This window comes from Lithobates pipiens, unplaced genomic scaffold (genome assembly GCF_037356315.1).
Source record: "Lithobates pipiens isolate NorthernLeopardFrog02 unplaced genomic scaffold, aLitPip1_a1.2 Scaffold_23, whole genome shotgun sequence".
Lineage (NCBI taxonomy): Eukaryota > Metazoa > Chordata > Amphibia > Anura > Ranidae > Lithobates > Lithobates pipiens.
Window position 1 is genome coordinate 325825042 of NW_027507785.1, and position 144179 is coordinate 325969220.

At 45.4% G+C, this 144179-nt stretch overlaps 2 protein-coding genes and 1 long non-coding RNA gene across 3 annotated transcripts; all 3 read left to right on the forward strand.

Annotated features, from left to right (window-relative positions):
- The first annotated feature begins 9241 nt into the window (after positions 1–9241).
- Positions 9242–97533, forward strand: LOC143927151 (uncharacterized). Its single transcript, XM_077451100.1, has 20 exons — positions 9242–9295; positions 60212–60296; positions 66722–66754; positions 72344–72426; positions 72886–72930; positions 73534–73902; positions 74686–74730; positions 75766–75810; positions 76102–76167; positions 76912–76956; positions 77416–77640; positions 78352–78654; positions 79180–79224; positions 79420–79512; positions 82159–82257; positions 83434–83781; positions 84055–84177; positions 90958–91019; positions 97116–97264; positions 97439–97533. The coding sequence occupies exons 1-20, from the start codon at positions 9242–9244 to the stop codon at positions 97531–97533; spliced, it is 2412 nt and encodes an 803-aa protein (XP_077307226.1).
- A 2020-nt stretch (positions 97534–99553) lies between these two features.
- On the forward strand, positions 99554–102611 carry LOC143927058 (uncharacterized). The gene is made up of 3 exons (XR_013262234.1): positions 99554–99645; positions 101978–102038; positions 102149–102611. It is a non-coding gene; the product is annotated as an uncharacterized LOC143927058 (long non-coding RNA).
- A 20999-nt stretch (positions 102612–123610) lies between these two features.
- On the forward strand, positions 123611–137369 carry CDC20 (cell division cycle 20). The gene is given in 12 exon segments (XM_077450663.1): positions 123611–123751; positions 125849–126066; positions 130502–130647; positions 130825–130921; positions 131616–131744; positions 131820–132016; positions 133461–133555; positions 133861–134035; positions 134038–134091; positions 134811–134936; positions 135011–135128; positions 136965–137369. Coding segments are annotated over 11 exon segments (1524 nt in total). The 5' UTR covers positions 123611–123751; positions 125849–125858; the 3' UTR covers positions 137144–137369.
- Positions 137370–144179: the final 6810 nt, after the last annotated feature.

A 144179-nucleotide genomic window follows, 5' to 3' on the forward strand; every position in this document is an offset into this window, starting at 1 on the left:
GAACGGATCTCCTAAAAGAGACACCCAGAGCCATTTGTGTTCTGTGCTAAGCAAGCTTTTAAGTGTGGAACATTTTTATTTTGGAAATTTGCCCATCTCGATGAACATTGTCATTGGGACAAATATGTTGGAAAACCTGAAATCTTCAGTGAGCACTTTCTGCTCACCATACATGACTCAAATTTCGGTCAATTACTGCTGAATCAGATAAAATATGAGCCGCGGGTGGCCCTGTCCTCACAACCTGGCTTGACTTGTCTAGCCTTAGCCCTTGTACACACGGTCGGACATTCCGAAGGAAAATGTCCGATCGGACTGTGTTGTCGGATAATCCGACCGTGTGTGGGCTCCATCGGACTGTTTCCATCAGAATATCTGACTGATAAAGTTTTAGAGCTGGGCTATAAAATTTTCCGACAACACGATCCGATTCGACTTTGTCCGATCGTTTGTAGAGAATTCCGATCAGACAAAGTGCCACGCATGCTCAGATCACATTACGAGACCAAAGCTATTGGCTACTAGCCTGAACGTAGTCCCGTCGTAACGAAATATCGTCATCACGTTACGAACGATCGGATTTTCCGACAACTTTGTCCGACCGTGTGTATGCAACACCAGTTTTGGACAAAATCCGTCGGACAAAATCCGACGGATTTTGTTGTCGGAATGTCCGACCGTGTGTACAAGGGCTAAGAGGGGATTTCTCCTCACTTTCCAAAGATTTTCTGTTATGTTTCGGGAGACAGAAATCACATCAGGTGTCTAGGTGTCACCATGGGTCTCTGGGAGAAGAAGACATAGAGACCAATAAACCCCAACACATGATTTACCCTTTTTTCACTCTACTAAATATGGGTGCTTTAGTTGACACCACTGTTTCCATCAAAGAAATATCTGATCCCTTTATGTCCTTGTGATTCACAGTCACTTGACAGGAAATTAATGTAAATCTGAAACATTGTTTGGACACAAGGGTGTATAATGAAATGGGTGCAAAATAGTACCCTCTGTCATTCACCCACTCACAAATCCAATGTATGTAGGGCTCTGTGGCAAAAGCAAGCCTAGTCAGAAAAAAGATGGTACCAGAGAGAAGGTACAGTCAATGGTACCACATCAACGAGCCTCAGGGGTGTAGTAAAGGACAAAAATTATTGAACAACGTATTTATAAAATTACAAAAACTTTATTGTACACAAAGTCAAAAAATCTCCACCTAAAATAGACAACATTGTCTGAGCCCGAAGCAAGTGCGTCTAGACGCCACAACACCGGTGTAATGTTCTATACATGCAGAGCTGTATATAAAAAAAAGGATAAATCTGTATACTGTATTGCCTGATCATTAAGCCTATAATGGCTTGTTGGACATTCCATTCTAAAACTGGGCCCATTATTATGGAGCAGATCCATCTAAAATCCTCCACTCCTCTGGGAATGCTTTCTACAAGATTTCAGAGTTTGTCTGTTGGAATTTGTGCCCACTTGTGAGGTCAGGTACTGATGATGAGAAGACCTGAATCATAATCAGTAATCCAAATCATCCCAAAGGTGTTCAGGAGGAGGGTTGAGGTCAGGGCTCTGTGTAGGACCAGGGCTGGTGTTTAACTATTTTGTGCCCTAGGCAAGGCTAACACCACGGGGTGTCGTAAACCTTGGCCATGGCCGGGGTGTCATTAGTCTTGCCTAGGGCCACGCATGTGACTACAACAGGATCAGAGAGCGGACTCACCGGGGGCAGCAGCTACCTTCATAGACATGGTGCCCACCTCCTCCCCGCTCCCCAGCTGTTCTTGTGCCCGCCTCCTCCGCTATGCCCACCTCCTTCCGCCATCGCCCTCCTCACAGGCTGAGCTGCTGCTGACCTCCTCTGCAGCAGCCATGATGGATGTCCTCCACGGTGGCTGCTTTCTCTGCAGAGTCAGTCAGCGCCCCAGCCCTGTGTAGGGCCTGTCGTGTTCCCCGGCCAGGCTAATGGGGAAGTCAGTGGCCGTGACTGTGCCCCTTAGGCAGTAGTGCGCCCTAGGCTTTGGTCATAAGGTCAGCAGTGGAGGCTCTGAACATAGCTGCTGTGAATCTGCTCTCTGATCCTGTTGTAGTCACATGCATGGCCCACGGCAAGACTAACGACACCCCTCCTGGCCACCCCCCCCCCCCCCCCATGGTGGTGGCATTAGTCTTGCCTAGGGTGCAAAATATTTAAACACCGGCCCTGGTCCTACAAAAAGCCCTGACCTCAACCCTTCTGAACACCTTGGGATGATTTGGATAACTGATTACGATTCAGGTCTTATCATCAGTACCTGACCTCACAATTGGGCACAAATTCCAACAGGCAAACTGAAATCTTGTAGAAAGCCTTCTCAGAAGATTGGAGGATGTTAGATGGAGCAACTCCATAATAATCGGCACAGTTTTAGAATGGAATGTCCAACAAGCCCTTATAGGCGTAATGGTCAGGCAATACAGTATGCAAATTTATCCTTTTCTTATACAGCTCAGCACATATAGAACATTACACTGGTGTTACTATCTTCCTGGTGGTACTAGCACATACTGTATCATCTAATGCCCCATACATGCGACTGTCCGACAACAAAACCGTGGAATTTTTCTCGAAGGTTGTTGACTCCAACTTGTCTTGCATACACATGGTCAAACAAATGTTGGCCAACAATTACGAACGTAGTGACGTACCAGATGTGCGGCGAGCCGATAAAAATGAGGTTCTATAGTCATGTGATATCTCCATTACAAATGCTAGTTTTACAAGACCGAGCGCTTCCGGCTCGTACTTGACTCCAAGCATGCCTGAACTTTTGTGCGACGGACTTGTGTACACACGATCGGAACGTCCGACAACAAACTTTTGTTGGCGGAAAATTTGAGAACCTGCTAGCCAACATTTGTTGGCGGAAAGTCCGACAAAAATGTTCGATGGAGCGTACACACGGTCAGACTTTAAGCCAACAAGCTCACATGCAACATTTCCCGTCGGAAACTCAGATCGTGTGTACCCGGCATAAAACTTTTTATCTTTAACCACTTCCCGACCAGCGCACGACGATGTACGTCGACAGAATGGCACGGGCAGGCATATTGGCGTACAGGTACATCCAATATTCAATGCCGCCCTGCCATCGGGAGCGTGCCGCCGGCAGCGCGCTCCCGCGCTGGTCGGGACCCCCGTGAGTCTGGTCGCGGGACCCGCGGACTCGATCGCCGCGGGCATCCCCGCGATCGTCTCACGAAGCGGCAGAATGGTGGAAATACCGTGTAAACAGCATTTCTCCATTCTGCCTAGCAACTAGTGACGCTGATCTCTGCTCCATGTGATTGGAGCAGAGATCAGTGTTCACTAAATGAAAGCCCAACCCCCCCACAGTTAGTAACACACCCCTAGGAACACTTAACCCCTACACTGCCACCCCCTGGTTAACCCTTTCACTGCCAGTGTCATTTACACAGGAATCAGTGCATTTATATAGCAGTGATTACTGTATAAATGACAATGGTCCCAAAAATGTGTCAAAAATGTCCGATGGGTCCCCCACAATGTCGCAGCCACAATAAAAATCGCTGATCGCCGCCATTACTAGTAAAAAAAAAAAAATTATTAATAAAAATGCTATACAACTATCCCTATTTTGTAAACGCTATAACTTTTGTGCAAACCAATCAATAATCGCTTATTGCGATTTTTTTACCAAAAATATGTAGAAGAATACGTATCGGCCTAAACTGAGGGAAAAAAATGTTTTTTTATATATTTTTGGGGGATATTTATTAAAACAAAAAGTAAAAAATAATGCGTTTTTTTCAAAATTGTCGCTCTATTTTTGTTAATAGCGCAAAAAATAAAAACCGCAGAGGTGATCAAATACCACCAAAAGAAAGCTCTATTTGTGGGGAAAAAAAAGGGCATCAATTTTGTTTGGGAGCCGCGTCGCACGACTGCGCAATTGTCGGTTAAAGCGACGCAGTGCCGAATCGCAAAAAGTGGTCTGGTCTTTGACCAGCAAAATGGTCCGGTCTACAAGTGGTTAAGCCATTCAGTTTTGGCAGAAGACTTCTGCACTGATATTTTTTCTCATACTCATTAATATTTTCCTCTTTTCACAGGCTGGAAGATATACCCTTAGATCTTAGACCAACCAGCCAAGTCTGAATACTCTGGAGCAGCCTTTCTCAACCTTTTCAACACCGAGGAACCCTTGACATAGTTCTCCGGTCTCAGGGAACCCCTGCTAAAAATTGGAAATCTACAACTCATGATACATTTAGTGTGATGGTCAGTGGGAAGAATGGTCCTTACACTTGTGGTCATTGGGAAGAATTACCTCCTTACAGATAGCTAAAAAGATCAATGGTGTCGGTGGGAACTTATCTGAGAGGCAGACATTGCCCAATGCTGGAGGAACCCCTACAACCTCTGGAGGAACCCTGGTTGAGAATCACTGCTCTGGAGAAATCTGAATGTTTAAACTTTATCCCGGGACACACGCAAAGGGAAACGGTTATCCTGTCACGCCTCCGCTCTGCAGGGATCACCGATAAGAAGTCATGTTGTGGATCTGCTTATAATACTGTTATCCCTGCTGGGGGTCTGGCACACCGGACATATTTATCAAGCAGAAATTGCCCTGAACTTCACTTCTCAGATCAATCCTTGAAGTGGAAATAGACTAGTGTATTACAGATGGACCATGTCTACTGCCGCATTCTGAAATCCAGAGCACTGCTACTAACAACTCAAGTATAGAAACTAGAGCTACACGATTAATCGTTAAGAATCGAAAATTGCGATTCTTTTTCCCTTCCCGATCTTCAAAGCAGCATGTCACGATTCTTTCTAACAAGTGCAGAGAGTTCTCACAGCTGGAAAAAAAAAAAAAAACAGGCAGCCTGCCAAGTTTTATCACAACACCGCGAATAAGTAGCAGCAAAGGGGTTTATTTGCTAAATGCGCAGTCACTGCAGATCTGAGGGTAAGTCCTGAAATGAGGGGAAGCTCTGCTGATTTTATAATCCAATCATGTGCAAGCTAAATTGCTGTTTTTTTTTTTTTTCCTTGCATGTCCCGCTCAGATCTACAGCGACTGCGCTTCCAAGTGTACTCGCAGTGCAAAGTAGATTTGCCTTTAGTAAATAACCCCCCAAAGTAGCTTTTTGTTCTTTTATGAAAGGAATGAACTCCGGAGTGTAAATGAAGGACGTTCAACCAGGGGCGGACTGACAACTCATGGGGCCACCAGGCAATAGGAGATTATGGGGCCCCCAGACAATCAGAGATTATGGGGCCACACAGTATACACAAACACACACACAGTATACACACACACAGTATACACAGACATGTACACACAATATACACAGACATGTTTCTATTGGCTGAGAAGGTACTGGAGAGGTGGGGCAGCTATAATCTCTGGATTTTTAGACCAAAATGATGTCGGTAAGGGACATTTCAGAGACAGATGTAAAAGATTTTTACATGCTGTCCCTGGTTTTACTGAGGTTGGCAACCCTGATGGGGCCCCCTAGTGGCCCGGGGCCCTCGGCAGTGTCCGAGTGGCCAAATGGTCAGTCCGCCCCTGCGTTCAACCGTTTAGAGACCAAACCCTTTCTGACATTTGTTGCTTACAACAAGTAAAAATCATTATTTCCTGCTAGAAAATTACTTGGAACACCCAAATTTTTTTTTTTTTTTTTTAGCAGAGACCCTATAGAATAAAATGGTGGTTGTTGCAATATTTTATGTCACACCGTATTTGTGCAGAGGTCTTTCAATCGCAATTTTTTTTTTTTAAATACGCTTTAATGAATTTTTAAAAAATGGAAACAGTAAAGTTAGCCCAATTTTTTTTTTTTTTTTGTATAATGTGAAAGAAAATGTTACACTGCGAGAATCGTGATCTTTATTCTAAGCAAAAAAATCATGCAGCTCTAAAAGAAACCCACACATGAGCAGACCGCTCTTTTTTTCCGGGGGGAATGCACGTTCAGTGCATGGTACATTCTGCCATCTACAAAGAAAGGGCAATAGACTAAGCAGCTTAAAAAGTAAGCATGCTTTTACAAAATGGCGGCACTGCATATTGATTTATTAAGGATTCGCATAGGGATGTTTTTTTTGCGAAAGTCATTAAACGTGAACTTGCCTTTTAAATGAGGAACCTTATTTACTTACTTACCCAGTTTCAACAACCAATGCAATCTAATGGAATGTGCTGAAGGTATAGGCACAACAAGTCATTGTAACACTGAGCTCCCTAATCAACCTGTTAATCAGCAAATGTGTTCTAATTTATTTTATACAAGATGATTTTATTTTATATGATTCATACTGCGCATCTCTTTAAAAATGTGTCAACATGTCAGGTCATGGCATCTGATATTTATGCTGATTAATCTTATTTATAGCGATATTAATAAAGACGTTTCGAAGCAAGTCTGTGTCATTATGAAGAAGGTGTTGTAAATAATGTAACTAAACCGGATTTGATTGAGCATTTTATTACAGGCTGGAGAAAAATTGATACAATGATACATATTTCTCAGAAGCACACATCTCTGATAGTTTGTAGATGGTATTGTGATTGTTTTTGTCACAGCGTGGGTTCAACCTCTCCTTTACCACAAACTTATGTGCAATATGTTCATTTCCATACTAATGAACTGCAACATACACAGTCAACATACTGTAATGCCGCGTACGCGCGACCGGACTTTCCGGCAGACTAGGTCCGACGGAATCAGTCAGGACAATCCAATCGTGTGTGGGCTAATCCGATCGTTTTTCGTAAAAAAAAAAATCAGACGGACCTATAAATAGAACATGTTTCAAATCTGTCTGACGGACTCAATTCCTATCGGGAAAACCGTTCGTCTGTGTGCTGGTCCGACGGACCAAATACGATGCAAGGGAAGCTATTGGCTATTGAACTTCCTTTTTTAGTCCCGTCTTACATCATCACGTTCAAAACTAAAGGACTTTCAAATGGACTTAGTCCATTCGTGTGTGGCCGAGTCCGTTCGTTTGGAAAGTTCGTTGGATCTCCGCCGAAATTCTGTTGGGAAGACCGTCGGACCTAGTCTGCCGGAAAGTCCGGTCGTGTGTACGCGACATAATACCTTAAGCTGTTGTGACATACAAAATCCACAATCTTATAATAAAACAAACGTTTTCTCAGATCCAAATAAGTTCTGATCCTGGGTTCTCGAGCCCCGAGGTTTTGTAGAGCTTTTGGTGGGATGTCCACAGGCCTATTTATATCGGAACTGATTTCTGCTAGAGGCTCTCATTCTCTCTCTGCTGTGAGAGTCTGCTGCTGGGTGAAAAGACTGACTGCTACAGAATACTAATGTAGTGACATCCCCCGACCTCCATGCTTAATGCTGACCTCCAGAGTCAGGTTGAGCTGACATCCTTCCTTGTAGTGTGGGTTATTAGACATGGTGGGTGTATTGCAAGTTGCAAACATGGGCGCCAGTGACTTTTTGGAATGCAAGAAAAGAGATCTATTGTCTCTTAAACAAAACTGGGAGAGAGAGGATTAAGGCCAGGATACCATAATGCAGAGTACACACGACCGGACTTTCCGACGGACTTTCTGAATGAACGGGCTTGGCCACACACAATCACACCAAAGTCCAACGGATTCGAACGTGATGACGTACGACCGGACTAGAATAAGGAAGTTCATAGCCAGTAGCTAATAGCTGCCCTAGCATCGTTTTTTGTCCGTCGGACTAGCATACACACGAGCGGATTTCTCGGTCCGGCGGAGTTCCGGTGGGAAAATTTAAAACATGCTCTATTTCTAAAGTCCGCCGGATTTTTGGCAAGCAAAGGTCCGATGGAGCCCACACACGATCGAGTTGTCCGACGGACTCATTCCGTCGGACCTTTGCTGTCAAAAAGTCTGGTCGTGTGTACGCAGCATTAGGCAGATGCAATAGTAAATGGCAGACAGCTATACTGGTGGAGGGCCTTTAAGCTGAATGCAGCACCTGTATTTGTAGAACTGCTGTCTCCTATGGCAACTGAACTTTGAACAGTCAATAGAGGATCCATACACGTAACTCACAGTAACCCGTTATAGATCTTATCTTACATCTCACAGTATCCCACTGTAGATATTCACTCACTGAGCTCCCGTCTCTCACTGGACTTCGAGATCCCAGATGTCACTGGATCCCCTGAACTCTTCCACAGCTAACCCTTTGTATACTCAAGTGTTAACCCTACTAACCCACTGGGTCCCTGGCTTGGCACTCTGCTGAAGCTTTCCCACTTCTTCACCATCCCCCGGCTGGTGAAAAGGCTGCTCTGGTACTTCTTCAGACTTCCATGCACTGACCTCTGATAACAGGAGTGGTTGTCCCTTGCTGAACACTATTCGTCCCTTTACCTCTGGCCTTGATCATCACTTGCTCCTGGAGACGGGAGTGGTCGTCACTTATGGTGTCTGCTTCTCCTTCACCACTGGCAATGATGCGGTTCCCCATCTGGTGGAACCTCTGCAACTTGGTTGGGCTTCTGGCCAAAAGCCCCAACCCCGCGCTGCTTCTGTCAAACCTGAATAGGCCTCAGACAGCCTAGCAGCCAGGTGCTCTCGTGATAGGCCTAAGGCTTCTGGCCTAGCAACCTGGAGCCTCGCAACACATGTCCACCCAGACAGCTGTCCAGGTGGTACAGAACCCCCGATCACCTGACTCCTCCCAAATAAATAAGCTCTCCCAGCAGGCCAAGAAATCCTGCCAATTGGCTGAGACAACCTATCCACTCCTAGTATGAATTCACTATGCCCTGGTCATTCTAATGCCACAGGCAACAATGTCACCTAGTGACAGAAGAGAGAGGTGCATCAAATCCAGAGTTAGGGAAAAGCCAGTCAATTCCCCTAACCATTAGCCAGGCTAGTTACCACCTAGCAAGCTAAATTTGTTAGCAACCCTGCCTACTATCAGGGTGCTACACTAAAAAGGTGCAAGTGCTGCCTTTTTGTTTTGGGGAACCTATTAGGGGCACACTGTTAGCCAGAAACTGACAAAAGTTTAGTTAAAGCGGAACTAAAGGGATCAATACTTACCTTTCCTCGAACTGTCCCTGTCCCTCACTAGCGCCGGCATCATCCTCTGTGTGTCTTTGGCCAATGTAGGAGGATGCCACTCCTGTGCATGTGCAGAAGCCAGTTATCCTGGCACACATGGATTAGGCTGGGCTCTGCATCTCATGGTTTACATGCTGGAGACCACCGAGAGCAGGCAGGTAGCCTCCCGGCTCTCAGTGAGTAACTGTAGGACGTTAGTTCCACTTTTATAGAAGGACAAACCTGCTTGGACTGTTCCCTGGTGACACTGCCTCATACAAGGTTTACTGCCAATACCAGTTGAGCTTGTCCTTCAAACAACTTGATGCTGGAATACGGGCAGTATGTCAAAGAGCCAGGTACCTATTATTAAACAAAATGGAAGAGCTTGTAAAGCTGCTCATATCGGCAAATGCTAATCCGTAAGAGACAAACGGCTTAACCACCCAGCAGATGCAACAGCTGACTGAAGCCCGACAGACCTCCTTAAAAGTACAGCGGTGAACCTGTCTCTACAGGCCCTGTCAGATAGGTAGATGGTGGCACAGGGTCAACATCTACACCTTAACAGCTGGTGTATTGTGGGAATGATCCCTGGAGGATAATGTAGAAGCCCACCTCTGCCCCAAAGGAAAAACGTTGACTTACAAGCTCAGGGTGCCAAGGAGTATACTAAAATCAAAGGGGATACAAACGCTATCTGAGCGCAGAGTTTTTGCAAAGGAACATCACCCTGGAAAGCCCACAAGGTCCCAATTGTATTTTTTGCTTTAACACTATCTGATACATATTAAGGAAATTGATAGAGTTCTAGTATGGTAATGGTTATTATCTGTCTAGCCCAGTGTTTCTCAACTCCAGTCCTAAAGGCGCCCCAACAGGTCATGTTTTCAGGATTTCCATTATATTGCACAGGTGATTTGATCAGTTTCACTGCCTTAGTAATTACCACGGCCGTTTCATCTGAGGGAAATCCTGAAAACATGACCTGTTGGGGCAATTTTGGAGTAAATGGCCTTTTATTAATAATTACTTTAAAATTTAATAAATAACATTTTAAATAACTCTTAACCAAACTTTTATGTCCTTTTGGGGTCTTTGAGGGTAACACACACCACTAGTCATTGCGACAAACATTAGGCCACCAGTCGCAAGCCCCTGGACCCAGAGACGGTACTCAACTTTCTCAGTGACCTACCTTTTACCCCTTCCAGGTTAACCCCTTGTTAACTGGAAGGTACCTGATAACCCCATCCACAGATGGGTACCACCATGTTAACCCCATACCACAAATGGGTACCACCATGTTAACCCCATACTACAAGATGGGTACCAACCATGTTAACCCCATACTACAAGATGGATACCAACCATGTTAACCCCATACCACATATGGGTACCAACCATGTTAACCCCATACCACAGATGGGTACCAACCATGTTATATATGCATGTAACATCCATATTCTCCTCCTCCAAAGAACTAACCACTGCCACGGGCTGTCCTTAACACCGCTATTATAATTAACCATACTCTGGAGGGTGGGTGGGAATCTTCTCCTCCGCCACTGTCTACTGACGTCACTCCCCCTCCTTCCTCCTAGCTTCCTAACCCTAACAACTAACCCTGCTCCGGCCACTCCCGTTTTCTAAAAGGGGACAAATTTTTCTTCCCAAAAGGTAAGTGGACAATCCGTAATGTGTGGCAGGTGGTAGAGGACAATTTGGCAGGTGACATGGCAAGTGACAATCTGCAATGTGTGACAAGTGACAATCTGCAATAACAATGTAATAATAGAAATAATGTGTTTCAATCATACTGACACCACAACACAAATGGTGCCCCTCCCGAGACTAGACTCTGGATCCGCCATACAACATTTTACTATGGGGCCCTGTGATTTCTAGTTATGCCCCTGCATTATAAAGACATTATAAATAAAAAAACACAACATGTGTTTGTTTCCAGTTCAACTTCTTACACATGTGTAAGAGAAACGCGTTTCACAGACAAAACAATCTGCAACAGAGTCCTGACCAAAACCCGATAGAACACCTTTGGGATGAATTAGAATGGAGACTGCGAGCCAGGCCTTCTCATCCAACATCAGTGCCTGACCTCACAAATGCTCTTTTAGAAGAATGGTCAAACATTCCCATAGACACACTGTCACAGATCAGCTGTGGAGCTGATCTGTGTCTTACCTTTACTGCTGTGGGTCGGCTGGCACCTGTTGTTCCACTAGCTTGTGTTCAGCTCTGCTGCACTCTGCAGCTATGGGTGTCGCCGGCTCCACCTGTTGCTTAATTATATAATTCCTTCCTGCTACTTCCTGTCCAGCCCCCCATGTGCTTCTCTATTTAAATTCCTTCCAGATCAGCTTCTGGTTGCTTGAGCAAAGTTTGTTTCTGAGCCCCTTCTGTAACCTGATTTAACCTGACCTCTCATGAATTGATCTCTTGTGTACCGACTCGGTTTGTCCTGATTACATTGTCTGCAGCCCACCCTGACATTGGCTCGTTATCCGGCTCTCCTTTGCTTCATCCATCCATCCTTGTCTGACTGTGTCTTCTGTTACTCCCCTAGTGAGCAGGGTGAACCCGGGGGTCGTGACCTGGGGTCAGCATACAGCTAAGCCCAAACCCTTGTGAGGGGGTCCCTGGCAGAAGACCGGCTGGCCCTTAGACTCCACACCCTGGGGGATTCCGTGTCACCTGCTCTCCTGTAGGCTCATTGTAGTAGTACCATGAAGCACACTTCTATACCTTGTGGACAGCCATCCCAGAAGAGTTATAGCTGCAAAGGGTGGGCCAACTCAATATTGAACCCTAGGGACCAAGACTGGGATGCCATTAAAGTTCATGTGTGTGTAAAGCCAGGTGGCCCAATACTTTTGACAATATAGTGTATCTGCATATCTAGAGGAGTGGAACATAATCTGACTCTTCCTCCGAACCGGAGTAAAAGGGGCTCATTACATATAAATACTCCTTGCACAGATAGAAAGGGCTGCAAGGGCTGGGACAGTGATAATAATGGGGGGTTTTAACTACCCATAAATTGACTGGAGTAATGGCACTGCTGGGACAGTTAAAGGGCAAAAATGTATAAACCTATTACAGAACAATTTTATGGTCCATTTTATTGAGGCCCCAACTAGGAATGATGCTCTGTTGCATCCGGTAATCTCAAACCATGCAGAGCATATTACTAATGTTCAGATAAAGGAACACCTGGGTAGCAGTGACCATAACATTATTTCATTTGATGTTAGCTGTAAGCAAAAATCACATACGGGAAAGATAAAAACACTCAATTTCAAGAGAGCAAATTTTCCAAGGATGAGGTCTGCCCTCCAGGACCTAGACTGGGAGAGAAAATTGGCATCAATGGGCACAGAACAGAAATGGGAATTCTTGAAAAAGACTGTTTGTGATCTCACTGCAAAGTATATTCCCATGGGCAATAAGTTTAAAAGGCTAAAAATAAAACTGATGTGGCTCACGGCCAAAGTTAAAAAAGCTATAAACTATAAGAAAAGAGCTTTTAAAAAATATAAAAATGAAGGAACACTAGTGTCATTTAAATGTTACAAAGAATATAACAGAATATGTAAAAAGGAAATCAAGGATGCAAAAATTCAAAATGAAAGATAGATTACAAAAGATAGTAGGACAAACCTCAAAAAATTCTTCAAATATATTAATAGTAAAAAGGTCAAGTCTGAGCATGTAGGCCCTTTACAAAATAATCTGGAGTGGGTGACCGGTCACAAAGAGAAGGCTAATTTATTAAATACTTTCTTCAGCTCTGTGTATACAAAGGAGCATGGGGGAGCTCATGTCCATAAAGGGGGTGGTAGTGACACAGCCTCAAATTCACAATGGCTCAAAAGTGATATGGTCCAGAAATATTTGGACAGAATAAAGGTGGATAAAGCACCTGGACCTGATGGCATCCACCCACGGATCTTAAAAGGATTGAGCTCTGTAATTTCAAAGCCATTGTATCTAATTTTTAGGGACTCATTAATGACGGCAATAGTACCACTGGATTGGGCCAATGTGGTGCCTATATATTTAAAAAGGGAACAAAGTCTTTACCAAGTAACTATAGACCTGTTAGTTTAACTTCTATAGTCGGGAAGATACTGGAGAGATTAATAAAAGACCACATAGACGAGTTCTTGCAGGAAAAAAATATTTTAAGCAACAGACAGCATGGATTCATGATGAAAGACAGAAGTTGTCAGACAAACCTAATTTCTTTTTATGAGGTGGTAAATAAAACCTTGGACAGAGGGGTGGCGGTGGATGTGGTATACTTTGGCAGAGGGGTGGCGGTGGATGTGGTAGACTTGGACAGAGGGGTGGCGGTGGACGTGGTATACTTGGACAGAGGGGTGGCAGTGGACGTGGTAGACTTGGACAGAGGGGTGGCGGTGGACATGGTAGACTTGGACAGAGGGGTGGCCGTGGATGTGGTATACTTGACAGAGGGGGGGAGGTGGGATTGGTATACTTGGGCAGAGGGGTGGCGGTGGACGTGGTAAACTTGGACAGAGGGGTGGCGGTGGACGTGGTAGACTTGGACAGAGGGGTGGCAGTAGATGTGGTAGACTTGGACAGAGGGGGAGGTGGACGTGGTATACTTGGACAGAGGGGTGGCGGTGGACGTGGTAGACTTGGACAGAGGGATGGCGGTGGACGTGGTAGACTTGGACAGAGGGGTGGCGGTGGACGTGGTAGACTTGGACAGAGGGGTGGCGGTGGACATGGTAGACTTGGACAGAGGGGGGGAGGTGGATGTGGTATACTTGGACAGAGGGGTGTCGGTGGACGTGGTATACTTGGATTTTGCAAAAAGCGTTCGATACAGTTCCCCACACACGGCTCATGTGTAAGGTAAAGTCTACAGGTTTGGAAATATCAGTTTGTAAATGGATAGAAAACTGGCTAAAAGACAGAATTCAGAGAGTCGTGGTTAATGATTCTTACTCTGAAAGGTTATCAGTGGTGTACCCCAAGGTTCAGTGCTGGGACCCTTACTTTTTAATATCTTTATAAATGATATTGGGTCTGGGATTTCAATCTTTGCAAATGACACCAAGCTATGCAGCGGAATAACCTCCTTACAGGATGTCTCCAATTTACAAGCCGACCTCAATGCTCTGTCTAATTGGGCGACTATGTGGCAGATGAGGTTTAATGTTGATAAATGTAAAGTTCTGCACTTGGGGGCTAAGAATATGCATCATACATTTTAGGGGGAGTACAACTGGGGGGATCCATAGTGGAGAAGGATCTGGGAGTTTTGGTAGATCATAAGCTCAATAATAGCATGCAATGCCAAGCTGCTGTTTCCAAAGCGAGCAAAGTCCTTTCCTGTATAAGAGAGTTATGGACTCCAGAGAGAGATATCATTTTGCCCTCCTGTACAAATCATTAGTAAGACCTCATCTGGAATATGCAGTTCAGTTTTGGGCTCCAGTTCTCAAAAAGGATATCGGGGAACTGGAGAAAGTGCAGAGAAGGGCAACCAAGAGGCATGGAGGAACTCAGCTATGAGGAAAGATTAGAGGAACTGAATGTATTCTCTCTTGAGAAGAGGAGATTGAGGGGGGATATGGTCACCATGTACAAATATATAAGGGGTCCATATAGTGAACTTGGTGTTGAGTTATTCACTTTACAGTCAACACAGAGGACAAGGGGACACTCTTTACGTCTAGAGGAAAAGAGATTTCATCTCCAAATACAGAAAGGTTTCTTCACAGTAAGAGCTGTGAAAATGTGGAATAGACTCCCTGCAGAGGTGGTTCTGGCCAGCTCAGTGGATTGCTTTAAGAAGGGCCTGGATTATTTCCTAAATGTACAGAATATAACTGAGTACTAACATTTATAGGTAAAGTTGATCCAGGGGAAAATCCGATTGCCTCTCGGGGGATCAGGAAGGAATTTTTTCCCCTGCTTTAGCAAATTGGATCATGCTCTGCTGGGGTTTTTTGCCTTCCTCTGGATCAACTGTGGGTATAGAATTGAGTATATGGGATTGTATGATATTATTATTATTATTATTTTTTTTGTGGTTGAACTAGATGGACTTGTGTCTTTTTTCAACCTGACTAACTATGTAACAAACTATGTAACTATAAATGGGTTGCATTTTAATTTTCAGCCACTAGACTCCTTTTCTAATGTCGACTCGCCTATTCTTAGCTGCGCTGCTAAAAAGAAAAAAAGAGTTTACAAAGTTCATTAGCTCATGCATGAACTAACACCTAAATGAGACCAAATCCCACACCGCACATCTGCGTGTGTCCCTGGATACAGGCAGATCACATCAATGGCCACTCATACCGCTGCAGCCTGTCATTGATTTGTATAGGAGGCTGGACACAAACAGCTGGCACTCCTGGATTTCTCCCAAGGACTGCATGTCACCTCTTCATGCTGTACAGCCCGGGGTGAATGAGGCCTTATGCCCCGTACACACGATTGGATTTGACGGACTAGGTCCAACGGTCTTCCCGATGGACTTTTGGTGGAGTTCCAACGGACTTTCCGAATGAATGGACTTGGCCGCACACAATCACACAAGTCCGACGGATTCAAACGTGATGATGTACGACTAGAATAAGGAAGTTCATAGCCAGTAGCCAATAGCTGCCCTAGCGTCGGTTTTCGTCCGTCGGACCAGCATACAGAGGAACGGATTTCTCGAGTCCGGCGGAGTTCTGGCGAAAAAATTTGAAACATGTTCTATTTCTAAATTCCGTCAGATTTTTGGACAACAAAGGTCCGATGGAGCCCACACATGACCGAATTGTCCGACGGACTTGTTCCGTCTGACCTCTGCTGTTGAAAAGTCAGATCGTGTGCATTAAAGGACCCGAGTTGGGGAAAAAGTAAAATATGGAAGATAATTTTACTCGGTGACCAGAGAGGAGGCGGGATAGAAGCTAAAAGTTGAATCTATGGGGCCTATTTATCAAACATTCATCAGAAGCAATTGTGTAAATTGAATGAAACGCCACCGCATTAGTCCTATGAATCCAATGCCTGTATTGTCAGCTCCATCTAGTGGCCAAAATACAGAATAGTTATTCTTATTTGAGTATTTCATAAATAATACCACTAGAGGGAGCCGATGATACAGGCATTCAACTCTTAGGGCCGGTTCACACAGCGAGGCGCGGCGAGGCGTCTCCGACTTGCCTCGCCGCGACCTGCGGGGACCTCAGCGGCGACTTGCAGAGGACTTCTGTATAGAAGTCAATGCAAGTCGCCCCCGAAGTCGCCCCGAAGTAGTACAGGAACCTTTTTTCTGAGTTGGAGCGACTCGAGTCGCTCCTCTCAGAACGGTTCCATTGTACAGAACGGGGGCGACTTGCGGGAGCGAGGCGAGGCGAGCCGTGTCGCCTCGCATCGCCTCGCTGTGTGAACCGGCCCTTAGGGAAAATGCAGTGACATTGTGTTCAACTTTCACAAATGTTTATGACATTCGTGTAAGGAATGTTTTATAAATAGACCCCAATGTTACATAGTTACATAGTATGTAAGGTTGAATAAAGACAATAGTCCATCCAGTTCAACCTGTGTAGGTGCATGTGTGGTATACAGTACATTATAGGCAGTGGCGTAGCGTGGGTTGTCAGCACCCAGGGCAAGGTAAGTCATTTGCGCCCCCTAACCCGCGGACTTTTAGCACTCCCCGAGTCCCTTCAAATACAATAGTACTGACCTACCTGATTCCTATACTGACCACTACACTAACCTAATTTATTTCAACACTGACCAACCTGATTCCTTTACTGACCATTACACACTACACTGACCACTATACTATACTGTCCACTACACTATACTGACCACTATACTATACTGTCCACTACACTATACTCTGCACTACATTATACTGTCCACTATACTACACTGACCACTATACTGACCACTATGCTGTCCACTACGCTACAATGACCACTATACTATACTGACTACTACAGTACACTGACCACTATACTATACTGTCCACTACATTACACTGACCACTATACTATACTGTCCACTACACTACACTGTCCACTATACTATACTGTCCACTACACTACACTGACCACTATACTATACTGTCCACTACACTACACTGTCCACTATACTATACTGTCCACTACACTACACTGACCACTATACTATACTGTCCACTACACTACACTGTCCACTATACTATACTGTCCACTACACTGACCACTATACTATACTGTCCACTACACTGACCCCTTTACTATACTGTCCACTACACTATACTGGCCACTATACTGTCCACTACACTGACCACTATACTATACTGTCCACTATACTGTTCACTACACTGACCACTATACTGTCCACTACACTGACCACTATACTATACTGTCTACTACACTATACTGTGCACTACACTACACCAACCACTATACTATACTGTCCACTACTCTATACTAACCACTACACTACACTGACCACTATACTATACTGTCCACTACACTGACCACTATACTATACTGTCCACTACACTATACTGACCACTATACTGTCCACTAAATTATACTGTCCACTACACTGACAACTATACTATACTGTCCACTACACTATACTGACCACTATACTGACCACTATACTGTCCACTAAATTATACTGTCCACTACACTGACCAATATACTGACCACTATGCTGTCCACTACACTACAATGACCACTATACTATACTGTCCACTACACTACACTGACCACTATACTATACTGTCCACTACACTGACCACTATACTGAGCACTATACTACACTGACCACTATACTGTCCACTACACTACACTGACCACTATACTGTCCACTACACTACACTGACCACTATACTATACTGTCCACTACACTGACCACTATACTATACTGTCCACTACACTACACTGACCACTATACTATGCTGTCCACTACACTGACCACTATACTACACTGACCACTATACTATACTGTCCACTACACTGACCACTATACTGTCCACTACACTACACTGATCACTATACTATACTGTCCACTACACTGACCACTATACTGACCACTATACTACACTGACCACTATACTGCCCACTACACTACACTGACAACTATACTATACTGTCCACTACACTGACCACTATACTACACTGACCACTACACTATACTGCCCACTACACTACACTGACCATTATACTATACTGACCACTATACTATACTTACCTCTATACTGTCCACTACACTACACTGACCACTATACTATACTGACCACTACACTATACTGGCCACTATACTTTACTGTCCACTATACTGTTCACTACACCGACCATTATACTACACTGTCCATTACACTGACCATTATACTAACCACTATACTGTCCACTACACTATACTACACTACACTGACCTGCCTAAAGGTCCAGTAACAAGGGGCAGTAACAAGACTCTCACTCACCTTCTTGTCCTGACCTGCATGGGTCCGGAGGAGGAGGAGAAGGCAGCGGCGGCTCATATCTTTGCTTGTCTCCCCTGCGCTCCATCTGCCATGTTCAATGTCTGGCCCGGCGGGTTGTGATTGGGCGTATGGGGGGGGGGGTCATGTGCGGAGGCGGGACTTCAGGAGCGATCTCGGACAGGCCAGCCCTACGCCCCACATGACCCCCATACGCCCAATCACAGGGAGCTGGACACTTAACATGGCGGCCGGAGCGCAGGGGACACAGGAACTTGAAATTAGCAGGAGGCAGACAGTGACATATTCTGGCGCCCCCCTAAATCTCGCGCCCGGGGCCACGGCACCCCCTGCACCCCCCACGCTACGCCACTGATTATAGGTCATTAAATCTATACATTATATATCATCCCAGCTACACATTGTATACATTATACATCATTAGAAATATACATTGTTTATATTATCAGACCTATACATTGTAAACATCTTTAGATTTACAGTATTTCACAAAAGTGAGTACACCCCTCACATTTTTTGTGTCATTTCTTCAGTGTTGTCACATGAAAAGATAGAATAAAATATTTACAAAAATATGAGGGGTGTACTTACTTTTGTGGGATACTGTATACATTGAATACATTATCAGATTATCAGATTCATACATTGTATACATCATCACTGTCTATAATTATTTCCCTTATCCCTGTATAGTGTGCTCTTTAAGATGCACATCCAAGAGTCTTTTAATACACCCCTCTGCCACCACTGATTGTGGAAGAAATTTCCACATCCTTATTGCCCCAACAGTGAAAAATCCTCTGCGCAGGTTTAAGGTAAAACAGCTTCTCCTCCAATCTCAAGGTGTGGCCCCCTGTCCTCTCACACTCCCTGATACCGAATCGTTTTTTTCCTACACTGGGATCATCATTGAGGTATTTGTAAATCTCTTTTATGTCCCTTCTCAAGCGTCGCTTCTCTAGCAAGAATAAATTTAGTGCTTGTATCCTTCCTCGTAATTGAGGTTCTCCAGTCCCCTTATTAGTTTTGTTTTCCTCCTTTGGACTCTAAAATGTGTACATCCTGGGTGGCCGATGAATTGGCTGGTCAAGGTATATAGACGGCATTCAATTCTGACCATACGCAGGGGGCTGTCTGGGGATACAGGGGGTATACAAAGGCATTCATTCATTATTGTGTTCCATTTATAAAATTGTAAGGGCTACTACTACACAGGCATGTACTGGCCATCAGGACTATCGGGAATTTCCCGGTGGGCTGATGGCTCAGTGGGACACTCTGATGTAAGGGGGCTGGTGATAGGACACTCTGTTGTAAGGGGGCTGGTGATAGGACCCTCTGATGTAAGGGGGCTACTGATGGGACACTGATGTAAGGGGGCTACTGATGGGACACTCTGATGTAAGGGGCTACTGATGGGACACTCTGATGTAAGGGGGCTGCTGATGGGACACTCTGATGTAAGGGGGCTGCTCATGGGACACTCTGATGTAACGGGGGATGGGGCACTCTGATTTAAGGGGGCTGATAATGGGACACTCTGATGTAAGGGGGTGCTGATGGGACACTCAAAATGTAAGTGGGCCGGTCTGGATGAAGTCCAGGGCCAAATTTCTGTCCCAGTCCAGCCCTGCTACTACACAACTGATCTCCCCAAAGAGACAGTCAGAGTCATTTGTTTTTTGTGCCGGGCAAGCTTCAGGGCTTGACATTTGAGGTGTGAGCCTGCAAGCACCCCAAAAGTGGATTTAAAAACTGACAAAGGTGAAAAATTATTGGCTAGAGCGCTAGACATTAAATGCATTCTATCAGATGCAGTCACTGTTTGGGTATTCAGGCAGCTGCAGGTGTCACTCACTGCTGCCTTGAATACAATAGCTGACAGTGGAGAATCCACCATCCACGCTAACAATGTGGTTGGTAGAATCAACTGACTTTCTCTCACTCAGCCTGTGACCTGAACAGAAGAAAACAAGCCATGTAGGACCATCCTTATGTAGAGTCCAAACCTTTTTGTTCTACTTTGGAAAGTCCTCCTTTCGATCTCTCCTGGTGACCATTGATACTTGTCACGTACCTGGTGGAAGGAGCCCGGAGTGCAGGGAGCGGCCTCTTGTAAGCCTCTGGCTCGAGATCCCCTGAGAGTGGGAACAGGGGGCTCTAGAGGGCAGAGGGCACAAGTGCCAAGTCCGTGTAGGTGGGCTTGGTCCCGGAACTGGCGTCAGACAACAGCGGGTACTGGCAGGTGGTTCTGGAACGGCTGGAAAGTAGTCAGCAACTGGCAGCAGGCAGGTGCAGGAGATAACACAGGAACGGCTGGCAGGCAGGCAACAGGCAGCAGCGGTCACAGAACACAGACTGGAACAGCAGGCAGTAGCGGGGTCAAACACAAGCCGGGTCGTCAACGGGCTGGCAGCAGAAGTACCGAAGGAGAAGGCAGAAGCGTAGTCAGGAAGTCCAAGGGTCAGGGCTGGCAGCAAGCAGGATAATCAGGAACAAGCCGGGTAGATCAGAGACAGGAACAATCAGGTATCAGAGGCAACTCTCAGGAACGCTGTAGACAGGACAGCACCGGGCCACTAGAACGGATCACTTAAGAAGCCCTCTGGGCGCCAAGAACGGTCGCACGGCGTGCCCGTTCGCGCCCACGTGAAACCGTGCAACCGTTCGTGACCCCGCGCACCCGCGTGCACACGTTCGCAACCTCGCGCACCCGCGTGCGCCCAATCGTACCTGCTCGCACCCGCGTGCGTCCGTTCGCGCTAACGCGCGCCCGGGAAGACCTATTAGCGCTCAACGGACCAATACTGTGGGTAAGTCTTCCATGGACTGCTGGAATTCGGAACCGACCATGACAATACTTGGACTGAAAATAACTGTACACCTAAAATTTTATGGCTACCATATGAGTGAGAGGATTACCCCTCACGTTGGAAAGATTTCCTCTTATGCCGTGTACACACGACCGGACTTTGACGGACTAGGTCCGGCGGTCTTCCCGACAGACTTTTGGAGGAGGTCCGATGGACTTACTGAACGAACGGACTTGGCCACACCAGTCCGTTCGAAAAGTCTGTTCGTTTCGAACGTGATGATGTAAGACGGGACTAAACAAGGAAGTGCAGTAGCCAATAGCTGCCCTTGCGTCGTATTTGGTCCATCGGACTAGCATACAGATGAACGGTTTTGCCGAGTCCGTCGGATAGATTTGAAACATGTTTTATTTCTAAGTCCGTCTGACTTTTGGGAAAAAGTCCGCTGGAGCCCACACACAATCGAATTGTCTGACGGATTCCGGTCTGCCGGACCAAGTCTGCCGGAAAGTCCAATCGTGTGTACGTGGCATTACTGTTGACCAATAAAAAACAGACATATGTTTTAACCCTTCCCCACATTACTAAATGTCCTTTTGTTGCTTACACTGTTTCCATCAAATAAATATCTCCTCACTTCCTGTCCTTCTAAATCTTTGTCATGGAGCTTGAAAAAAGTAAATCTCCCCAATATGGACACAGATAACAGGACAAACCTAGCAGAAGTTCTAACCCTTCCCCACTCTGTACAACTCTAAAGTCCTTGAGTTAAACTTGAGTTCAGGTGTTTCAAGTGAAGGGTACTGGTAATACCACAGCATACAAAGACATTGTGGACAATTGTGCTTTTCCAACCTTGTAGTCACAATTTGGGGAAGACCCTTTTCTGTTCCACCATGACTGTGCCCCTGTGTACAAAGCCAGACATGGTTTGACCAGTTTGGTGTGGTGGAACTTGAGTGTCCTGCACAGATCCCTGACCTCAACCTTACTAAACACCTTTGGAATGTCGATTGTGAGCCAGGTCTTCTCATCCAACCTCAGTACTTGACCTCTCATATGGGCAATAAGAAACTGTTATGCTGTTCTGCCTCTGCTCTACAGGGATCACTAATGAAGCCATCTTGTGGTTTACAAGACTGATAACCCTGCTGTGTATCTGGCACATTGCACATATTAAGCAGAAACATGCATTGAACTTTACCTCCCACGTTACTCTTTGAAGCAGCAATAGACTAATGTATATTAGTAATGATGGAATCCCTGCTGAATCAAGGCTAGCGATCTCCAATTAGCCAAGACTAAGGATCTCCAATGAGCCAAGATTAGAGATCTCCGATAAGCCAATTTCAGAGATCTCCAATGAGCCAAGGCTAGAGATCTCTATGTCAAGGCTTGAGATCTACAATCAGCCAAGGGTAGCGATCTCCAGTGAGTCAAGACTAGAGATCTCCAATAAGTCAAGGCTAGAGATCTCCAATAAGTCAAGGATAGCGATCTCCAATAGGTCATGGCTAGAGATCTCCAATCAACCAAGGCTAGAGATCTCCATTTAGCCAAGGCTAGAGATCTCCAATAATTCAAAGCTAGCGATCCCCAATGATTCAAGACTAGAGATCTCCAATAAGTCAAGGCTAGCGATCTCCAAGTCATGGCTAGAGATCTCCAATCAACCAAGGCTAGAGATCTCCATTTAGCCAAGGCTAGAGATCTCCAATAATTCAAAGCTAGCGATCCCCAATGATTCAAGGTTAGAGATCTCCAGTGAATCAAGGCTAGAAATCACTAATGAGCCAAGGCTAGAGATCTCCAATGATTCAAGGTTAGAGATCTCCAATGATTCAAAGTTAGAGATCTCCAATGATTCAAGGCTAGAGATATCCAATGATTTAAGGCTAGAGATCGCCAATTATTGAAGGTTAGATATCTCCAATGATTTAAGACTAGAGATCTCCAATGATTTAAGGCTAGAGATCTCCAATGATTTAAGGCTAGAGATCTCCAATTGATCCAGGCTATAGATAATACATAATGTATGTATATAGTTCATATTGCCTCATATAAAGTCCCACTTTTAGTTTTGGTCTAGCATTTTTTTAAGGTTAGAGATCTCCAATGATTCAAGGCTAGAGATCTCCAATAAGTCAAGGCTAGCGATCCCCAATAAGTCAAGGCTAGCGATCTCCAATAAGTCAAGGCTAGCGATCTCCAATAGGTCATGGCTAGAGATCTCCAATCAACCAAGGCTAGCGATCTCCATTTAGCCAAGGCTAGAGATCTCCAATAATTCAAAGCTAGCGATCCCCAATGATTTAAGACTAGAGATCTCCAATAAGTCAAGGCTAGTGATCTCCAAGTCATGGCTAGAGATCTCCAATCAACCAAGGCTAGAGATCTCCATTTAGCCAAGGCTACAGATCTCCAATAATTCAAAGCTAGCGATCCCCAATGATTCAAGGTTAGAGATCTCCAGTGAATCAAGGCTAGAAATCACTAATGAGCCAAGGCTAGAGATCTCCAATGATTCAAGGTTAGAGATCCCCAATGATTCAAGGTTAGAGATCTCCAATGATTCAAGGCTAGAGATCTCCAATTGATCCAGGCTATAGATCTTCAATTAATCCAGGCTAGAGATTTCCTATAATTCAGGGCAAGATATCCGAATGATTCAAGGCTAGAGATCTCCACTGATTCAAGGCTAGAGATCCACAATGATTCAAGGCTAGAGATTGCCAATGATTCAAGGATAGAGCTCTCCACTGATTCAAGTTTCGAGATCTTCAATGAATGAATGAATGAAAGAGATATTTGTATAGCGCACAACGTGAACTGAATCGCCTCAAGGCGCTGTGAAGAGCTTTGATCATCAGCTAGATCTGTAAGACTTTGCACACCTTTTCTATTGATCCACTTGGAATATATTTAGCCGATAAAAAATGAAAGTTTAATTGGGTTTCAAACAATTGAACTTTTCTTTACCCAGGAACAGCAACCCTATCAAATGCAATCTACAGTGGTGTGAAAAAGTGTTTGCCCCCTTCCTCATTTCCTGTTCCTTTGCATGTTTGTCACACTTAAGTGTTTCGGAACATCAAACCAATTTAAACAATAGTCAAGGACAACACAAGTAAACACAAAATGCAATTTGTAAATGAAGGTGTTTATTATTAAAGGTGAAAAAAAATCCAAACCATCATGGCCCTGTGTGAAAAAGTGATTGCCCCCTAAACCTAATAACTGGTTGGGCCACCCTTAGCAGCAACAACTGCAACCAAGCGTTTGCGATAACGTGCAATGAGGCTTTTACAGCGTCCTGGAGGAATTTTGGCCCACTCATCTTTGCAGAATTGTCCTAATTCAGTTACATTAGAGGGTTTTCGAGCATGAACGGCCTTTTTAAGGTCATACCACAACATCTCAATAGGATTCAGGTCAGGACTTTGGCTAGACCACTCCAAAGTCTTCATTTTGTTTTTCTTCAGCCATTCGGTGGTGGACTTGCTGGTGTGTTTAGGATCATTGTCCTGCTGCAGAACCCAAGTTCGTTTCAGCTTGAGTACACGAACAGATGGTCGGACATTCTCCTTCAGGATCTCTTGGTAGACAGCAGAATTCATAGTTCCTTTTATCACCGCAAGTCTTCCAGGTCCTGAAGCAGCAAAACAGCCCCAGACCATCACACTACCACCACCATATTTTACTGTTGGTATAATGTTCTTTTTATGAAATGCAGTGTTCCTTCTATGCCAGATATACTTGGACACACACCTTCCAAAGAGTTCCACTTTTGTCTCATCGGTCCACAGAATGTTGTCCCAAAAGTCTTGGGGATCATCAAGATGTGTTGTGGAGAAATTGAGACGAGCTTTGATGTTCTTTTTGCTCAGCAGTGGTTTTCTCCTTGGAACTCTGCCATGCAGGCCATTTTTGCCCAGTCTTTGCCTGATGGTGGAGGCATGAACGCTGACCTTAACTGAGGCAAGTGAGGCCTGCAGTTCCTTGGACGTTGTTGTGGGGTCTTTTGTGACCTCTTGGATGACTCGTCGCTGCGCTCTTGGGGTAATTTTGGGCGGCCGGACACTCCTGGGAAGGTTCACCACTGTTCCATGTCTTCGCCATTTGTGGATAATGGCTCTCACTGTGGTTCGCTGGATTCCCAAAGCTTTGGAAATGGCTTTATAACCCTTTCCAGACTGATAGATCTCAATTACTTTCTTTCTCAATTGTTCCTGAATTTCTTTGGGTCTCGGCATGATGTGTAGCTTTTAAGGATCTTCTGGTGGACCTTACTGTGTCAAGAAGCTCCTATTTAAGTGATGCCTTGATTGTGAACAGGTGTGGCAATAATCAGGCCTGGGTGTGGCTAGAGAAATTGACCTCAGGTGTGGACAACCACAGTTATAGTATGTTTTAACAAGGGGGGCAATCACTTTTTCACACAGGGCCATGATGGTTTGGATTTTTTTTCACCTTTAATAATAAACACCTTCATTTACAAATTGCATTTTGTGTTTACTTGTGTTGTCCTTGACTATTGTTTAAATTGGTTTGATGTTCCGAAACACTTAAGTGTGACAAACATGCAAAGGAACAGGAAATGAGGAAGGGGGCAAACACTTTTTCACACCACTGTAATGGAATGTGCTGCAGATAAAGACATACATAGTTCATTGCAACACAAAACTGCCTCACTACAAATGAACTTGTTAATTACCAATATGTTCTCATTTTTTATTTTACAAGATTAAGTTTTCAATATGATTCATACTGTGCATCTCTGTGAAAATATGTGAACATGTCAGGTTATACCACACAATATTTATGCTGCTTAATCTTATTCATAGTCGTATTAATGAAGAAACCAGTGTCATGACAGGTCTGCGGTTGTCATTACGAGGACGGGATTTTCAAGCACTGTTGTTGGAAATAATCGAACTCCATTTTGGTATTCTATTTTGTTTTCTACATGCTGCAGAAAAAAAAGTGATACAAATAGAAAGAGAAGCCCGGAGTAAAAACAGAAAGCCATAGGCGAAGGGCCGGCATGACAAGAGTTAAAGAGGAATGTGTGAAGAGGGGTAATTTGAAGGGGCAAGAAATTTTATTTTGATTGGGGCAAGGGCAAGGAAAGGGCAAGGGCAAGGAAAGGTTGGGGGGGGGGGGGGGCTCGAGGGGAGGTGGAGCTATACTGAGGTGTTGGTATTCAGTAGGAGGTCAGCAAACTAGGAACAACCTCCCACCCTCCCGTCCTGCAGTTAGTTGTATTTGGTGTAATTTATTGGCGACTGTGAAGGGGCCTGATTTGGTGAATAGCGGGGTGCAAGGTCATTTTAGGTTCATACGGGCACAAAGGGTATGGTGTAAGGACCCGTCTGAGGTATGGCCCACAGTTGGCGTATGGTACCTGCGAGTTGTTTCCGAGTCGGTGGTTTGTGGCTGGAGGCCTGAGAAGTGGCTCACGGGTACGGTATTGGTTTTGATGCCTATTAGGACCTTGTGGCTCCAATTTTCTATACACTTCTACGTGTTCAGGTTATTAACTACTTGCTTACCGGGCACCTAAACCCCCCTCCTGCCCAGACCAATTTTCAGCTTTCAGCGCTGTCACTCTTTGAGTGACAATTGCGCGGTCATACAACACTGTACACAAATTAAAATTTCCCCACAAATAGAGCTTTCTTTTGGTGGTATTTGATCACCTCTGGAGTTTTTATTTTTTGTTACAAAAATGTAAAAAGACAGAATAAAAAAAAAATAAATAAATACAAACCCGTTTTATTTGTTAATAAATTTTGCAAACAGGTAATTTTTCTCCTTCATTGATGTACGCTGATGAGGCTATATTGATGGGCACTGATAGGCTGCACTGATGGGCACCGATAGGCTGCACTGATGGGCTGCACTGATGGGCACCGATAGGCTGCACTGATGGGCACTGATAAGGTGACACTCATGAGCACTGATAAGGCGGCACTGATGGGCACTAATAGGTGGCACTGGTGGGCACTGAGAGGTGGCATTGATGGGTGGCACTGAAGGGTATTGATAGGTGGCACTGATAAGTGGCACTAATAGCTGGCAATGATAGGCACTGATGGGTGGTAGTGATGGGCACTGATCAGCACTGGTAGGTGACACTGATAGGCAGCACTGCTAGGTGGCACTGATGAGGCACTGATTGGCACCACTGGTGGGCATTTATAGTTGGCACTCATGGGCATTGATAGGTGGCACTGATTGCTGGCACTTATGTACTGGTGGGCACTGGCAGGAAGCACTGGTGGGCACACATGAGACGGCATTGCCTCTTCCTCTTTGGGACCGATGTCCCTTCAACAGAAGCCGATGATCGGCTTTTTTTTCTCCTTATGCTGTCAGCGTGAGAAGAAAAAAAAACACTTACCGATCTTCTGTTTACATCACGTGATCAGCTGTCATTGGCTGAGAGCTGATCACGTGGTAAGGGGTCGGGACCGACCCCTTACTCCAATCTGTGATCACCCGAATCTCATTGACTCGAGTGTGATCACAGCGTGCGCCCTTCAGGGGGGGGGGGCATGGGGACCATGCGAGTGTCATTCAGCTATAGCGCAGATCTGAAGGGGTTACGTTGTTTATCTGTGAGTCATTTGTTATTACCCTGTTTCCCCCAAAATAAGACCTAGCGTGATTGTCGGTGATGGCTGCAATATAAGCCCTACGCCCCAAATAAGCCCTACCCTGTTTACCTGAAAGTAAGCTCTACCCTGGAAATAAGACCTACAAGGACTTTAACTAGGGCTTATTTGGGGCGTAGGGCTTATATTGCAGCCATCACTGACAATCACGCTAGGTCTTATTTTCGGGGAAACAGGGTATATTTTGGTTACTAAAAAGGCTGCTGTAGCCCTTTAACTCCAATCCTGGTGTTGTGTGATTATTATAAAAGGAAGGGTGGGAGGGGGGTTTTGCTATAGCAGTGCAGAACAAATCATATTTACTACCTCAGGTATGTACTTCTCCGAACACATGTCTTAACATGACAGCTTGTAATGGCATTGTTATACCCCCTCCCCCAATAAAAAGAGGGCTACAATGGCTTCCAGGACTTTGTATATAGGACGGGTGCAATTTAGCTGATGCTTCATTTTAGATGCCATTTAATTTGCCTGCACACGTCATAGTCTGTGGTTGCTATAAATGTGCCATTCTAACCTGCAAACAAACAGGTGCAGCATTGGAAGCCTTTCTTGGGCAGCTCCCTCTTCATGATCCTTCAATGGGCAGACTGCACCCATGGCAGAGAACACGAGCTGGCAATGAATACACAGGGATTAACTACTTGCATACTATAAGACTTACGTAGGCTATTTTCAAGTTTGTTTTTCTTATGCACTGTGTTATCAAAAGTATTGGGACACCTGCCTTTACACACATGAACTTTATTGACATCCCAGTCTTAGTCCGTAGGGTTCAATATTGAGTTGCCCCACCCCCTTTGCAGCTATAACAGCTTCAACTTTTCTGAGAAGACCGTCCACTAGGTTTAGGAGTGTGTCTATGGCAATGTTTGACCATTATTCCAGAAGAGCATTTATGAGGTCAGGCATTGATGTGGACGAGAAGGCCTGGCTCGCAGTCTCTGGTCGAATTCATCCCAAAGGTGTTCTACTGGGTTGAGGTCATGACAGTAAAGTTACATAGTTGATGAGGTCGAAAAAAAAGACCATCAAGTCCAACCTATGTGTGTGATTATATGTCAGTATTACATTGTATATCCCTGTATGTTGCGGTCATTCAGGTGCTTATCTAATAGTTTCTTGAAACTATCAATGCCCCCCGCTGAGACCACCGCCTGTGGAAGGGAATTCCACATCCTTGCCGAACTAATGCCACGTACACACGATCGGACTATCCGATGGTCTTAGTCCGGCGGACAAACCGCCGAACTTTGCAGCGGAGGTTCGCCAGGCTTTCCGACCGAGCGGACCTGCCCACACACGACCGGACTGTTCCGGTGGACTAGGTCCGGAGGAAAATCCGCCAGACTATGGCGGGAGTCCGCCGGACTTTTGAAATGAACGGACTTGCCCACACACACAGAGTAAAGTCCATCCATTTTGAACGTGGCTCCAGGTAGATGGAACTAGCGAAGAAAGTGAATGTTGTCGCCTCCATCAGCGAGATTGACACCTCGCGAGCCCCGTCACCTGGTATAGATTTAAAGGGGAACCCCTACACCGAAAAAACGGCGTGGGGGTTCCCCCCAAAGTCCATAGCAGACCCTTATCCGAGCGCGCAGCCTGGCCGGTCAGGAAAGGGGGTGGGGATGAGCGAGCGCCCCCCCCCCCTCCTGAGCCATACCAGGCTGCGTGCCCTCAACATGGGGGGTGCTTTGGGGAAAGGGGGGCCATGCGGCCCCCCATCCCAAATCACCTTGTCCCCATGTTGATAAGGACAAGGGCCTCTTCCCGACAACCCTGGCCATTGGTTGTCGAGGTCTGCAGACAGGGGGCTTATCAGAATCCGGGAGCCCCCTTTAATAAGGGGGCCCCCAGATTCCGGCCCCCTACCCTATGTGAATGAGTATGGGGTACGATGTATCGCTACCCATTCACCTGGGGGAAAAAAGTGTACATAAAAAAAAAACACAACACAGGTTTTTAAAATACTTTATTAGACAGCTCAGGGGGTCTTCTCTTCTTCCATCTTCGGGGGTCTTCTCACCGGGCTCCTCCGCTATCTTCTACTCTTTTGCTAGCTCTTTTACTAGCAGAGGAGCCCGGCTTTCTCCTGGAGGCAATGGAGGCAGCGACATTCACTTCCTTCGCTAGTTCCGTCTACCGGGAGCCACGTTCAAAATGAATGGACTTTTCTCCATTGTGTGTGGGCAAGTCCGTTCATTTCAAAAGTCCGGCGGACTAGCACACAGGTGGCGGATTGTCCGCCGGACTGCCGAGTCTGACGGACAATTTTGAGTCAAAACTTCTTTCAAAGTCCGCCAGCCCGCACACGGGTGGATTGTCCGGCGGTCCAAGTCCGCCGGATAATCCGATCGTGTGTACGCAGCATTAGAGTAAAGAACCCTCTATATAGTTTAAGGTTAAATCTCTTTTATTCTAATTTTAATGAGTGGCCACCAGTCTTGTTAAACTCCCTTCTGCGAAAACGTTTTCTCCCTATTGTGGGGTCACCAGTACAGTATTTGTATATTGTGGGGTCACCAGTACGGTATTTGTATATTGAAATCATATCTCCTCTCAAGCGTCTCTTCTCCAGAGAGAATAAGTTCAGAGCTCACAACCTTTCCTCATAACTAATATCCTCCAGACCCTTTATCAGCTTTGTTTCCCTTCTTTGTAGTCGCTCCATTTCCAGTACATCCTTCCATTTCCAGAGTCTTGTAGAGGGGAGAATTATCGTTTTATCTCTGGAGTTGATCCCCTTTTTAATGCCAATATTCTGTTTGCTTTGTTAGCAGCAGCTTGACATTGCATGTCATTGCTGAGCCTGTCATCTACTAGGACCCCCAGGTCCTTTTCCATCCTAGATTCCCCCAGAGGTTCTCCCCCCAGTGTATAGATTGCATTCATATTATTGCCACCCAAATGTATTATTTTACATTTTTCTACATTGAACCTCATTTGCCATGTAGTTGCCCCTCCCCCATTCATTTGTTCAGATCTTCTTGCAAGGTTTCCACATCCTGCGGAGAATTTATTGCCCTGCTTAGCTTAGCATCGTCCGCAAATACAGAGATTGAACTGTTCCTCCATCCCAAACTCGCTCATCCATGCCTTTATGGGCTCTGTACACTGGTCCAAATCATTTGGTGGAGGGGGGGGTTATGGTGTGGGGGGTTGTTTTTCAGGGGTTGGGTTTGGCCCCTTAGTTCCAGTGAAGGGAACTCTTAAGGCGTCAGCATACCAAGACATTTTGGACAAATTTCATGCTTCCAACTTTGTGGGAACAGTTTGGGGACGGCCCCTTCTTGTTCACCAGTGCATAAACAAGGTGCAAGCCAGGCCTTCTTGTCAAACATCAGTGCCTGACCTCACAAATGCTCTTCTGGAAGAATGGTCAAACATTCCCATAGACACCCTCCTAAACCTTGTGGACGGCCTTCCCAGAAGAGTTGAAGCTGTTATAGCTGCAAAGGGCGGAGCCAACTCAATATTGAACCCTACGGACTAAGATTGGACATGTCATTAAAGTTCATGTGCGTGTAAAGCCAGGTGTCCCAATACTTTTGACAGACAATATAGTGTATCTATATATCTAGAGGAGTTGAACATAATCTGACTCTTCCTCCGAACCGGAGTAAAAAAGAGCTCTTTACATATGAATGGGTTGCATTTAAATTTTTAGCTAGTAGGCTCCTTTTCTAATGTCGACTCGCCAAACATTCCCATGGACACACTCAAAAACCTTGTGGACGGACTTCCCAGAAGAGTTGAAGCCGTTATAGCTGCAAATGGTGGGACAACGCAATACTGAACCCTATGGACTAATGCCGCGCACACACGATCGGAAATTCGGCCAGCAAAAGACAGATGAGAGCTTTTCATCGGAAAATGCGACCGTGTGTACGCTCCATCGGACTTTTGCTGGCGGAATTTCGGCCAGCAAAAGATTGAGAGCATGTTCTCAATTTTTCAGACGGAAAAAGTTTCGATTAGAAATTCCAATCGTCTGTAGCAATTTCCGACGCGCAAAATTCCTACGCATGCTCGGAAACAATCCGTTTTCTCGGCTTCCCGCAGTGTTGTACGTCACCGCGAACTTGACGTTTGGAATTTGGTGTGACCCTATGTAGACAACACAAGCTTGAGCGAAATTCTGTCGGAAATTCCGTCGGAAAACTCATCCAAGGCTTTTCCGACGAAAATTCAGATTGTGTGTATGCGGCATAAGACTGGGATGCCATTACATTTAAAGAGGGATTCTGCCCAAAAAAAAATATTAAAAGCCAGCAGCTATAAATACTACAGCTGCTGACTTTTAATAAATGGACACTCACCTGTCCCGGGTTCCAGCGATGCCGGCAGCCGAGGCCGATCGACCGCTCGGGCCTCGGCTGCTGCCGCCGCCATTCGAGGTGAGGGAATCAGGAAGTAAAGCGAATCGGCTTCACTTCCCGGTTCCCTACTGCGCATGCGCGAGCCGCGCCGCGCAATCGGAAATCTCCGCGCTGTCACTGGGACCCGTGTGTGTCCCAGCAGACAGCGCGTCAGGGCAGGAAATGGCGTAGACTCCCGTGGGAGTCTATGCCCGGAAGTGGGTGAAAATACCTGTCTTTGACAGGTATCTCCACCCCCCTCCCCCCTGAAAGGTGTCAATTGTGACACCGGAGGGGGGGGGTTCCGATCAGCGGAGGTTCCACTTTAGGGTGGAATCCCGCTTTAATTTACCTGTAAAGGCAGGTGTCCCAATACTTTTGGTAATAAAGTGCATATACTATATATCTACACTCGCATATTTACCATTTCTATCAATTACCCTATTGGTCTTCTGAGGGGCATTTGTTTTCTTTGTGAATATTTGGTATCGCATAAAACCTGGAGATCTTGGGTAGAATACGACTGGTACAAAAAACTCTGCTGTTGCCCCATCAATGACACCACTAACCAAAGCCTCTTGAAATACCTGCAAAACATCTTGTTGGTGCTGATGAACAACGCCATTGGGAATCCTTTCGTACCATTCTACATGTGCAAGAATTTTTCGAAACTATTGCTTGTTGATTACTCATTCCCTTGTCAGATGAATTTATAACCACATCACGTCTTCTTAATTATAAATAGATTGTCTTTGTTGTAATGCCAAATGTCAGATATGCTACACCCTTCTAAAGAAGCCCCATCAGGAAATAAACACATCAGCACCCATGTGGCACGGCTCCCATCACTCTGCATGACATGATTAAGCCTGGCTACTCATATCCCCAAGATGGACTAACCACAGAGCCCTAGAGGAGCTGGTAATACATTTACTGTACCCTGGGCTTTTTTTCAGCTGGAACTTGGTGGAACTCGGTTCCACCACCTTTGGCTCAGGCCCTCTGCTCCCTGCTCACCACTATCACTAGTAAACACAGAAGTCCGGCTTCTTTGTTTACAAGTGACAGCCTGTCTCCCAATGGCTCCCACAGAGCTGATCTCCCGAGTGCAGGATGGGGACAAGGGAAATGCAGGTGCCCGGGGTGCAGTGCGGATGCCGACATCCCCACTGGATGGTCTCCCTGCAAGTGAGAGAGGCAGAGCCACCTACAGTGGGCAAGGAGGTACTAGAGCTGACTGGGTGTTTCAGTTTAATACAGCAACAAAATTAAGATGCATAAGAGATGTTGGAGGGGAGGGGGGGGGGGAAGATGGGGGCAGTAGAGGGGAGGGTTAGATTGGAGGTCAGACCTGAAGATGGGTGAAAGTGTAATGTGGATGGGGGTTGAAGAGGTAAGCAGCTGGGGAGGAAGGCTGAACTCTGCACTCTGTGTGTAGTGCACCCCTGAACTCTGCACTATGTATGTAGCAAACCCCTGAACCCTGTACATAGCACACCCCTGAACTCTGCACTATGTACGTAGCGCACCCCTGAACTATGTACATAGTGAAGAGTTCAGGGGTGTGCTGTGTACATAGTGAAGAGTTTAGGGGTGCGCTACATACATAGTGAAGAGTTTAGGGGTGCGCTACATACATAGTGAAGAGTTCAGGGGTGCGCTACGTACATAGTGAAGAGTTCAGGGGTGTGCTATGTATGCTATGTGTGTAGCGCACCCCTGAACTCTTCACTATGTACATAGCACACCCCTGAACTCTTCACTATGTATGTAGCACACCCCTGAACTCTTCACTATGTACGTAGCGCACCCCTGAACTCTTCACTGTGTACGTAGCGCACCCCTGAACTCTTCACTATGTACGTAGCGCACCCCTGAACTCTTCACTATGTACGTAGCGCACCCCTGAACTCTTCACTATGTATGTAGCGCACGCCTGAACTCTTCACTATGTATGTAGCGCACGCCTGAACTCTTCACTATGTATGTAGCGCACCCCTGAACTCTTCACTATGTAGCGCACCCCTGAACTCTTCACTATGTAGCGCACCCCTGAACTTTTCACTATGAAGCGCACCACTGAACTCTTCACTATGTACGTAGCGCACCCCTGAACTCTTCACTATGTATGTAGCGCACGCCTGAACTCTTCACTGTGTACGTAGCGCACCCCTGAACTCTTCACTATGTATGTAGCGCACCCCTGAACTCTTCACTATGTATGTAGCGCACGCCTGAACTCTTCACTATGTACATAGAGCACTTCTGAACTCTTCACTATGTACATAGAGCACTTCTGAACTCTTCACTATGTATGTAGCGCACTCCTGAACGTTGCACCAACACACACACCCCCCCCCCCTAAACTCTACACATTCTACGTAATGCACTCCTTGTAATTAATGCCCCTTTAAGACCCTCCCACTGTTAGTGAAATTTGTCCACACCCACTATTGCATGGAGTTTGGAGGGTGTAAGTGGGGGTTTTGAGGGGTTTGCTTGAGCTCCTGCGCCTATTTTCTAAGAAAAAAAGTCCTCACTGTACCTCTTGGAATCAACATTTTTTACATGTGTTTTTAAGAAGGGATAGGCTACCTCCAGGCATATCCAATGTATTTATTGCCATATATGTTCAACGGTGGAGGCTCCCAAATGTTAGCATTGAGGACCACCCTACACAACGGGGGTCTTGATGAGGCAGTGTGACCTTCTATGTACACTCGCCGACCACTTTATTAGGTACACCTGTTCAATTGCTTGGTAACATAAATTGCTAATCAGCCAATCACATGACAGCAACTCAATGCATTTAGACATATCAATGTGGTGAAGACGACTTGCTGAAGTTTAAACCAAGCATCACAATGGAGAAGAAAGGGGTTGTGAGTGACTTTGAATGTGGCATAGCTGTTGGTGTCAGAGGAGAATGGGCAGGCTGGTCCCAGATGATAGAAAGGCAACCGTAACTAAAATAGCCAAGAGGGGACTTTAAATGAGGCACAAAAAATGTACCTCCATCCCGGGTTCAAGTACATAAGAAGGAAATGTGGGACTTTAACCAGTTCCCGACCGGCGCACGCTGATGTACGTCAGCAGAATGGCACAGACAGGCATATTGGCGTACAGGTATGTCCATTTTTAAGTGCCGCTCTGCCATCGCAAGCACGCTGCCGGCAGGGAGGGTCCCTGCGGACTCGATCACCGCAGGGATATCCGCGATCGTCTCACGGGGAGGCTGAACGGGGAGAGGCCATTGTAAACAGCATCTCCCCGTTCTGCCTAGCAACAAGTGATGCTGATCTCTGCTCCATGTGATTGGAGCAAAGATCAGTGTTCACTAACACAAACGCCCCGCCCCCCCCCACCCCCCACAGTTAGTAAAATGCCCCTAGGAACACTTAACCCCTACACTGCCACCCCTGGTTAACCCCTTCACTGCCAGTGTCATTTACACAGGAATCACTGCATTTATATAGCATTGATTGCTGTAAAAATGACAATGGTCCGAAAAATGTGTCAAAAATGTCCGATGTGCTTGCCACAATGTCGCAGTCCCGACATAAAAAAAAAATACTAGTGAAAAAAAGAAAATTAATAATAAAAATGGCATAAATCTATCCCCTATTTTGTAGACACTATAACTTTTGCGCAAACCAATCAATATACGCTTATTGCTATTTTTTTGCCAAAAATATGTAGAAGAATACGTATTAGACATGTGCGATTCGTTTCGTACGAATTTCCCAAAATTCGTACGTTCGGGAGGATCTGAAATACGAATTGCCGTGCGTCCCAATTCTGTACGCAATACGAACTTTTGTTTACGAATTTCGGATTTCGGATCAGTTGTCGTCGAATCGATGACGACTCAGTCATTATGCTTATTATGAGGGTCTCCCACCATCCCTGTGCTATGCTGACTTCCTCCTGGGGCTGTACCTCTGCTGTGCATATTATGAGGGGCTCCCACCATCCCTGTGCTGTGCTGACTTCCTCCACGGGCTGCTTATTATGAGGGGCTCCCACCATCCCTGTGCTATGCTGACTTCTTCCTGGGGCTGCTTATTATGAGGGGCTCCCACCATCCCTGTGCTATGCTGACTTCCTCCTGGGGCTGCTTATTATGAGGGGCTCCCACCATCCCTGTGCTATGCTGACTTCCTCCTGGGGCTGCTTATTATGAGGGGTAGGGATGAGCTTCGTGTTCGAGTCGAACGCATGTTCGACTCGAACATTGGTCGTTCGTGCGTTCGCCGAATTCCGAACGTTTGGGCCGTTCGCGGCAAAATTCGTGTGGCCCACAATGCACTGCGATGGCGCAATGCATTGCTGTCTCACGATTGGCCAAGCATGCACTGTGACCCCGCATGCTTGGCCAATCGCAGCGCCAGTAGCGGGAAGAGCAATGGTTGGCCACAGGCATCCTGCCTGTGGCCAATCATAGCTCAGACTGTGTAGTGCACGCCCCACACTATATAAAGCTGCCTTTCAGGCGGCCTCGTGTAGTGTTTGTTAGCATCTGAAGCAGTGGGTGTTCTGTGTACCTTCAACACAGTTACACACCAATCGTTTTTGGCTGATTTACTATTTTGCTCTTGTGTAGTGGTTACTGTCTGTGCCCTGACCGCAGTATACACCACTATATTCACCTCACCTATATAGCTAGTGATCTAGCTTTAATAATAGAGCTTGCAGTCAGTAGTGTTAGTGCGTGCTGTCTGCGTGCTCTGTACCCAGTACATACCACTATATACACCTACATAGCTGTTCTGTATTTGAGCCCGATTGGCATTTGCTGGAGTTATTGGAAGTTGTCTGTGCCTCCAGCACAGCACAGTATACATCTGTATATACCCCTTTAACTCTGCTGTTTTCTTGTTATTGTCTGCGTGCCCTGACCGCAGTATACACCGTGATATTCACCTCACCTATATAGCTAGTGGTCCATCTTTAACAATAGAGCTTGCAGTCAGCAGTGTCACTCAGGAGATAGTGCGTGCTGTGTGCCTGCTCTGTACCCAGTACATACCGCTATTATCCACCTACATAGCTGTTCTGTATTTGGGCCCGATTGGCATCTGCTGGAGTTATTGGAAGTTGTCTGTGCCTCCAGCACAGCACAGTATACATCTGTATATACCCCTTTAACTCTGCTGTTCTATAAAAAAGGCATCTGCAGGAGTTAGTGGGTGTTGTGTGCCTCCAGCACAATATAAACTACCCAACTACTGTTTTACCCAACTCCCTTCAGGCCATTACCATGTCTGGAAGGCCAGCAAGGAGAGGCAGACAGGCGCGAGCCGATAAAAGAGGGCAAGCAGGCTCTGTGTCTAGAGACAACAGTGCTGGTCGGGGACGCGGTGCATTGTCATCAGCACGTGGCCATGGGACATGCTTGTCCTTCTTTTCTGCAGCTGGACATGTTGAACCGCAACATGCCAACGACTTGGTAGAGTGGATGACCAAGCCCTCTTCATCCTCCTCATCCTCTCTCACCCAGTCTCAGGGTAGTAGAAAAGCAGCTGCCAACACATCGTCGTCCCTCCTCTCAATGTCATCATCAGTGACTCCTTCCCTAGACCCACCACGTCCTCCTGAGGAGTCTCCTGAACTCTTTGAGCACAGTGTTGGGTACATGCTCCAGGAGGATGCCCAGTGTTTGGTGGGCTCTGATGATGACACTCAGCTAGAGGAAGGCAGTAGCGTGAGCACAGAGAGAGGGGATGCTCAAGAAGGACAGCAATCTGGCAGTAATGTTCCACAAGCTGCAGCATACTGCCAGGTTTGCTACAGCGATGAAGAGGGAGGGGATGATGAGGGCACTGACTCCACATGGGTGCCTGGAAGGAGGGAGGAGTAGGAGGAGGAGGAGGAGGAGGAGGCACATGTCCAACGAGGCAGGATGCCCTCCGGGGGCCAGCTTAGGGGCAGCACACCGACTGAATCACACCGCAGAGCTCCGCCTGCGCAGAGCGCTTCCTCTGCGCAGAGCGCTTCCTCTGCGCGTTATTCTAAAAGTTCTTTGGTGTGGGCCTTTTTTGAGACGAGTGCATCAGATCGCACCGCTGCTATTTGCAACATATGTCTCAAGCGTATCTCACGTGGCCAAAACATCAGCCGCTTGGGCACCACATGCTTGACCAGACATATGTTGACCTGCCATGCAGCTCGTTGGCAAGCATACCTCAAAGACCCACACCAAAGAACAAAGCGGACCTCTCCTTGCTCCTCATCAGCTGGCATCTCCAACCCCACTAGACCTTCAGTCCTCTCTGAAACCTGCTCTGAGAGGAATGAAGGTGTAGAATTAGGTGTGTCACAGCCAAGTGCTTCCGGGAACTCTGCTAGTGGTACATCCACGTCCGATTATAGCAGACAAATGTCCCTGCCCCAGCTGCTGGACCGGCGGAAGAAATTTACTCCCAGCCATCCACATGCCCAGCGGTTGAATGCTAGCTTGGCTAAATTGCTAGCACTTCAACTGCTGCCTTTTCAGTTGGTAGATTCGGCCCCCTTCCGTGAGTTTGTACAATGTGCGGTTCCTCAGTGGCAGGTCCCCAAACGCCACTTTTTCTCACGGAAGGCAATTCCGGCTCTCTACCGGCATGTGGAAGGCAATGTCCTTGCCTCGCTGGACAGGGCGGTCAGCGGTAAGGTGCATATTACCGCTGACTCATGGTCCAGCAGGCATGGACAGGGACGTTACCTGTCTTTCACGGCCCATTGGGTCACTCTTCTGGCTGCTGGGAAGGATGCAGGACAAGGTGCAGTAGTATTGGAGGTTGTTCCGCCACCACGCCTCCAAAATGCTACTATTGGTTGTGACACACCTCTCTCCTCCACCCCCTCCTCTTCTTCTTCCTCCACAGCCTCTTCCAGTGCTCTGTCCTCAGAACCAGCGGTGCTCCGTAGGCGTTGCAGGGGCTACGCAAGTACGCAGGCAAAACGATGCCATGCCGTGCTTGCGCTGGTTTGTTTGGGGGACAGGAGCCACACTGGGGCGGATGTTTTATCAGCTCTGCAGGGGCAGGCCGAGAGGTGGTTGACGCCACGCCAGCTTAAGCCAGGAATGGTGGTTTGCGACAATGGCACCAACCTCCTCTCCGCCCTCCGACAGGGACAACTGACCCATGTGCCCTGTGTAGCTCACGTCCTTAACCTGGTGGTGCAGCGGTTCTTGGGCAGGTACCCTGGCTTACAGGATGTCCTGAAACAGGCCAGGAGAGTCTGTGTGCATTTCCGCCGATCATTTAATGCCTGTGCTCGGCTGGCTGAGCTCCAAAAGGAGTTGAACCTGCCCAAGAACCGCCTTATATGTGACATGCCCACCAGATGGAACTCAACATTGGCCATGCTGCAGCGGCTGCACACGCAGCAGAGGGCCATCAATGAGTACCTGTGCGACTACGGCACCAGGACAGGGTCAGGAGAGCTTGGTTTTTTCTCACCACGCCAGTGGGGCATGATCAGGGATGCATGCACTGTCCTGTCACCGTTTGAGGAGGCCACAAGGATGGTGAGCAGTGACAGTGCATGCATCAGTGACACTATACCTCTTGTCCACCTCTTGGAGCATACGCTGCGTGGAATAATGGACAGGGCACTTGAGGCAGAACAGAGGCAGGAAGAGGAGGACTTCCTTGCCTCTCAAGGCCCCCTTTATCCAGACAGTGTTCCTGCTGTGCCACCCATCACACAGGAAGAGGGTGAGGAGGAGGAAGAGGAGGAGGAGGATGATTGTGTCAGCATGGAGGTGGAGGCTGGCACTCAGCATCAGCAGCAGCAGTCTTATAGGGATGATTTACAGTCCCAAGAAACACGTGGACTTGTACGTGGCTGGGAGGAGGTAGCTGCGGATCATGTTGTCCTTAGTGACCCAGAGGACTCCGGACCGAATGCCTCAGCTAACCTACGCTGCATGGCCTCCCTGATCCTGCAAAGCCTGCGGAAGGATCCTCGTATTCTTCGGATCAAGGAGAGGGACCATTACTGGCTGGCCACTCTCCTTGATCCACGGTACAAGGGTAAGGTTGCCGACCTTATCTTGCCATCGCAGAGGGAGCAGAGGATGAGACATCTCCGGGAGGCCTTGCAGAAAGCTCTGTGCAACGCGTTCCCAGAGACAGGGAGATCACAAACTCCTGGTCCTGGACAACGTGTTGCTGAGGCATCAGTCAGAAGGAGCGGTGGAGAAGGTGGCCGTCTGACTGATGCGTTCAGACAATTTTTTAGTCCGCAGCCCCAAGGTATGATTGGTTCCAGCACCCATCGCCAGCGTCTAATTTACATGGTGCAGGAATACCTAGGGGCAAGGTCAGACTTGGACACCTTTCCCACTGAAAATCCTCTGGCTTACTGGGTCTTGAGGATGGATCACTGGCCAGAGCTTGCACAGTATGCAATTGAGCTACTGGCCTGTCCTGCATCCAGCGTTCTTTCGGAACGCACCTTCAGTGCTGCTGGTGGCTTCGTTACCGATCACAGGGTGCGCCTGTCCACCGAATCAGTTGATCGACTGACCTTCATCAAGATGAATCAGTCTTGGATCACCCACAGCTACCAAGCACCTGAAGCTGATGTAACCGAATAATTTTTTTTGAAATACCACATCCCTTCAAGACTGCCTATGCTGATGCTGAGTGACTGTCCTGTTATGTTGATTGTCTATCCTCTTCCTCCTCCGCTGATATGTTGGAAGAACATTTTTGGTTCTGGGTGATGCCAGCAGCCCAATTTTTCTGCCCCTGTTTAACAGGGGCGTTTAAGTACAATTTTTGATGCAATGCTTTGCAGCAGGGCTAATTCCTGCAAAAAAACTAGAGTGTATGGCAGAGGTTGCAGTGTGATGGCACCAGTGCCTAAGGCCCAATTTTTCTGCCCCTGTTCAACAGGGGCGTTTAAGTACAATTTTTGATGCAATGCTTTGCAGCAGGGCTAATTCCTGCAATAAAACTAGAGTGTATGGCAGAGGTTGCAGTGTGATGGCACCAGTGCCTGAGGCCCAATTTTTCTGCCCCTATTTAACAGGGGCGTTTAAGTACAATTTTTGATGCAATGCTTTGCAGCAGGGCTAATTCCTGCAATAAAACTAGAGTGTATGGCAGAGGTTGCAGTGTGATGGCACCAGTGCCTAAGGCCCAATTTTTCTGCCCCTGTTTAACAGGGGCGTTTAAGTACAATTGTTGATGCAATGCTTTGCAGCAGGGCTAATTCCAGCAAAAAAACTAGAGTGTATGGCAGAGGTTGCAGTGTGATGGCACCAGTGCCTAAGGCCCAATTTTTCTGCCCCTGTTTAACAGGGACATGTAATTACAATTCTTGATATAATATTTCACTGGAGGGCCCCTTCCTGTGCCCACCCAGAGTAACTGTGAGGACTTATAGTGTTGTGGCACCAGCACCACAACCACCAAAGGTCAATTTTTCTACCACTGATCAACAATGGCATGTAATTACAATTCTTGATATAATCGTTCACAGCAGGGCGCTCCAGCGGCCACCAAGAGTCACTTTGAAGGCTTACAATGTTGTTGCAAAACCAACACCTTGTTCCGCCATTTCTGCAGAGCATATAGGGCAGGCCCCTACTTTCAAACATCCAATTTACAAACATCTCCTACTTGCAAACGGAAGGAGACAACAGCAAGTGAGATGAAAAAAGATGGACGACAAAACAAATTATACAGGGGTGATAATCCTTCCCTATGTTTTCCAAAAAGCTTAAAAATAGTTTTTTTGACTGGAGCTACACTTTAAAAATGTACCAGTTGAAAATTACAAACAGATTCAACTTAACACAACAAACCTACACAGTCCCTGTCTTGTTTGCACCGCCTGTATACTGCTGTTCTGAGTATATAGGGCCTGGGGGCCACACGCATTTCCTTTTTTTAATATGGGTACGGGGTTCCCCTTAATATGCGTACAAGACCCAAATAGGCTGGTAATGGGCAGGGAGGGATACCCATGCCATTTTTCTGAATGATTTTCAACCATATTGCAGGAACCAGATATAACATTAAAACCGCAAGCAGTTTTAAATGGTGTTATTTCCGTTTAATGTCATTTTGTGCAGGGACTGTTCTAAACACGGGAAACACGTGGCACTTCACAGGCATACTATAGACACCCCCCAGGCACCATATTTAAAGGAATATTTCACTTTTTTTTTTTCACTTTAATCGTCATTAAAATCAGTGCTCCCGCCAAAACGGTAGTTTTTAAAACTTTTTTTTGCAGTGACCCATGTCCCCTGAGGCAGGAGGCAGATCGCCAAACCCTTTTTAGCACACTATCTTGCATATTAGCCGTTAAAATTAGCACTTTCCAATTCGAACGTTCGAGTCCCATAGACTTCAATGGGGTTCTAACGTTCGTGCCGAACGCGGGGGTCGTTCGCAAGTTCTGGTGCGAACCGAACCGGGGGGTGTTCGGCTCATCCCTAATGAGGGGCTCCCACCATCCCTGTGCTATGCTGACTTCCTCCTGGGGCTGTACCTCTGCTGTGCATATTATGAGGGGCTGAAAGTCAGGAGGAAGTCAGCACAGCACAGAGATGGTGGGAGCCCCTCATAATAAGCAGCCCCAGGAGGAAGTCAGCACAGCACAGGGATGGTGGGAGCCCCTCATAATATGCACAGTAGAGGTACAGCCCCAGGAGGAAGTCAGCACAGCACAGGGATGGTGGGAGCCCCTCATAATATGCACAGCAGAGGTACAGCACCCGGAAGAAATCAGCATAGCACAGGGATGGTGGGAGCCCCTCATAATAAGCAGCCCCAGGAGGAGCAGGCGCAAACTGGACCAGCGGTGCATGGCAGACAATCCGCTTCTCTCTTTCTCATCTAATGAAACTTCGTATTTCGGATAGGAAATTCTTCAACGGAATTTCTTATTTCGGATAAAAACCAAACTTCCATCAGCATCGACTGTCATATTGAGGTATATTTTTGCCTTTAAATTCATCGTAAAGAACGTTCGTACAAGTTAACGAACCTAACGACAATTCGTATTTCGTACGAAACGGAACGAAACGGAACAGAATTTCGGACACGAAATACGAAGTACGAATTAATTTTAATACGAATCGAAATGGAACACAACGAAACGAATTTATTGACGGCGCCCATGTCTAATACGTATCGGACTAAACTAAGGAAAAAAAACACTTTTTTAATATATTTTTTGGGGGATATTTATTATAACAAAAAGTAAAAAATAATGTGTTTTTTTCAAAATTGTCGATCTATTTTTGTTTATAGCGCAAAAAATAAAAACCGCAGGGGTGATCAAATACCACCAAAAGAAAGCTCTATTTGTGGGGAAAAAAGGACGTCAATTTTGTTTGGGAGCCACGTCGCACGACCGCGCAATTGTCAGTTAAAGCGACGCAGTGCGGAATCGCAAAAAGTGGTCTGGTCTTCAGCCAGCAAAATGGTCCGGTCTGTAAGTGGTTAAATGAGGCAATTGACTTGTGGAGATAGAGTATTTAGTAAACATTTTTATTTGTAACACTAGTTACATTTAAAATATTTTCATATATACATACATACACGCATGGTATAAACATAATGGATACATATATGTCAGCTTGGCAGCACATAAGAGATAGTATGAATGTAATACAAGGTATATCATATTAGCAGGCATTGATACACCATATGCAAGAGAGCTGCTATAATATAAGTACACATACACATTAATAGTTACATAGTACTCAATACATTTTGAATGTATGAAAGATATATATATATATATATATATATATATATATATATATATATATATATATATATATATATATATATATATATATATATATATATGGGCCAGTGAATAAGTAATGAGTCAGACTTGACTGAGCACCCCATGGAAACTCGACGCGTTTCATGGCTATATGCCATTCATCAGGAGTTGGGTACAGAAGTAAACTGTAAATATAAATAGATGTAAAGTATTATTAAATATGTTCTACCCCTTTTAAAAGGGAGAAAATACCTCATGGGGAAAAAAAGGAGATCTATACTCACAGGTCGGCTAGGGCACTGTGCTTGGCTAGCATCGAGGAAGATGGAACCCCAAATGGTTGTCTGTTCCGGAGCTGAGGCAAGGAACTCCACCCCAGCCAAGAAAACCTCCACATAGCATACCAGATTGCCGCAACACATTCCACATGTGTGGGGATGATTACAAGTGTGGTATTCTGGAAAAAAGTGTATAAAAATGTGAAAAATATGTATGAAAAAGGTGAAAAAAGAAAAAAGTAAGAAAACGTGAAAAGTGAAAAACACGATGAGTGTTTGAGAGAATTTATATATATATATATATATATATATATATATATATATATATATATATATATTTTTTTTTTTTTAATGCGTGTCGTGTATGTATAAAAATACACACATACACAATAGTAAGTGGGTATGTCGCATGAGTCAAAAGAAAAGGAAGCGGGCTGGAAAAAAAAACAAAGAGAAAATGCCTCATTTAAAGTCCCACATTCCCTTCTTATGTACAGTAACTAAAATAACCATTTATTTGCATCCAAGTTATGCAGAATACCATCTCTGAATGTACAACACATCGAACCTTAAAGCAGATGGGCTACAGCAGCAGAAGACCACAACGGGGTGCCACTTCCGTCAGCAACAGGAAACTGAGGCTACAAATCACACAGGCTCATTAAAATTGGACAATAGAAGATTGGGGAAAAAACGTTGCCTGGTCTGGTGAGTCTGGATTTCAGCTGCGACATTCAGATGGTGGGGTCAGAATTTGGCTCATGGATCCATCCTGCCTTGTATAAAGGGTTTAGGCTTGTGGTGTTTTCTTATCACACTTTGCGCCCCTTAGCACCAATTAAGCAAGACCTAAATTAAGAAATATATATTTCTTCATTTCTGTTATAAAATTTTGTTTTTGCCTTGGGCACTGATGAGGTAGAACTTATGAGTTGGCACTGATAAGGTGGCACTGATGGACACTGATGAGGAGGCACTAATATGTAGAATTGATGGGCACTGATAGGCGGCACTCATGTGTGCCGATAGGTGGCACTGTTGGGCACTGGTAGGTGGCACTGATGGGCACTGGTAGACAGCACTGATGGGCACTAATAGGCAACACTGATGGGCACTGACAGGCAGCACTGATGGGTACTGACAGGTAGCACTGATGGGTACTGACAGGCAGTGCTGATGGGTACTGACAGGTGACACTGATGGGTACTGACAGGTGGCACTGATGGGCACTGATAGGTAGCACTGATGATGAAGTACTGACAGTCATTACTGATGGGCACTGATTGGCATCTGTGAAGGGCACTAACAGGCGTTACCATACCTCCCAACTGTCCCTGATTTAGAGGGACTGTCCCTGATTTAGAGGGACTGTCCCTGATTTGGGGCAATGTCCCTCTGTCCCTCATTCCTCCTCATTTGTCCCTCATTTTGGTCTGATCTCTATAGTTGTATATAAAATGCACTTTTTATCTATCAATAAGTGATTTCCAGTGCTAAACCTTTCATCCGATTTCTAAATTGCTGCATTTGTAAATTCCAAAAGCCAATATAAAGGAATAGAAGTGGTAAAAAAAGCACTTGTGGGTTTAACCAATCTTGTTTTTTTTGTACAATTCTCCTTTAAGGGGGTGTGGCAAGGGGTGTGTCCTATGCCTGCATACTTTTGCTGATAGGTGTCCCTCATTCCCATCTCAAAAAGTTGGGAGGTGTGCGTTACTGATGGGCACTGATTGGCACTTTGATGGGCACTGATTGGCACTTTGGTGGGCACTGACTGGCAGCTGATGGGCACTGATTGGCAGCTGTGGTGGGCACCTCTGATGGGGGCTGAGCTGATAATCAATATGCCGAATATCAGCGCAGACTCGGCACTTCCTGGTTGCACGCGGTGATTAGCTGTGATTGGTCACAGCTGATCACGTGGTAAAGAGCCTATGTCATAGGCTCTTTACCACGATCGGAGTTGCGGTGTGTCAGAGTGACACAAAGCACCACCGATCACTGCGCTGCATGCCCCCGTGGGCGCACGATCGCGGCTTATCCTGCTAGACGTCATATGATGCCTAGTCAGGATAACACAACCACCGCCCGGTCGTCATTCTGCTATGGGCCGGGCGGGATGTGGTTAAAGTGTTACTAAACCCAGGACCCGGCATTCACTATATCTCCTCTCCCACAGTACACAGAACAACTATTTTAGTAACTATAAACTGCTTAATACCTTTTCTCATCAGCAGAATATAGCAGTCTTGTGACTTCTATCAGTGTCTGGTTAAAGCTTGTAGGAGGAGTTTTCATTCTACTCTGACTGTCCTATGAGGCTGTAGGAATCCTGCCCCTCTGACTTGGCCTTATGCTGATTGCATGCACCCTCCCAAGATAAAAAGAAAACTCTCTAGCAATACACACCAAACTGAGCATATGCAGAGTGACTCCAAAGGCTCTGTTCTATCAGGAGATGGATTGGGGAGAGTGGAAGAAGGGGAGGATAAGAGAAGTCGTGACCAAACAGCCAGTGAGTATAACGGTCATGCTTTACCGCATATACAGACTGATTTTACTGTTGTGGGATTAGTAACACTTTAATGATGGTTGTCCTGGCCTAAGTCCTGCCTGACGTCCAATTATATATTTCAAATGCTTTGCCACAACAGCCATCATAGATTTAAAATCGACGTTTAATAATGCAATGGGAAGGTAACAAGACAAATTCTCTGGGCCTGGTTTCAGAATTAAGATATTATTCTTTGGGTATTGGTCTATCACTAGAATGAAAAGCATTCTACATTTCCTTTAGAGAGTAATAATCTCTCTACTAGATCCATTGTGTCCAAAGGACTTAAAGCGGAGGTCCACCCTAAAGTGGAGCTTCCGCTCATTGGAACCCTCCCCCCCCCTCCGGCACCACAATTGGCACCTTTCAGGGGGGAGGGGGGTGCAGGTACCTGTACAGTACAGGTATCTGCACCCACTTCCGGGATAGCTCTCTGCGGAAAGGGGCGTAGATTATGCCCCTTTCCAAAAGTCCCCCGCTGCCTGCTGGGAAGCACACAGATCCCAGAGGCAGCGGGTCCATCCTTATTGCGCAGCGTGACTCGTGCATGCGCAGTAGGGAACCGGGAAATGAAGCCGAAAGGCTCCACTTCCTGATTCCCATACCCAAGATGACGGCGGCAGCACCCGAGAGATGATCGAGAGATCGGCTTCGGGTGCCGACATCGTGGGCACGCTGGACAGGTAAGTGTCCTTATTTTAAAAGTCAGTATTTGTAGCTGCTGGCTTTAAAAAAAAAAAAACGCGGACTCCCGGCGGACTCCCGCTTTAAAATCTCAGAGACGTTTAATTACGTCCCTAAGGCTGGACATAGATGGGTCAGTTTATTTCATTCAACCAGTGGGTTCAACACAAAAAAAAATGTAAGTAGAGTTCCCACTTAAAAAAAAAAATATTAAAAGTCAGCAGCTACAAATACTGCAGCTGCTGACTTTTAATAATCGGACACTTACCTGTCCCAGGGTCCAGCAATGCGGGGGGCGGGATCGAAGAACCACTCTCCCTCCCCTCCGCTCGGTGGTGCTAGGCATTTTAACTGTGGTCGCCCGGCTGTGGTTTCACAGCCGGGCACCCACTGCGCATGCGTGAGCCGCGTTGCGCGCGCCGTCACTGGCCGCACACTCATCTGGGACCGGTCACATGTCCTAGATTGACAAGAGGGGAGGGGGGGAGAGATGATCTCCCTTCCCGCACCAAGGGGAAGTGACGCCAGGAGCCCAGGCGTCGAAGGAGGCAGACTACGAGGGACCCCCTAGTAACAGGTATTTAGAGGTGAGTAAGCACATTACTACTACCCTGATACTACCCTGATACCAAACGATAATCAGTTCATGAAAATGTTTTTTGAATGACAAGTGAAATCTACTTCCTCTTTATAGAAGATCTCCACACTTCAAACAGATCCAGCTGTGTTTTCAGTTTGGTATTAGTTTTGAACAAAATAAAGGGAACGGGTGAAACTCGTTTCAGGTTTTATTGCTCTCAGTGTCCCAAGAGATTTCCATTTCTGCTCTGTTGACACAACAGGAAGTGAGAGGAAACCTCCCCACAGTGAGGGAAATGCTTTCTTAGTGAGTTGTCACCAGAACGAGAGCACCCAGTTCAATTCAGTTACATCGTTCAATTCGTAATTATAAATTTTCGAATTTTCTTAGAATTTACAAACTTTTTAGATTCCAAACATTCAAATCGATAAATTTTCGAATCGGTTGAAACTAAAATGTTATATTGTTTTCGATTTCAATACAGAAAAGTGAACAAAAGAAAAATCATCAAATGATTACAATGACTCTTTAACCACTTCAATACAGGGCACTTAAACACCTTCCTGCCCAGACCAATTTTGAGCTTTCAGCGCTGTCGCATTTTGAATGACAATTGCGCGGTCATGCTACACTGTACCCAAATGAAATTTTTATCATTTTTTTCCCATAAATAGAGCTTTCTTTTGGTGGTATTTGATCACCTCTACGGTTTTTATTTTTTGCGCTACAAATAAAAAAATACCGAAAATTTTGAAAAAAAAAATGTTTTTTTTTGTTTCAGTTTCAAAACTTTGTAAATAAGTACGTTTTCTCCTTCAGTGATGGGCACTGATGGGGCTACACTGATGGGCACTGATAAGGCGGCACTGATGGGCACCAATGAAGTGGCACTGATAGGCGGCACGGATGGGCGACACGGACGGACACTGATAGGTGGCACAAATTGGCACTGATAGCTGGCACAGATGGACGGCACAGATGGGCACGGATAGGCGGCACAGATGGGCACGGATAGGCGGCACAGATGGGCATGGATAGGCGGCACAGATGGGCATGGATGGGCATGGATAGGCGGCACAGGTGGGCACTCATAGGCGGCACAGGTGGGCACTCATAGGCAGCATTGGTGTTATACTATAGTAATGGATGCCAATCAGTGCCAAACAATAATGCATGCCAATCAGTGATGCCCATTGTGGGCACTGATTGGCATCCATTATGGGCACTGATTGGCACCCATTGTGCTGACTGGCATCCCTGGTGGTCTAGGGAGGATTACCTTTTCCCTGGTGGTCTGGTGGTGTCCCTGGTGGTCCAGTGTGGGCATCCTCGGGGGGGCTGTGCTGATAATCGATCAGCACAGACCCCCCCCTGTCAGAGGAGCACAGACCCCCCCCTGTCTGACAGACGCGAGTGAGGGAAAGCCGATCACCGGCTCTTCCCATTTACACTGTGATCAGCCGTGATTGGACACGGCTGATCACGTGGTAAAGAGTCTCCGTCGGAGACTCTTTACCGAGATCGTAGTTGCCGGGTGTCAGACTGACACCCCGCAACAACGATCGCCGCGATCCGCGCCCCCGGGGGCTTAACAAAAACAGCATTATTTCGAAATGGTACTCTAATAACACACACAGACTTTGATTTCAGCTATATGTGTAGTTGGAAGTCCACTGAAGTTCAATGTAAAATTCTAATTTCCAAAATTCAGACGAATTTCGTTACGTTATTTGGAGCATTCGGTAAAATTTGTTTATATTGTAATTCGGGTATTCAGATTTATCCAAATCTCCGAATAACGAAAAATTTGTCCAAAGATTTTTTTTGGAATAAAACTAACCGCACGTGTCTAGTGTAGAAGTCATCTGCCCGGGAACCCAAGCACCGAGCATCAACATCAGTACTTAAATACAGCAAAATCAATAAGATAACCTTGCCGGTCCAGCGCAATTTTTCCACTTTTCCCAGCAATTAAAGCATGACAGGGGTTCTAACCATTCTCAAGTCCATTTGAAGCTAAAAAAAAAAACGGGTTTTGGCTCTGTATATATACTTTAATAGGATTTTGGGCTACTTTGCGTAAAATGTGACAATTAATCATCCCATAGCATCAGCAGACCTCTTTTCTATAGAACCTCCATACGAACAGGAAGTAATCAACAGAGCTACTAAGATCCCTATAGAGTATAATAAATCAAAACAGTTTATAAAAAAAGCTTACTTTTTAGGCACCGATGTAGTCAAAAAACAATATTTATAAAATCAAAATTTTCTTACAAAAATCTTATAAGGATATTATTGTATCATAAAAGTACAGGATGAGCGAGTACTACAATATATCACCAGTTACACACAATCTTCCCATTTTCCCACACAAAATGATTATGAATACAACAAAGTTAGAAAAGACAATGGATTGCCCAAGGCACCAACATCCTGTTCTAAAGCCCTGTACGCACAATCGGACTTTCCGACAACAAAACTGTGGAATTTTGTTTCGAAGTATGTTGACGCCAACTTGTCTTGCATACACACGGTCAGTCACACAAATGTTGGCCAACCGTCACGAACGTTGTGACGCACAAGACATATCTGATATCTCCATTACGAAAGATAGTTTTACAAGACTGAGCGCTTCCGGCTCATCCTTGATTCCGAGCATGCGTGTTTGTACTTTGGACTTTTATCCGATGGACTTGTGTAAACGTGATTGGTAAATCCAACAACACGCATTTGTTGGTGGAAAACTTGAGAAAATGCTAGCCAACATTTGTTGGGGGAAAGTCCGACAACATTTATCCGATGGAGCGTACACACATCGGACTAACTGCCAACAAGCTCACATCCAGCATTTCCCGTCGGAAAATCTGATCGCGTGTACAGGGCTAAAGAGTAGGAAAAATAAGATGGCCTTTTAAGGTGCCAACAATACACTCAATAAAAAATCATTAAGCTTTTATTATTACAATATGCATAAAATTACATGAATAAAATCCACAGGTATACATAATATTATATATAGTATACCTATGGATTTTATTCATGTGATTATATACCGGTATATATATATATATATATATATACATACATAATATTATATATAGTATACCTATGGATTTTATTCATGTGAATATATATATATATATATATATATATATATATATATATTACACACACATGTGATATATATATATATATATATATATATATATATATATATATATATATATATATATATATATATATGAAGAATAAAAGCTTAATGGTTTTATATTGAGTGTATTGTTGACACCTTAAAAGTCCATCTTACTTTTTCCACTCTTTGACTCTATGAATACAACACCTTTGCATTTATTAGAATGGTTATAGTTGTGAAATTGGGCCCAATGCAGGGTGGCTGTTTTAAGAATTCTGTACTAAAACCGTTGTATTTTTATATATACTGTTGCTTAAAAAAGTCAAATTTATTATAAAATCTTTTGATGTATTATTATTTTCTAGAGAAATGTGTCCTACTAGGATCTCTAGCTGTGCCCTACCCCTCCACCCAAACTGACGGCGTGTGATCCAGCCAACAGTAGTCTGTTTATCTAATTTAAGCAATTGAAAGCAACAGCAAATGAGCAGCAAATTACCTGTGAATGGATTAATGGATGATTTATTGCCAAACCCAGCAATGACTTCATTAAATAGGGAAATCGCATAATTGTCTCTTGTTAAGCCCCATCTCGGGCAGCCTTCATACCTGACATTCCTCTACATTGCTCATACAGTGGATCGGAATGGTACAGTTTGGAAGGGTAAAAGATCATCCTTCTAGTTGCAATGTTTGATTAAATTAAAAAAATGCTCTTTCCTCCTTGACTGGCATCTGTGATAGGTCACCAGATGGGACAACCTCCTTTATAAAAGTGTCGCACTTACCTGCAATGTCACTTAATCTAGCTGTGACTACCGGGAGGACAACACTGGACATATCCATAGGGGGACAGGTAAGTGGGTGATAATAGACCATTGCTTTTACTTGTTAGATCTTTGTTATATACAATATTTATTCTATTGCCAAAATTTCACATCTGCTGTTTCCAACTACAAATTCACAATTAATTCAAGTTTTTCCACCACAAGCTGAGCAGATCTTCTACTTTCTGATACATAAGATTACTGCCAAGTAGTTTTCAGTACCACAGTAAAACCTTGGATTGCGAGCGTAATTCTTTCCAGAAACATGCTTGTAATCCAAGGCACTTGAATATCAATGTGGAAAAACAGAAAAATAATACTGCGCTATACAATAATAGACAATACAAAAAAATAAAAAATTAAGCTGCTACATACGAATGTGACAAAAATTCATGTGGAAAGAAAAGAAGAAATGTAGCGCTGATATCTAAATATTAAGTGTTGAAAACAAAAAATGTGAATAAAACAAGTGGAAAAGCGTATAAGTCCACTAAAAGTCCATCCAGAGGAATAGTGAATCAGTCAGGGATCTAAACCTTCCATAGGCAGAAGAAGCCGGCAACACGCTAAACTTCTGAAGACACTGGCATCGACGAAGATAGATAGAATTAAATACTCTTACCAGAGTTGTTGGACCTGCGTGTCAGCGACACCAGATCAAAAATGCATGAACAGAGAGGCCACTTGGAGACGGGGCAACAGGTCACCGAAGATCCTCCATCCGCATCGATCGACGAACGTCATCTGGAGACCCTTGCACGGCCAAATCCGGGATAGAGAGGCGGTCCGGCCCCAGTATATCTCCCAAGGTAGTCAGTACATTCATGGAGCAGGTGTTATTAAAAACATAAAAAAAACTAAAAAACACGAGCTCCCAATGGCGTAGGTCAAAACTACAATTGGCTTTTTATTTGCATAAAATACCGGCAAATAACAAAATTGCAACAGCAAAAAATAAAAAAGATGAAAAATAGTGATCACATAACTTAAAAAGCAATACGGGGAGCGGAGAAACTGAGCTCTTGTATATCAAAGCGAATTTCCCCATAAGAAATAATGGAAACTCAAATGATTCGTTCCACAACCATTTCTTCGTAAGTCCTTCGGTTTATAATCCATATAAAAAGATTCTAGCAATGTGATCAGGTTGTGTAACCATAAAATGTCCATCCACACATGGAAGCCTCTACAAGGGGATTAGAAGCAAAATCCAGCAGGAGCTCCAGAGTATAAAAGAGAAGAGAGGCGCCTCTAAGTGTAGCAATATGTTGCTAAATGTTGTACCTTCATTAAATGTAACCATATTGCTACACTTATGCCGCGTACACACGAGCGGACTTTTCAACATCCAAAGTCCGACGGACTGATTCCGTCAGACTATCCGATCGTGTGTGGGCTGCAACGGACTTTTGATTCGCCAAAGTCTGACGGACTTTAGAATATGGAACATGCTTCAATTTTTTCCGACGGAACTCCGCCGGACCCGGTCCCTTCGAAAAATTCGCTCGTGTGTATGCTATTCCGACGGACTAAAACCGACGCTAGGGCATCTATTGGCTACTGGCTATGAACTTCCTTATTCGAGTCCAGTCGTACGTCATCACGTTAGAATCCGTCGGAGTTTAGTGTGATTGTGTGTGGCCAAGTCCGCTCAGTCGAAAAGTCCGTCAGAACTCTGTCGGAACTCCGGCAGAACTCCGGCAGAACTCCTTCGGAAGTCTGTCGGACATAAGTCCTCTCGTGTGTACGGGGCTTTTGAGGCGCCTCTCTTCTCTTTTATACTCAGTTGTGACATGACGCTACTTGTATATCAAGACATCGCTTGTGTATCAAGTCAAAATGTATTTAAAAATTTAGCTTGTCTTGCAAAACGCTCTCAAACCAAGGTTTTTGTATACTAATCATCAAGAATTATTGGAGGACAATTTGATGAAGAAATATAATATACTTCTGTGAGGCATGGTTTGACCTCTTATCAAATCAAGTCCTCATTACTTTCTAAGACAAGGATGGGAGGATATAAAAGTACAAGGAATGGAGTGGGAAGGTATGAACAAAGGGAAAACTATCAGCAAACATAACAGATATGATGCAGTCTGTCAGTAGCATGAATAAAGCTTTTTTTGTTTTTCTGGGTTCCCCCCCCCCCCAAAATAATTTTATTATCTGTTGATCCTGCCAGCAGATTTATTTTTCCACTTTCTGTAAGGGCCCATTTACACTATTCTTCTGAAAAATGATTTATGGTTATGATTTATGGTGGATCACCTTTTGGAGGGCGCTTGTGCAGCCACATTAGACATGATTGCGATGCGGCTCTGTTCATTTTAGCCACTTTCAATATCGGGCACTTTCATAACCCTTCCGGCCCAGGCCAATCTTAAACTATCAGCGCTGTCACATTTTGAATGACAATTTCACGGTCATGCAACACTATATCAAAATTACATTTATAGAATTTTTTTTCACACAAATAGAGCTTTCTTTAAGTGGTATTTAATCACCAAAGGGTTTATTTATTTATTGCTACACAAACAAAAAATGGACAGAAATGTTGAAAAAAAAGATTAGTTTCTGTTAATTTTTTTGCAAATAACAAACTTTCCTTCTTCACTGTGGGCACTGATCAGGTGGCACTGATGGGCACTGAGGAGGCTACACTTATGGGCCCTGAGTAGGAGGCACTAATGAGGCTGTACTGAAAGGGAATTATAGGCAGCACTGAGATGCCCCCGATAGACAGCACTGATGGGCAATGATAGACTGCACTGATGGGCACTGATGGATAATGATAGGCTTCACTGATGGACAATGATAGGCTTCACTGATGGACAATGATAGGCTTCACTGATGGGCACTGATGGACAATGATAGACTGCACTGATGGACACTGATGGATAATGATAGGCTTCACTGATGGACACTGATGGACAATGATAGATGGCACTGATGGACAATGATAGGCTTCACTGATGGGCACTGATGGACAATGAAAGACTGCACTGATGGGCACTGATGGATAATGATAGGCTTCACTGATGGACAATGATAGGCTTCACTGATGGACACTGATGGGCAATGATGGACTGCACTGATGGGCACTGATGGATAATGATAGGCTTCACTGATGGACAATGATAGGCTTCACTGATGGGCACTGATGGACAATGATAGACTGCACTGATGGGCACTGATGGATAATGATAGGCTTCACTGATGGACACTGATGGACAATGATAGACGGCACTGATGGACAATGATAGGCTTCACTGATGGACACTGATGGACAATGATAGACAGCACTGATGGACAATTGATGGGCGGTGTCTGTGGGTGCCATTAATGCTAATGGCATGTCGCATGCACTGGAAATCGCACCGCACTTGAATTTCCCATGCAGACTGTGATTTCTGAAATGCAGCAGGGACCTTTTCCCTGCCTTTGAGAAGGCATGGCCGTCCATTCAGATGAATGGGCTGCTGCGCCTGCCAAAAATGCGGCCCACAGAGCCACTCAGCTGTCAACCTAACATAAGACCAGAAAGAAATTTAAAGGGTTCCTCCATGTTATAAAGGTTGAGAATGGCTGCTGTCGATGTTTGCTACCCATTCCTGGGAGCACATTAATATGTCCAGATAAGTATAGCATCTGGTTACCATAAATAGCCTTGATTGCGATTATTTCCTAAGGTGTCTGTCAAACAAATATTGAGCATAATAAGAAACGTATGCAGGATTGTGAAAGTGCTTCTAATCATGAGACATGTATTGTATCCCAGGAAGAGGAAATATCTAATCAGCCGTAAAACTGGATATTATTTTGGCAGGTGATACTTAACATTCTACAGGAACTCATCAGGAGGAAATGCACAGCAGATTTGCGATGACCTCTATGAGCCTCTTTATGAGGGTGTGTTAAGAAAACATATCTGTCATTGGAGCACAAGCTGAGTCACACACAACATTCATTTACACTCATCAGTCACAGAGAAAGTCCTGCATAAAATTTGTATTTGTTCTCTACATTCTGATGGAGCTCATATAGAAACCAGAACAAGCAAATCTGAAGTACATGGAGCAATTGTCCAATGTCCATACCAACCATTAGGATGCCATCTTTCATTTACCGGGGGAATTGCCTTTGTCAAAAAGCCAACCAAGACAGGAGAGTAATCTTGGTCATGATAAAATTAGTACTGGTTAGTCACATTTGAATTGATTTATTTCGGTAAAGTTGGTGACCTCTCTATAATCTTTATTTTCCCCAAGACTTTGGGGCAAATATTCTGTGGACTGATGAGACAAAAGTTGAACTTTTTGGAAGGTGTGCGTCCCGTTACATCTGGCATAAAACAAACAATTAATAAAAAGAACACCATACCAACAGTCAGGCATGGAGGTGGTAGTAATATGGTCTCGGGCTGCTTTGCAGCTTCATGACCTGGAGGACTTGCCATCATCTATGGAACCATGAATTCTGAGGTCTACCAGAAAATCCTGAAGGAGAATGTCCGGCCATCAGTTTGTTGAAGCTCAAGAGTACATGCAGTAGGACAATTATCCATAGCTCACCAGCAAGTCCACCTCTGAATGGCTCAAAAGATCAAGTCTAGTCAAAGTCCAGACCTAAATCCAATTGAGATGCTTAAACAGCCTCCAATGTGGCTGAATTAAAACAATTATGTAAAGGAGAGTGGACCAAAATTCCTTCACAGCGATGTGAAAGACTCATTGCCAGTTATCGCAAATGCTTGATTACAGTTGTTGCCGCCAAGGGTGGTACAACCAGTTATTAGGTTTAGGGGCAATTACTTTTTCACATAGATTTTAACAAGTAAAAGGCGCAATGCTCAAATAACGGAAAATTTTATTCAAATACTTACCGTAATTTTCCTTTCCTGATGACAGCACAGCTGGGTATAGGCTCCCCCCACCATGCCTTCATTCTATTGCTGCTAGATTTAGGTCTGGGCTTTGACTGGTCCATTCTAACACATGAATATGCTTTGATCTAAACCATTCCATTGTAGCTCTGGCTGTATGTTTCGGGTCGTTGTCCTGCTGGAAGGTGAACCTCCGCCCCGGTCTCAAGTCTTTTGCAGACTGTAATGCCCCGTACACACGACCGGACTTTGACAGCAAAGGGCCGACAGAACGAATCCGACAGACAATTCAATCATGTGTGGGCTTCATCGGACCTTTGCTGTCTAAAATCAGACGGACTTTAGATTTAAAACATGTTTCAAATCTTTCCAATTGACTCAAGTCCAGTCGAAAAAATCCGTTCATCTGTATTCTGCTCCGACGGATGAAAACCGAGGCTAGGGCAGCTATTGGCTACTGGCTATGAACTTCCTTATTCTAGTCCGGTTGTACGTCATCACGTTCAAATCCATCGGACTTTGGTGTGATTGTGTGCAGCCAAATCCGTTCATTTGGAAAGTCCATTGGAACTCCGCTGAAAAGTCAGTCGGGAAGACCGGACCTAGTCTGCCGGAAAGTCCGGTTGTGTGTACGCAGCATAATAGGTTTTCTTCTATGATTGTCCTGTATGTGGCTCCATCCATCTTCCCATCAACTCTGACCAGATTCCCTGTCCTTGCTGAAGAAAAGCATCCCCACAACATGATGCTGCCACCACCATGTTTCACAGTGGGGATGGTGTGTTGAGAGTGATGTGCAGTGTTAGTTTTCCCCCCACACATAGTGTTTTGTTTTTAGTCCACAAAGTTCCATTTCGGTCTCATCTGACCAGATCACCTTCTTCCTCATGTTTGCTGTGTCCCCCACATGGCTTCTCAAAAACTGCAAACGGAACTTTTTATGACTTTCTTTCACCAATGTCTTTCTTCTTGTCACTCTTCCATAAAGGGCAGATTTGTGGAGAGACGACTAATAGTTGTCCTGTGGACAGATTCTCCCACCTGAGCTGTGGATCTCTGCAGCTCCTCCAGAGTTACCATGGACCTCTTGGCTCTTCTCTGATGAATGCTCTCCTTGCCCTGCCGGTCAGTTTAGGTTGACGGCCATGTCTTGGTAGGTTTGCAGTTGTGCCATACTCTATCCATTTTCCGATGATGGATTGAACAGAGCTCCGTGAGATGTTCAAAGCTTGGGATTTTTTTTTTTTATATAACCTAATCCTGCTTTATACTTCTCCAAAACTTTTTCCCTGACCTGTCTGGTGTGTTCCTTGGTCTTCATGATGCTGTTTGTTCACTAAGGTTCTCCAACAAACCTCTGAGGTCTTCACAGAACAGCTGTATTTATACTGGGATTAAAATTACACACAGGTGGACTCTATTTACTAATTAGGTGACTTCTGAAGGCAATTGGTCCAACTAGATTTTAGTTAGGGGTATCAGAGTAAAGGGGGCTGAATACAAATACACATCACACTTTTCACCTATTTATTTGTAAGAATTTGGAAAACCATTTATCATTTTCATTCCACTTCACAATTATGTGCCACTTTGTGTTGGTCCATCACATAAAATCCCAATAAAATACATTTACGTTTCTGGTTGTAACATGACAAAAATGTGGAAAATTTCAAGGGGTGTGAATACTTTTTTCAAGGCACTGTAGAAACCCTCAAGGAACCCATGGCAACTTCTGGGGGAACCATAGGGTTCCACTGAAGCCTGGTTGGGAAACTTGTCCAGACTGTACTATGTGAGAAATATTTATAAGCTACAATTTCTACATATTCTTTTAAATTGGTTGTGAACCCTCCCCCACAACTTTGTCCCATGTAAATCAGCATAAAAATCCCTAATGAACACTGCTTGTAGGTATCTCCTTACTTGCTTAGTATTGTTGTAATCCTTTATGTTCTTTAGAATAAAGTCACTGAGCATGCCCAGATCTCCCCTGATTTACGGCACACTCTCTATGTGCTTATCTATCCGTTATCAGGACTTCCTACGGCACACACCACTGATATCCCAGGAGGCTGCATAATCACTCAGAGCTTCCTCCTACACACCATGTGACCATGTGACATGACATGCAGTGTAAACTTGGCCATTACTGCAGTCTAGCTGATAAGACTGACACAGGCAAACATTAGACAATCAGCACAAGTAAATACTATGAAATAAAAACAAGTCTACTATGAACAGGGAAGTGGGGTTGCCATAGAAACAATGGATTGAGAAGGAGGCTTGGTTAACAGTACAGGAAGTGCTCAATGTAAGGGCGGAAATACACTCCACTGTGGACTCAGAAAACAATAAGATTGTGCTGCCTAACCCCTGTAAACAAGTTTTTAAAAAGTTTCTTTAAACAGTAAGTAATATGCGATTTGGGCTGGATTACAGTGGCTATAGTTTGATAATTACTGATTATAATGGACTAAATAAAAAGAAGCATCAGTGTGGGAGAGTTTACTTCCTCTTTAATACCTCTGTTTATACCTCTATTACTGAACTGAGATAATACACAGCAGAGCACAATTTTTATTTTCTTGTCGTTGGCAGTTTTAGTATTTGTACTATATACTATAATTTTACAACTTAATAAAAATAATTGAATTAAACAAAAATTGCATTGTCTTTATTAGGGTGACGGTCACTATAGCCATATTTATTTATTTATTTATTTTTTTACTATAAATGTTTCTCCACACCAGCAACACATACTTGAAACACAGATAGTAAGGCTGGCTTCACACTATTGCGTATTGGATACGGATTCCCCGCGTCCAATTCGCAATAGCAGGAGGTCTTCATCGGCTCTCTATGGAGCCGGTTCACATATCTCCGCTGCAAATTTTGGTCCATTTCAGGTCTGAATTCAGCAATAAATCCAGACTGAAATCTGACCCAAACTCCCTGCTGGGAGCCACATGCGAAGATAGCATGAACCCGGCCTAAAGCCTCATGGAAATGTCAGGTGGAAACATTCTTTTCTTGAAGATCAGGATGTTTTATATCTATATTTTATTTTCCGGCAGGATTCTATGAGCTGTGTCGGGGTGAGAAGAGGTCTCAGCGGGAACAGTAGAATGGCAGGGGGGTTCCGCCTTCTGCTCTTCACAGGTAAGAAATCAGGTTGTGTGATCTTCTAATGATCCTTAGATTGTAATTTCCATATCGATTCATTGACCATTCTTTGTTGTTCTGTCATCTACAGCAGGGCACTCCAAACTTTATGAACAAAGGGCCAGTTTACGGTCCTTCAGACTTTGAGGGGGCCAGACTTTGGTCAGTGGGAATATTGCCCCATTGTTGGTATTAGGGGAAGAAATCATTCCCCATCATTAGTGTTTTCCAGTAGGAATAGTGGCTCATTGTTGGCATCAGGGGAAGGAATAGTGTCCTGTTGTTGGGGTCAGTGATAGGAAGAGTGCCTTATTGTTGGTATCAGTAACAGGAATCATGCCCCATTGTTGGTGTAGAAGGAATAGTGCCTTGGGTGGGAGGAATAGTGTCCCAAGGGCCTGATGAAGGCAAGCACCCGGGCCACAGTTTGGAGACCACTGATCTACAGAATAGTCTAATTTATAAAGCACATTTGCTGCTCACTTTGAGACACAGGTTTGCTCCATCTAGTTACATTCTGCACCTTTCATCCAAAATATGGATTTCCTGTTCACTTTGAAATCTAAGTCTTAGGAGCATTCACTGTATTTATGATAAGGACAATGTTATATTTCCTTGCATCACCTGACTTTAAATATTGACTGTTTAAAAAAAAAAAAGGTATTGATGGTATTGATTAGTGTGAAAATAAGCTCTTTGTGGTACAGTTTATGGGTCTACAACACAAGGTTAGGTCAACAAACCAATGGCCTCAGTATATCAATATAACATCACCATGGACGTGTGGAATAGAACAGAACCAAGTAGGCGTGTTCCCAATCTTAAGAAATTGGATAGGTTCACCCTGGATGATACTAAGCTAAGCAGGGCAATAACTTCTCCGCAGGATGTGGAAACCTTGCAAGAAGATCTGAACAAATTAATGGGGTGGCAACTACATGGCAAATGATGTTTAATGTAGAAAAATGTAAAATAATAGCATTTGGGTGGCAAAAATATGAATGCAATCTATACACTGGGGGGAGAACCTCTGGGGGGATCTAGGATGGAAAAGGACCTGGGGGTCCTAGTAGATGACAGGCTCAGCAATGGCATGCAATGCCAAGCTGCTGCTAACAAAGCAAACAGAATATTGGCATTAAAAAGGGGATCAACTCCAGAGATAAAACGATAATTCTCCCGCTCTACAAGACTCTGGTCCGGCCGCACCTGGACTATGCTGTCCAGTTCTGGGCGCCAGTCCTCAGGAAGGATGAACTGGAAATGGAGCGACTACAAAGAAGGGCAACAAAGCTGATAACTAATATCCTCCAGACCCTTTATGAAGAAAGGTTGTGAGCACTGAACTTACTCTCTCTGGAGAAGAGACACTTGAGGGGATTCGATTTCAATTTATAAATACTGTACTGGTGACCCCACAATGAAGAGCCTCCTGGTTCTTCCTGCTCCTGTTCTGCTAACCAGGAATTGAACCTCTTCCACGCCTTGGTGTAAATGGCCCTGGTCACTGGCTTACGGAATTCTAAGAGTCTTGATGACCATTTCTGAAAAGCCTTGGGCCCTTAACAGCTGTTCCACAGATACCAGTCTGAGGGTTTCTATTTGAGGATGCCGGATAGGACCCTGTGTAACCAGATCCTCCCTCATCGGAAGATGAATCGGAGGATATATTGCCAACCTCTTTAGGACTGCAAACCAGGCCCTTCTTGACCAGAACGGGGCTATCAGAATGAGATCCGTTTCCTGGGTCTGGAATTTCTGGAGGACCGCCGCGACTAACCTTACTGGGGGGGGGGAAGGCATAGCACAGGTTGAAGTGCCATGCATTGGCGAAGGCATCTATCCCTTTGGCTTGATCCTGCGAGTGCAGGGTGAAGAACTGAGCAACCTTCTTGTTGTTTGAGGCAAAAAAATCCACTTCTGGTATGCCCCAGGTCCTCATAACCTGCTCGAACACTTCCTGGTTGAATGACCATTCGTCCTGTTTCACTACTGAAGACTGAGAAAATCTGCCAGCGAGTTCTGAGCCCCCTTTAAATTAACCGCTGATGGCGAAGCTAGGTTCGACTTGGGCCAAGCATAAATTTCTCCTGCTATGGTCTGCAATGCAGGGCTCCTGGTCCCCCCCTGCTTGTTTATATATGCAACAGCAGCCACATTGTCCAACCTTACTTGGAGATGCTGTCCCTTTATTCTTTCCCGAAAGGCTACTATCGCCCTCTGCACTGCCAGTAATTCCCTCTGATTTGAGGTCCGTCTGGCTTCCACCTGAGACCAGGATCCATGAGCCAGATCCTTTTCCAGGTGTGCGCCCCAGCCAAAAGAGCTGGCGTCTGTTGTCAGCACCAGAACTGTTCGTCTGAACCACCGCAGACCCTTGTCCAACTTGTGACTGGTTCTCCACCACCACAGTGTCCTTTTGACTCTGGTGGATATCCGCATAGGTTCATCTAAACCCTGCTGGCTGCCATCCCAGCACTGCAGAAGGAGAGTCTGCAACGGGTGCTGGTGGAACCTTGCCCAAGGGACTGCTGGAAAACAGAATGTCATTAACCCTATCATTCTCATGACATCTCTGACCTGGGCTTCCTAATTGGTCTGAAGCTTTGCTACTGCTAGACCTATCTTCTCTATCTTTTCTGATGGGAGGAAAACCTCCCTCTCACTGGAGGAGATTCTGTAACCCAGGTACAGTACTTCTTGGGTTGGGATCAGCTGGGACTTGTCCAGATTGATCAACCAACCAAGAGAACGCAGGAAATGTTACACCTCCTGTAGATTCTCTTCTAGCTGCTGGTAAGACTGGACGACAAACAGAAGATCGTCCAAATATGGGATCACTGTAATGGCCCTGACATGCAGTGGAGCTAGGGCTTCTGCCAGGACCTTTGTAAAAATCCTGGGAGAGGATGCTAGGCCAAAAGGAAGTGCCCCGAATTGGAAGTGGAGAATTTCCGAGTTCACCCTGACTGCCAGTCTGAGGAATTTCTGGAATTCCCGATGTATTGGCATATGCAAATATGCATCCCTGAGGTCGATCGTTGCCATATAGCAATCGGGAAACAGGAGGTTCGTTATCGTGAAGATAGACTCCATCCTGAAACGCTTGTACCGGATAAACCTGTTCAGGGGCCTGAGATTGAGAATCAACCTGAACTTGCCTGATGGCTTTCGAACTACGAACACATGGGAATATACCCCCGTCCGCATTCGGCATCTGGTACTTGGCTGATGACCTGTTGATCTAACAACTCCCCCAATAGTAAACTCAGAGCTTCTGCCTTCTCCCAGTCTGGGTAACTGGGTTACTAAGAAGGTAGGTGGGGGGATGGCATTGAACTCCCACTTGTAGCCATTTTCTATCATCTCTAATATAAACGGACTTGAAGTTGTGTTGGTCCATTGTGGGAGGAAATTCCCCAACCTTCTTCCCACCGGAACACAAGAGTTCCTGGGGCTTTGGGTGGGTTGAGGAGAATTAAATAGTATTCCTCCTCTGCCACGACCCTTGTGACCCGTCCAGTGTTTTTTTTTCGGCAGACCCTCTCTCTCCTGCTGGGTCTGTTGCCTAAACCCTCAAAAAAGATGTCTGCCCTCAGGCTTCTTCTTTTTCTCTGGAAAGGCTTTATTTTTGTCTTCGGTACGCTCCAGGGCCTCCTGGAGCCCAGGCCCAAAAAGGTGATCGCCTGAGAAAGGTAATCCACAAAGCCTGGGCTTTGATGCTGCATCTCCCGACCAGGCTTTCAACCATACAGCCCTTCTTGCAGCATTAACCAAAGCTGCAGACCTGGCCGCTAGCTTTACTGACTCAGCAGAAGCGTCTGCTAGGAACCCAATTGCTTTAAATAATAAAGGAAAGGATTTTAGCAGCTGTTGTCGAGACGTGCCTGCAGAAGTGTGAGACTGCAACCGAGTTAACCAGCATTCCATATTTCTAGCCACACAGGTGGCCGCAAGGGCCGGTTTGAGCGCAATAGAGGAGGCATCCCAAGCCCTCTTTAACAGCACATCACCCCTTTTGTCCATGGGGTCCTTAAGAGATCCCAGATCATTGAAGGCCAAATCATTCTTTTTGGAAACCTTCACTAGCGGCGCAACCAACTTAGGAAACTTGTTCCAAGGCTGGGCCGCGTCCTTCTCAAAGGGAAATCTACGTTTGAGACTGCCTGAAAAGAATGGTCTCCTCTCAGGGGGCTCCCACTCTAGCAAGATCGCTTCTACTAGAGATCTATGTACAGGGAAAACTCTGGATTATTGGGTAGACTCCCCCTGATACATGAGGTCATCCTTAGAAAGCTGTACCGACTCCTCTCTGATCTCTAGGGTGTCATATATTGCTTTTAATAAGCCCCCACATCGTCCAATGTAAATTTGTACCTGGACCCTCTGGAGCAATCTTCCTCTTCATCAGAAGCAGACCCTGAGTCTATTTGAGAAGAGGCAAGCGATCTGGGCTCCCCTTCCCTATCTTCCCCATCCTCCTGACTGGGTTCAGACAGGGAGGGCAAACTTGCCGCTCTAGATAAGGGCAGGAGAGGGACCCCGCATCCTATCCATCATTCCTCTAAATGATTTAAAGGTGGATGCAATTTAGTCTTTTACTGATGTAAGGATCTTATGACACTCTGTCATGGAGTCATCCTTAGTTAAATTATTGACACATTTGGGGCAAAGTGGTTTCTCCCAATTGGGACCAAGTTTTGTTCCACAAACGGCACACTTTCTCCTGGGGGGCTGTATCTGAGATCTGTCCTGTGCTTTACCCTGAAAGCAAAAGAAAAGACAGAAGACAAACCATGAGAGCCTATTCTCAACCCCCACCACCTCTGTGCTCAGGGGGAAGGAGAGAAGTGCCCCGCCCTTCACCTGTGGTTCCCCACCCAGGGAATGGCTTTGGTCACAAAGACCTTACCCCCTCCTAGAGTAAGCCATGGTCTGCCCTCACCACGCTTACCTGAGAGGTGCCAGAAGAACCGGAGTCGACCGCCTGAAATGCTGCAGTGCCCTCCATGGCTCCTTTGTCACAGCCTCTGCCTGATCTACACAGGCTCCAGACACGCAACAAGCCACACACGCTGCGCCTGGAGACCAGAACCTTGTCTCCTGGCACCCCCTGATGATGCGGTTCCACCGGAAGCTGCGTCACTTCCGTTCGTTGGAACGCAGATGCCCCTCCTCGGATGCATGTTCATTGCTATACCCAGAATGTTCTGCATGCCGTGTGGGACGCCATTCGTTTTTGGTCGCCGTTAGTTTCTGAAGGACAACGATCAGTTTGTACGCCGAAATGGAGGTAGAGGATCCGCCCCGCTCTTCAGGGGTCCAACTCTTCCCGAGTTAATAGGCAGCGGTGTACAAGCAGCCCTCTCTTCACTGCGTCTAGACAGAGGGGCGCTTTGGACAGAGGAGAAGGTACTTCAGAGGCTCCCCCAGGACAGTCCTGGAACATGGAGCTCTTCAGGTTCCTCACATGCTTCCTTCCCTCCCGGCAAGAAACACAAAAACTGAAGGGGAAGGCCTGGAGGCAGGGGCGGACTGACCATTGGGCCACTCGGGCACTGCCCGAGGGCCCAGTGCCATTAGGGGGCCCCATCAGGGTTGCCAGCCTCAGTAAAACCAGGGAAAATATGTAAAAATCTGTGTTTTTTTTACATCTGTCTCTGAAATGTCCCGTACCAACATCCTTTTGGTCTAAAAATCCAGAGATTATAGCTGCCCCACCTCTCCATTACCTTCTCAGCCAATAGAAACATGTCTGTGTATACTGTGTGATTGTATACTGTGTGTGTGTATATACTGTGTGGCCCCATAATGTCTGATTGTTTGGGGGCCCATAATCTCCTATTGCCCGGGGGCCCCATGAGTTGTCAGTCCACCCCTGCCTGGAGGACCACCTTTTAACCATTTGGGGGTATGTGTTTCCTGTCCCGGAGGGAGGAGCCCTATGTGTCAGAGGCTGTCCTGGAAGACGATAAAGGAAAATAGCCTGGTCCTAAAGGGGGGTAAATCTTACGGAGGTCATAGGATGAAATAAGAAATTCAACCTGCATACTCCCTATGGAGGTTCTAATCATTGGCACCAAATCTAAAGCCCTGGATTCCAGTTTCATGGGTTAAAGTGGTGGCAAATTCAGGGGAGTACTTACCTAATCCATATGAAAAATCTGCATTGTCATTTTTTATTTTATTTTTGTTTTGGATTATTAGAAAGAATACATTATGTGAATTTTATGTGTCATTTGTTCAAGTATAGTATCTATTTGTAGACACTGTGTGAAGAAAGTTCTAATGTTTCGCTGTTCGAATATGGTGGAAAAAGTCAACAATTTCAATTGGATACATTTACTTTTTCACGTGTCTGTATATGTTAAAGTTTATATGAGAATTTAATGAAATTATCAATTATTTGTGTTTTCATTCAGGGCTTATATTGGTTACAAACTGCCAGTCTACAGGTGAGTTATTGCTCAGTGCATTTGAAATGTATAAAAGGAAAAGTAAAAAAGGAAAAAATACTCACAAGCCAATTACATACAACTTTCATACTCAGGATGTCCAAGAAATTCAAACAAATAGTTGATAGAAATACCATTATGATAAAGAAAAAACATATAATATAATATTATATATATATATATATATATATATATATATATATATATATATATACATGCATCTAACCCTAAGAACATTATTAGCAGAGAAGTATAGGAAAATAGGACATACACTATATTACCAAAAGTATTGGGACACCTGCCTTTACGCACACATGAACTTTAACCATTTTCAGCCCCGACCCATTTTGCTGGCTTAAGACCAGACGACTTTTTGCGATTCGGCACTGCGTCGCTTTAACTGAGAAAATTGCGCGGCCGTGCGACGTGGCTCCCAAACAAAATTGACGTCCTTTTTTTCCCCCCACAAATAGAGCTTTATTTCTTTTGGTGGTATTTGATCACCTCTGCGTTTTTTATTTTTTTGCGCTATAACCAAAAATAGAACGACAATTTTGAAAGAAAAAAACGCATTATTTTTTACTTTTGTTATAATAAATATCCCCCAAAAATATATATAAAACAAAATTTTTGTAAATAGTGATGATATGCTGTAACCTCTGGCAACCAATCGCTGCCTGATCTGATACAGTAAACTAATTTTAAGTCTAGCTGCTATTTATTGTTATTTATTGTATGTCTCGGAGAAGGTGGAGAAATTGAAATTGCATGGGGGAGGGGGGCCCCAAGAAAATTTTTTGTCCTGGGTCCAATCAATATTAACCACTTACAGACCGGACCATTTTGCTGGCCAAAGACCAGACCACTTTTTGTGATTCGGCACTGCGTCGCTTTAACTGACAATTGCGCGGTCGTGTGACGTGACTCCCAAACAAAATTGACGTCCTTTTTTTCCCACAAATAGAGCTTTCTTTTGGTGGTATTTGATCACCTCTGCGGTTTTTATTTTTTGCGCTATAAACAAAAATAGAGCGACAATTTTGAAAAAAATGCATTATTTTTTTTTTTTTGTTATAATAAATATCCCCCAAAAATATATAAAAAAACATTTTTTTCCCTCAGTTTAGGCCGATACGTATTCTTCTACATATTTTTGATTTAAAAAAATCACAATAAGCGATTATTGATTGGTTTGCGCAAAAGTTATAGCGTTTACAAAATAGGGATAGTTTTATAGCATTTTTATTAATAATTTTTTATTATTTATTTTTTTACTAGTAATGGCGGTGATCATCGATTTTTATTGTGACTGCGACATTGTGGCGGACCCACCGGACATTTTTGACACATTTTTGGGACCATTGTAATTTATACAGTAATCACTGCTATATAAATGCAGTGATTCCTGTGTAAATGACACTGGCAGTGAAGGGGTTAACCAGTGGGTGGCAGTGTAGGGGTTAAGTGTTGCTAGGGGTGTGTTACTAACTGTGGGGGGATTGAGCTTTCATTTAGTGAACACTGATCTCTGCTCCAATCACATGGAGCAGAGATCAGTGTCACTAGTTGCTAGGCAGAATGGAGAAATGCTGTTTACACGGCATTTCCTCCATTCAGCCGTCTGGTGAGACGATTGCGGGGATGCCCGTGGCGATCGAGTCCGCGGGTCCTGCGACCGGACTCACGGGTATCCCGACCAGCGCGGGAGCGCGCCGCCGGCGGCGCGCTCCCGATGGCAGGGCGGCATTGAAGATTGGACGTACCTGTACGCCAATATGCCTGCCTGTGCCCTGGTTCAGGTCCACCTAAAACACTGACAGGCGGACCTGAACTGATCGGTTGTGTGAAAGAGGACTCAGGAGGAGCTAGAGGAGCGAGAGAGTCTTTTTACATCATTTTAACAAGGTGCATGTCACATGTTGGCAACGTAACATGCTAACATGACCTGTGTGCAAATCTCATTAAAAAAATATATAAAGGTGAACCAGCGTAAAAAAAAAATCTCGTCAAGTTTAGCGGTGCGCCCGTTCAACCCACGCAATTGCATTTGCGTGGATTGACATTTACTAAGATCGTGGCCACGCAGTGAGCGAACGCATTTGAACGAGCGCAAGAGCCGCTTGCGCATGCGCAGTGCTTACATTGATCGCACGCAGTTCTAAAACGTACTTGCGGGCACAGCAGGCTTGCTCAGGAAAAAGTTACTTTCTCATTCTATTTTGGGCATATTTGTTACTTGGGCAGTTGTTACTAAACCTCCTCACATCGCCCCATAATATTGGCACCTCCATCTTCTGTTAACATTGAGTTGAACATTATCAAAAGGTGTGTACTAATGCGCTAACAAAGCAATCTGTGCTGACTGTGAGGTGTGTACAAATAGATAAATAAAGTGCTAAGTGGAAATGAACAAGCAGCTAAACGTCTAAAGTGTTACCAACACCCACAACAACTGTGTATAAAAAGTGAAGCAGCGCTAATTAAACCAATGTAGTAAACGGGTGAATAAATATCTGACCGATTATGAACAAGGGATATATACGTATCCATAAACAGTGTAAATTCAAAGAAATATTAATGATAATCCCACAACAGGTAATCTAAAAGAATATATATTAAAACGCAATAAATCCTGATGATGTGAAAAAAAATTATAATAATTTCAATTGAAATAAAGTGCAATGTAGATAGATAAATATAGATAGATAGATATAGATAGATATAGATAGATAGATAGATAGATAGATAGATAGATAGATAGAGATAGATAGATAGATAGATAGATAGATAGATAGATAGATAGATAGATAGATAGATAGATAGATAGATAGATAGATAGATAGATAGAGATAGATAGATAGATAGATAGATAGATAGATAGATAGATAGATAGATAGATAGATAGAGATAGATAGATAGATAGATAGATAGATAGATAGATAGATAGATAGATAGATAGATAGATAAATATAGATAGATATAGATAGAGTTAGATACATAGATAGAGTTAGATAGATAGATAGATATAGATAGATAGATAGATAGATAGATAGATAGATAGATAGATAGATAGATAGATAGATAGATAGATAGATATAGATAGATAGATAGATAGATAGATAGATAGATAGATAGATAGATAGATAGATATATAGATATAGATAGATAGATAGATAGATAGATAGATAGATAGATAGATAGATAGATAGATATATAGATATATAGATATAGATAGATATAGATAGATAGATAGATAGATAGATAGATAGATAGATAGATAGATAGATAGATAGATAGATAGATAGATAGATAGATATATAGATATATAGATATAGATAGATAGATAGATAGATAGATAGATAGATAGATAGATAGATAGATAGATAGATAGATATAGATAGATATAGATAGATAGATAGATAGATAGATAGATAGATAGATAGATAGATAGATAGATAGATATAGATAGATATAGATAGATAGATAGAGTTAGATAGATATAGATAGATAGATAGATAGATAGATAAATAGATAGATAGATAGAGTTAGATAGATAGTTATAGATAGATAGAGTTAGATAGATAGATATATATATATATATATAACTCTATCTATCTAACTCTATCTATCTATATCTATCTATCTATCTATCTATATCTATATATCTACCTATCTAATTCTATCTATCTATCTATATCTATCTATATTTATCTATATATATATATATATATATATATATATATATATATATATATATATATGCTCCATGTGATTGGAGCAGAGATCAGTGTTCACTAAAAGAAAGCCCAACCCCCCCACAGTTAGTAACACACCTCTAGGAACACATAACCCCCTACACTGCCACCCATTGGTTAACCCCTTCACTGCCAGTGTAAACGCTATAACTTTTGCGCAAACCAATCAATAATCGCTAATTGCGATTTTTTTTTACCAAAAATATGTAGAAGAATACGTATCGGCCTAAACTGAGGGAAAAAACCGCAGGGGTGATCAAATACCCCCAAAAGAAAGCTCTATTTGTGGGAAAAAAAGGACGGCAATTTTGTTTGGGAGCCACGCCGCACGACCGCGCAATTGTCAGTTAAAGCGATGCAGTGCCGAATCACAAAAAGTGGTCTGGTCAGGAAGGGGGCAATTTTCTAGCACTGATTGCTGTATAAATGACAATGGTCCCAAAAATGTGTCAAAAGTGTCCAATGTGTCCGCCACAATGTCGCAGTCCTGATAAAATAAAATAAAAACGCAGATCGCCGCTATCATTAGTGAAAAAAAGAAAAATAATATTAATTATATATATATATATATATATATATATATATATATATATAGATATATAATAAAATTTCAATGTGTAAGGAATCTGGTAAAATCAGAGTGACACTAGAGGGGTGATACAATGGCAATCTTTTTAAAAACAACATAAAATATGAAGATAAAAACGCCTTACATGTAATTGCAGCTCTAACAACAACTGTAATGCCGCGTACTCACGATCGGAATTTTGGGCGGAAGAAGCTCTGATGGTTTTCCCAACGGAATTCCGACGGGATTTGGCTCAAGCTGTCTTGCATACACACAGTCACACCAAATCCCGACCGCCAAGAACGCGGTGACGTACAACACGCACGACGGGACTAGAAAAAGGAAGTTTAATACCCAGTAGCCAATAGCTTCCATCTCCTAGTTGAATCTGAGCATGCGTGAGTTTTTGCGCATCACAATTACATACACACGATCGGAATATCCGATAGAAAGTTTTTCAGTCAGGAAAATTGAGAACATGCCGTCAATTTTTGGCTGGTGGAAATTCTGACAACTAAATTCCGATGGAGCGTACACACAGTCACATTTTCCGATGAAAAGCTCTCAACGGTCTTTTTCTGACCGGAATTCCGATCGTGTGTACGCGGCATAAGGGCTCTTCCACAACTGCGGATTCGTATTCAGCCAATCCGCTTGCTCAGCAGGGATCAATCCGGTGATCCGCGCTGAGCCTGCGAATGACAAGTCCGTCTCTACACACTGTGCAGGGACGGATCTGTCAGATCTCCGCTCTCCTTTATGGGGGGATGGGATGATTAGGGAACACCTGTCCGTTTTCATCCAATCCGATCCGCCAGACGGAGGGACAATAGGGTTTCCATCAGTCTGGGTTTTGCGGATCGGGGCGCACCGGATATCAGCGGACATGTCACTGCTGACATCCGTCACCCCATCAAGCTGTACGGAGTGTCCGTTCACATCCGCTGAAAAAACTGACAGGAGGATCTGAGCGGTCGGCGCGTGTGAAAGGGGCCAAACTATGACAATAACAGCACCACAAACAACAACTTCAACAATAGATCAAATGCCAACAAAAACAGCAACTAAAATTTCTCTTAATTACAGATACACCAACTACAACTGAACTACCTACAACTACAATAGTACCTTCTACAACTGCCTCACCTACAACTACAGAAGTATCTTCTACAACTGCCTCACCTACAACTACAGAAGTATCTTCTACAACTGCCTCACCTACAGCTACAGAAGTATCTTCTACAACTGCCTCACCTACAACTACAGAAGTATCTTCTACAACTGCCTCACCTACAACTACAGAAGTATCTTCTACAACTGCCTCACCTACAACTACAGAAGTACCTTCTACAACTGCCTCACCTACAACTACAGAAGTATCTTCTACAACTGCCTCACCTACAACTACAGAAGTATCTTCTACAACTGCCTCACCTACAACTACAGAAGTATCTTCTACAACTGCCTCACCTACAACTACAGAAGTACCTTCTACAACTGCCTCACCTACAACTACAGAAGTATCTTCTACAACTGCCTCACCTACAACTACAGAAGTATCTTCTACAACTGCCTCACCTACAACTACAGAAGTATCTTCTACAACTGCCTCACCTACAACTACAGAAGTATCTTCTACAACTGCCTCACCTAACACTACAGAAGTATCTTCTACAACTGCCTCACCTACGACTACAGAAGTAACTTCTACAACTGCCTCACCTACAACTACAGAAGTACCTTCTAAAACTGCCTCACCTACAACGACAGAAGTATCTTCTACAACTGCCTCACCTACAACTACAGAAGTATCTTCTACAACTGCCTCACCTACAACTGCAGAAGTATCTTCTACAACTGCCTCACCTACAACTACAGAAGTATCTTCTACAACTGCCTCACCTACAACTACAGAAGTATCTTCTACAACTGCCTCACCTACAACTACAGAAGTACCTTCTACAACTGCCTCACCTACGACTACAGAAGTAACTTCTACAACTGCCTCACCTACGACTACAGAAGTAACTTCTACAACTGCCTCACCTACGACTACAGAAGTAACTTCTACAACTGCCTCACCTACAATGACAGAAGTACCTTCTACAACTGCCTCACCTACGACTACAGAAGTAACTTCTACAACTGCCTCACCTACAACGACAGAAGTATCTTCTACAACTGCCTCACCTACAACTGCAGAAGTATCTTCTACAACTGCCTCACCTACAACTACAGAAGTATCTTCTACAACTGCCTCACCTACAACTACAGAAGTATCTTCTACAACTGCCTCACCTACAACTACAGAAGTACCTTCTACAACTGCCTCACCTACAACTGCAGAAGTATCTTCTACAACTGCCTCACCTACAACTACAGAAGTATCTTCTACAACTGCCTCACCTACAACTACAGAAGTATCTTCTACAACTGCCTCACCTACAACTACAGAAGTATCTTCTACAACTGCCTCACCTACAACTACAGAAGTATCTTCTACAACTGCCTCACCTACAACTACAGAAGTATCTTCTACAACTGCCTCACCTACAACTACAGAAGTATCTTCTACAACTGCCTCACCTAACACTACAGAAGTATCTTCTACAACTGCCTCACCTACGACTACAGAAGTAACTTCTACAACTGCCTCACCTACAACTACAGAAGTATCTTCTACAACTGCCTCACCTACAACTACAGAAGTATCTTCTACAACTGCCTCACCTACAACTACAGAAATATCTTCTACAACTGCCTCACCTACAACTACAGAAGTATCTTCTACAACTGCCTCACCTACAACTACAGAAGTACCTTCTACAACTGCCTCACCTACAACTACAGAAGTATCTTCTACAACTGCCTCACCTACAACTGCAGAAGTATCTTCTACAACTGCCTCACCTACAAAAACAGAAGTATCTTCTACAACGGCCTCACCTACAACTACAGAAGTACCTTCTACAACTGCCTCACCTACAACTGCAGAAGTATCTTCTACAACTGCCTCACCTACAACAACAGAAGTATCTTCTACAACGGCCTCACCTACAACTACAGAAGTACCTTCTACAACTGCCTCACCTACAACTACAATAGTACCTTCTACAACTGCCTCACCTACAACTACAGAAGTACCTTCTACAACTGCCTCACCTACAACTACAGAAGTACCTTCTACAACTGCCTCACCTACAACTACAGAAGTACCTTCTACAACTGCCTCACCTACAACTACAATAGTACCTTCTACAACTGCCTCACCTACAACTACAGAAGTACCTTCTACAACTGCCTCACCTACAACTACAGAAGTACCTTCTACAACTGCCTCACCTACAACTACAATAGTACCTTCTACAACTGCCTCACCTACAACTACAATAGTACCTTCTACAACTGCCTCACCTACAACTACAGAAGTACCTTCTACAACTGCCTCACCAACAAATACAATAGTACCTTCTACAACTGCCTCACCTACAACTACAGAAGTACCTTCTACAACTGCCTCACCTACAACTACAGAAGTACCTTCTACAACTGCCTCACCTACAACTACAATAGTACCTTCTACAACTGCCTCACCTACAACTACAGAAGTATCTTCTACAACTGCCTCACCTACAACTACAGAAGTATCTTCTACAACTGCCTCACCTACAACTACAGAAGTACCTTCTACAACTGCCTCACCTACAACTACAGAAGTAACTTCTACAACTGCCTCACCTACGACTACAGAAGTAACTTCTACAACTGCCTCACCTACAACTACAGAAGTACCTTCTACAACTGCCTCACCTACAACTACAGAAGTATCTTCTACAACTGCCTCACCTACAACTGCAGAAGTATCTTCTACAACTGCCTCACCTACAACAACAGAAGTATCTTCTACAACGGCCTCACCTACAACTACAGAAGTACCTTCTACAACTGCCTCACCTACAACTACAATAGTACCTTCTACAACTGCCTCACCTACAACTACAGAAGTACCTTCTACAACTGCCTCACCTACAACTACAGAAGTACCTTCTACAACTGCCTCACCTACAACTACAGAAGTACCTTCTACAACTGCCTCACCTACAACTACAATAGTACCTTCTACAACTGCCTCACCTACAACTACAGAAGTACCTTCTACAACTGCCTCACCTACAACTACAGAAGTACCTTCTACAACTGCCTCACCTACAACTACAATAGTACCTTCTACAACTGCCTCACCTACAACTACAATAGTACCTTCTACAACTGCCTCACCTACAACTACAGAAGTACCTTCTACAACTGCCTCACCAACAAATACAATAGCACCTTCTACAACTGCCTCACCTACAACTACAGAAGTACCTTCTACAACTGCCTCACCTACAACTACAGAAGTACCTTCTACAACTGCCTCACCTACAACTACAATAGTACCTTCTACAACTGCCTCACCTACAACTACAGAAGTATCTTCTACAACTGCCTCACCTACAACTACAGAAGTACCTTCTACAACTGCCTCACCTACAACTACAATAGTACCTTCTACAACTGCCTCACCTACAACTACAGAAGTATCTTCTACAACTGCCTCACCTACAACTACAATAGTACCTTCTACAACTGCCTCACCTACAACTACAGAAGTATCTTCTACAACTGCCTCACCTACAACTACAGAAGTATCTTCTACAACTGCCTCACCTACAACTACAGAAGTATCTTCTACAACTGCCTCACCTACAACTACAGAAGTACCTTCTACAACTGCCTCACCTACAACTACAGAAGTAACTTCTACAACTGCCTCACCTAACACTACAGAAGTATCTTCTACAACTGCCTCACCTACAACGACAGAAGTATCTTCTACAACTGCCTCACCTACAACTACAGAAGTATCTTCTACAACTGCCTCACCTACAACTACAGAAGTACCTGCTACAACTGTCTCACCTACAACGACAGAAGTATCTTCTACAACTGCCTCACCTACAACTACAGAAGTACCTTCTACAACTGCCTCACCTACAACTACAGAAGTATCTTCTACAACTGCCTCACCTACAACTACAGAAGTATCTTCTACAACTGCCTCACCTACAACTGCAGAAGTATCTTCTACAACTGCCTCACCTACAACTACAGAAGTACCTTCTACAACTGCCTCACCTACAACTACAGAAGTATCTTCTACAACTGCCTCACCTACAACTACAGAAGTATCTTCTACAACTGCCTCACCTACAACTACAGAAGTACCTTCTACAACTGCCTCACCTACAACTACAGAAGTACCTTCTACAACTGCCTCACCTACAACTACAGAAGTACCTTCTACAACTGCCTCACCTACAACTACAGAAGTATCTTCTACAACTGCCTCACCTACAACTACAGAAGTATCTTCTACAACTGCCTCACCTACAACTACAGAAGTACCTTCTACAACTGCCTCACCTACAATAGTACCTTCTACAACTGCCTCACCTACAACTACAGAAGTACCTTCTACAACTGCCTCACCTACAACTACAGAAGTACCTTCTACAACTGCCTCACCTACAACTACAGAAGTACCTTCTACAACTGCCTCACCTACAACTACAATAGTACCTTCTACAACTGCCTCACCTACAACTACAGAAGTACCTTCTACAACTGCCTCACCTACAACTACAGAAGTACCTTCTACAACTGCCTCACCTACAACTACAGAAGTACCTTCTACAACTGCCTCACCTACAACTACAGAAGTACCTTCTACAACTGCCTCACCTACAACTACAATAGTACCTTCTACAACTGCCTCACCTACAACTACAGAAGTATCTTCTACAACTGCCTCACCTACAACTACAGAAGTACCTTCTACAACTGCCTCACCTACAACTACAATAGTACCTTCTACAACTGCCTCACCTACAACTACAGAAGTATCTTCTACAACTGCCTCACCTACAACTACAGAAGTATCTTATACAACTGCCTCACCTACAACTACAGAAGTATCTTCTACAACTGCCTCACCTACAACTACAGAAGTATCTTATACAACTGCCTCACTTACAACTACAGAAGTATCTTCTACAACTGCCTCACCTACAACTACAGAAGTACCTTCTACAACTGCCTCACCTACAACTACAGAAGTACCTTCTACAACTGCCTCACCTACAACTACAATAGTACCTTCTACAACTGCCTCACCTACAACTACAGAAGTACCTTCTACAACTGCCTCCCCTACAACTACAGAAGTACCTTCTACAACTGCCTCACCTACAACTACAATAGTACCTTCTACAACTGCCTCACCTACAACTACAGAAGTATCTTCTACAACTGCCTCACCTACAACTACAGAAGTATCTTCTACAACTGCCTCACCTACAACTACAGAAGTATCTTCTACAACTGCCTCACCTACAACTACAGAAGTACCTTCTACAACTGCCTCACCTACAACTACAATAGTACCTTCTACAACTGCCTCACCTACAACTACAGAAGTATCTTCTACAACTGCCTCACCTACAACTGCAGAAGTATCTTCTACAACTGCCTCACCTACAACCGCAGAAGTATCTTCTACAACTGCCTCACCTACAACTACAGAAGTACCTTCTACAACTGCCTCACCTACAACTACAGAAGTACCTTCTACAACTGTCTCACCTACAACTACAGAAGTACTTTCTACAACTGCCTCACCTACAACTACAATAGTACCTTCTACAACTGCCTCACCTACAACTACAGAAGTACCTTCTACAACTGCCTCACCTACAACTACAATAGTACCTTCTACAACTGCCTCACCTACAACTACAGAAGTATCTTCTACAACTGCCTCATCTACAACTACAGAAGTAACTTCTACAACTGCCTCATCTACAACTACAGAAGTATTTTCTACAACTGCCTCACCTACAGCTACAGAAGTATTTTCTACAACTGCCTCACCTACAACTACAGAAGTATCTTCTACAACTGCCTCAACTACAACTACAGAAGTACCTTCTACAACTGCCTCACCTACAACTACAGAAGTATTTTCTACAACTGCCTCACCTACAACTACAGAAGTATCTTCTACAACTGCCTCAACTACAACTACAGAAGTACCTTCTACAACTGCCTCGCCTACAACTACAGAAGTACCTTCTACAACTGCCTCGCCTACAACTACAGAAGTATCTTCTACAACTGCCTCAACTACAACTACAGAAGTACCTTCTACAACTGCCTCACCTACAACTACAGAAATATCTTCTACAACTGCCTCACCTACAACTACAGAAGTATTTTCTACAACTGCCTCGCCTACAGCTACAGAAGTATTTTCTACAACTGCCTCACCTACAACTACAGAAGTATCTTCTACAACTGCCTCACCTACAACTACAGAAGTACATTCTACAACTGCCTCACCTATAACTACAGAAGTACCTTCTACAACTGCCTCGCCTACAACTACAGAAGTATTTTCTACAACTGCCTCGCCTACAACTACAGATGTATTTTCTACAACTGCCTCGCCTACAACTACAGAAGTATCTTCTACAACTGCCTCACCTACAACTACAGAAGTACATTCTATAACTGTCTCGCCTACAACTACAGAAGTACCTTCTACAACTCCCTCACCTACAACTACAATAGTACCTTTTACAACTGCCTCACCTACAACTACAATAGTACCTTCTACAACTGCCTCACCTACAACTACAGAAGTATCTTCTACAACTGCCTCACCTACAATTACAGAAGTACCTTCTACAACTGCCTCACCTACAACTACAATAGTACCTTTTACAACTGCCTCACCTACAACTACAGAAGTATTTTCTACAACTGCCTCACCTACAACTACAGAAGTATCTTCTACAACTGCCTCACCTACAATTACAGAAGTATCTTCTACAACTGTGTCACCTACAACTACAGAAGTACATTCTAGAACTGTCTCGCCTACAACTACAGAAGTACCTTCTACAACTCCCTCACCTACAACTACAATAGTACCTTTTACAACTGCCTCACCTACAACTACAATAGTACCTTCTACAACTGCCTCACCTACAACTACAGAAGTATCTTCTACAACTGCCTCACCTACAATTACAGAAGTACCTTCTACAACTGCCTCACCTACAACTACAATAGTACCTTTTACAACTGCCTCACCTACAACTACAGAAGTATTTTCTACAACTGCCTCACCTACAACTACAATAGTACCTTCTACAACTGCCTCACCTACAACTACAGAAGTATCTTCTACAACTGCCTCATCTACAACTACAGAAGTACCTTCTACAACTGCCTCGCCTACAACTACAGAAGTATTTTCTACAACTGCCTCGCCTACAACTACAGAAGTATTTTCCACAACTGCCTCACCTACAACTACAGAAGTATCTTCTACAACTGCCTCACCTACAACTACAGAAGTACATTCTAGAACTGCCTCACCTACAACTACAGAAGTACCTTCTACAACTCCCTCACCTACAATTACAATAGTACCTTTTACAACTGCCTCACCTACAACTACAATAGTACCTTCTACAACTGCCTCACCTACAACTACAGAAGTACCTTCTACAACTGCCTCACCTACAACTACAATAGTACCTTCTACAACTGCCTCACCTACAACTACAGAAGTATTTTCTACAACTACCTCACCTACAACTACAGAAGTATCTTTTACAACTGCCTCACCTACAACTACAGAAGTACCTTCTACAACTGCCTCATCTACAACTACAATAGTACCTTCTACAACTGCCTCACCTACAACTACAGAAGTATCTTCTACAACTGCCTCATCTACAACTACAGAAGTACCTTCTACAACTGCCTCGCCTACAACTACAGAAGTATTTTCTACAACTGCCTCGCCTACAGCTACAGAAGTATTTTCTACAACTGCCTCACCTACAACTACAGAAGTACCTTCTACAACTGCCTCACCTACAACTACAATAGGACCTTCTACAACTTCCTCACCTACAACTACAGAAGTATCTTCTACAACTGCCTCACCTACAACTGCAGAAGTACCCTCTAGAACTGCCTCACCTACAACTACAGAAGCATCTTCTACAACTGCCTCACCTACAACTACAGAAGTACCCTTTACAACTGCCTCACGTACAACTGCAGAAGTACCTTCTACAACTTCCTCACCTACAACTACAATAGTACCTTCTACAACTGCCTCACCTACAACTACAATAGTACCTTCTACAACTGCCTCACCTACAACTACAGAAGTATCTTCTACAACTGCCTCACCCACAACTACAATAGTGCATTCTACAACTGCCTCACCTACAACTACAGAAGTATTTTCTACAACTGCCTCACCTACAACTACAGAAGTACCTTCTACAACTGCCTCACCTACAACTATAATAGTACCTTCTACAACTTCCTCACCTACAACTACAGAAGTATTTTCTACAACTGCCTCACCTACAACTACAGAAGTACCCTCTACAACTGCCTCACCTACAACTACAGAAGCATCTTCTACAACTGCCTCACCTACAACTGCAGAAGTACCCTCTACAACTGCCTCACCTACAACTACAGAAGTACCTTCTACAACATCCTCACCTACAACTACAATAGTACCTTCTACAACTGCCTCACCTAAAACTACAATAGTACCTTCTACAACTGCCTCACCTACAACTACAGAAGTATCTTCTACAACTGCCTCACCTACAACTGCAGAAGTACCTTCTACAACTGCCTCACCTACAACTACAATAGTACCTTCTACAACTGCTTCACCTACAACTACAGAAGTATCTTCTACAACTGCCTCCCCTACAACTACAGAAGTACCTTCTACAACTGAACCACCTAAAACTACAGTAGTACCTTCTACAACTGAACCACCTACAACTACAGAAGTACCTTCTACAACTGCCTCACCTACAACTACAGAAGTACCTTCTACAACTTCCTCACCTACAACTACAGAAGTGCCTTCTACAACTGCCTCACCTGCAACTGCCTCACCTACAATTACAGAAGTACCTTCCACAACTGCCTCACCTGCAACTACAGAAGTACCTTCTACAACTGCCTCACCCACAACTAGAGAAGAACCTTCTACAACTGCCTCACCTACAACTACAGAAGTACCTTCTACAACTGCCTCACCTACAACTATAGAAGTACCTACTACAACTGCCTCACCTACAACTAGAGAAGTACCTTCTACACCTGCCTCACCTACAACTACATTAGTACCTTCTACACCTGCCTCGCCTACAACTACAGAAGTATCTTCTACAACTGCCTCACCTACAACTATAGAAGTACTTTCTACAACTGCCTCACCTACAACTACAGAAGTACCTTCTACAACTGCCTCACCTACAACTACAGAAGTACATTCTAGAACTGCCTCACCTACAACTACAGAAGTATCTTCTACAACTGCCTCACCTACAACTACAATAGTACCTTCTACAACTGCCTCGCCTACAACTACAATAGTACCTTCTACAACTGCCTCATCTACAACTACAGAAGTATCTTCTACAGCTGCCTCACCTACAAGTGCAGAAGTACCTTCTACAACTGCCTCACCTACAACTACAGAAGTATCTTCTACAACTGCCTCACCTACAACTGCAGAAGTACCCTCTACAACTGCCTCACCTACAACTACAGAAGTACCTTCTACAACTGCCTCACCTACAACTACAATAGTACCTTCTACAACTGCCTCACCTACAACTACAATAGTACCTTCTACAACTGCCTCACCTACAACTACAGAAGTATCTTCTACAACTGCCTCCCCTACAACTACAGAAGTAGCTTCTACAACTGCCTCACCTACAACTACAGAAGTACCCTCTACAACTGCCTCACCTACAATTACAGAAGTACCTTCTACAACTTCCTCACCTACAACTACAATAGTACCTTCTACAACTGAACCACCTACAACTACAGAAGTACCTTCTACAACTGTCTCACCTACAGCTACAGAAGTACCTCTTACAACTGCCTCACCTACAACTACAGAAATACCTTCTACAACTGCCTCACCTACAACTACAATAGTATCTTCTACAACTGCCTCACCTACAACTGCAGAAGTACCTTCTACAACTGCCTCATCTACAACTACAATAGTACCTTCTACAACTGCCTCACCTACAACTACAGAAGTATCTTCTACAACTGGCTCACCTACAACTACAGAAGTACCTTCTACAACTGCCTCACCTACAACTACAGAAGTATTTTCTACAACTGCCTCACCTACAACTAGAGAAGTACATTCTAGAACTGCCTCACCTACATCTACAGAAGTTCCTTTTACAACTGCCTCACCTACAACTACAATAGTACCTTCTACAACTGCCTCACCTACAACTACAGAAGTATCATCTACAACTGCCTCACCTACAACTGTAGAAGTACCCTCTACAACTGCCTCACCTACAACTACAGAAGCATCTTCTACAACTGCCCCATCTACAACTGCAGAAGTACCCTCTACCACTGCCTCACCTACAACTACAGAAGTACCTTCTACAACTGCCTCACCTACAACTACAATAGTACCTTCTACAACTGCCTCACCTACAACTACAATAGTACCTTCTCCAACTGTCTCACCTACAACTACAGAAGTATCTTCTACAACTGCCTCATCTACAACTGCAGAAGTACCTTCTACAACTGCCTCACCTACAACTACAATAGTTCCTTCTACAACTGCCTCACCTACAACTACAGAAGTATCTTCTACAACTGCCTCACCTACAACTACAGAAGTAGCTTCTACAACTGAACCACCTACAACTACAGAAGTACCGTCTACAACTGCCTCACCTACAACTACAGAAGTACCTTCTACAACTTCCTCAGCTACAACTATAGAAGTACCTTCTACAACTGCCTCACCTGCAACTGCCTCACCTACAACTACAGAAGTACCTTCTACAACTGCCTCACCTACAACTATAGAAGTACCTTCTACAACTGCCTCACCTACAACTACTGAAGTATCTTCTACAACTGCTTCACCTACAACTACAGAAGTACCTTCTACAACTGCCTCACCTATAACTATAGAAGTACATTCTACAACTGCCTCACTTACAACTAGAGAAGTACCTTCTACAACTGCCTCACCTACAACTACAGAAGTATCTCCTACATCTGCCTCACCTACAGCTATAGAAGTACCTTCTACAACTGCCTCACCTACAACTACAGAAGTACTTTCTACAACTGCCTCACCTACAACTACAGAAGTACATTCTAGAACTGCCTCACCTACAACTAAAGAAGTACCTTCTACAACTGCCTCACCTACAACTACAATAGTACCTTCTACAACTGCCTCACCTACAACTACAATAGTACCTTCTACAACTGCCTCACTTACAACTACAGAAGTATCTTCTACAACTGTCTCACCTACAACTGCAGAAGTACCCTATACATCTGCCTCACCAACAACTACAGAAGTACCTTCTACAACTGCCTCACCTACAACTACAATAGTACCTTCTACAACTGTCTCACCTACAACTACAGAAGTATCTTCTACAACTGCCTCACCTACAACTGCAGAAGTACCCTCTACATCTGCCTCACCTACAACTACAGAAGTATCTCCTACATCTGCCTCACCTACAGCTATAGAAGTACCTTCTACAACTGCCTCACCTACAACTACAGAAGTACTTTCTACAACTGCCTCACCTACAACTACAGAAGTACATTCTAGAACTGCCTCACCTACAACTAAAGAAGTACCTTCTACAACTGCCTCACCTACAACTACAATAGTACCTTCTACAACTGCCTCACCTACAACTACAATAGTACCTTCTACAACTGCCTCACTTACAACTACAGAAGTATCTTCTACAACTGTCTCACCTACAACTGCAGAAGTACCCTCTACATCTGCCTCACCAACAACTACAGAAGTACCTTCTACAACTGCCTCACCTACAACTACAATAGTACCTTCTACAACTGTCTCACCTACAACTACAGAAGTATCTTCTACAACTGCCTCACCTACAACTGCAGAAGTACCCTCTACAACTGCCTCACCTACAACTACAGAAGTTCCTTCTACAACTGCCTCACCTACAACTACAATAGTACCTTCTACAACTGTCTCACCTACAACTACAGAAGTATCTTCTACAACTGCCTCACCTACAACTGCAGAAATACCCTCTACAACTGCCGCACCTACAACTACAGAAATACCTTCTACAACTGCCTCACCTACAACTACAATAGTATCTTCTACAACTGCCTCACCTACAACTACAATAGTACCTTCTACAACTGCCTCACCTACAACTACAGAAGTATCTTCTACAACTGCCTCACCTACAACTACAGAAGTACCTTCTACAACTGCCTCACCTACAACTACAATAGTACCTTCTACAACTGCCTCACCTACAACTACAGAAGTACCTGCTACAACAGCAGGATTGAAAAACGCAACACCCACAGATAAAATTGCACCCGCTGCAACTACATCATTACTAACAGCGATTGTAACATCCAGTATTACAGCAGCACCAACAACAACAACTGCAGAACCAAGAACTACAGCAGTACAGAGCACAACTTCAACAACTACAACAATTAAGCCCACACTCACAGTACAGAAAACCTATAGTTATTTTTTTATTATAAGAATGGATCTGCCCTTCAGAGTGGAATATAGGAACTCTTCATCCAAACCATACAAGGAACTTAGTCAAAGGATTAGGATATATGTGAGTATATGAACTCTTTTTATTGGCCTAGATATTATTCAGAGTTTCTTGACATAAATTGTTTTAGATCGTTTAATGGAACTATAATGGCATTGAGTCATTTTCATGTTTTTTTTTAGTCACAGCTCTATTAACTTTTTGTTTTTTTAAAAACACAGGCTACTTTTTGTTTTTTTTAAAACACAGGCTACTTTTTTTTTCCAACTCTCGCTGCACTTCTCACCTTATCACCGGCTCTGTCCCTTCAGACTGACTCTCCAATCCTCTTTCAGGTTGAATGGCTGCTAATTTCGCTCAATGCGCTTCCTAATATGAGCCCAGGCTTTCATGGACCTGACTAGACATGTGCACTGACAAAAAAATGTGTTAGTTTTCATTTGTTTTTTTTTTGTTTTTTTTCTGAAATTTGGAATTCAAAAATTCGGCTATTCTGAAATTCGAAAAGCTGAAAAAAAGAAAGAAAATCAGTAAAAATTTGAAATAATAACTATCTAATAATAACTATTAAATTATAGTCATTGGAATTTCCTTTCAAATTTGGCTGTTTGTGAACGTAACGAATACAAATTTATCTGAAGTTCTGAATTTTCCAAAATATGCCGCATCTAAACAAATGGAATGGAACAAATTAATAATAAATAATAACAATAAAAAGGTTTTATTATTACTGTTATTTATCATTATTAGATTATGTTCCATTTGTTTAGATAGTGGCGTCGATAGGGGGTGGCTTTTGGGGCTATAGCCCCGAATCTGGGGCCCATAGCCCCGAGCCTCTGCAGGTGTCCCCAAGGGGAGGGAAGGCTCTCTGGGGACCCTGATGTAAGTGGGGGGCTCTCTGGGGACCCTGATGTAAGTGGGGGGCTCTCTGGGGACCCTGATGCAAGGGGGAGGCTCAATGGGGACCCTGATGCCAGGGGGAGGCTCTCTGAGGACTCTTATGTAAGGGGGGCTCTCTGGGAACCCTGATGTAAGTGGGAGGCTCTCTGGGGACCCTGATGTAAGGGGGGCTCTCTGGGGACCCTGATGTAAGTGGGGGACTCTCTGGGAACCCTGATGTAAGTGGAGAGGCTCTCTGGGAACCCTGATGTAAGGGGGGGGGCTCTCAGGAGACCCTGATGCAAGGGGGAGGCTCTCTGGGGACTCTGATGTAAGGGGGGCTCTCTGGGGAACTTGATATAAGGGGGGCTCTCTGGGGACCCTGATGTAAGTGGGGGGCTCTCTGGGAACCCTGATGTAAGTGGGGGGCTCTCTGGAGACCCTGATGCAAGGGGGAGGCTCTCTGGGGACTCTGATGTAAGGGGGGCTCTCTGGGGAACTTGATATAAGGGGGGCTCTCTAGGGACCCTGATGTAAGTGGGGGGCTCTCTGGGAACCCTGATGCAAGGGGGAAGCTCTCTGGAGACTCTGATGTAAGGGGGGCTCTCTGGGGCCCCCCGATGCAAGGAGGAGGTTCTCTGGGGACCCTGATGTAAGCGAGGGGCTCTCTGGGAATATATACATACACACACACGCGCGTATACTACTGTATATACATGTGTATGCCTGCCCAAGCATATGACTTTCTTTACTACGCTGCTATGGGCTCCAGCCCCAGATCTTTTGTAGACCTAGCAACGCCCCTGCGTTTAGATATGGCATTCGTTATTTCAGATGATTTGTATTCGTTACGTTCATTAACAGCCAAATTTGAAAGGAAATTCCAATACCTATAATTTAATATTTATTATTAGTTATTATTTCAGGTTTTCGGGTTTTTGAATCTTCAGATTTCCATTCTTTTTAATATTCAGATTTTTATTCTTATTTTTGGATTTTCAAATTTCAACATTTTTGAATTTCCTAATTTCAAATTTCCGAATTTGGAATTTCTGAAATTTTGGAATTTTTTCGAATTTCCGAAATTTTGAATTTTCAGAAATTCGAAATTCAGAAATTTGGAATTTCAGAAATTGAAAAAATTTGGAAATTAAGAAATTTGTCAAAATTCATTAAAAAACAAATTCGGAACTGAACGAATTGCACATGTCTAGACCTGACCCTTGGGGGTTCATGACAGCCTAGAGCAGTGATGGCGAACCTTGGCACCCCAGATGTTTTGGAACTACAATTCCCATGATGCTAAACTACACTGCAGAGTGCATGAGCATCATGGGAAATGTAGTTCCAAAACATCTGGGGTGCCAATGTTCGCCATCACTGGCCTAGGTCCACAGGAAATGTGTAGGCTGCGCTACTACTTGATTGATGTGCCAGAGGTAAGTAAGGAGTATTTCGCATGCTAATGATAATCCACCCCCTTGATATGTCCCAAGACAACGCATACACATGTCCCTCATTAACCTGTAGGCACAATATCTACTGGGAAAATGTAGAATATGGATGGGAAAATATAGAAATAGGGCTAGTCTCCACCTATGGATCCTAATGAAGTGGTACTAAACCGCCCCCCCCCCCCCCCCATGCCTCTGCCCCTGGGAGTAAGGCTTGTAACTGTCAGTCTTGCAATGCTTCATGGGACACAACAGCTGGAGGTCGGCATTTTCTTACCCCTGAAGGTGTTCTGACACAGTGTTCACCTTCTGACAAGGGGTTCACTTTGCTGTTCTTGCTCAGTCACTCAGAATATTGAAGTCATAGACAGCCAGGCACGGAGCATTTTCAGAACGGTAGCAATGGGAGCCATATTCTCACAGAAGCGTTTTTGTTTTTTTCACCGCTTCTGGGCCACCCCACGCATATATACTGCGGCAGGGCGGCCCTTTAGCACGCAATCACGTACCTGATTCTTTTTTTTTTTTCATCGAGTCGGTGGCGCGCATGCGCGCCTCCGGCGGCGCGCTCCTGCTGTGATTGGACACAGCGGGAGCCAATCAGCAGGTCCGGCGTGCCTGATGTCTGCCAGGACCGGCCGATCGTTCCCGAGGCAGACAGAACGGCGGATCGTCGTTCTGTCAGAGGGGAAGATGGAGATCTTGTGTTTCTGCTTAGCAGGAACTCAGATGTCTGTCTTCCCCCAGTCAGAGCACCTCCCCCACATTTAGCAAGCACTCCCAGGGAACACATTTAAAGCGGGAGTCCGCCAGGAGTCCGCGTTTTTTGTTTTTTTTTAAAAGCCAGCAGCTACAAATACTGCAGCTGCTGACTTTTAAAATAAGGACAATTACCCGCCCAGCGCGCCCTCGATGTCGGCACCCGAAGCCGATCTCTCGATCATCTCTCGGGTGCTGCCGCCGCCATCTTGGGTATGGGAATCAGGAAGTGGAGCCTTTCGGCTTCATTTCCCGGTTCCCTACTGCGCATGCGCAAGTCGCGCTGCGCAATAAGGATGGTCCCCGCTGTCTCTGGGATCTGTGTGTTTCCCAGCAGGCAGCGGGGGACTTTCGGAAAGGGGCGTAAATTCTGCAGAATCTACGCCCCTTTCCGCAGAGAGCTATCCCGGAAGTGGGTGCAGATACCTGTTCTGCTGTTCCAATGAGAGGAAGGTCCACTTTAGGGTGGACCTCTACTTTAACACTTTGATTGCTCCTGATGTTAACCCCTTCCCTGCCAGTGTCATTAGTACAGTGACAGTCTTTTTTTTTTTATCACTGTATTGGTTTCACTGGTCTCCAAAAAGTGTCACTTGGGGTCAGATTTGTCTGCCCCAATGTCGCAGTCCCGCTAAAAATCACTAATCGCTGCCATTATTAGTTAAAAAAAAAAAATCGAATTTCATAAATATATCCCATAGTTTGTAGACGGTATAACATTTTCTTCTTTTTTTCCCCACAAATAGAACTTTCTTTTAGTGGTATATGATCACCTCTGCTGTTTCAATTTTTTTTGCGCTATAAACAAAAATAGAGCGACAATTTTGAAAAAAAACAAACAAACAATATTTTTTACTTTCTGCCATAAAACACATCCAATAAAAAATAAAAAAATAAATAAAAAATCGAAATTCTTCATAAATTTAGGCCAATATTTTTAAACAAAATATCCCAACAAGCATATATTGGATTAGTTTGCGCAAACTAATCCAATATATGCTTATTGGGATATCAATTTTATTTGTGTACAGCATCGCATGACTGCGCAATTTCCAGTTAAATTAACGCAGTGCCATATCGCAAAAAATGGTCTGGTCATTAAGGGGGGGGGGGGGGGTAAACCTTTCCGGAGCTGAAGTGGTTAAAGTGTATATCCAACCAAAACTTTTTCTTTTCTTTTTGAAAGGAGTGGAGAAGGATTAGAACCTCTGTCAGTTTGTTTTTGATTTCCCCTCAACTCCTGTCTTGGTGACAACTGTACTAACAAACTGAAAGTGAGGGAAAATCTGCAAAAGGAAGCACAGACAGCAGTGAACATTGGACGGGGGTTCTAATCTTTCTAATTTCTACAAAAAAAAAAAGCCATTTTAATTTCTGTCTGTGTTGATGTTGGAGATTTTACCCCCTTCCTGACCAGAGCACTTTTTGCGATTCGGCACTGCGTCGCTTTAACTGACAATTGCGCGGTCGTGTGACGTTGCCCCTAAACAAAATTTACGTCCTTTTTTTTCCCTACAAATAGAGATTTCTTTTGGTGGTCTTTTATCACCTCTGCGGTTTTTATTTTTTGGCGCTATAAACAAAAAAAAAGACAATTTTGAAAAAAAAAAGCAATATGTTTCACTTTTTGCTATAATAAATATCCCGTCAAAAACATATAAAAAATATTTTTTTTTCCTCAGTTTAGGCCGATACGTATTCTGCAATAAGAGTATATTGAATGCTTTGTGCAAAAGATATAGTGTCTATAAAATAGGGGATAGATTTATGGCATTTTTATTTTTTTGCCAGTAATGGTGGTAATCTGCGATTTTTATTGTGACTGCAGCCTTATGGCGGATACATCGCACACTTTTGACCCATTTTTGGGACCATTGTCATTTATACACAGCGATCAGTGCTATAAAAATGCACTGATTACTGTAAAAATGTTACTGGCAGGGAAGTGGTTATACACTAGGGGGGGGGGGGGGGCGATCAAGGGGTTAAATGTGTTCCCTCTCTGTGTTCTAACTGAAGGGGGGAGGGGACTGTCTAGGGGGAGGTGAAAGATCGCTGTTCATACTTCGTATGAACACACGATCAGTCTCTTCTCCCCTGAGAAGAACCGGAAACGGTGTGTCACCAGCGATCACGGGAGCCCGGTGGTGATCGCGACCGCCGGTGTTCTGGCATATTCAGTCCGGCCATCATATAGCGTCCGCCCCGTACTGCGCATGCGCAGCACGGGGCAGACGAAGCTTTGTAAAATTTCCGAAGCTGAACAGCGCCTGCGCCGTGAGTGGAGGTGGTAGCCCCACCATCCAAGCTGACATAGGGTTGTGAAAATTAGACGGCCCCTCGCGGACGAGCTTCGCTCGCCACGCTTCGGGCTCGGCCTCGCTGCGCTCAGCTCTTTTTTATTCCTACTCTATGTCCACTTGGCTAGTGGGGATAGAACCTGGACTCAGTGCGCAGGCGCCGTTCATCCTCGGCTATTTTCGGAATCTGTGTTGCTGTGTACTGCGCATGCGCAGTACGCAGCGGACACTATCGGATGGGGGATCTTATATGATAAGACACCGGCACTTGCTTCGGCACCGAAGCAGCGGGCACGCGTGCGCACCCCTAATGGCCACAGGGCAGAGCGACGTTTTGCCCAGCTGTGCCATTCTGCTGTAGTACAACTGTGGAGGCTGGTCGGCAAGTGGTTAAAGCCCACAGGTGCTTTTTTTTTTTTTCTACCACTACTATTCCTTTATATTGGCTTTTGGAATTTACAAATACAGCGATTTAGAAATCAGATGAAAGGTTTAGCGCTGGGAAACAATTTTTGATAGATAAAAATGCATTTTATATACAACTATATAGATTGGACCAACATGAGGGACAAATGGGGAGGAAAGAGGGACAGGGGGACAAGTCCTTTGAAATCAGGGACAGTTGGGAGCTGTGTATAGGTGTGTATCAGGCCTGATCACATTTTCTAATTTCTGAATTCCTGGCCTTCAAATGTTAACACGACAAATCAATAACCGAATTATTTCTGTTCTCTTTGCAGGCGCTCATACTCATTCGCCAAACGTTGTTTGATTGTATTGGTGTCACTGTACATGGCTTCAGGTAAGTTACCCCAATGCCCCCCCCCCCCCTTACATCAGAGTTTCCCTTTACATCAAAGTCCGCAGCATTCCCCTTTACACATACACTATATTACCAAAAGTATTGGGACGCCTGCCTTTACACGCACAACTTTAACCACTGGGCACTTAAACCCCCTTCCTAACCAGACCAATTTTCAGCTTTCGGTGCTCTCGCACTTTGAATGACAATTACTCAGTCATGCAACACTGTACCCATATGGTGGTATTTAATCACCGCTGGGTTTTTTTGCGCTATAAATCAAAAAAGACTGAAAATTTGATTTAAAAACAAAAAATAATTATTTGTTTCTGAGTATTGGCGGAGATTTGCAGTGTTGCAGAGTATGGGCAGAGTATTGCACAGTATGGGCAGAGTATTGCACAGTGTTGTAGAGTATTGGCAGAGTATTGCACAGTGTTGTAGAGTATTGGCAGAGTATTGCACAGTGTTGCAGAGTATGGGCAGAGTATTGCACAGTGTGGGCAGAGTATTGCACAGTGTTGCAGAGTATTGTCAGAGTATTGCACAGTGTTGCAGAGTATTGGCAGAGTATTGCACAGTGTTGCAGAGTATTGCACAGTGTTGCAGAGTATTGGCAGAGTATTGCACAGTGTTGCAGAGTATTGTCAGAGTATTGCACAGTGTTGCAGAGTATTGTCAGAGTATTGCACTGTGTTGTAGAGTATTGGCAGAGTATTGCACAGTGTTGTAGAGTATTGGCAAAGTATTGCACAGTGTTGCAGAGTATGGGCAGAGTATTGCACAGTGTGGGCAGAGTATTGCACAGTGTTGCAGAGTATTGTCAGAGTATTGCACAGTGTTGCAGAGTATTGCACAGTGTTGCAGAGTATTGGCAGAGTATTGCACAGTGTTGCAGAGTATTGTCAGAGTATTGCACAGTGTTGCAGAGTATTGTCAGAGTATTGCACAGTGTAGTAGAGTATTGGCAGAGTATTGCACAGTGTTGTAGAGTATTGGCAAAGTATTGCACAGTGTTGCAGAGTATGGGCAGAGTATTGCACAGTGTGGGCAGAGTATTGCACAGTGTTGCAGAGTATTGTCAGAGTATTGCACAGTGTTGCAGAGTATTGGCAGAGTATTGCACAGTGTTGCAGAGTATTGGCAGAGTATTGCACAGTGTTGCAGAGTATTGTCAGAGTATTGCACAGTGTTGCAGAGTATTGGCAGAGTATTGCACAGTGTTGCAGAGTATTGTCAGAGTATTGCACAGTGTTGCAGAGTATTGTCAGAGTATTGCACAGTGTTGTAGAGTATTGGCAGAGTATTGCAGTGTTGCAGAGTATGGGCCGAGTATTGCACAGTGTGGGCAGAGTATTGCACAGAGTTGCAGAGTATTGTCAGAGTATTGCACAGTGTTGCAGAGTATTGCACAGTGTTGCAGAGTATTGGCAGAGTATTGTACAGTATGGGCAGAGTATTGCACAATATTGGCACTGAGCAGCGCTGTGGGAACTACACATCCAGCCCACAGCGCTGCTGCCATCTCTCCCCCTCTCCCCTCGCACTGTACCGATCGGTACAGAGAGGGGAGGGAGAAACCGGCGTCATGACATGACGCCAGTTTGTTTACAAGTGATCGCTCCGTCATTTGACGGTAGCGCCCATTTACCACGATCCGTGATACGCTGGGTCTTCCGGACCCGGCAGTCACAGATGTTTGTGGGAGCGCACCCCAGGGGACACGCGAGAGCAAGATTCTGGGAGGACATCAATGAACGCCCTCCCAGAAAAGCATGACCGCGCTGTAGTCGTCTTTCGGCTATGGATCGGTCGGCAAGTGGTTAATGGCATCCCAGTGTTAGTCCATAGGGTTCAATACTGAGTTGGCCCCATAGGTGCAACGCAGCCTATTTCAGTAGGGTGTGCACCCCAAAGCTCAAACACACAGCACAGGCAAGTCCTTTTTGTTGTTTTTATTATTATTTTATTGAAACTTGTTTATTTTTACAGTTTTTATTTATTTATTTTAACATTTATTAATTTATTTATTTATTTAAACATTTTTTAATGGCCCGTTTGGTGAAATACCAAGATTCTACACAGATCCCCGATGCCTTATATTTAAGACTAAAAAAGGGGACTGATGATGGGATGGAGGCACAGATGCCAGAACCAATCCCCCTACAGTGCAGCCAGAGGGAGGGAGAGGAGGAGAAGCCGACATACCACTGCAGGGCGGAAGTAACATCAAACGTCCCTTCCGCCCATAGCTCATAAAGCAATGTTTTTTTATTTTTTTTTATTTTTTTATGACATTTCATTTTTTATTTATTTTTTGCATTTTAGTGTAAATATGAGATCTGAGGTCTTTTTGACCTCCCCCCCAGATCTCATGTTTAAGGGATGTTTTGATACTTATTTATTTTATTAATTTTTTAAAATAACAGCTTAAAAAAATAAAAATAAAAGGTAAAATAAATAAGAGAAAAAATGAAATTTTTTAAACGAAAAAACGTCGAGCAAAAGCGAAAAAAGTTATTTTTTCCCCCCCAAAAAGTGCGCTTGGAAGAGCGGAAATATGGTGTGACAGAAAGTATTGCAACAGCCGCCATTTTATTTTCTAGGGTGTTAGAATTTATATATATATATATAGATAGATAGATAGATAGATAGATAGATAGATAGATAGATAGATAGATAGATAGATAGATAGATAGATAGATAGATAGATAGATAGTCAGATACTATAGATAGATAGATAGATAGATAGATAGATAGATAGATAGATAGATAGATAGATAGATAGATAGATTTATAGATGTAGATAGATAGAATAGATAGATAGATAGATAGATAGATAGATAGATAGATAGATAGATAGATAGATAGATACAGTGGTGTGAAAAAGTGTTTGCCCCCTTCCTCATTTCCTGTTCCTTTGCATGTTTGTCACACTTAAGTGTTTCGGAACATCAAACCAATTTAAACAATAGTCAAGGACAACACAAGTAAACACAAAATGCAATTTGTAAATGAAGGTGTTTATTATTAAAGGTGATAAAAAATCCAAACCATCATGGCCCTGTGTGAAAAAGTGATTGCCCCCTAAACCTAATAACTGGTTGGGCCACCCTTAGCAGCAACAACTGCAACCAAGCGTTTGCGATAACGTGCAATGAGGCTTTTACAGCGTCCTGGAGGAATTTTGGCCCACTCATCTTTGCAGAATTGTCCTAATTCAGTTACATTAGAGGGTTTTCGAGCATGAACGGCCTTTTTAAGGTCATACCACAACATCTCAATAGGATTCAGGTCAGGACTTTGGCTAGGCCACTCCAAAGTCTTCATTTTGTTTTTCTTCAGCCATTCGGTGGTGGACTTGCTGGTGTGTTTAGGATCATTGTCCTGCTGCAGAACCCAAGTTCGTTTCAGCTTGAGTACACGAACAGATGGTCGGACATTCTCCTTCAGGATCTCTTGGTAGACAGCAGAATTCATAGTTCCTTTTATCACCGCAAGTCTTCCAGGTCCTGAAGCAGCAAAACAGCCCCAGACCATCACACTACCACCACCATATTTTACTGTTGGTATAATGTTCTTTTTATGAAATGCAGTGTTCCTTCTACGCCAGATATACTTGGACACACACCTTCCAAAGAGTTCCACTTTTGTCTCATCGGTCCACAGAATGTTGTCCCAAAAGTCTTGGGGATCATCAAGATGTGTTGTGGAGAAATTGAGACGAGCTTTGATGTTCTTTTTGCTCAGCAGTGGTTTTCTCCTTGGAACTCTGCCATGCAGGCCATTTTTGCCCAGTCTTTTCCTGATGGTGGAGGCATGAACGCTGACCTTAACTGAGGCAAGTGAGGCCTGCAGTTCCTTGGACGTTGTTGTGGGGTCTTTTGTGACCTCTTGGATGAGTCGTCGCTGCGCTCTTGGGGTAATTTTGGGCGGCCGGCCACTCCTGGGAAGGTTCACCACTGTTCCATGTCTTCGCCATTTGTGGATAATGGCTCTCACTGTGGTTCGCTGGATTCCCAAAGCTTTGGAAATGGCTTTATAACCCTTTCCAGACTGATAGATCTCAATTACTTTCTTTCTCAATTGTTCCTGAATTTCTTTGGGTCTCGGCATGATGTGTAGCTTTTAAGGATCTTCTGGTGGACCTTACTGTGTCAAGCAGCTCCTATTTAAGTGATGCCTTGATTGTGAACAGGTGTGGCAATAATCAGGCCTGGGTGTGGCTAGAGAAATTGAACTCAGGTGTGGACAACCACAGTTATAGTATGTTTTAACAAGGGGGGCAAACACTTTTTCACACAGGGCCATGATGGTTTGGATTTTTTTTTCACCTTTAATAATAAACACCTTCATTTACAAATTGCATTTTGTGTTTACTTGTGTTGTCCTTGACTATTGTTTAAATTGGTTTGATGTTCCGAAACACTTAAGTGTGACAAACATGCAAAGGAACAGGAAATGAGGAAGGGGGCAAACACTTTTTCACACCACTGTAGATAGATAGATAGATAGATAGATAGATCTATAGATGTAGATAGATAGATAGATAGATAGATAGATAGATAGATAGATAGAACTATAGATGTAGATAGATAGATAGATAGATAGATAGATAGATAGATAGATAGATAGATAGACAGATAGATCTATAGATGTAGATAGATAGATAGATAGATAGATAGATAGATAGATAGATAGATAGATAGATAGATCTATAGATGTAGATAGATAGACAGATAGATAGATAGATAGATAGATAGATAGATAGATAGATAGATAGATAGATAGATAGATCTATAGATGTAGATAGATAGATAGATAGATAGATAGATAGATAGATAGATAGATAGATAGATAGATAGATAGATAGATGTAGATAGATAGATAGATAGATAGATAGATAGATAGATAGATAGATAGATAGATAGATAGATAGATCTATAGATGTAGATAGATAGATGTAGATAGATGTAGATAGAGAGATAGATAGATCTATAGCTGTAGATAGATAGATAGATAGATCTATAGATGTAGATAGATAGATAGATAGATAGATAGATAGATAGATAGATAGATAGATAGATAGATGTAGATAGATAGATAGATAGATAGATAGATGTAGATAGATAGATAGATAGATCTATAGATGTAGATAGAGAGATAGATCTATATATATATATAATGTTTGGGGGTTCTAAGTAATTTTCTAGCAAAAAAACAGTTTTGGTGTTTACAAGTTAAAATCTCAGAGTCCTTAAGTGGTTAAAAGGAAATATATGTGAAGCGCTCCCTCTTTTTGTCCAAAAAAAAAAAAAATTACTATGTGGTGTAGATACAAAATATATAATAAAGTGGTGACCTCTAGTGGGAGTATTAAATATGACACCAAAAATATATTTAGATCTATCACAAGGAAAGTGGTATGTGCAACCAGTGACCTCAGGTGGGTATAAAAATTGCACATACCACTTTCGTTGTGGTTGTATAATCTTTTTGTGTCTACACCACATAGTATTTTATTAATTTATTTATTTTTTTGAAAAGAGGGAGCGCTTCACATATTTATCCTTTTATTCTGGTCTGCTAATAACAGTTGGTGTTAAGTAGCAACCTCTTAGCCCTTGTACACACGGTCGGACATTCCAACAACAAAATCCGTCGGATTTTGTCCGACGGATTTTGTCCAAAACTGGTGTTGCATGCACACGGTCGGAACGTAGTGACGTTCGGTCGTTGCGATGGGACTACGTTCCGGCTAGTAGCCAGTAGTTTTGGTCTAGGAATTTGATCTGAGCATGCGTGGCACTTTGTCCGATCGGAATTCTCTACAAACAATCGGACAAAGTCCGATCGGATCATGTTGTCGGAAAATTTTATAGCCCAGCTCTAAAACTTTGTCGGTCGGATATTCCGACGGAAAACAGTCCGATGGAGCCCACACACGGTCGGATTAGCCGACAACACGGTCCGATCGGACATTTACCGTCGGAATGTCCGACCGTGTGTACAAGGGCTAAGATTTATTATATAGCACTTACTTTATATTAGTGGCGCAAAAGTACATTTCTTTTTATTTCTGTGTTTTCTCTACAGTCCAGGCTCCACCATCGCCAACACTTCAGCAGAATTCCTGGATAATATTTCTAGTAACGTAGAAGTACAGAGAGTGTTTGAAATGAATAGACGAGATAATGGCACCTTGGGGGACATCCCTCTCATTCCTGATAACACGACGGCTCCAGGTAGGTGAAACCATCGAGGAATAAAGTTTGTGTAGCAAGAAAAGGAAGTATTCATACAAAATATGGGGGGGGGGGGGGCAGATCTCTACATCTATTAAAGGCTGAGCCCCTGTAAGTATGTGTTTTAATAAAGCACCATAAAAGGCGTGTTTTACACGTGTCTGTTCTCTACAGACCAGGCTCCACTGTCTGCAACGCTTCCGCAAAATTCCTGGCTAGCAATCCTACCGGCACGGACGTACAGGAACATTTTATTAGTAATTTGTTAGATCATAAATTACCGTAAATAAACCGCGTTCTCATTTGCATAAAAATAAAATAAGAACTCAAAAGTCCAGTGGATTATTGTGATAGTCTCCGTGTTCTTTCCAAATATTCCAAAGAAAAGTGTCCAGTGGCGGCTGCTCGTGCAGGGGTGCCACCCACAATCCATGCGATCGCACCCTACTCTACATGCAGGGCTCCGGGCAGGCATGCATTCCAATGGGGTTATTGTTTATTTTTTATTTATTTTAAGCACGTGATTAGAGCCTGAGGCTCTAATTGGTTTCATAAAGGGTGGGCTCAGAGCACTGTGCCTGGAGTCCACCCAGCTGTGTGATATTAGCCTATGAATATTCACTTTCTTGTTTCTCCTCCTGGCCAATCGGGGAGTGGGTCCTGAGACCCGATTGGTATGGTTCGGGGGGGGGGGGGGGGGAATGGCGCTCGCTCGTCCCAACCCCCTTTCCTGACCGGCCGGGCTGCGTGCTCAGATAAGGGTCTGGTATGGATTTTGGGGGGACTCCCACGTTTTTTCGGCGTAGGGGATTCCCCTTAAAATCCATATCAGACCCGGTATGCTCTTGGAGGGGAATCCTCGGAAATCTGTCGGAACTGGTGTTGCATACACACGGTCGGACAAAAGTTGTTGGAAAATCCGATCGCACGTAACGTGACGACGTTATTTCGTTGCGATGGGACTACGTTCAGGCTAGTAGCCAATAGCTTTGGTCTAGGAATTTGATCTGAGCATGCGCGGCACTTTGTCCGATCGGAATTCTCTACACACAATCGGACAAAGTCCGATCGGATTATGTTGTCGGAAAGTTTTATAGCCCAGCTCTAAAACTTTGTCCGTCGGATATTCAGACGGAAACAGTCCGATGGAGCCCACACACGCGCTGATTATCCCGACAACACGGACCAATCGGACATTTTCCGTCGGAATGTCCGACCGTGTGTACAAGGGCTTATAGCCCCATCCGGATGAAGCAGCTTTCAGCCTCTCCTAGCCCTTGTACACACGGTCGGAGAATCTGTCGGAATGTGTCCTATCGGACCGTGTCGTCGGATAATCTGACTGTGTGTGGTATGCATTGGACTGATTCCGTCGGAATATCCGTCGGACCCAATTTTCCAACATGTTGGAAATATTTCCCGACCAACTGGGCCGGTCGGACGTAATCCGATCATGTGTAGAGAATTTTGATCGGACCAAGTGCCACGCATGCTCAGATCAAATTCCTACATCAAAGCTATTGGCTACTAGTCCCATCGTAACGAAATTACGTCATCACGTTCTGAAAGATTGGATTTTTCACCAACTTTGTCCGACCGTGTGTATGCAACAGTTTCGGACAAGATCCGATGGACAAAATCCGACGGATTTGGTTGTGGAAATCTCAGACCGTGTGTACAGGGGCTTAGAGTTTAACAAGCTGCCGGCAGCACCTGTGTCTTCCACCAGAACCTACTGTGTATGCTGGGATCTCATGCACCTTGGCTAAATGCCCAGTGTGCAAGGGTGCCTTAGATCCCTTTCACACAATCGGCCCAATCGAATCCACCTGTCCGTTTTTTCAGGCGGATCCGAGCAGGCCATCCATTTATTTGTATGGGCTGGCGGATATGTCAGCGGAGATGAGTGCGCTGACACCCGCCTGCCATCCGATCCGACAAGATCCGCTGGAAACAGACCGATGGCGATTGCATTTGTCATTTGTCCAGTGGATCGTAGTGGATGGGATTGGACAGGCGTATCCGTTTTTTATCTGATCTCCCCATAGAGGACAGCTGGGCTCTGACAGGTCCGTCCCTGCACAGTGAGCGGACACGGACCTGTCATCCGAGCGGCTCAGCGGGGATTGACGGAACGTTCCCCCCGCTAAGCTAGCAGAGTCCTCTGAGCCGCTCCGCCCCGTGTGAAAGGGGTCTTAAGACGCAGAGTCAGCAGGAGAAGGTGGAGGAGAAGATGAAGCGATAATTGCTGAATAAGAAGAAACCTTTATGTCATATTGTTTGCTTTTACAGGTGTGGACGGCACAATCCCGGGCTACGCCATCGCCATTCTTGTCATCATAAGCGTAGTAGTGGTTACTATTGTTCTTCTCACCTATTTTGTAAGTAGCTATTAAGTATATGAAAGTGAAATATTGGATAATAAAATACACTGATGTCACTACAAGCATGAATTTGTTTCTGATGCAGTTTTGCACTACTAGAATATTAAAGGGGTAATAGGGGAACTATATGGTACAGACAGATCATTCACCAAATGATATCACTAACAATAAGGTCTGTGGGGTTCACGCAAGTGTAGAACCTTTCATGAACTTTAGTCCAGCCAATGAAGTATATTTTAGAGCTTTCAGCCCACTTTTATTCAAAATTAAAGTTCAAAAACTCACATAGAAGGTTTACCCTCACAGGGGTCTTCAGCATCACAACAACAAATATACATGTAGTCAGTGGCGGCTGGTGCTCAACATTTTTTGGGGGGCGCAAACAAACTGAAAAATTGCCCATCAAATGCCACCGCTGTGCCCATCAAATGCAGTCACTGTGCCATCAAATGCTGCCACTGTGCGCATCAAATGCTGCCACTGTGCGCATCAAATGCTGCCACTGTGCCCATCAAATGCAGCTACTGTACCATCAAATGCAACCACTGTGCCCATCAAACGCCACCGCTGTGCCCATCAAATGCAGCCACTGTGCCATCAAATGCTGCCATTGTGCCCATCAAATGCAGCTACTGTACCATCAAATGCAACCGCTGTGCCCATCAAACGCTCCTACTGTGCCCATCAAATGCTGCCACTGTGCCCATCAAGCGCAGCCACTGTGCCATCAAATGCTGCCACTGTGCCATCATATGCAGCCACTGTGCCCATAAAATGCTCCCACTGTGCCCATCAAATGCAGCCACTGTGCCCATCAAATGCTCCCACTGTGCCCATCAAATGCAACCACTGTACCATCAAATGCATCCCCTGTGCCCGTCAAACGCAGCGTCCGTGCCCATCAAACGCAGCATTTGTGCCCATCAAATGCAGTGATTGTGCCCTTTAAACAAAGCCACTGTGCCCATCAAACGCAACCACTGTGCCCATCAAACACAGCCACTGTGCCCACTTTCCCCATCAAATGCTCCCACTGTGCCCATCGAATGCTGCCACTGTGCCCCCCCACTGAGTGATTGTGGCCCAACTGTCACTCTGCCCAGCCCAGCATTCACTTCCAGACACTCCAAGACAATGAACAAGTCTATCAGCTTTGTTTTTATATTTTATTGAGGGATCAATGCAAAAAAAAGTTTTAAAAACTGCAGTTTTTTCAGGAGCAGTGATTTTAATAATGATTAAAGTGAAACAATAAAAGTGTAATATTCCTTTAAATTTCATACCTGGGGGGTGTCTATAGTATGCCTGTTAAGGGGCGCATGTTTCCCGTGCTTAGAACTGTCCCTGCACAAAGTGTCATTTCATAAGGAAAAAAAGTCTTTTAAAATCACTTTCAATTGTCGGCTCCCGTAATACAGAGAACACTCAATGAGTGTTCTCTGTATTACGGAGCGGACAATTCATTCATTGATAAAAAAATAAAAAAAAGCGTGGGGTTCCCCTAAATTCAATTACCAGGCACTTCGGGTCTGGTATGGATATTAAGGGGAATCCCGCGTCAAATAAAAAAAAAAATGAACATGGGGGTCCCCCTAAATATCCATACCAGACCCTTCAGGTCTGGTATGGATATTAAGGGAAACCCTGCGTCAACTTTAAAAAAAAAATTGACGTGGGGGTCCCCCTAAAAATCCATACCAGACCCTTTATCCGAGCATGCAACCTGGCAGGCCGCAGGAAAAGAGGGGGAGACTAAAAAACGCCCCCCCCTCCTGAACCGTACCAGGCCACATGCCCTCAACATTGGGAGGATGCTTTTGGGGTCTATGACCCATCAAAACACCATGTCCCCATGTTGATGGGGACAAGGGCCTCATCCCCACGACCCTGGCCGATGGTTGTGGGGGTCTGCGGGCAGGGGGCTTATCAGAATCTGCAAGCCCCCTTTAACAAGGGGAGCCCCAGATCCCGCCCCCCCCCCATTTGAAATGGTAAGGGGGTACAAAAGTACCCCTACCATTTCACAAAGAAAGTGTAAAAAATGGTTAAATGGCCATTCTGCGCCGGTCGGGAACTGGTTAAAAAATAAACCCTGGCTGCTGTAATTCATGCGCCTGGTGACCTGAAAGGGGTCGCACACATAAATAACGGGTGACCCCCAGATAGATTCATGCTATGCATGAATCTATCCATTGCATATAGGGGGTGGAATGGGAGGAGGGGGCGGCACCCGGGCACTCCTAACGGACGGGCCGCCACTGCTTTTAAAAGCATTTGAAAAATTTTTTACTTTTATATTAGATGGATGATGGGTGTTTTCTTTCTCCAGGTGGCGTACACCAGATCCTTTTCATACTCGTTTAACACCGGATTCTAAACCATCCATTGGGGTGAGTATGAACCTCTAAAGTTTGCCGATTCAATGGCTCTGCCAATAGCGTAGCAATGGAAGAAAATATGAGAAATGTGATGGAAGATCTTCAATCTGATTCTTTTACAGGTCGGCCTTCAAGGTTTAGATGTGAAAAGATATAAGGGACACTTTTTGGACATCACTGTGAAGACCCCATGGTTGAGAACTATCTCATATATATACTGCAGCCTGTGCCAACTATGCCAACTATACTGGGTTCCAGTTATCATCTCTGGATACCCCCCCCCCCCCCTAGGAAAACAAAAGAAATGGACGAATCCATAGATGAGATACATCCCAGGACACTGAAAACCAGTATAACTGTATATAACCAGAGGCCGAGTGTCTGCTATCATGGCAAAATAAAGGAAACGCCAATGATAGCCACTCCTAAAGACCACATTGAATACAACCAAGGCTAGATGTTACAGGACTGCCGTCGCTAATTTGTTACATTTTTAAGACAGAGTTTACTTAAAAAAATATATTTATATGACAATTATTTATTTTATAATTACTGTAAGAATATCAGTATTTTATTTTTCCATATCCAGAAATTGTCTTCTGTATTGATATGTAACTAATGAAAAATGTATTATAACATTACAATAAAATATTATTTATTTTTGTTGATTATCCAAGCCCCATTTTTGCTGTCAGCAATGATCTTTCTCCACTGACCATAAATATCAGAAAAATACCGTACAGATACCATACAGATACATAAGGCCGTCTTTATTATTGATTGGACCCTGGGCAAACATTTTCTTGGGCCCCCTCTTCCATGCAATTTCGCTCTCCACATGCTTTGAGACATACAACTCAAAATCAGTTGCCAGAGGTTACAGTGTATCATTACCGCTCACTGACTGGCTGCTAGAGGTTACAGCACACATTATGGATCACTGTCTATGTTCTGGAAGTTACAGCACATGACTTCTGCTTGTTGATTGGTTGCTAGAGATTACTGTACATCAATACTGCTCACTTATTGATTGTTGGGGGGTTACTGGACATCTATATCACTCATTAATTGGTTGCTAGATGTTACTGCACATTATTACTGCTCACCGATTGGTTCCTAGAGGTTACTGCATATCTTTACCGTGCAATGACTGTTCACATGCACCAAAATTCAGGGTGCTGTGGCAGCATTTATTTTGAAAAAGGGTTCCACCTTTAATTTGCTTACCTTTGCAGAACAGGCTGATGTTTGGCTTAATGACTATAGTTGTGGGCAGGACTTTCAAGCATGCTCCTTTACCTCCCCAGTGAGCAGCATTCAGCAGAAGTGATGGTATATATGACCTCAGGGGGACATGATATACATATGAATGTCGCCTCTATTTACATATCAATGGCGCGGTCCATGACTATTTACATATTAATGCAGGTTATTTACATGTAGACACAAGGTCTGCAGGTGAGTCATCTGTACATGGCAAAAGGGCAGAGCTGGGCAGCAGCAACAGAATTTTACACTGAGATATTGGGACACAGCACGGGACTAAACCTTCAAGGGATAAGGGAATTTAAACTGGGATAGTTGGCAAGTATGAGGCAGCTGCTTTGGGCCCCACAATGATGATGGGGCCCAGGGCAGCTGCCCCTTTTGCCCTGCCTTAAAAACGGCCCTGCAGATACCGATGCACTGATACCTATAAAGCTGGTCACACATATTACCATATCATTTTACAGTCCATGTTTATGTTAAATGGTACAAAAAATAAAAAATATATTACAATAAAAATGTAAAAATCTTCATAAAATGTGGCTACCCTAATGTATAAGAGACAAACAATCGAGTAGATACCAAACATGATTATGTGATTTATGTATGGGTTCCCTGATTCCAGATGGCAATGAGAACTTCCGGCAATGCCACAACCCCCTGACACGCCAAGGCCGAAGAAGGGAAATCTATTTGGGCACACACCTGAGAAAAAGTGGCAGTAAACAGTCACAGATGTGTACAACACAACAATGACAATGCAGGAACCAAGTATTTCTGGACCAAGGCCCTAACTAAAGGCTATACTCACCTAAAAAGGCTAATGCCCCGTACATACGATCGGACTTTCCGCCAACAAAAACGCTTTTTTTCTGAAGGATGTTGGCTCAAACTTGCATACACACGGTCACACAAAAATTCCCCCCTGAAAAAATTCCAAACGTGAGAACGCGGGGACGTACAAGACGTACGACGAGGCGAGAAAAAGAAAGTTCAATAGCCAGTGCGGCTCCTTCTGCTTGATTCCGAGCATGCGTGAACTTTTGTGCGACTCACTTGTGTACACACGATGGGACTTTCCGACGACAAGTTTTGTTGGCTGAAAATTTGAGAACCTGCTTTCAAATATTTGTTGGCAGAAATTCCAACAGCAAATGTTCGATGGAGTGTACACACTTTTGTACACACTCAGACTTTCTGACAACAAGCTCACATCCAACATTTCCAGTCGGAAAAGTCCGACCGTGTGTACGCGGCATTAGAGTCTCTCCACAACCCCTCCCACTGGCCAGTGTGGCTCTGGACGTTGGCTAGTGTTGGGGCCCAGAGTCCTGCGTTGGAGTGCTAAAGTCAATGCCAAGGTGAAAGGTGCAGGTTCCCAAACTAAATCCCAAGTAGGAGGGTAATGAGGTTGTGGCAACCCTGGATTCTGTAGCAACGATCACTTATGAAGCCAGTAACACCCCTATCCTTCAGCCCTATCCTTCAGCTCGCTGGGTCCTTCTGATAGCAGGCCCACTCCGACATTGTGGTAAGCAAACTCTGGCAACAAGTAGCATCCCCGAGCCTACAGCACAATAAGTCTCTCCCTGTGAGACTCCTTCCATTTTCTCCTCTCTGCAGCACATTGTCCTTCTGGGACTTTTAATCCCACCTAATAGAGGCTGTCCCCTGGGGACTACATCCCCCACAGTTCTAAATGGCTCCCACTGGCTGGTGGTAATTTTTTTTGGGGGGGGGGGGGGGCGCCAAACAGTGCACCCACCACCCCCGGGTCAGGTTGGGTCGGTGAACTTACCTCAACCACTAGCAGCTTCCCCAGCTCTCCTCCGTGAGCATCACGAGCAGGCATCTCCTTCCCCTGCTCTGTGGCTTTTGTCTCCTCCATCCTCCCTTGGCGGGCAATCAAAACGCTTCTCCTTTTCAGCCAAGCAGGGACACACCTCTCACAATCGCCCCTTCCTGATTGGCGGAGAGGTAATTCAGTGTTAGAATAGCGAATATTCATTCGCTATTCTAACACACCTGGGTGGGCTCTGAGTGCAATGTTCTGCGTCTGGAGCCCACCCTCTTTTGAAGCCTATTAGAGCCTCTGGCTCTAATCAGGTGTTTAAAAAAAAACACCCCCGCTGCTGTAATTCATGCATCAGGGCCGGAGAGGGGCTGGATGCATAAATAGAGGGTGGTGGCGGCGATGGAAAAGGGAGGCGGCGCCTAGGCACCCTTAAGCCCCGTACACACTATCAGATTGTCTGCTGAGTTTTTCCTTCAGATTTACCAAAACCATATAATATGAGGTCAAACCTTAGGAGTTTCAATGTGTATGCAATCAGGCAGGCCCTTCTACTACATGGTTTTGGTAAATCTGAAGGAAAAACTCAGCAGACAATCTGATAGTGTGTACGAGGCTTCAATGGATGGGCCGCCCCTGCTCCCAGCAGTCTTTTACAGCTACCTGGACAGGCTTTCTCCATTCCCAAGCTGTACTGCAGCCATTCTCTTTGTCTCTCTATCCTGGTGGGTTTGTGGGTCCTCCTCAAGGCAGCCTTTCATAATGTCCTCTAGTCGAAGTGCTGGCGGCTGTGTCAGCAACAGTGACAGCCTGGTCCATGCAGCTGCAGTCCTGACGGCACTGTAGGCTGGGGATAAAATAATAAAACACTTCAGGACGCAACACACCGCTGAGCTATTTTGCTTATTATTATTTTTATTATGCAGGATTTATATAGCGCCAGCAGCAGCACTTTACAATATAAAGGGGGACAGTACAATTAAAATACAGTTCAATACAGAAGGAATAGGAGGGCCCTGCTCATGGAGCTTACAATCTAAATGGAGGGGGAGGTTATACAAAAGGTAATAGCTGCGGGGGATGATCTGATGGAGGTGACAGTACAGTTGTTAGGTGGAGGTGGAGTAGGCTTCCCTGAATAAATTCGTTTTCAAGGATTGCCTAAAGCTGCATAGGGTAGGAGCTGACCGGACATACCGGGGCAGGGGGTTCCAGAGGATGGGAGAGGTTCTGGAAAAGTCCTGGAGGTGAGCATGGGAGGAGGTAACAAGGGGACTAGAGAGCAGGAGGTGTCCCATACCTGGTAGGAGACTGAAATTATGAAGTTGACCTCTCTTGTATCTCCAGCCCAGGCCCCAATGAGAGTGGACCAGATGGTGCCAAGGGACAGGAGGAACACGAGTGCCTATAGGTGTTGATGCCATATAGGTGGCTTGCCGGAGCTCCCCGCAGTCTTGAGACAGGAACGCACTGTATTACACTGTGTCCATGAGGGGCAGCCAGCACAGGTTACTTGGAGGTAACATGGAGCCAAACAGGAGACAGTAGCATAGTGAGGGTAGCCGGAGTCAGCAGTGATCAGGCAGTGGGGTACTAGGGTATCAGACAGGAGCAAGGCCAGGGGTAAGCCAAAGTCAGGAGCTGATAATCAAGGTCATAAACAGAATCCAAGGTCAGGTCAGTGGTAAGCCAGGTCAGCAACGGATATCAAGCAGGGCACAAGGAAACGGCTGAAGACCAGCTGAGCACAAGGGAGGGCACCCTTTAAATAAGCCGTCTGACGCCAATGGAAATGGTGGACGTGCTCTTGTGAGTGCTCGCGCATGAACCCGATGTATCACAGCAGTTCTCTTACAGGAGGTCTTGGGAGGAGTAGGATGGATGATTTGGGTGATATCTCGAAATGAGGTTGGTGATGTAGCAGGGGGCAGTGTTGTTGCCTTTGTAAATTGTGGTTAGTAATTCAATTTAATACGTAAGGCTAGTGGAAGCCAGTGAAGGGGTTGGCAGAGGGGGGCAGTAGTCATGGATTGGCAGCAGCATTCATTCATAATAGATTGGGGAGGGTTGGTCTAGCAACACTCTCTAGAAGATCAACAAAAGGCTGGTACTATTGGCAGCTGACAGCTCTTGTTTGACATTGAAATTTACAAGGCTCCATGCACACTGGGCATTGAACATTTAGCTGTGGGTGGAAGGCACAGTTGTACCATCCAGCCACACTGCCAACAACCTGTCAAACTCCATGATAGTCTGAGAGCTGCTGCTGCTTGGCACGGATGGTCCATCTAATGGCTGAGCAGTGCACCTAATATGGTATGAATACCCATAACACAATCAGTCCCCATTACGGCATTCATCCTTGGGTAAATACCCTAAGGACCCTAAATGTAAGTACTGCTAGGTGCTCCTTCCAGATGCGGCAGCTGTCAGTCTGTAAGGAGGGGTAGATGGGTAGTCCATCACATCCTCCATGTTTCCCCTTCTCGTTGGGTGCTAAGCAAGGGTCACATGAGAGGTTCCCCCTCGGGTTGGGTTCTTTGGCAATGAACGGGGTCACTAACCCTTGCATGGGGTAATACTTCACCCATCGGGTGTGCTCCCCAATGCCAGGGGACCAGGCAGAATCTGTGGTCATGTGAAAAGTGAAACATAGCATCTTTTCTGCCTAACAGGAGAGCTACAGTTGTGTAGTGAGGGTATCCTGTGTGACTCGCAGCGTTGCTGATTGGCCAGTCTCCATGATGAGTCACATGTGTGCAGTACTCAAGATACAGAGTTCCTCCTTAGGTTTCCTCGTCCAATGTTATACGCACTTGCTCTGATGTATATGTTGCATTCGGAGGGACAGGCTGACCTGATGCCCACTCCACCAGTTAGCATACCTCTGTTGTCTCACTCCCAGTAACAGAATGGGGTCCTGCTGAGCACAAAGTGCAGACCTCACTCCTGCTCTCGCTTAACTCTTCCCTTTCCGTACCAAGTGACCAGGCAATAGATCTCCGTAATGCTAGTCTACTCCCCGGTGACCGACAGAGACGGACAACTAGGGAGGGAGTCCAAGCACCGACCCCCTCGCTTATTGGAGAACCTGTCACCTACCGGTAGCACGCCAACGACTTGTTGCTGTTTCTTCTTGTAGCTACTTAGGAACCTTTGCTTTAGTTATGCTTCATATACTCCATATTGTGGTTGAGGACCCAAGTTCTTTAATAGTATGCCCAGACCTCACATGTACCCCTTTGAATAACTTCAGACCAGGCTCTCAGTAGTTGAATCAAGGTTTACAGTAACTTGGCAAACGTGTATTAGGCCGCGTACACACGGGCGGACTGTATGGCCTACTTAGTCCGTCGAAACACATTTCAGCGGACAGTCCGCTCGTGTGTGGGCTTCAGCTGACTTTTTCAGCGTGCAGTCTGGCGTACTAAGTATTTCGGAAATTCCGTAATTCTGTCCGTCATACTTTGGTTTCAGCGGACAATCCGCTCGTCAGTAGGCTAGTTCGACGGACTAAGAATGGCGCATGCTCAGAAAGAGAGGCCACGGAGCAGCAGCCAAAGGCTGCTAAGCGCAGGGACAGCATGACAATTGTTTGCATGCACTGTCCAACCCACCCTCCCTTGGGGTAGGTAGGATTTGGGTTGTGAGGGAGTGTTGGGGATGGTTGTTGGGTTGATGGGGATGGTTGTTGATGTACTTCCTGGTTACAAGGGGGTAACCGGAGGAGAAAAGGGGTAGGTCACTGCATTGGTTTGGGTTTAGCCTCCGAGACAGGGGATGCCGTCTGGAGGTCAAGAGGTTAAATAGATGGTGCAGTGACCAGTAGGGTCTTGGATATGCTAATGACCCATGTTCCAGTGTTAAAGGAAAAGTTTACAGGTTATTATTATTAAAAGTTATTTATTAAAAGTTTACATTTTATATTTATATTTTGGTTAATAAATCAAGGCCTTTGGCCCTTTACTCCAAACGCAGTCTGGTCTGGTTTAATGGGGTGAGGGGGTTTGGAGGAAAGGGGGGGTGATGGGGGTATGTGGCAAAAGGTGGGGGGGGGGGTGGAAGTGTCAGACAATACAAATGTCAAGGATTTACACAGCAGAAGGGTGCATTGCTGTGTATTGGACTTCCTATTTCTAGTCCCGTCGTACGTGCTGTACACATCATCGCGCAAGCTTTCGTCGGACTGTTTGGCTATCCGTGTGTGGTCAAGTCCGTTCATTCGAAAGTATGACGGACTGTCCGTCGGATTGTATGACGGACTAAGTAGGCCATACAATCCGCCCGTGTGTACGCGGCCTAACATTTAATAATATTCTGTTCCTAATTGTGGCTGCCCCAGGTTACCTGCACAGTCTCTTAGAGGAAAGTCCAAACTTGGCAGTGCTCTAACAGAAAAATCAATGTTCCACGGTTCTCCTGGTAAATCGGCTTTCCAGAGCAGATCATAGGTCTCAACAAGACTTTAGCGTACGTTCCCCATGTGTAAACAAGATATTTGGGTGGGCACACCCTATAAAAATGCATAAAGATGGTGCTGCCATAAGACCATACAACAGAACAAAAATATTACAGCGCACACATGCAAAATTAACATTTCCCCCCAGCAAGGCTTTTTTTAAAACACTTAGCCCTTGTACACACGGTCGGAGATTCCGACAACCAAATCCGACGGATTTTGTCCGCGGATTTTGTCCGAAACTGTTGCATACACACGGTCGGACAAAGTTATCGGAAAATCCGACGTGATTACGTTATTTCGTTACGATGGGACTACGTTCAGGCTAGTAGCCAATAGCTTTGGTGTAGGAATTTGATCTGAGCATGCGTGGCACTTTGTCCGATCGGAATTCTCTACACATGATCGGAGTATGTCCGATCGGAGCATTTTGTCGGAAAATTTTACCAACAAGTTGGAAAACTTGGTCCGTCGGATACTCCGATGGAAACAGTCCGATGTAGACCACACACAGTCAGAATATCCGACAAAACGGTCCGATCGGACACATTCCGTCGGAATCTCCGACCGTGTGTACAAGGGCCTAGACATTTTCAAAAAAACATTATCAAAAAATATGGGGTTTTGGTCACACCATATTGCTATATGGTGCTTAAGCCCACTCACTGTGACAAAGTACCCCATGATTAGTCGGTCCTACACTAGCCATAGATTGGGAGATCCTGCTGCTCTGAATCATGGGAGCTACACTCCTCTATATGGGAGAACATGAGGTCTCCACCATGTCACAGGTGGACACTAATGAGAGGTACTTACTGAGGGAGTGGGGTGCTCCACCCAAAAGGATTTGGTCAGAATCCATACAATAGACAAACAAAATATTTGGGGGGCACACTCTAAAAAATGCATAAAGATGGTGCTGCCAAAAGACCATACAACAGAACAAAAATATTACAGTGCACACATGCAAAATTAACATTTACCTCCAGCAAGGCTTTTTTAAAAACACTTAGACACTTTCAAAAAAATAAAATGTTAATTTTGCATGTGTGCGCTGTAATATTTTTGTTCCGTTCCCCACGTGTATCCCCTAAATGTTCCCCCCGGAGCCCCCTAGGATCCGGACCTCTTGCCCTTTTATAGTAAGTGGGAGGAATTTTAGGCCCCAGCGAAAGCCCTCAAACCTACCGGGGAAGGGAAGCAAAAACGTTAACCCCTTTCCCCTGACCTGGGCAGCCAGGTGCTAACTACACATATAATAGACTACCTGCCTACAAGTCTATTGCAGAGTTTGACAAGGGCTGGACGATGCACCTGTACCCTTTGCCCGCACCTAAACACCGGAGTGTCAAGAATCAGGGATAAATGTACGATGTTCATGGGGCATAAGGATACTGGAAGAGTCATTTATGAGAAAGACAGTGAAGTTGCTAAAACAAATTGAACTCGGCACAGGAACCCAAGACCAGGTAAACATTGCTAAGTACATTTCAGTTTTCATTTCAATGTTCTAAATCAAAAACTACAGAATCCTTCCCCCGTGAGAGCCAGCATATTTTCAAACTCTATAACATTCCTGTCTGGGTGTGGCAGCGAGTGTCACAGACATTTTTGTATCTGTAAATGGTGTGTGGTGGTGGTGGGCATCATGAGTGTGTGTAAAAGATTAACTATGGAGTTAAACAACCTCAGTGATGATCAGTGACGATCACTCTCAATCTGCTGCCCCCTAGGTTGTTGTCCTTAGAGCTGAAAATGTCTAAACAGGGGAGGCTGAGGCCGCGTACACACGCGGGGACTGTTTGCTCAACTTTGTCCGCTGAACAGGGTTTCGGCGGACAGTCCGCTCGTGTGTGGGCTTTCAGCGGACAGTTTCAGCGGACAGTCTGCTGAACAAAGTTTTTCGGAAATTCCGAAAAACTGTCCGCTGAAACTCTGTTTCAGCGAACAGTCCCCTCGTGTGTAGGCTTGTTCGTCAAACTAAGTTCCGCGCATGCTCAGAAAGGATTTACATGCCGAAGTTTGCATTGCAGTGTATAGGACGTCGTATTTTCCGTCCCGTCGTACGTGCCGTTCACGTCATCGCGCACGGTTTCAGCGGACTGTTCGTTCGTCGTGTGTGGGCAAGTCCGTCCATGCTAATTTTGAGCGGACTGTCCGCTGAAACTGTTTGACGGACAACGTTGAGCGAACAGTCCCCGCGTGTGTACACGGCCTGAGAGTGCAATTGTCACGTTCTGGTGGCAGTAGTGGGATCTGCCGTCGTCACAATGCTTGTAGGAAGTTCTATAGGTTTCTAGGGCCTTTAGACTTTGGTCTAAAATAAAACCAAACCTTCAAATAGATGACCATGGGCAAAATAACCACCCTTTGCATAAAATATAATCACTTAAAGGGTGGACTATGGTTTCAAGATAAGAACAATGGAGGAATTTCTGGCATGTAATTTATAGATCAAATACATCACACTTACAAGACAATAGTGATGAAAAGAAGAACAAAGGGATTGGGCAAATAGCAGAAGATTTATTAGCCGGACCCACCCTTATCAGACATTGCCAGCTTTTTAATTCGTTTTGACATGTATTTACTGTAAGTAGAATTCATTACTCAATGACACATACTTAATTGCATAGCTACTGTTTTCCTATCGAAACTTTATCTACTTATTTCTATTATCGAAACAACTAGCCATACATTCATAGATTTCACTTGTGTAACATGGAGCATGGATGGATGCTCTGCTGCCTGTTGTATTCAAGAGGTAGCAGTAGGGAGGCGCAAGACATGGATTTTCACAGGTTATCCAAATGTGGACAAAGTCATTACTGGAGCCCTATTGGCCTCTATTTGTTAGCTTATTACAAAGACACTCCAAAGAGAACCAGAGATACATTGGGGGGTCTAATGGAACCCTATTGGCTCCATAAAGAGGACCTGTCACCTGCCCATGCTATCACATAGAGATTGCATAATAATATACAATGCAATTTTTTGTGAAGTACTATTTCCAGCTTCTACATGGATCCAACAGGTATAATATATATATATATACAGTATCTCACAAAACTGAGTACACCCCTGATATTTTTGTAAATATTTTCTTCTATCTTTTCATGTGACAACACTGAAGAAATGACACTTGTCTACAATGTAAAGTAGTGAGTGTACAGCTTGTATAACAGTGTAAATTTGCCATCCCCTCAAAATAACTCAACACACAGCCATTAATGTCTAAACCGCTGGCAACAAAAGTGAGTACATCCCTAAGTGAAAATTTCCAAATTGGGCCAAATTAGCCATTTTCCCTCCCCGGTGTCATGTGACTCGTTAGTGTTACAAAGTCTCAGGTGTGAATGGGGAGCAGGTGTGTTAAAGTTGGTGTTATCGCTCTCACTCTCTCATACTGGTCACTGGAAGTTCAGCATGGCACCTCATGGCAAAGAACTCTCTAAAGATCTGAAAAAAAAAAGAATTGTTGCTCTACATAAAGATGGCCTAGGCTATAAGAAGATTGCCAGGACCCTGAAACTGAGCTGCAGCACGGTGGCCAAGACCATACAACGGTTTAACGGGACAGGTTCCACTCAGAACAGGCCTCGCCATGGTCCACCAAAGAAGTTGAGTGCACTCAGTGTCATATCCAGAGGTTGTCTTTGGGAAATAGACGTATGAGTGCTGCCAGCATTGCTGCAGAGGTTGTAAGGGTGGGGGGGGTCAGCCTGTCAGGGCTCAGACCATACGCCGCACACTGCATCAAATTGGTCTCCATGGTTGTCGTCCCAGAAGGAAGCCTCTTCTAAGGCCTCATGCACACGAGACGCAGATGAAACCTCTGCTAAAAAAAGGCTGAAACGCGCGTTTAGAAACGCGCGTTTTGCCGCGTTTGCATGCCGTGTTTAGACGCGTTTAGACGCGTTTGCGTTTAAACGCGTTTATAAAGATAACATCATGTAGACCCTCCCCAAGCTCTCAAAGCATTTTTTTTAACTATTTCTGCTATTTTGATCAGAGTGAGCAGCAGCAGCATAGAGAGCAGTTGTACACTTGCATTTGCCGTGTCACTTGCCACGGCACCTGCCACAAGTTGTGGATTGTCCACTTGCCACGTCACTTGCCACAAGTTGGGGATTGTCCACTTGCCACATCACCTGCCACGTCACCTGCCACAAATTGTGGATTGTCCACTTGCCACGTCACTTGCCACATCACCTGCCACGTCACTTGCCACGAGATGTGGATTGTCCACTTTCCACGTCATCTGCCATGCCACCTGCCACAAGCTGTGGATTGTCCACTTGCCACGTCACCAGCCACATCACCTGCCACAAGTTGTGGATTGTCCACTTGCCACGTGACTTGCCACATCACCTGCCACGTCACTTGCCACATCACCTGCCACAAGTTGTGGATTGTCTACTTGCCGCGTCACTTGCCACATCACCTGCCACGTCACTTGCCACGTCACCTGCCACAAGTTGTGGATTGTTCACTTGCCACGTCACCTGCCACGTCACCTGCCACAAGTTGTGGATTGTCCACTTGCCACGTCACTTGCCACAAGCTGTGGATTGTCCACTTGCCACATCACTTGCCACGTCACCTGCCACGTCACTTGCCACGTCACCTGCCACAAGTTTTGGATTGTCCACTTGCCACGTCACTTGCCACGTCAGCTGCCACGTCACTTGCCACGAGATGTGGATTGTCCACTTTCCACGTCATCTGCCATGCCACCTGCCACAAGCTGTGGATTGTTCACTTGCCACAAGCTGTGGATTGTCCACTTGCCACATCACTTGCCACGTCACCTGCCACGTCACTTGCCACGTCACCTGCCACAAGTTTTGGATTGTCCACTTGCCACGTCACTTGCCACGTCAGCTGCCACGTCACTTGCCACGAGATGTGGATTGTCCACTTTCCACGTCATCTGCCATGCCACCTGCCACAAGCTGTGGATTGTCCACTTGCCACGTCACCAGCCACATCACCTGCCACAAGTTGTGGATTGTCCACTTGCCACGTGACTTGCCACATCACCTGCCACAAGTTGTGGATTGTCTACTTGCCGCGTCACTTGCCACATCACCTGCCACGTCACTTGCCACGTCACCTGCCACAAGTTGTGGATTGTTCACTTGCCACGTCACCTGCCACGTCACCTGCCACAAGTTATGGATTGTCCACTTGCCACGTCACATGCCAGTCACCTGCCACAAGTTGTTGATTTTCCACTTGCCACGTCACCTGCCAAGTCACTTGCCGCGTCACCTGCCAGGTCACTTGCCACGTCACCTGCCACAAGTTGGGGATTGTCCACTTTCCACGTCACTTGCCACTTCACCTGCCACGTCACTTGCCACAAGTTGTGGATTGTCCACTTGCCACATCACTTGCCACCTGCCATGTCACTTGCCACAAGTTGTGGATTGTCCACTTGCCACGTCACTTGCCACAAGTTGTGGATTGTCCACTTGCAATTGCAATTGTTTAAAATATTTTTCTAATGGTTTTTCATCATTTGCAATCATTTTTGAGATTTTTAATGTAAAAAAAAAGGTCACCTTTAAAAACGCATATAAACGCAAACGCGGCTAAACGCGGGTGCCGCGTTTAGCCGCGTTTAGCCGCGTTTTGCGTCTGAAACGCAGAAATTTTTGTTTCTGAACGCATTTTTTTGCTTCTGGAAAAACGAGATTAAACGCAGCTGCATATAAACGGAAAAAAACGAGACTGTGTGCATGGACACATAGGATAACATTGAATGAGTTCAGGTGCAGTTGAAAAAACTGTCCAACTGCATCTGAACGCGCGTTTAACTGCGTCTCGTGTGCATGAGGCCTAAAGATGATGCACAAGAAGGCCTGCAAACAGTTTGCTAAAGACAAGCAGACTAAGGACACGGATTACTGGAACCATGTCCTGTGGTCTGATGAGACCAAGATAAACGTATTTGGTTCAGATGGTGACAAGCGTGTGTGGGGGCAACCAGGTGAGGAGGACAAAGACAAGTGTGTCTTGCCTACAGTCAAGCATGGTGGTGGGAGTGTCATGGTCTGGGGCTGCATTGGCTCATCGCCCGTTCACAATATTAGCAATAACACTTATGACCTAAAATAAACATCTGTAACACACACTGTCACCACAGACAGGAATATCCAGAGATTTACACTATAGCAGCGCTCTCCAAAATACAGGGATTCTTTAAAACTTTTTTTTCTTTTTTTTTAAACCTGCAAGGTAAAGTTAGAATGTGCTAGTATGCATCGCATACTAGCACATTATGTGAAACTTACCTTAGAACAGAGCCCTCCAGCGATACGGTGTCACCGCTGACAGGGCTTCCATCATTACTCTGCCTTCCTTCTGGGTTGGTTGGCTCTGGTCCTTTGATTGGACGAGCCGCGATGACATCAGTCCTGTCACCAGCCCATCAGAGTACCCAAGTACCTGTCACCAGCCCATCTGAGTACCCGAGTACCTGTCAGCAGCCCATCTGAGTACCCGAGTACCTGTCACCAACCTATCCGAGTACCCGAGTACCTGTCACCAGGCAATCCGAGTACTTGAGTACCTGTCACCAGCCCATCCGAGTACCCGAGTACCTGTCACCAGCCCATCAGAGTACCCGAGTACCTGTCAGCAGCCCATCTGAGTACCCGAGTACCTGTCACCAACCTATCCGAGTACCCGAGTACCTGTCACCAGGCAATCCGAGTACTTGAGTACCTGTCACCAGCCCATCCGAGTACCCGAGTACCTGTCACCAGCCCATCAGAGTACCCGAGTACCTGTCAGCAGCCCATCTGAGTACCTGAGTACCTGTCACCAGCCTATCCGAGTACCTGACACCAGCCCATCCGAGTACCTGAGTACCTGTCACCAGACAATTCGAGTACCCGTGTACCTGTCATCAGCCCATCTGAGTACCCGAGTACCTGTCACCAGCCCATCAGAGTACCCGAGTACCTGACACCAGCCCATCTGAATACCCGAGTACCTGTCACCAGCCCATCAGAGTACCCGAGTACCTGTCACCAGCCCATCAGAGCACCCGAGTACCTGACACCAGCCCATCAGAGTACCCTAGTACCTGTCACCAGCCCATCAGACTACCCGAGTACCTGACACCAGCCCATCAGAGAACCCTAGTACCTGTCACCAGCCCATCAGAGTACCCGAGTACCTGACACCAGCCCATCAGAGAACCCTAGTACCTGTCACCAGCCCATCAGACTACCCGAGTACCTGACACCAGCCCATCCGAGTACCCTAGTACCTGTCACCAGCCCATCAGAGTACCCGAGTACCTGACACCAGCCCATCAGAGAACCCTAGTACCTGTCACCAGCCCATCAGACTACCCGAGTACCTGACACCAGCCCATCCGAGTACCCTAGTACCTGTCACCAGCCCATCAGAGTACCCGAGTACCTGTCACCAGCCCATCAGAGCACCCGAGTACCTATCACCAGCCCATCCGAGTACTTGAGTACCTATCACCAGCCCATCCGAGTACCCGAATACCTGTCACCAGTCCATCAGAGTACCCGAGTACCTGACACCAGCCCATTGGAGTACTTGAGTACCTGACACCAGCCCATCCGAGTACCCTAGTACCTGTCACCAGCCCATCAGAGTACCCGAGTACCTGACACCAGCCCATCAGAGAACCCTAGTACCTGTCACCAGCCCATCAGACTACCCGAGTACCTGACACCAGCCCATCCGAGTACCCTAGTACCTGTCACCAGCCCATCAGAGTACCCGAGTACCTGTCACCAGCCCATCTGAATACCCGAATACCAGTCACCAGCCATCAGAGTACCCGAGTACCTGTCAATAGCCCATCAGAGCACCCGAGTACCTGTCACCAGCCCATCCGAGTACTTGAGTACCTATCACCAGCCCATCCGAGTACCCGAATACCTGTCACCAGTCCATCAGAGTACCCGAGTACCTGACACCAGCCCATCGGAGTACTTGAGTACCTGACACCAGCCCATCCGAGTACCCTAGTACCTGTCACCAGCCCATCAGAGTACCTGAGTACCTGTCACCAGACAATTCGAGTACCCGTGTACCTGTCATCAGCCCATCTGAGTACCCGAGTACCTGTCACCAGCCCATCAGAGTACCCGAGTACCTGACACCAGCCCATCTGAATACCCGAGTACCTGTCACCAGCCATCAGAGTACCCGAGTACCTGTCACCAGCCCATCAGAGCACCCGAGTACCTATCACCAGCCCATCCGAGTACTTGAGTACCTATCACCAGCCCATCCGAGTACCCGAATACCTGTCACCAGTCCATCAGAGTACCCGAGTACCTGACACCAGCCCATTGGAGTACTTGAGTACCTGACACCAGCCCATCGGAGTACTTGAGTACCTGACACCAGCCCATCCGAGTACCCTAGTACCTGTCACCAGCCCATCAGAGTACCTGAGTACCTGAGTACCTGTCACCAGCCTATCCGAGTACCTGACACCAGCCCATCCGAGTACCTGAGTACCTGTCACCAGACAATTCGAGTACCCGTGTACCTGTCATCAGCCCATCTGAGTACCCGAGTACCTGTCACCAGCCCATCAGAGTACCCGAGTACCTGACACCAGCCCATCTGAATACCCGAGTACCTGTCACCAGCCATCAGAGTACCCGAGTACCTGTCACCAGTCCATCAGAGTACCCGAGTACCTGACACCAGCCCATTGGAGTACTTGAGTACCTGACACCAGCCCATCCGAGTACCCGAATACCTGTCACCAGTCCATCAGAGTACCCGAGTACCTGACACCAGCCCATTGGAGTACTTGAGTACCTGACACCAGCCCATCCGAGTACCCTAGTACCTGTCACCAGCCCATCAGAGTACCCGAGTACCTGACACCATCCCATCAGAGAACCCTAGTACCTGTCACCAGCCCATCAGACTACCCGAGTACCTGACACCAGCCCATCCGAGTACCCTAGTACCTGTCACCAGCCCATCAGAGTACCCGAGTACCTGTCACCAGCCCATCTGAATACCCGAATACCAGTCACCAGCCATCAGAGTACCCGAGTACCTGTCAATAGCCCATCAGAGCACCCGAGTACCTGTCACCAGCCCATCCGAGTACTTGAGTACCTATCACCAGCCCATCCGAGTACCCGAATACCTGTCACCAGTCCATCAGAGTACCCGAGTACCTGACACCAGCCCATCGGAGTACTTGAGTACCTGACACCAGCCCATCCGAGTACCCTAGTACCTGTCACCAGCCCATCAGAGTACCTGAGTACCTGAGTACCTGTCACCAGCCTATCCGAGTACCTGACACCAGCCCATCCGAGTACCTGAGTACCTGTCACCAGACAATTCGAGTACCCGTGTACCTGTCATCAGCCCATCTGAGTACCCGAGTACCTGTCACCAGCCCATCAGAGTACCCGAGTACCTGACACCAGCCCATCTGAATACCCGAGTACCTGTCACCAGCCATCAGAGTACCCGAGTACCTGTCACCAGTCCATCAGAGTACCCGAGTACCTGACACCAGCCCATTGGAGTACTTGAGTACCTGACACCAGCCCATCCGAGTACCCGAATACCTGTCACCAGTCCATCAGAGTACCCGAGTACCTGACACCAGCCCATTGGAGTACTTGAGTACCTGACACCAGCCCATCCGAGTACCCTAGTACCTGTCACCAGCCCATCAGAGTACCCGAGTACCTGACACCATCCCATCAGAGAACCCTAGTACCTGTCACCAGCCCATCAGACTACCCGAGTACCTGACACCAGCCCATCCGAGTACCCTAGTACCTGTCACCAGCCCATCAGAGTACCCGAGTACCTGTCACCAGCCCATCTGAATACCCGAATACCAGTCACCAGCCATCAGAGTACCCGAGTACCTGTCAATAGCCCATCAGAGCACCCGAGTACCTGTCACCAGCCCATCCGAGTACTTGAGTACCTATCACCAGCCCATCCGAGTACCCGAATACCTGTCACCAGTCCATCAGAGTACCCGAGTACCTGACACCAGCCCATCGGAGTACTTGAGTACCTGACACCAGCCCATCCGAGTACCCTAGTACCTGTCACCAGCCCATCAGAGTACCTGAGTACCTGAGTACCTGTCACCAGCCTATCCGAGTACCTGACACCAGCCCATCCGAGTACCTGAGTACCTGTCACCAGACAATTCGAGTACCCGTGTACCTGTCATCAGCCCATCTGAGTACCCGAGTACCTGTCACCAGCCCATCAGAGTACCCGAGTACCTGACACCAGCCCATCTGAATACCCGAGTACCTGTCACCAGCCCATCAGAGTACCCGAGTACCTGTCACCAGCCCATCAGAGCACCCGAGTACCTGACACCAGCCCATCAGAGTACCCTAGTACCTGTCACCAGCCCATCAGACTACCCGAGTACCTGACACCAGCCCATCCGAGTACCCTAGTACCTGTCACCAGCCCATCAGAGTACCCGAGTACCTGACACCAGCCCATCAGAGAACCCTAGTACCTGTCACCAGCCCATCAGACTACCCGAGTACCTGACACCAGCCCATCCGAGTACCCTAGTACCTGTCACCAGCCGATCAGAGTACCCGAGTACCTGACACCAGCCCATCAGAGAACCCTAGTACCTGTCACCAGCCCATCAGACTACCCGAGTACCTGACACCAGCCCATCCGAGTACCCTAGTACCTGTCACCAGCCCATCAGAGTACCCGAGTACCTGTCACCAGCCCATCTGAATACCCGAATACCAGTCACCAGCCATCAGAGTACCCGAGTACCTGTCACCAGCCCATCAGAGCACCCGAGTACCTGTCACCAGCCCATCCGAGTATTTGAGTACCTATCACCAGCCCATCCGAGTACCCAAATACCTGTCACCAGTCCATCAGAGTACCCGAGTACCTGACACCAGCCCATCGGAGTACTTGAGTACCTGACACCAGCCCATCCGAGTACCCTAGTACCTGTCACCAGCCCATCAGAGTACCCGAGTACCTGACACCAGCCCATCAGAGAACCCTAGTACCTGTCACCAGCCCATCAGACTACCCGAGTACCTGACACCAGCCCATCCGAGTACCCTAGTACCTGTCACCAGCCCATCAGAGTACCCGAGTACCTGTCACCAGCCCATCTGAATACCCGAATACCAGTCACCAGCCATCAGAGTACCCGAGTACCTGTCACCAGCCCATCAGAGCACCCGAGTACCTATCACCAGCCCATCCGAGTACTTGAGTACCTATCACCAGCCCATCCGAGTACCCGAATACCTGTCACCAGTCCATCAGAGTACCCGAGTACCTGACACCAGCCCATCGGAGTACTTGAGTACCTGACACCAGCCCATCCAAGTACTTGAGTACCTATCACCAGCCCATCCAAGTACCCGAGTACCTGTCACCAGCCCATCTGAATACCCGAATACCAGTCACCAGCCATCAGAGTACCCGAGTACCTGTCACCAGCCCATCAGAGCACCCGAGTACCTATCACCAGCCCATCCGAGTACTTGAGTACCTATCACCAGCCCATCCGAGTACCCGAATACCTGTCACCAGTCCATCAGAGTACCCGAGTACCTGACAACAGCCCATCGGAGTACTTGAGTACCTATCACCAGCCCATCCAAGTACCCGAGTACCTGTCACTAGCCGATCCGAGTACTTGAGTACCTGTCACCAGCCCATCAGAGTACCCGAGTACCTGACACCAGCCCATCAGAGTACCCAAGTACCTGACACCAGCCCATCAGAGTACCCGAGTACCTGACACCAGCCCATCAGAGTACCCGAGTACCTGACACCAGCCCATCCGAGTACTTGAGTACCTGTCACCAGCCCATCAGAGTACCCGAGTACCTGTCACTTGCCCATCTGAGTACCCGAGTACCTGTCACCAGCCCATGCCTCATAGAATATACGTTGGGGTGTTTGCTTTCCAAAATGGAGTCATCTTGTGGGTAATTCCACTGTCCTGGCACTCCAGGGCCTTCAAAAGTGTGATAGGCAGGAATGAAATTTTATGTGCAATTTATGCTCCTAGAACACCTGATGGCGCTCCCTGCATGTTGGACCTCTCTATGTGGTCAGGCTGTGAAAAAGTCCCACACATGTGGTATCGCCATACTCGGGAGGTGTAGCTAAATGTATTATGGGGTGTCCTTGAAAGTATGCATATGCTGCATGTGAGAAATAACTTCTTGTTATGAAAATTTTGTGTAAAAAAAAAAAAAATGTATTTTCCCAAGAATTGTGGGGAAAAATTACACCTTGTAAAAACTCACCATGCCTCTTACTAAATACCTTGGAAAGCTGACAATTGGTTCTGGGCAGGAAGGGGGTATAAAGGCCTGGTATTGAAGTGGTTAAAATGCCCAAATTATAATATTTGTAAATACATGACACTATTTACTAAGTATGTGTCATTAGGGAATGAAGGCAGATGAATGCAGATATGTGTCATCACAGAGGATTAGTATGGATTAGAGCACCGAACGTATATGATAAGGTTTTGCCAAATAAAATAATCTTGCAGGAAGACCTTGTTATCCTAAATCCCTTTGTTCCTCGTGCTGCCACAATTATCTCTTTTTGGAATGCAGCTTGCAATATAAAAAAATATAAAAAATCTAGAGTTACCTGAATGGCGAGCTGTCCGGGGTTCGCCACTTTAACCTCAACAAGAGCAGTGGCACTGCATCCGTGTAATATATTTACAGGGAGTACTTTACCAGCCAAAGGATTTGTATTTCTCTCTGTCCAGTCCTGTGATTCACACAGCTCTGCCACACAGCACAGCAATGTCTGCTAGGACAAGAAACCCAAGAAAATGTTTCCACCGGAACTCCGTCGGACCAAGGTCTTATGGAGAAATCCGCTCGTCTGTATGCTAGTCCGACGGATGAAAACCGACGCTAGAACAGCTATTGGCTACTGGCTATAAACTTCCTTATTCTAGTCCGGTCGTCCGTCATCACGTTCGAATCTGTCGGACTTTGGTGCGATTGTGTGTGGCCAAGTCCGTTCATTCGGAAAGTCCGTTGGAACTTTGCCGAAAGTCCGTCGGGAAGACCGTCAGACCTAGTCTGCCGGAAAGTCTGGTCGCGGCATTACAGGCCTTGCACATCCCCCATCCTGTGACTGGACAGTGAAAAGAGAATCAGATCTTCGTCATATCCTAGAAAACCTGCAGTATATCATACCTCCTCACTTTAAAAATCATCCCCTCCCAGCATGGTTAAACATAATTGGAGCCACCTTGTACCTATAAAATATGCTTTCATTGCTGTGCCACAAGCAAGAGTCCCACAGACACACACAAACCTCAGCACAATAGTTAGGACGAGGGGGGGGGGGGATTTTTGGTAGAGAATATGAGGTATATTTGGTGGGAAGTATGGGTTCGTTTTTGGTAGGAGGTATGAGGTATTATTTGACTGGAGGTACGGATTGTATTTTGGTGGGGGGGTATAGGGTATTTTTTTTATGGGTGTTATACGATATTTTTGTGGTGGTAAATACAGGTTATTTTATGGTGGGGGTATGCAGTACTTTTTTGGTGGTAGATAGGGGTTATTTTATTGTTGGGAGTATTTTTTGGTAGGGGGTTGAGGGGTTGTATTTTTGGTGGGGGGGGGGTATTGGATATTTATTCTGGTTTCATTTCTCTCAGGCAGTGCTCTCTCAGTATTTTTCCGTTTGTTTTGTATTTGATCATTATGTGTAAACTGTCACTCTCAATTGCTTGTAGTTTGCGTTTTATTATATGTGTCAGAAGAGAACATAAGGAAGATGTCACTGTCCCTCCTCTCTCTGCTCTCGCTGTAGAATAACAAAATAAATCAAAAGTTGACATAAACTCTCTTTCCATCACTTCTCACACGTCTGCCCTGAACAATCATGGCGTCTGCACACACGGGCTCTTCCTATACGTCAGTTCCGGTTAAAACAAAAAAAAACCTGGCTGCTTCGAATGTAGCCCCGCCCGCTGCTTGGAGGGAGGTATCCAATCAGAGGAGAGCGCCGCCGGTTTCCGGCGTCCGGTGTCTTGGTTACCACGGCACGCCTGCTCTCCGGCAGCCAATCAGGAGCAGCGGCGGCTGGCGTTTAAAAACCCCACGGCGTGGCAGACAGTGACCGTTACTGGGTGTGAGAAGGAGAGTGGAGAGAACGGAGGTGAGCGAGGGATGGAGCTCACACTACACGCCGAGCTTATGGGAGAGGATTGCTCGGGGGTCTGTTATTGGGGGTTCTGCTCCCTGGATGGGGGAGGGGGAGATTAGACCGACCTCCATTCCTTCTCTATCTAATATCATGCCGGCCTCCCCTCCCTTACATTGGCCTCCGCTGACTTCTTACCTTATATAATGCACTATACTATAATAGACCAGCCCCCCCCCTTATATTTCACTGACCTCTTCTCATGTTATACTGTACCCCCCTCCCCCTTATTATAATCCTGCTCCCCCCTGCATATTGTACTGGTCTCACAATTTTATACTCCACTGACCCCCCTTATTAGAAGACAATGCCCCCCTAATTATATTACCCCCCCCATTGTTTTACTATACTGGCCTCCCTATTTTATAATACACCCCTTATACCCCACTGCATGTGCCCCCCCCCCGCCATTATATTTATATTGGCCTCCCCATATTATAATCCTGCCCCCCCAGCTCATATTGTACTGGTTCCCCGATATTATCACACTCCCTTCCCCTTATACTCCACTGCCCCCCCCCCCCCCAATATTTTATATTGTACTGGCCTCCCCATATTCTATGAAGAAAATGCCCACCTGCTCCTCATTATATTGCACTAGCCGCTCCTCCCTATTTTATAATGCTCACCTTATACTTCACTGCATGCCCCCCCCCGTTATATTTTGTTATATTTCTATTGGCCTCCCCATATTATAATCCTGCCCCCCCCCCCCCCCCCCGGCTCATATTGTACTGGTCTCCCTATATTATAACACTCCCTTCCCCTTATACTACACTGCCCCCCCCCCCAATATATATTTATATTGTACTGGCCTCCAAATGTTCTATGAAGAAAATGCCCCCCGCCGCTCCTCCTCATTATATTACACCAGCCTCCCCTCTCATTGTTCTATTCTTGCACCCACTCCTGATATACAATGCTGACTTTACTGCTTGTTCTACCTTACTGGCCTCTCCTTTCTTGTAAGGGGAGGCTGGTATAATGGAGGGGGGGGGGGGGGGGGGCTTGCATGGTGTGTGCATCTTCTATGGTGTAGTAGTATAAGGGGAAGGCTGGTGTGGGGTGAGTGTTCTATGGTGTAGTAGTATAAGGGGGGGGGAGAGACTGTTGTGGGTTGAGACCTCTATGGTGTAGTGGTATAAGGGCAAGGCTGGTGTGGGGTGAGTCTTCTGTGGCGTGGAGGGGGGGGAGGCTGATGTGGGGTGAGGCTGATGTGGGGTGAGTCTTCTGTGGCGTGGAGGGGGGGAGGCTGATGTGGGGTGAGTCTTCTGTGGCGTGGAGGGGGGGGAGGCTGATGTGGGGTGAGTCTTCTGTGGCGTGGAGGGGGGGGGAGGCTGATGTGGGGTGAGTCTTCTGTGGCGTGGAGGGGGGGGGAGGCTGATGTGGGGTGAGTCTTCTGTGGCGTGGAGGGGGGGGGAGGCTGATGTGGGGTGAGTCTTCTGTGGCGTGGAGGGGGGGGGAGGCTGATGTGGGGTGAGTCTTCTGTGGCGTGGAGGGGGGGGGGGAGGCTGGTGTGGGGTGAGTCTTCTGTGGCGTGGAGGGGGGGGGGAGGCTGGTGTGGGGTGAGTCTTCTGTGGCGTGGAGGGGGGGGGGAGGCTGGTGTGGGGTGAGTCTTCTGTGGCGTGGAGGGGGGGGGGGAGGCTGGTGTGGGGTGAGTCTTCTGTGGCGTGGAGGGGGGGGGGGAGGCTGGTGTGGGGTGAGTCTTCTGTGGCGTGGAGGGGGGGGGAGGCTGGTGTGGGGTGAGTCTTCTGTGGCGTGGAGGGGGGGGGGAGGCTGGTGTGGGGTGAGTCTTCTGTGGCGTGGAGGGGGGGGGGGAGGCTGGTGTGGGGTGAGTCTTCTGTGGCGTGGAGGGGGGGGGGGGAGGCTGGTGTGGGGTGAGTCTTCTGTGGCATGGAGGGGGGGGAGGCTGGTGTGGGGTGAGTCTTCTGTGGCGTGGAGGGGGGGGGGAGGCTGGTGTGGGGTGGATTTATCCCAAGGGGTGGGGGAGGGGGTTGGTAAGGTGTAATCTGTTAGTCGGTCCCTCATTGTCACTCATTCTCTCTCCTGCAGATTGGTGATCATGGCTCACTTTGTTTTTGAAAACGACCTGAACAGCATCCTCAAGCTGGACGCCCCCATCACCAACGCCCCCCCGGCCCGATGGCAGCGGAAGGCGAAGGAAGGGAACTGCTCATCCGCCAACACCTCCGTCAACACCAGTGTCCTGTCACCAATGAAGGCCGCAAACCGCTCACACAGCTCCAGCAAGACCCCATCCAGGACTCCAGGTGTGGTGATCAGTGTAATGGGATGTCATGCAGGACTAGAACCTTCAGGGCTCTGGTGCAAGAAACCCTGGAGGGCCCTTTGCCCTGACCCTGGGGCTCTTTACTGCCATTGTGGCACTTTTTTTTTTACAGTACTGCAGTGGGCCACCACCTTGGTGGAATGCCAGAGCCCAGTCACAAGTGACACCTTTACAATCTGGTGGTTCCGCCTCTGTCAGTCCCTTCCCTAAAGAGACCCCTGTTGTCACTTTTGAGACACAGCGATTGGGGGGGGGGGGGAGGGGATGATGGCATGTGGAGGTACCAGTGCTCTCCATTTCCCTCTTGAAGCTGCTGGATGTCGGAGGATGCGGAGAAGTGGGCGTTCAAAGGGCTACATGGAGGATCGGTTCCTCTACGTGCTGCTGCCCTTCTATCCTTTCCAGCTGTACAGGGGGCTGATCTGGAGTATGGGACTGGATCGCAATGGTGACCCCTGTATAGATACCTGAGGGGTGTGGTGGGTTGTGTTTTTATTCCCCCCCCCCCCAGTCCTTAGACTTTACACTGCTCTGTAAAGGGGAGGAGGGGTTAGTAAAGGGGCTCTCCTTCTGTCCATTCGCAGAATGTCTAACATCCTATGTAAAGAGTATTTGGCTACACAATGCTAAACCAGCTCTGTATTATGGTTGAAACTGTCACCGCTCTGGCAGGAGAGATGACATTAGTATCTGGCAAATGGTGACATGGCAGCAAGCGTGGCCTAGATGTCACCACGTTGTCCAATCAGTTTTGCAATCACTGGGAAAAGTAGAAGGCATTCATTGAACACGGGGGCAGCAGCTTGGCACAGGTCTCGGAAGATGGCGACATCGCTGTAGTAACGGTGACGATTACAGCTTTGCTGCCACCAGTATGACATTTATACATAATCTGATCCCATCTGCACCAATTATAGAGAAACTTCACTCCATTTGCTCCGCCCAACTCTGGGGCTTCTGTTCTGGTGCCTGCACACAGGTGCCACAGTGCTTTGCCTGGTCTTCGCCTATTGGCAGGGCACTTGGCACAGATGTTCTGCGGAGCTCACTCGGGCACCCGAAGCCTTCCAGCACATCTGTGCACATTCCCAGAGATGGGAGATAATGTGTCTGCCCATCTAGGTGAGACATGAGGAAGAAATGCCATGGATGTCCAGTTGAGGGAGGAGATGATGGTGGAGCAACTTCTCATTTATCTGACCATATCCCGCTGGCTCTGGTGTCCCTTTAAAAGGTTACAAACACCCAGGAGGTGGGGGAAGAATCGGCAGTCTTGTGTCTGCTGTGATTGGCAGCGAGTGGTCACATGATCAAGAGCTGGAACTTCCAGCTCTCAAAGTATTTACTCAAACCTCTGCCCCCCTAAACTGAAAGCGCTATTAACCCCTGCAGTGCTGTGGGGCCACTTCAAGTAAGTGTGGGTTCTTTTAAAAAAAAAAACATCAACAAGAATTGACAATGATGGACTTTTTAGGCATAGATATAAATGTAGCAAGAAAAAAAAGGGGAAAGTACATTTAAAACTTATTTTTCTAAAAAAAAAAAAAAAAAAAAACCAGTTCTCAATACTTCAATACTTGGATGCAAAAAATATTTTTGAGCGGATTCTTAATCGTTATCCTGTCCATGCAAATTTTCTGTATTGATGAATCCTTAATGATACCTATGAGAATATATACAGAGTGTGATGTACCTCTAATACGCTAGACAGGATAGGAAGTATTGAGATCCGTTTTTCTAAAAAAAAAAAATTGTTTTAAATTTATTTACACTATTTTTTTTGCTATATTTATATCCATGCCTAAAGTCCATTTGTCAACAATTCTTGAGGTTTTTTTAAAAGCTAATTATCGGGATGTGGCATGTGTGTTTTTTGTAATGTGTCTCAAGGACCACCCTGTGGCAGATGCACACCACATTTAATTAAAAGTGTGAGTTCTTGTGTTTTTAAATCTTGGAGTTGGGTGTTAATGTCTAAAGTCAACTCTTGCTTTTGGATAATAGCGGAGTAAACTCCCATGTGTTCATTTTACTATAGGCAAGCCTCATTAAAGACTTTCCTATAAGTACAGTAATCCTCTCCTAAACATGTACTGTTTAGGAAATTTACTGTACATTCAGCCGGTGCATGCGCTCCGAAGTAATGGTATACCCACATCATTCCTTCAGAGCCCTGTGCCGTAAACGGCGGCTCCTATACACATGCATTGGAATGACGTCATTGTGGCTCCAGCCACTCGCAAAGCTGGAGTCTGAAGATGGCAGCGGTGACGGTGTGCTGCTGGAGGAGTCTGTTTTCAGGTAGGCTTCACATATTGTGCTAGTATGTGATGCACATTATTTCATGGATAAGGGACACCCAGTGGTTTACTACTGCTTTAAAGGAAGGGTCGACCAATTATCGGCACAGCTCATCTTTACCTTTTTTTTTTTTTTTTTTTTTTTTTTTTTTTTTTTTTTTTTTTTTTTTTGAAGAATTAACTGGCTGGCCAGAGACCTGAGCAAAGCTGATTGCTTTGTTTGGCCCTCAGATCTAGTAACCCAGAAGCAATGTCATGACATCACTTCCAGATTACTCTCATCCTAAAGGAACCCGTTTTAACCACTTACAGACCGGACCATTTTGCTGGTCAAAGACCAGACCACTTTTTGCGATTCGGCACTGCGTCGTTTTAACTGACAATTGCGCGGTCGTGTGACGTGGCTCCCAAACAAAATTGACGTCCTTTTTTCCCACAAATAGAGCTTTCTTTTGGTATTTTATCATCTCTGCGGTTTTTATTTTTGCGCTATAAACAAAAATAGAGCGACAATTTTGAAAAACACATTTTTTACTTTGTTATAATAAATATCCCCCAAATATATAAACGTCTTTTTTTTTTTCCCTCAGTTTAGGCCGATACGTATTCTTCTACATATTTTTGGTAAAAAAAATTGCAATAAGCGATTATTGATTGGTTTGCGCAAAAGTTATAGCGTTTACAAAATAAGGGAGTTTTATGGCATTTTTATTTTTTTACTAGTAATGGCGGCGATCAGCGATTTTTTTTTTTTTTTTTTTTTTTAATTGTGACTGCGACATTATGGCGGACACATCAGACATTTTTGACACCTTTTTTGGGACCATTGTCATTTCTACAGTAATCACTGCTATATAAATGCAGTGATTCCTGTGTAAATGACACTGGCAGTGAAGGGGTTAACCAGTGGGTGGCAGTGCAGGGGTTAAGTGTTCCTAGGGGTGTGTTACTAACTGTGGGGGGGGTTGGGCTTTAATTTAGTGAACACTGATCTCTGCTCCAATCACATGGAGCAGAGATCAGCGTCACTAGTTGCTAGGCAGAACGGGGAGATGCTGTTTACAATGGCATTTCTTCATTCGGCCGCTCCGTGAGACGATCGCGGGGATGCCCGTGGCGATTGAGTCCGCGGGTCCCGCAGCCGGACTCACGGGGGTCCCGACCAGTGCGGGAGCACGGCGCGCTCCCGATGGCAGGGCGGCAAATTTAAAGGGACGTACAGGTACGCCCATTTGCCTGCCCGTGCCATTCTGCCAACTTACATCCGCGTGCGCTGGTCGCCAACTGGTTAAAGAAATAAAAGTGTTCAAAAAAACACCAAGATCTGTGTTTTTTGAAAACAAAGTGGAAGGGTTTGGGGTCTTATAGACCCAAGACCTCCCCCATACAGAGTACCTGTTGCTGCCTATTACAAGGGATGTTTACATTCCTTGTGACAGCAATAAATGTGATAAAGTCAAAGGACAGTGATATTAGCCTTAGAATATTGGCCTTGAAGGCAGCCAAAAATCTTTATCAGTCAACCCCCTACTTTAAGGTATTATAACCCCTGTCAGTTGTTGCTGTCTGTGCTGGGAGGTTTAAACCATTCCTCTCCAGAAATAGAGGGACTTTCAATGATTGTCACAGGGTATGTAATTCAGTAGGGAGTTGAAATGGAAAGCGAAATCCTTCAAATCTGGGGGGGGTGGTTTGGTTTACAAATTCTCTTCAAAGCTCTGGTAAACCTGATTGGCTTATCACATTATGTGAAACTTGCCTTAAAACAAAGCTTAAGCGGCATGCTGCCAGGGCTTCTGTCCTCACCTGGTATTTCTTCCGGGTTGGCAGATCTGGTCCTCTGGACAAGCCGCAATAACGTCACTCCTGGATGTGCGCCGCTGATTACAAACGGGTATTCCGTTCCTTCAGAGCGCTTTGACAGTCACTGGCTGAATCATATTTAATTATCTTCTAAATGGTGCATGTTTAGGAGATGGTTACTGTAGTTGTAGGAAAGCCTTATTGTAAGCTTTCCTATAGCTAAAGATACTAGGGAGTTGACTCCCACTTTAAGTGGGCTGTTGGGTGGTCATCTGGTGAGTTGATGTTAAAGGTGATGTTTTTGACTTTCAGGGAAGTCGCAGGGCAAAATGCAAGGTACTCCCTCCAGAGCCAGAGGAGATCGCTTCATACCCAACCGGAGTACAATGCAGATGGATGTGGCCAGCTTCCTCCTAAGTAAAGAGAATGAGCCAGCGGATCTATCTCCAACCAAAAAGGTACGGTATAGCCCGCTACATTCACTTGTGTTGGCATCGTACCACTGGATGCCATTGTGCTATTTGCTGGGTGTCCAGTGGGCCTCTGTGCCTTTTACAGAATGAACTGATAACTTTTTTTTTCTTGAGTTTCACCCTCAGTCAGGACACTGTACTGATCTGTCCGGTCTTTTCCAGGAGCAGCAGAAGGCTTGGGCTATGAACCTGAACGGCTTTGACATGGAAGATGCAAAAATCTTAAAGCTTGGAGGCAAACCCGTTAATGCCCCTGAAGGTGTGTAGAGGAAGAGGCTGTACATGTAGTCAGACTGCAGACCATCTGATGTAGGTTCACTACAATGCTCAGTCTGTACTCCTGACTACTTTTATCCCCAGTGTTTCTGCACACCCTAGAGGTTAGAAGGCTTCACTAGTATAGATCTGGGCTCTGTAAGTGAATGGAATAAAGCTCCTTGGGTATGTGAGGGGGGGGACAGATGTACAATGTTGGGGGCATGTGGTGAGTTTGAGAACTGGATGGGCAGTCCTACAAATCCAGTCTCTAAACCCCCCCCCCCCCCCACCTTGCCAAGTTGTGCCTGGTTTTACAGTGTTCTTACTGGCCTACCCAGTGGAATCCAGCATTGTGCTGCCATCTTTGGTCCTGACATCATTGTATGCCGCTTCTGGTTCAGGCAACCCCCTGACAATGTGCACCAGGTCTGCCCTCCCCAGCTTCTGTGGAAAAAGTGAAGCATCCTGTGACGAGCTGCATATCTCAGGGAGGAGCCTTTACAGCTCATGTCTAGGAGAGACTGACAGCTGTAGGATTGTGTATACAATTCAGAATATGCTCATCTTTGTCTGAGGGGTGAGCATGATGTCCAGTGCAACCAGGGGCTGTTTGCTTTTAATCTAATGGCTGCTTACACATCCAATGTAGGTTTGCATGGCTTGATGTGAATAGTCAAAGTATTTTTATCTTGCAGGCTATCAAAACAACTTGAAGGTTTTATACAGCCAAAAAGCAACCCCTGGGTCCAGCAAAAAACCTGGCCGATACATCCCATCGATGCCTGACAGAGTCCTCGATGCTCCTGAGATCAGAAATGATTATTGTAAGTCCTGTCTTGGATCGGCCTCTATTATTCCTGTGTTGTACCTCCGGGCTCTAATTCTTGCCTGCTTTTCAGATCTGAATCTGATCGACTGGAGCTCACAGAACCTGCTTGCTGTAGCTCTGAATGACTCTGTCTACCTCTGGAACTACATGAGTGGAGACATCATCCTTCTACTGCAGATAGAGCACTCGGAGGAGTACATTTCATCTGTCTCCTGGATCAAAGAGGGGAACTATCTGGCTGTAGGAACCAGCAATGCTGAAGTACAGGTGGGTTTTATCTGTATCCTGGGGCGGGGGGGGGGTGTATAGCTAACCCCATAGACCAGACACCTGTTAGAGCCCAGAACTAAATACATGGCAAGCTTAAGAATTCCAGTTGTGTATCGTGTACATAGTAACTTTTGGTCCAAACTGCACAATTCCACCATGTATACACCATACCTGGAAGCTAAGTCACCAAAGTAGACACCACTACTTGGTCTGCTTGATGTCAGGCTAACAGCTCATCCAATTGGAACACTTTTGCATTTGCTGTAACAGATAATACAATACTTTTTCTAAATGTCTGTGCTGAGTGGCCAACCTGTGAAAATGCACCAGGCCACCCAGAAGCAATAAGTTGTTGTAGTTTCAGTGATTTCCAGCTTCCAGGGGCATTGGCCCAATATAGTGTGTACATAGTAACATTGATCCACGCAATAATGTAACTATAAATTGGCCACACCTGGAATTCCATTCTAAAGCAAGTAATGGCATTTGGCAAATTGTCTTGGATAAAAAAACTCCTTTGGAACCAATACAACTGCTGAGGCCAGTTGGTATTGTGTATCACTAGAGCAGGCATGTCCAAAGTCCGGCCCACGGGCCGATCGTGGCCCACGTTCCAGTTTCAGGCGTCCCGCCTGGTAATGTTGCCATATCTTTTGTGGGCCCCCCAACAAATCACCGAGCGCTTGGGGCCACAAAAGATAGATTTGCTGGCTGCCATGGAGGGGGCAGGACAAGTGCAGTGGATACTGGAGTATTTCCTTTTTACACAGCGTCCTGTGTAAAGAAGTCGCTTCTCCTGCGCTGCCATTGGACAACTGTTTTGCTCATCACAGGAGGCAGGACTTTCAATTAAAGAGGCTATCGATAGAAACAGGAGTTTCTCCTGTATGTCTGTCGGCGCTCATCCCGCCCCCCCTCCCTGTCTCCTCCAAGGCTGCAGAGGACATGAATCAGGCTGCACTGATGGCAATGGTGAGTCTGCATTCATGGCAATGTTTTGGGGTCTGCAGATGGGCACTGACCCTTATTTTGCTTCACAGGTCTTTATTTAAAATGTAAGATTTTTTTTTTTTTTCCCCTGAGACTTCCTTGTTAAGGTGTGTGGTATAAGCCGATTAAATACAGTATATCCAAATAACACACCCGGGCTCATCTCTTCACCACACAGCACAAAGGCGAGAGAATTTTTGTTGGGCCATGTATTAGCGCTCAGATGAACACACTTAGACCAAATTTTAATGGTTTAAAGAGTGTCAGACAATGGTCGGCCCTCACGCATGTTCAATTCATCAAATCTGGCCCTCTTTGGAAAAAGTTTGGACACCCCTGCACTAGAGGAATTGCACATAGAATCTAGAGTCTTACTATGAGGCCCTATCGCATGTTGCCTTGCGGATATGGTAATTGAGTATTTCAACCATCTCTTATCTTCCTTCTCCAGCTCTGGGATGTTCAGCAGCAGAAGCGTCTGCGTAATATGGTCAGCCATTCATCACGTGTCGGTGCTTTGACCTGGAACAACCACATCCTGTCCAGGTGAGTTTGTTCAAAATGTAACTAACTTTATTTACAGCCTTGATCAACGGCAATAGTTTCTCTTGATGGAATGTCATTTCTGGAATAGTTTGGTATGAAAATTAAAACACTTAAAGTGATTGTAAAGGCATTTTTTTTTTATTTGGAATTTAATAACATGTCGTCATACTTGCCACCTGTGTGCAAAACCCTTGCAGTTTCCCCAGAAGGAAAATGGATAACTCCAGCTTTACATTAATTATTTTTGCCATGTGTACAACTGTGTGATCCATCCTTCTGACACTTGTTCTACTTTGGTATCCCAGCGGCTCTCGGACTGGTCAAATCCATCATCACGATGTGCGGGTCGCCCAGCATCACGTCGCCACGCTGTCCGGACACTCGCAGGAAGTTTGTGGCCTGAAATGGTCTCCAGATGGGCGCTACCTGGCCAGCGGGGCAAATGACAACCTGGTGAACATTTGGCCTTCTGTCAGGGGGATTCTGGAGACTTCACACCGGTGCAGACCTTCACACAACACCAGGGGGCAGTCAAGGTGAGCCTGTCCTACAGATAACATGGTGGCTTTTGCATGATGGCCCCTTTACACGCCGGTTCTGCTTTCTGTAGGCTTTTATTTTCTCCAACAGATTAAGTTCTCATGCTTGTGTAGAGACAATTTACCACTGATGGGTGCTTACAATGGACAGCTTTTTATCTCATGTAAAACCTTTATCCCAACAGGGAAAAAATTTGCTGTAACAGCAGTGTGAGCTGGAGTTTGACTTCAATTTGAAGTCTGGGGAAGGGAGTTTTGAATGTAGTTCAACTGAGAATGCTGCTGTCCAAATGAGTCTCCTGTGCTCCTTCATCCAGAGTGGAAGGGGTATTACTGGCCAGATCACCAAGTGGAAACAGGAAAGCCTTAAATGCAGCAACCAGATTTAATTGGTAATCTGCACAATATTACTCATGCATGGGATCCCACTTTTATTTTATTTTTGCTGTCCTGATGGCTTTCAAAGGTCATAGGAAATCCAGTACTTTTTTCTGATTATCACTGGAACAGGAACTAAAGGGGAATCTTTTAAAGTTGGACACCTGGGCAGAAAGGCAAAAATTTCCTCTTATCAAGACGGGATGATGTGAGGAGAAATCTCCCCCAGTCATGCATCGCAAACTTCCATGCTATCTAAACCGAGGGGGGTTTTGCATCTTTCTGTACAGTGAGCTGCATTGTAGGGAGGATACTAATGCTCTCTTGTCCTTTCTCAGGCTGTGGCCTGGTGCCCATGGCAGTACAATGTGCTGGCAACTGGTGGGGGAACAAGTGACAGACACATCAGAATCTGGAATGTGTGCTCTGGAACATGCCTAAACGCTGTGGACACCCACTCCCAGGTAAGTGATTGCAGCTGGTTTGTCTTCTGTGTCTTGACATGGCTTGGTCTTGCTAAAATCTCAAATCTCTCTAGGTCTGCTCTATACTGTGGTCCACAATGTACAAAGAACTGATCTCCGGCCATGGGTTTGCACAGAACCAGCTTGTTATCTGGAAGTATCCCACAATGACCCGGGTTACAGAGCTGAAAGGTAAGAGCTGCAATACCCAGAATTTATAATGGGTGTATACCATGGGGGGAGAATTTAAAGAATTCCCATGGTTCAGACCTGGTCTTGGAAGCACTTGGCCAGACTCTATTGTTAAAGCGGTTGTAAAGTAAACTGCAGGTGTGAAATCAAAGAAATCCCTGCAAGACAATGTCATAATGTGCTAGAATGCCATACATACTAACGTATTATACTTGGCATGAAGCCCTCCAGCACCATGTCACCCCTGAGATGGCTGACATCTTCCCCTGGTCTTGAGTTCATGGCTCCCATGTACATGAGTGGCCGGGGGTGCAATGACTTCACTCCCACTCATGAGATGGTGAGGTAATTGGCTGCATGCACTCTGAATATCTCCTAAACTGCAAGTTTAGTAGCTCAGTTTCTACAGGTAAGCCTTATAGGCTTGCCTGTAGTTACAAGTGGTGGTACAGTTTAATACCACTTCAGTACCAACCACTCGCCCACACCCACCCCCCTTCCTGCCCACACCAATTTTCAGGGGGCAGAGTTGCTAAAACTGGTGTGTGTGTGGTAGTCAAAGCTTAACTGAAATTGGAAACAGATTTGCTAAAGAACCTGGAAGCTGACTGGTTTCTATGCAGAGCTGCACCAGATTGTGCACACTCCAGTTAGTAAATCTGATGTGTAGATGCTGCTGTGGCATAACAGTATACACAGCGGCCAAATCGCCACTTCTGCCAACCATGCAGGTTCCTGTGTGCAGATGTGCCTTCAGGGCTGCCTGGGTGGTGCTGTGTCCCAGTTGACATGAATGGGACTGTCTACATAAAAACACCTATGCATGCAAACTTGGCCCTTGCAGAAGAGTACACTTTTCTTTTTTTTTTTTTTTTTTTTTTTTTTATAGCCACATGAATAAGGTCTAAGTAATGGTTCGGCCTTCTTGGCCCAATATATACATTTTTTTTTTTTTTTTTTTTTTTTTATTATCCTCCAGAGCAATGGAGGGGGGGCAGGGGGCACATGTTGAGGAAAACATTGGTGCCTCCTGGGATGCCTATCCCAGGATGCACTAACACACTATACTGGTTGCATTCAGGCCTAGAAGCGGCTCTGCTGGCTAGGTGAGTGTCCTTAATGTGAACACCACATCAAGGAGGGGGGGGGGGCAGGGGATTGCACCAATCTTTTAAAGGCAGCTCAACCAGAGCCACTGCATCCTATATTCGTATATAAAGCTGTGCCCCACCTGAAAGGTGCAACATTTGGTACCTTTTTAGGGTAGGGCGGTGGGTACCTAGTTATGACAGCTCAGATGAGGACACTACTGGATTCCTGGACAGGCAATTGCCCTAATGAGTCGGCAGCTACAGTATTTGTAAGGTTTTTTGGACTGACATTATTGGGGTGGACACTTTTGGGACCTTGACATTTATACAGTGATCAGTGCTATAAAGATGCATTGATTACTGTATAAATGTCACTGGCAGGGAAGGAGTTGACCACTAGGATGATCAAGGGGTTGACTGTACAGGGAAGGAACTGACTAGAGGAGTCAGAACATTCCTAGCTAGTAGGAAAATACATTTTAAACACATGTTCCTGTTCTGGCTCTCATTGCCTGCAATCTTGTGGCCCGGCGGTCGTCGTGAAGGGTCCTGCGCATGTCTGATTCAGGTGTGAATTCAGAACTGATGCACACGCCAGACCCCAAGCACGAACCTGTGGCCGCACATGTGTTAACCTGGCCTAAGGCATTTTAAGTTCATATTCATCAATTGGAATGCATGCAGTACCTACCCTCCCTATCCTCATTATACAAAGTTCAAATGAGCCTTGTGTGGTCCCCTCCAGGTCACAGCGCACGGGTCCTCAATCTCGCGATGAGTCCAGATGGCTGCACTGTGGCCTCGGCCGCAGCAGATGAGACCTTGCGACTATGGAAGTGCTTCGAGGTGGATCCTGCCACAAAGAAGGAAAAGGAGAAGGCCAGGAGTAGCAGCAAAAGCATCATCCATCAGAGCATCCGATGAGAGCCGACCGCCTCTTGGCTTTTTTTTTAATCGTTCATATGTAAATATTTGAATTAAACTTTTATGTTATCTGCCTGTAAAATGTGTTGGAGAATTGCCCTTTTAAATTTCATTGTCGCTTGTTTTATTGACCACTTTAAAAAAAAAAATCTATTCAATGGATTTCTATAAACTGGCTACACATTTGTATGAACAATGTTCAATTAAATGCCTTTCTAACAACGTGCCCAATTTGTGACACTTATGGTGATTGGGGGGGGGGGGGGTGTACTTTGGCAGGGAGCTCCTGTACATGAAGGGGCCTTATTCTGACTAACAGATCTAAATGTTGTAATCCAAGCTGGCTTCCTAAACTTTCAGGGTTAAAAAGGAAGCCATCCTAAAATGCATGTGTGAGTGACAACGGGAGGGAAGGGTTAAAGGCTTTTAGGGGGTTTGGTGGCTTTTTAAATTCAGAGCACTGATGGGCTTTCAAGGTTCAAAGTGTAGTCCTGGAATGGGCCCAGCCAATCGTTGAAGAAATGTTGGCTTTCCTTACCAGCGGCAGACACTAGGGGGAGTTCTACTGAAACAGAAGCACTAAATCTGCTGCAGCTGTGCATGGTAGCCGATTGTCTTCTAACTTGTTCAATTAAACTTTTGGCATTGAAAGCTGGTTTCCATGTAGAGCTGCACCAGTTTTAATAAATGATCCCCACCCCCCCCCCCCCCTAAAATGTGAGAGCCAGGGAGGGGATAAGAATAGCAATGGTTTTTAAAACTGGCAAGCTCTGACCAGTTCTTTCCTGCTGGACTACAGAACCCCTCCCCAGCTCCTTAATAAGGGTGAGGTGTTCTGTACTTTCAGGTAAAGGGCTTGGCAGGTCTGCTTTTAGCTTTTTGGTGCAATATTGGAAGGAAGTTGAGAGCTCTCTGGATTTCTGGCATCTCAGCAGGTATTGTGTATCTGCAGATGCAAGCTGGAGAAATTTGCACACATATTAAAGGGACAAAGTTGTTCAACTGTCTGAAAAGTGAACACAATGCACATAATGGCAGAATTTTTTATTTTTTTTTTAGATTCATGTAAACTGGTTTTTACTAAATTGTCTAATAAAGTTGTGACAAAGCAAATATTGGTATGATCATTGCTGCAGAATCTCTATGTAGCTATAAGAGGCTGACTGCTGGAAGGTGGGGGGGGGGGGGGGGGGTTGATCCTTACAGTGGCAGACTTCTCTTGCCAATGTTGGATTTTTTGAGGTTTTGCCTCTCGAGCTAAATACATCTGCCTTCATCTCCAGCTACTTTGGAGCCAGAGATGACCAGGCACCTATTGGCATTAAAGCAGGAGTTCCGCTGTTTTTTTTTTTTTTTTTGTTTTTTAAAAGTCGGCAGCTACAAATACTGCAGCTGCTGATTTTTAAAATAAGGACACTTACCCGCCCAGCGCGCCCGCGATGTCAGCACCCGAAGCCGATCTCTCGAACGGCTCTTGGGTGCTGCCGCCGTCATCTTCGGTATGGGAATCAGGAAGTGAAGCCTTGTGGCTTCCCTTCCCGGTTTCCTGCTGCACAATAAAGATGGTCCCCGCTGTCTCTGGGATCAGTGTGTTTCCCAGCACAGCGGGGGACCCGCAGGAAGTGACATAAATACCTGCAGATTCTGCGGATATCTATACCGGAAGTTGGTGCAAATACCTGTACTATACAGGTATCTGCAACCACCCCCAGGGGAGGGTTCCAATGAGCGGAAGTTCCACTTTAGGGTGCTCCGCTTTAAGGTTGCTGCCCACCTGCAAATGCTGTACAGACCAGGGCAATTTCATCTTCTGGTACCAGTAATGCACTCCTTTTGGATTTAGTTTCTGGCCACAGTGTCCAAATTACTTCACTACTATTTGAGTGTCTAGAAATAGAAGCATCATACCTTTTTTTTAAATGTACATCCCTCATGCTAGTAACATTTACATTACAAAGTGTGGGTGTTTTTTTTTTTTTTTTTCCCCCCCCCCCCCCCCCCCCCCCTCCACTTGTACATGCCTAGGTGGATGCAGAATCTGTTCCCGCAGACGCCACTGATCGCTCAGGTCTGGCAGATCCCCAAGCAGAGAGCTGGGGACTGTCTGCCTCCTCGCTCACTGGAGGGGATGGCCTTGGTGGCTCGCAGAGAGGCTGAGCCGGGGGTGTCTGTCCAGGGATCTGGTGGATCCTGACTTCATGATTATGGAGCCTGGACTGACTTTTGATGTCAGAGCGGACAGAGCTCGCTGTCTTCTGAAAACAGGTCACAGGAGGGCACAATGAACTGAGCCGTAGGAGTAGGAGTATGGCCAAATGAGCTTTGGAAGGACTTCTTAAACAGGCTGTTAGCCCTCATGGTTTTTCACCTTAACCACTTGCCGCCCGCCCTATAACAAATTGACGGTGGCAAAGTGGTTGCATAATCCTGATCGGACATCATATGACGTGATCAGGATTATGAGCCGCTGCGCACCCCCAGGGGCGCGCATCGCGGCGATCGTTGTTGCGGTGTGTCAGTCTGACACCCGGCAACTACGATCTCGGTAAAGAGTCTCCGACGGAGACTCTTTACCACGTGATCAGCCGTGTCCAATCACGGCTGATCACAGTGTAAATAGGAAAAGCCGGTGATCGGCTTTTCCTCACTCGCGTCTGTCAGACGCGAGTAGAGGAGAGCCGATTGGCTGCTCCTCTGACAGGGGGGGGGTCTGTGCTGATCGATTATCAGCACAGCCCCCCCAAGGATGCCCACACTGGACCACCAGGGACGCCACCAGGGATGCCCAGGACAAGGTATGCCACCCTAGACCACCAGGGAATCCAGTCAGTGCCACAATGGATGCCAATCAGTGCCCACAATGGGCATCACTGATTGGCATGCATTATTGTTTGGCACTGAGTGGCATCCATTAGTACAATATATTACAATGCCGCCTATCAGTGCCCATCCATGCCCACCTGTGCCGCCTACCCATGCCCACCTGTGCCGCCTACCCATGCCCACCTGTGCTGACTAACCCATGCCCACCTGTGCCACCTATCCATGCCAATCCGTGCCGCCCATCAGTGCCACCTCATTGGTGCCGCCTTATCATTGCCCATCAGTGTAACCCCCATCAGTGAAGGAGAAAACTTACTTATTTGCAAAGTTTTGAAACTGAAACAAAAAAAAAAAATTTTTTTTTTTTTCAAAATTTTCGGTATTTTTTTATTTAGCAAAAAATAAAAACCGCAGAGGTGATCAAATACCACCAAAAGAAAGATCAGCTTGTGGGAAAAAAAATGATAAAAATTTCATTTGGGTACAGTGTAGCATGACCGCGCAATTGTCATTCAAAGTGCGACAGCGCTGAAAGCTCAAAATTTGGTCTGGGCAGGAAGGTGTTTAAGTGCCCCCCGGTATTGAAGTGGTTAATGCATTAAGGTTAAAATGCTGTTTTAGTGCTGCAGTAATGGTGGCAATCAGCAACCTATAGCCGGACCGCAGCGCATCAGTGAGAAAGCAGCCTTAGGCCTCATTCATACGATCGGTCCAATCGGGTCCGCCTGTATATTTTTTTTTTTTCGGACCCTCCATTCACCTCCTATGGAGCAGCAGATGTACTGACTTGCCTCCTTTTACACCCACCTACCTCCAATCCGATTTGTTTAAAGAAACAGGAATGGATCCCCCCCTCCGTCGGATTGGAGGGCCCATAGAGTGCATCAGGCTGTGTCCATGTCTGCTCTGTATTTACAGAATGGACACAGACCTGTCATCTGCCCCCTCCGCTCATTGTGGCCCCGTGACCAAATCTCTCACTCTTCAAAAGGTTGGGCACCCCTGCCATGCACTGTCACTGTACTCTGGGCAACCATCAGACATTTTTGGGACCCTTACACAGCTTTAGGCCTGGTGTGCCCCCCCCCCCCCCTGCACAGGGATTCTGCACAACCACCAGGGACCCCACACAACCACAGATCCGAATAGCCATTTGAGAAGGAAGGGGTGGGACAATTTTAGATGGAGGGGGGGCGCCTGATTTTATTCTTGCCTGGGGCAGCACAACCTCAAAATAAACCACTGGATGAACATATCTACACACAAAAGGCTCTGGCCCCTCTCTGTACACCAGCAGCCCCTCTCCCTTTGCTTCACAGCCCCTACTTGTAAATAAGGTCTACCTAGTCCCAGTTCGTTTTCATAAAGCTGACATGTTGCTGAGAAGCACAGTATAGATCACACGAACAGTGAACATACACATAGTAGCCAGAGGTGGCAGTAAAGAGCTCGATGTTGGAGCTCAGGGTCAGAACAGCAGAAGCTGGGAGATCATTTGTGTAATGCACGGCACGGTTCCCCTCTACCCACCGGTCTTGTGTTCTTCTGGCCCGGGCGGGCCCCTCAGGCTCGTTGGGCCCCATACACTTGTGATGGCTGTACCCCCCTGATGGCGGCCCTGACTGTACTAATGACACCGGCTGGGAAGGGGATAACCACATCCATACCGGGCCAATTCTGGCACTCCTCTCCTACATCTAAAAAGCAACATTTTTTTCTAGAAAATTACTCAGAACTCCCAAACATTATATACGTTTGTTTTTTTTTTTAGCAGAGACCCTAGGGCAGTGATGGCGAACCTTGGCACCCCAGATGTTTTGGAACTACATTTCCCATGATGCTCCAGTACACTGCAGAGTGCCAGAGCCAGGGAAATGTAGTTCCAAAACATCTGGGGTGCCAAGGTTCGCCATCACTGCCCTAGAGAATAAAATAGAGATTTTTGCAATTTTTTTTGTCACATGGTTTTTGTGCAGCAATTTTTGGAAAAGAAAACCGTTTCATAAAAAAAAAAAAAGATTTTTACCCAAATTTTTTTGTATATTGTGAAAGATGACGTTACGCCAAGTAAATAGATACCCAAATGTCGCGCTTTAAAATTGCGCACTCTCGTGGAATGACACCAAACTTCAGTACTTAAAAATCTCCATAGGCGACGATTTAAATTTTCGTACAGGTTACCAGTTTACAGTTCCCTCGCATGTGTGGTTTGAACGCTGTTTACATATGCAGGAGGGACCCAGGTATGCGTTCTCTTCTGTGTGCCACCATGGGTGGGGGGTGGATGGGGGCGCTATAAAATATATATTTTTTTAATTGTTTATTTTATTTTTACTTTTTATTTTTTTTATCACATTTATTCCTATTATAAGGAATATAAACATGCCTTGTAATAGGAATGGGGCATGACAGGTCCTCTTTATGGAGAGATCTGGGGTCTAGAAGTCCCCACATCTCTCCTGGAAAGCCTGATATATAAAAAACCATCAGTGTTTACATCTGTTAGCACCGGAAGTGATCATCATGACTTCGCTTTCAGCCTCCGAGGGTCATAGAGATGACCGGGGACCATCTGGTACACGTCCAGCTCTATGGCAAACCGCCACTGCTGGCAGATTAATTTTCTGGCTCTTTGATCGCATGGGAGAGACCGGAGAAGCACCAGAGGGTGGCGGGAGGGGACTGTAAAATCAGTAAAAATTATAAAAAAAAAAAAAGCAGCTAAACAGCTGCTGGCTGAAAAAAACTAACAAAAAAATAAACATGTGGATGATGCCTGGAGCTGCACCCATCGTTCAGATATCTCCACTTAAAGTCCAGGATGTCATGACGTCCACCTAAGGATAAGGGGTTAAACATCTAGGGTGATCAAAGGGTTAAATGTCTGCCTAGCCAGTGTTTATGTGTACTGTGTGTGTCCTGCTTTCACTAATCCAGCACATCCCCCGCTGACAGGATGGAGCTCTGCATTGCTTACATAGGCAGAGCTCTGTTCTGTGTCTCTCCTCAATGATCAGCAGGGATCGGAGGACATGCTTTGGCCAGCACCCGTTGATTAACTTCTGCCGTGACTAATCACAGCACAGCTTGGACGCCCCCCTACCCAGGGAGTGCAGAATCAGGTATATATAAGGGATTCTGCACAGAATAGCCACCCTGTAGCAGTAAATCTTCTATAGGGCAGTCGGCAAGTGATCCTCTGTGATAGAGCACAGGCTTCATGCATTCCTTTCTACCAGCAGAAGTCATGAATAGAAAATAATGCAGGATCTGTGCCTTTCCTCCCTCTGCTTGCTTCATCTTTAACCCTTACAGCTCATTCACACTGGCTTTTCTCTCTGAAGAGCAATCCACATTCAGATCGCTCTTCAGAGAGCATTAGACAGGCAGTGTGGAAGCGTTGTATCCCCTTCTCTCCGCTTGCTCTAGGCCCCTTTAATACTAGTGGTCCGATCAGATCCCCCTGTCCATTTTTCAGGCCGACCCTCCATTCTCCCTCTATGAAGTGGCAGGTGTACACGGACGCGCGTCCGCCGCTTACATCTGATCCGATCTGCTAATAAATGACGGATAGGGGTCAATTGCCGATCCATCTGGGTGGATCAGATGGCGGTCGGGTGTAAACGGACAGCTGGTCTGATTACATATGACCACCCATAGAGGAGAGCGGGCCGTGTCCATGTCCGCGCTGCAGAAACTGAGTCGCCGCGGATTTGTCATCCGCCTGATCCTCTCTGCTCGGCGTTTAGATCCCCCGCTCAGCAAGCAGAGTCCGTCCCCTGTGAAAAGGGGCCTTAAAGTGATTGTAAAATCTCGTTGTTTTTACTTAAAAAATAAAATAACAAACATGTTATACTTACCTGTTCTGTGCAGTTAGTTTTGCACAGAGCACCCCCGATTCTCCTCTTCTCGGGTCCCTCTTTGGTGCTCCTGGCCCCTCCCTCCTGTTGAGCGCCCCCCACAGCAAGCAGCATTCTGTGGGGGCACCCAAGCCAAAGTCACCAGGGCCGCTGTTAGAAATCATGGGGTCCCGCCCAGCCTACTGGATGGAGCCCCTTTCAACCACACCTTTGACCCGACCCCTGCCCCCGGCTCAAAACAAAATGCAGGTTTATTGCCATTTACATATATGTGTTGGTTTGCAATTGCCTCATAAGCACAAAGGAGTGAGGGCAGTTTAAATTGTATTTTATTTTATTAAAAATAACAAAAT

What these genes read in the sequence shown, in the direction of transcription:
- LOC143927151 (XM_077451100.1), top strand. Translation starts at nt 9,242, where the DNA reads ATGGTTTACATGCTGGAGACCACCGAGAGCAGGCAGGTAGCCTCCCGG. An exon ending in CAACTACAGAAGTATCTTCT is followed by an intron (nt 75,811 to 76,101) that starts ACAACTGCCTCA and finishes GTACCTTCTACA; the next exon opens with ACTGCCTCACCTACAACTAC. An exon ending in CAACTACAGAAGTACCTTCT is followed by an intron (nt 76,957 to 77,415) that starts ACAACTGCCTCA and finishes ACAACTACAGAA; the next exon opens with GTATCTTCTACAACTGCCTC.